Genomic DNA, 121,896 nt, shown 5'->3' on the forward strand with positions numbered 1-121,896 from the left:
ATTTTACTGTTGTGGGTTTAGTAACACTTTAAGTAGGGGCAGTAAGCGATCAAAGACCAGCATGCAGGTGATCCCCTCTGGATGATAGTTTAAGTATACACAGGGGACAGCGTCTGCCTAGCTGGCATCTAATGAAATCCAGTCAGGGTGACAGTGCTGAGAGCAGTGCTTACTGTCACTGTCAAGCTGGTACCACACTGAACAGGGAGCATAAGGGGGGTGGGGGGGGGGGGGTGGTAACGCGTTTTGAAGGAAACTCTTTCTTCTTTAGGGGTCTTCTGTAGGATCTCTTGATCTCTATGTCATCTACATAGAACCCTCTTGTGTTGCCGGGATGGACCCTCACCCTCTCCATTTAACACTGAAACTGTGAGCTCATCTGACTGTGTGCTTTAGTATTATTTGTTTTTTTATGAATCCTGTGTTCCCAGTACACATTGGTATTTCTGAAACCTCTTCCTTTTAAAAAGTTAGTCCTGTAAGATGCCACATTTTCATGGTCCAGCGGTCATAATGCAACTTAGCATTAGTCAGGGAATGTCCAAATGGAACCCTACTCTATGCAGGGCATTTATATAATATCCATGCTTAATGGAGGATGAACTGTGGATAATAGATGTTGAATGTCCAAATGCAGTCAGTTGACGTGTTTCAGCCTACGTGGCTTTAATCACAACGTTGTGTAGGCTGAAATGCGTCAACTGAAATGCGTGTACCGTACATGCACACCGTGGTTTCCAGAATAAAAGCACGATTTTAGAGCTGAAGTGGTTGTGCGAATCATCTTTATGGATCATTACTCTCAGATGGGCTTTATGGGTAGTAGCACTGAAACCTTTGTTTGCATTGATGAAGAAATGGCACCTTGGTATTTCGCATAGGAAGTGACTTACTTACAAGAAAGAAAGAAATCCTTACTTTCATTGGTTTTCATCTGCTTAATCAGAACCTCTGACATATAGCAAAGCTGTGCTTCGTCCCTTAAGGGCAAAGAAATAGGTTTGCTTTGTTGCCAAGTTCCTTCCTAGCCCACATATCCACAATGGCTTTGTCCCCCCATAACTCTGTTCAGCTGCTGAGAGCAAAGAAATGCAGCCCAGTGACCCAGAATTCTCTCGCCAACCAAAGAGAATAATACTTGACCAAGCACTCCATGAATGGAGTAAATTGCCTTTCCTCCATGAAACTGCTGGACATTGTCTCAACTCTCAGGAGCTGCACAGAGCGGTGTGGAGTAAAGGTAAGGTAAGTATGTGCTGCTGAGGAAAGGGGTATAAAAGCAAACGTATTGCCCTGCCTAGCAGGGGCAAAGTATAGGTTTACTTTAAAGTGGTTCTCCACTTTGTAAAAACAATTTTTGTAAATGTCAGCAACTACAAATCCTGTAGCTGCTGACTTTTAATAACAGGACACTTACCTATCTAACAATCCGGCGCCGTCCTCACCCGGGGCCAGTTTTTCACTAGCCTTTGGGTTCCTGGTGCTGGCACCTTAACTGTGGGGAGGCGGCTGTACTGCTCAGGGCTTCAAGCCAGCTGCTCACTGCACATGCACGAGTTGCACTGCGCTTTGTGAATGGTCCTGCAGTCTTCTGGGACCTGTGGCATGTCCCAGAAGACTGCAGGGAGAGAGGGGGAGGAGAACTTCCATTTTAATCACCTAGGTGATCCGAGCAAAACTGTCAAAACTAGTATCCGCCCCCTTTTGGGTGAAGCTCTGCTTTAATTCATCCCTTTCTCTCATGTCCAAGTCTTCTGTGTCTGGCAAAAGTTAGTTAAGTCCTCTAGTTGTTGGATTTACAGCATATATGCCTCAAGGGTGGGTGGCTAAAGGAGGGCTTCACTTGACTCTTTTGATGTTTTTCTGTTCCAAGTTTTTATCAATGGTTGGTTTGACTTTATAGTTGTCTGTTTCTTTCAGGCGTAGGACATGCTCTGAATGTCTTTCTAACTCCAGTCACTGTGCATGGTGCCAGTCTACTGAAAGCTGCTTTTACTTTGCTGCTTATCTGGCAAAGTATCCTTATGGTGACTGCAGGGACTGGTACGACAGGTATGTACCAATCACTATATAGTGTCGTTAGACTCTTTACAATGCCTTTCTCCAAATTTCTCCTAAAACCCCCTGCCAATGTCTCTCTCCTCTGCAGTGTCCACTCTGTGCCCCAGTGTATGGATTGCTCCAGGTTTAACACCTGCCGGGAGTGTTTGCAAAACTTTGAGTGCGGCTGGTGCGGGAATACTGACAACCCGACCTTGGGGAGGTAAGTCAATGTGCATATTTATGCAGGGTCGCTTCAGAGCTTAAGAGATCCATTGGGGGAGATTTGCCAAAACTGGAGCGTGCAAAATCCGGTGCAGTTCTGCATACAAACCAATCAGCTTCCAGGATTTATCATCAAAGCCTAATTGTAGAAGCTGACGTTAGAAGCTGATTGGCTATCATGCACATCTGCACTAAATTCTGAGTGCTCCAATTTTAGTAAATCACCCCCATTGCATCTGCTGGATCTATACGATTGGATCATCTTGTTTCACAGCTCAGGAAGCACTTTAACCAACTTTAAAGAACGTATAAAACCTTTTAAAGCCATAGGAGTTGATTTACTAAAGGCAAATAGACTGTGCACTCCAGTTGCTCCAGAGCTTAGTAAATGAGGTGAAGCTTCACTTTGCAAAGAATACTTATCATGCTTTAAAAGAACAGGAGCATTTTTTTTCATGGTTACAACCACTTTAAGATAAAGAGGAAGTCTTAAAACTTCTGGTTATACTGCTACCAGCATGCCTCATTTTATTTGCTAGTGTCTTAGGAAAATGCATGTTGTTTTTACTCCTCGGCTGAAATTGTTTGATAGCACCTTTTTTTTCTTCTGGAGTCTGTCCTTCAATCATGACTCTGCTAAATGTCACTGCTGTAGCTTCACCTCATTGTACTGTGGCCATTCTACTGCTTTTATAGTACTGCATCTGGCCCCTGCTGAGCTAGACATGCAGGGATAGACTGAAAAGGGACCTTTGTGCACTGGGTTCTATGTAGGCCAATAACTAGACTACATTCTGGTATATGTTCGCTGCAGATTGATTATCAGGTCCAGAGTCATTGCCATTTCCTCAGCACTTGCCCTGCCTCTGACAACTCGCTTATTGGGTAGGCCTTAAGATTAGGCCCCTTTCACAGGGGTTCCTCCGGGGAATGGAATCCGCTTGCTCAGCTGGGGGATCGTTCCGCTGATCCCTGCTGAGCAGGCGGATGACAGGTCTGTCTCCAGTCACTACCCTCTCTCTATGGAAAAATTGGGTAAAAACAGACTGCCTGTCCGTTTTCATCCGATTTTCCAGACAGATGGAAAATATAACACCCATCCGTCTGGATTTTGCAGACAGGATCAGATCAGATAGCGGCTGATATCAGCGCACATGTCACTGCTGACATCCACCGCTCTATAGGGGAGACTGGAGGGTCCGATTCAGTGCGCCTGAAAAACCAACAGACGGACCTGATCGAACAACCCGTGCAAAATGGGTCAAGTTCCCCTGTTGATATCTACTCAGTTGTGCATACCATTTTCTACATTAAATCTACATTCAAGCAAAGAAAGTTTTGTTTTATGAGTGTTTCACTAGTATGTAGGCTGGTTGGGCCATGCGTTGGAAGCTATTTCAAATTCTTAGTTTGCTTGGCTCCTTTATTTCCCTGCAGAAAGGGTTAGCACTGTTGGAATGAGTGCTGACCTGATACGCTACCTCTTCCCAAGTCCAAAGAGGACAATCGCCCAATTCTGTATCTCAAAGCTCTGAATGTCTTCACTCAAGTCCAAAATTTCTGCATGGAATCTACCAAATCTGTCGTTGCCTCGCTTCATCAGGGAGACTTTCAAATTTGAAATTAAAAATTCAGTAAAAACATATTAAACAGAAATATCTGTATTACGTTTATATAGACATTTAATAAAGATTTATTTTATTGTATTTAGCTTCTTGGTAGACACTGCATTATTTCCAATGAAAAGCTGAATCCTGTGCTTCACAAAGACACATTGCCTACAATGATGCTTGCACACGGGCAGAATGTCGAAAGACATTTGCCGGTTCCAAAAAAACGCCCGACATTCTGCCCATTTGTATGTCAGTCTGTCTGACAGAAGCCGGCTTCTGTTGGATGTGCATGCTAGAAAACCAGCAGCCAACGACTCCCAATCAGCGCTCTCAGCCAACAGCAGAGAGTGCTGATCGGAGTGTTCTGGCGGGGGGGGGGGGGGGGGGGGGAGACGTCCTCCTGGAAGAACACAACAGCGCAGAGGGGAAGATCGCTGGACTATCCTCGCATGGTTGGGACAACTGACTGAGCCAACAGTTATGCCCTGTACACACGATCGGATTTTCCGACAACAAAACCGTGGATTGTTTTCCGAAGGGTGTTGGCTCAAACTTGTCTTGCATATACACGGTCACACAAATGGCGGAAATTGCAAACGTCAAAAACGCGGAGACGTACAGCATGTGCAACGAGCTGAGAAAAAGGACGTTCAATAGTCAGTTCAATAGCCTTCTGCACGATTCCGAGCATGTGTGAAATTTTGTGAGATGGACTTGTGTACACATGATTGGACTTTCCGACAACAAGTTTTGTTGTCGGAAAATTTGAGAACCTGCTCTCACACATTTCAGACAGCAAATGTTCGATGGAGCATACACATGGTCGGACTTTCCGACAACAAGCTCACATCCAACATTTCCCGTCGGAAATTCCGATCGCGCGTACGCAGCATTAGTGTGTACCCTGCTTAAGAAATAACGGTGCCCTTGTGAAAACTAGTGGTCCTTGTTATGGAAAATCTCTCCCTGGGTGCTTTTCATGATGCATTTATTCTGCACACCAAAAGTGTGGTCATGTCTTCTAAGGGAAAAAACTCCCACCATTCCATGCCTCTGCTTTCTGAGTGGCTCATGGTTAAAAGGCATTCAATCATTTGCCCTGATAAGTTCTTCTTTCTCCCTCAGGTGCTTCTCTGGAGATTACTCGGGTGTTAGGGGATACGCGTCATGTTACAGAGCTCTAACGCTGGCTGGACTCCCACCAGAACCTGCTCAGTGGTCGTATGCTTATTGCCCAGATGTGGATGAATGCAGGCTGGGGATGGCCACCTGTCACAAATATGCCACCTGCAGAAACACTCCTGACTCCTACGAGTGTCACTGTGACCGTGGATATACTGGCGATGGCGTCACTCACTGCAATCAAACGTAAATTCAGATATTAAAGAAAACATGGTCATAATAGTTTGGATTTCACTTATTAATAACATATATAGTTATAAGAAAGCAAAGTACATTATTTAGGATTACCTGTCACCCATGCAATCTCCACAAGCTCTATTAGTGCACGCCGGTAACCCTACTGCGCATGCGCGAGGCCCTGATGCTCTCTCCTACTGGCCCGGCGATGGATGGAGGAGGAGGGAGCCCTGCAGTGATGTCATGGGCTGTGGTCTGGACTCCCAGAATTGGGAACAGGATACCTGTCAAAGACGGGTTTGACAAATTGTGGCACCAGAGGGGGAGAGGAGACAAATGAGCGGAAGTTCCACTTTTGGGTGGAACTCGGCTTTAACTTTATTTGTACTCTTAAAATAGAACTACGCAAAACTTTATTTTTCCATTTTGGGGGAGCCCTGCAGTGATGTGATAGGCTGTGGCCTGGACTCTCAGAATTGGGAACAGGATACCTGTCAAAGACAGGTATCCTGTCCCTCACCCCCCCCCCCCAAAAAAAAAGTGACAATTGTGGCACCGGAGGGGGAGAGGAGACAAATGAGTGGAAGTTCCACTTTTTGGTGGAACTCCGCTTTAACTTTATTTGTACTCTTAAAATAGAACTAGGCAAAACTTTATTTTTCCATTTTGGATAGAGTAAGGGAGGGTTATAACCCCTATCAGTTTTTTTTCTTGCCATCTAGCCATCTGTATCCCATTGGGGAGATTTACCCTCATTTCCTGTCCCATAGCCAAACAGGAAGTGAGAGAAAATCCCAACAATTTAGGGGAACCACATTAGAAAATGTCCCCTGGGGGCAAATGGTCTGGGGACAACCCAAAATGTTAGATTCTATTTTACTTTCACTTTTAATGATAACTGTAAACGAGACAAATAGAGAGGGTGAATCTCCCCAACGGGGGCAGAGGTAGCAATAACAAACATAACAGGTGGTGTAAACCATCTCCACAATGTTTCGCCTTTAGTTATACTTTAAAGTTTTCACTTTTGCCTCTTTTACTTTGACAGTGATTTTTATTTTTTGTTTGCTCACAAGGTGTTACAATGAGTGCTTCCATGGCTCTTGCAGAGGGCCTCCATGTTTCGCCTGTCTGTGTGACCTCGGATGGACTTCTAACAGCACAACTGTGACAGAAAGTGGAGTAGAGTGCAGCGTGGACTGCGGGTGTAACTTCCACAGTACCTGTGCTCATGGACCAGGAATCTGCAATGCTTGTCAGGGTGAGTGAGGGTGCGGCAAGGAGTGTGCTATGCTTCATATACTTCAGGATGGAGCATAAAGTAAGTTGTTTGGGCGGATGGCGGTTGACTGGACATTATGTAACACAATGGGGTTGATTTACTAAAACTGGAGAGTTCAAAGTCTGGTGCAGCTCTTCATAGAAAGCCAATCAGCTTCCGGGTATTTTTTTTTTGTCAAAGCTTAATTGAACAAGCTGAAGTTAGAAGCTGATTGGCTACCATGCACAACTGCACCAGATTTTGCATTCTCCAGTTTTAGTAAATCAGTCGCAGTGTATGATTTAATCTGCATTCAAACCAAGAATGATTTTTTTTTTATTGCAGATTAGTCCTGAGTGACTTGATAACCGGTCGTGGGCCACAATGAGTGGAGTGGGCAGCTGACAGATCCGAGTCCACTCTGTATATGCAGAGCAGACAAGGACACAGCCCACTCTACTCTACGGGCCCTCCAGTCCACCCAGATGGGAGGGGAAAGATCCCTTTCAGGTTTTTTTACCGGATTTGAGGTACGCGGGTGTAAACAGACAGAGGTCCGTGTTACATGTGCCGCTCAATAGAGGTGAATGGAGGGTCCAAGTGGGTCCTCCTGAAAAACTGACAGGTGGACCCGATTGGACTGATCGCGTGAAAGAGGCCTACGGCTGCTTTCACATTGATGTGCTGCGCAGTGCGCCTGTGGCTCTCCTGCAGGTTAGCTGCACTTTGCCATAGACTTCTATTACATACTGCAGGTCTGCATTCAGGAGTTTTGGTGCATTTTCAGAAAGCGCACCAAACCCACAGGTAATAACAGAAGTCTATGGCTCAGTCCAGGTAACCTGCCGGTAATAACAGAAGTGTATGGCTCAGTGAAGGTAACCCTTTTTTTAAAATAAATTTTTATTGAAAAGTTTTCAATATACAGCATAAGATATTTTGGTACAGAGTGCACAGGGTACATTACCGAAGAAAGTACATGTATCCAAGCAGTTTTAGAGATGAAGTACAAGTCAATCTGATAACATAACTCAACGTCACCTTCGATGATACAGAAGTTTAACAAAACATCATAACTGTTATAACTAGGACTAGGTACAGTAAGGTTTCGCCTATACTAAGAAAGGGGATTACCTAGGACAGTAAAGATCCAGTATATGGATTGATATCGGTGTAGATTGGTCTCGTAGTCTCTTGGTAGCAAATCAGAGATAAATTAGAGATAAACTCATGAGTATGTCAGAGTATTATATATTCTTAGTTTCCATAACGTGAACAGGGAAGAAAAAGGGAGAAGACCATGTCTGCTAATTAAGGCCTCCATTATGTAGGAGTTGTGTATGAAATGTATATCTAGCTAATCCAACAAGCATCAACATTAGAAACCTTTCGACACTTTGCCAATACAGGGCGTTGGTCACATTAGTAACGCATATCCTTATTCAGTTGAGATTACAATACCCTTATGCATAAATCAAAGAAGTTAGGGAAGGGGAGGGAAGGGTGAGGTGGGGAACCGAGGTCGGGGTTGCAAAGAAGGGAAATGAGGGTAGGAAGAGGGAGGAAAGAGAAGAAAAGGAAAAGGAAAGGGAAAAGGAAAGGGGACATAGGTATTTTCAAGTTTGGGTCGCGTATTCCTTTCTCCGTAACTCTCTTAAATGAACCTTTTCTGTTTTTGTGGAGAACCAACAACAGGGGCACCTACCTCGATCAAATATTGATTAGATTCTAGTATTACGATATTCAGAGGGATTGAGTCTTGTCAGTAGCATCAGGAAAGAACTGAGTAGGGGGTCATACACTGAAGGGATGGATTGTTACCAAAAAGAAGCCTCAAGGGGCTTTCAGGCCGGTCTTTGAAGGATAGCTCTGCAGTCGGCAGTGGATTCGAAGTGTTTCCAACAGGCCCATTTTTGGCTGAATTTTTGTGGGGTGTCTTTGGAAATATTGATCAGTTCTTCCATTTCAGCTATCTTTTGGACTCTCAGAATCCATTCTTTAATGGAAGGACTGGTGCGGGACTTCCAAAACAGTGGAACGCATTGTTTTGCTGCATTGATGAGGTGAATAGTTAGTGATTTCCGATAAGATGTATTACCTACAGTAGTATGATGCAAGAGAAATTGGGCCGGAGTGAAGGGTAGGTCATAAGTAGTGATCCTCTGTATCAATTCATGAACATCTCTCCAATAGGATCGAATGTTGGGACAGTCCCACCAGATGTGTAATAGAGTGCCCCTTGAAAGTAGGCACCTCCAGCATGTATCTGGGATGTTTGGGTTCCATTTGTGTAAAAGCACTGGTGTCCTATACCACCGTGATTGAAGTTTATACCCGTTCTCTTGGGTGGAGACGTTAAGGGAACCCTTATGTATATGGAGAAAGATATTCTCCCACTCCTCAGGTGTCAGAGTTATCCCTAACTCTTTTTCCCAGACATCACAGGTTTGGAGTTGTTGGGTCTATGATTTTGAAATTAAAGTGAATGTGTTTGGGATATTAGATGATTTTGAGGTGTCGTGGATGTGCATAAAGATTCAAAAAGTGTTAGTGGCCTAGAGCAGTCTCGGATTTTAGTAGTGGCTCTTATATAATGTGACATTTGTTGGAAGGTCCACGCTGATATGGGGGGCTTTTGGTGTATCATAGCTAGTTGAGAAGCAGTCAATAATCTCGCATTAGAGTAAAAGTGCTTCATTAAAATTTGATCTTGCGTCCAGTTTTGTTGGAGAAAGTTGTCTTGCATCCCTGGGGGGAAGTCTGGGTTCAATTTTAGTGATGTAAGCGGTCCTGGTATAGAGGAAATTAAGCCTTTCGTACATAATTTGCGGAAACACTGCAATGTTGGTACAATAAGAGGGTGTGGATCGGTGTCTTTACTGTAATGTAAATATCTCAGCCAAGGAAGCGATCTTAGAGGTAATTTGGTAAAAGACATTTCCAGGTTTACCCAATCTTTCATCTGTGCTTGAATATTCCAATCCGCAATTCTGGTCAAGTGTGCAGCTGCATAGTAATTATGTAAGTCAGGTAATCCTATTCCACCCAAGTGTTTAGGTAGAGTGAGCTGGGAATAATTAATTCTGGGTCTGTTTGAGCCCCACAAGAATTTGGTGCAAATTGATTTATACGCTTTAAAGAAAGCTGAGGGAAGGTGTATTGGTATTGTTTGTGAAGGTAACCCTTTGAATTTGAAAGCAGCCCAGTAACCACTGCAGAACAGATATGTCCATACAGTATATTAACTGTGATACTAGTTATAAACTAACCTTTAGTAACAGTCTTCTATTCAGGTATCACTGTCCCAGGAGGAGTAAATTTGGTGTCATTCCTCCTGTGACAGGAGCCTGCACTATACAGAAAGCATCTGTTCCACAGCCGTTTGCTTCCTCTACTGCCGACTCTATTCACAATGCTGATGCTCTGGGAAGGGGGTCAACAACCTGCGATCTAGGCTTGCAGACCTGCCATCCCAGAGCAGGAGGTCGTTGGCGACATCAGAGGGCTCCGCGAGTCATGTGTGGCCCCCGGACCACCACTTGGGCACCCCTCACTTGGAGGAAACGTACACAAATGTAGAGAGAACATACAAACTTCATGCAAAAGTAGTTTTGTCAGAGAGCACTATGCTATTTTAACTAACCATTCAAAAGCATAGGGTGAGTTTTATTTTAGTGTAAAAAACTTTTTCCTTTCCTTCCTCAATTGTGAAAGAAAAAGCAGCGGTCAAAAGTGTAACTTAGTAAATGCCACACAGTGTTATATTCTAAAACAAAAGAATTGGTTAACCTGAGGATTCAAATATAACCACTAACAGCGCTGATACCACATCTCCATATACAACAAACAATTTGTCTATGTTAAGCATGTAGTACTTTTTTTTAAAAACCAGCAAGTCTTTTATCAAAATTGGTGTCCAAACACCAAGTATTAAAGAACCAGCAAGACTTTTGTCAGGAATTAATGTCCATACACCAAGAGATCACACTCTATTCCTCATCAATGAGTGCAGTCCTTCATATTCATATTCATACAATCTTCTCAGATATCTGGGTGTGTATGGGTATGGTCCTACACCTTCACCATGTGCTGTTCCACCTCCGTGAATATGTATATAGATGGCTGCTTACCAGATTCCAATCACTTTAAAGCCTGTCTCCACTATGTGGAACTCCTCTGTCTGGTTCTGTGTGTCCCGCTGATTGCTCTCACATTGGTAGTAGACATGCAAAAGATTCAAGGGGTCTCATATAGTGTGATACCTTTTTTTTAGGATTGAAAAAATTCCTTTCCCCCCCTTACATAATATGCTTACATTTAAAACAACTTAAAACCAGCGTATAACATATGTGGTGTAAGTGCTGCCGCACGATCGTCTCACCGGTAGGCTGCAGATCTCATCCAACACAGTCTCCGTGTGTGGACCCGGGTCGGCTAACACTCACCCTCTAGAGCGGTGATCACACGAGCAAGAGGGTGAGTGTTAGCCGACAAGGACCCGGGTCCACACACGGAGACTGTGTTGGATGAGATCTGCAGCCTACCGGTGAGACGATCGTGCGGCAGCACTTACACCACATATGTTATACGCTGGTTTTAAGTTGTTTTAAATGTAAGCATATTATGTAAGGGGGGGGAAAGGAATTTTTTCAATCCTAAATAAAAGGTATCACACTATATGAGACCCCTTGAATCTTTTGCATGTCTACTACCAATGTGAGAGCAATCAGCGGGACACACAGAACCAGACAGAGGAGTTCCACATAGTGGAGACAGGCTCTAAAGTGATTGGAATCTGGTAAGCAGCCATCTATATACATATTCACGGAGGTGGAACAGCACATGGTGAAGGTGTAGGACCATACCCATACACACCCAGATATCTGAGAAGATTGTATGAATAACAATATGAAGGACTGCACTCATTGATGAGGAATAGAGTGTGATCTCTTGGTGTATGGACATTAATTCCTGACAAAAGTCTTGCTGGTTCTTTAATACTTGGTGTTTGGACACCAATTTTGATAAAAGACTTGCTGGTTTTTTTAAAGAAGTACTACATGCTTAACATAGACAAATTGTTTGTTGTATATGGAGATGTGGTATCAGCGCTGTTAGTGGTTATATTTGAATCCTCAGGTTAACCAATTCTTTTGTTTTTTTATGCATGATAAGTTTTATTTTATAATGGCAGCTAAGTATTAAGAACCATCCCCAGGTGGGAGTAAGTTGACTGCACCCTTTGAGCGCTGGGAGTAGAGGTGAGCATATCAATTGCTTTGAGTGCATACCTCTGCCAGATTAGGTTATATTCTAAAACTTACTAAATATAGTGCACTGTGAAAAACAACTAACACAATGTAACAAAGTAAATAATAAACGTACAGTAAAGTGAATTTGTGAAAACTCACATATAAAGCAACACCTTATATAAAAATATAATTAATTAATCCAAATCATTAGTGCAGTGTCCATCCCCCATCAACCAAAGTCCATCAAAGTGAAACTTTTCAAATAAAGTCTATAAGTGATGATCCAGAAAGGAACCACAAATAAACAGTGATGACCAGTGCCTCTTAAAGTGGAAGTAAACCCATCGATTTAAACAGTTAAAAAAAAAGGCATGCCGGGAATGCTAACTGCAACTACACATGTGCAGCACCATAGCAGTTGAAGATTAAACAGAGGCAAAGATGGCAGCTTCCTTGGCTGAAAATGATAGGGGAGCTTACTTCCACTTTAATTAGAAAAATATTGCAAGCAAATTCCTCCACCACACCTCGGTGTCCGTGACAGACGTCTTTTTGGCAGCAGCAGGAAGGACATGCAATGCAAAATTCCGTCTAATTCCACCCGACTGTTGTAAACTATACCGTTATAAATTATAAAACATCATTAATGTATTTATCAGAGTGTCCGTAATTGCTCCATGTTTTCCTCCAGCCACTTCTCAACCCCAGCCGGTGAATCAAAAATCTGATTAGCGCCCAACGCCGTTACTCTCAGTTTTGTGGGGTAGAGAAGGGCATAAGACACTTTGAGTTTTTGTAGGGCACGTTTAACCTGGGCATACTCCATTCTTTTTTGAAGGTCCAGCGAAAAATCAGAATAAAAAGAAATGTTTACACCATTGAAAAATATACTTCCTGCTTTCTGTAGACGTAGCACTTTGTCCTTGTAATTCAAAAATTTCAATAATAAAGTCCGAGGGTATCCTCCTGCAGGGGGGGGGGGGGGTCTAAAAGGGACCCTGTGTGCTTTTACTATGCAAAATGAAGCTGAGAATGCCTCCTTCCCCAAAAACTCAATTAGTCACTTTTCAAAAATTCTGTAGGGTTCAGACCCTAACTTTTTTCCGGTAGACCAACCACCTGTATGTTATCTCTTCGGCTTCTATTTTCCATTTATTCTAATCTAGAGGCCTGTTTGAGCATCTGACCTTGCATCAATTTCAGTTCCTGTACCACAGGTGCCATATCATCTTCCAGCTGGCTAACTCTTCCCTCAAGTGCCGTTGTCCTTTCTACTATTTTCTGAAATTCACCTCTCACCGCATTTATATCCTCCTTGACCCCCTTTATTTGTTCCCCTAGGTCTTTAACTGACTCATTGCATGTTTGTACTGCTTTAAACACATCAAATAATGTTGGCTCTCGCTCAATTAAAGTGTAGTCCATAATTTCTGTACCCACGGTGTGGAGCCAGATGCATGAGCCTGGCCCTGGCCTTGGCTCTTTCTATCCGCAATGCTCCCTTGTTGCGATTTTTTTCTGCGACCCCTTCTTAGGGGGAGATTGCGCTGGAGTGTGTGCACACTGCTCCAATTTTGCAGCTGCTGCAGTAGCAACTGAACCCACTTGATGAGGGTTTTTATCCTTGGCAGAGTGTAATTGCTGCATTCTGCCCCCCTTTAACTCACAGGGATTTACTCCCATAGGGCTACTTTGCAACCTTACTTAACTTCACAAGTCGCAGGGGGGGAGGAGAGGAGAGACTCTCTCTCTTTTTTTTTTATAAACAGATTATATTTCAGCGGGGAACACCGTTAAATGTTTGTGTTCAATAATACTTGTGTGAACATTTCCGTACACTCTTCACATACGTTCACATGTTTATTTCTATTGGCACCAATAACCAGGACATAAATGCATTTCAGCCAGCGTTTTAACCGGTATACATAGGCTCCACTTCAATTCATTTCACCAGCAGCATCTCAGTCTTAACGAGCTAGCAAACATGTAGCACACATTTAGCAGAGGCTAGGAATTCACAGGCACTTTGCTTTCATAAAGATTACCAAATAGAGCCTAGTCCATATTAACCACTTTCAGACCGGACCAATTTGCTGGTCAAAGACCAGACCATTTTTTGCGATTCGGCACTGCGTCGCTTTAACTGACAATTGCGCGGTCGTGCGACGTGGCTCCCAAACAAAATTGACGTCCTTTTTTTCCCACAAATAGAGCTTTCTTTTGGTGGTATTTGATCACCCCTGCGGTTTTTATTTTTTGCGCTATAAACAAAAATAGAACGTCAATTTTGAAAAAAACGCATTATTTTTTACTTTTTGTTATAATAAATATCCCCCAAAAATATATAAAAAAACATTTTTTTCCCTCAGTTTAGCCCGATACGTATTCTTCTACATATTTTTGGTAAAAAAAATCGCAATAAGCGATTATTGATTGGTTTGCGCAAAAGTTATAGCGTTTACAAAATAGGGATAGTTTTATAGCATTTTTATTAATATTTTTTTATTATTATTTTTTTTACTAGTAATGGCGGCGATCTGCGATTTTTATTGTGACTGCGACATTGTGGGGGACCCATCGGACATTTTTGACACATTTTTGGGACCATTGTCATTTATACAGTAATCACTGCTATATAAATGCAGTGATTCCTGTGTAAATGACACTGGCAGTGAAAGGGTTAACCAGTGGGTGGCAGTGTAGGGGTTAAGTGTTCCTAGGGGTGTGTTACTAACTGTGGGGGGTTGGGCTTTCATTTAGTGTACACTGATCTCTGCTCCAATCACATGGAGCAGAGATCAGCGTCACTAGTTGCTAGGCAGAATAGAGAAATGTTGTTTACACAGCATTTCCTCCATTCGGGTCCTGCGACCGGACTCACGGGGGTCCCGACCAGCGCGGGAGCGCGCCGCCGGCGGCGCACTCCCGATGGCAGGGCGGCATCGAATATTGGACGTACCTGTACGCCAATATGCCTGCCCGTGCCATTCTGTCGACGTACATCGTCGTGCGCTGGTCGGGAAGTGGTTAATGAAGCCACTGTAGAATCAACACAAGACAGAGCAACCTTCAAGGCACATGCTATGTCCACACAAAGCCAAAGCTCTCCCTTCCTCTGGCCCCCACCGTGCTTCTAAGGAAAGAGTGGATGGATGGATGGATGGATGGATGGATGACTCTCACCGCACAACAGCATCACCAGCAGCTGTCTCTGTACCTCATACTCCTTGTGCTGCCTTCTGCTGCCTCCTGACCGCCGTTATACCGTTATACCGCCAGGTTCCCCGCCAGTGTCAGCTCCTCCGCTCTGTCAAGCAGTGAGAGAGGGCGGGAGGGGGGAGTCAGCACTCCGGGCTCACAGCCCTCACTCAGCTCCACTCATCTCCAGCGTTCACCGCCCTCCACACACACCTGCAGCTCCACACACACTCGCCAAATGGGGCACACATTAGCGATTGCATGCAAAAAAAACAAAACAAAAAAAAACACAATGCACTGATAAAGGATCTGATTCCCCAAACCTGATGTAGCACAATATAGGCAGGGAGCTCCTCACAAATTTACTTGACAGGAGTTATCCTGGTTGATTGGTAGATATAGAGTTTGTTGCACTTTTCTCTTCTACCACTAGGTGGCCGGGTACTTGGTGGTACTAGATATGAGAAGGGAGACCCAAGGTCAGGTTATGGGTATGTCGTAGGATATCTCAGCCAATGGGCAGGGGTTTTCTTGGATCCCTTGGCCTGCCGGGAGAGCCTATGTATTAGGGGGAGGTCAGGTGATCTGTGTTCCGGGACCACCTGGACGGCTGTCTGGGTAGGCGTGTGTTTTATTGCCTGGGCTGCTAGGCTGGAGATTGGGCCTATCACATCTGGCTGCTAGGCTGTCTGAGGGCCTATACAGAAGCAAGAGACCAGCGCAAGGTTGGGACTGCGGCTTGCAGTCCAACCAGAAGTGGTTGTTCTGCCGGCCCAGAGAACCTGTTGTGGTCCGAGGTAGAGGGGAAGCTGTCACCAGTAAGTGACAATCCACCTTATTACCAGGGACCACAGTGAGTGACTGAAGCAAGTACCAGAGCAGCATTCTCACTAACTGGGACGGTGAAGAGTCTGGAAACGTCAGTGGGAGTCAAGCCAGGGACACAGCCAGTGGAGGTGATGCTTGCAGAGCAGCCTTGTGTGTCAAGCCAGGGACCATGCAATTAGGGTTGCCACCTGTACGGGAATGACCCGGACAGTCCGGGTTTTGACAGCTGTGCCCGGGTTTGTGCTCTCCCGACATCCGGACACATTAGAAATGCAGTAGCTCCGCTCTGTAGACCAGTCCCAGGCTCCAGTGGGATCACCGCCCCCCTGTGTCATGTCAGACTGTCAGTGTATGAACAGATTTCCTCTGCCGCCAGCAGACTCCCCAGAAGAAGAAGATGATATCCCCCGCAGTGTATATTTCGGGCAGCTGCAGAACTCCTCTCTCTCTCTCTCTCTCTCGTCTTCAACAGCCAGCAGCACGGCCCCCCTTCTTCCCCGCTCCAGTGGCCAATGTCCTGCAACAGCCGCCCGGGTCACACACTGCACTGTCTGTGACTCTGTGCCTGCGCTCTCTACCCCACCGGCTAGCACCGATGCCAGCCATAGACAGTGCATGGAACTGTCTAGTCTCCTAGCAACCTGGGACGCGATGAGAGAGAGAGCATGGTGATAGACTCCGCCCCCACTTCGCATTTACATGTTTACGGGGGGGGGGGGGGGGTTCTTGCTCTGTGGGTGGGGGAGGTGAGCACTGTATGATAGGATTTTACAGCTAACAGGGTGGGGGCGTCACCCGGGAAGGTCTGTAATGCTCAGTAGCTCAAAATCTTTGCCCTCTGTGCCCTCAAACACTATAGGGACACTCTACCGGTCCCCCTCCCTGTCCCCCTCCCTGCCCCCTCCCTGTCACTCTGCCTGCCCTCTCCCTGTCACTCTGCCTGTCCCTCTCCATGTCCCTCTGCCTGTCCCCCTCCATGTCACTCTGCCTGTCCCTCTCCATGTCACTCTGCCTGTCCCTCTCCATGTCACTCTGCCTGTCCCCCTCCATGTCACTCTACCTGCCCCTCTCCATGTCACTCTGCCTGTCCCCCTCCCTGTCACTCTGCCTGTCCCCCTCCCTGTCACTCTGCCTGTCCCCCTCCCTGTCACTGTCCCCCTCCCTGTCACTCTGCCTGTCCCCCTCCATGTCACTCTGCCTGTCCCCCTCCCTGTCACTCTGCCTGTCCCCCTCCCTGTCACTCTGCCTGTCCCTCTCCATGTCACTCTGCCTGTCTCCCTCCCTGTCACTCTGCCTGTCCCCTCCCTGTCCCTCTCCATGTCACTCTGCCTGTCCCCCTCCCTGTCACTCTGCCTGTCCCCCTCCCTGTCACTCTGCCTGTCCCCCTCCTTGTCACTCTGCCTGTCCCCCTCCATGTCTCTCTGCCTGTCCCCCTCCATGTCACTCTGCCTGTCCCCCTCCATGTCACTCTGCCTGTCCCCCTCCCTGTCACTCTGCCTGTCCCCCTCCATGTCTCTCTGCCTGTCCCCCTCCATGTCACTCTGCCTGTCCCCCTCCCTGTCACTCTGCCTGTCCCCCTCCCTGTCACTCTGCCTGTCCTCCTCCCTGTCACTCTGTCTGTCCCCCTCCCTGTCACTCTGCCTGTCTCCCTCCCTGTCACTCTGCCTGTCCCCCTCCCTGTCCCCCTCCCTGTCCCTCTCCATGTCACTCTGCCTGTCCCTCTCCCCCCTCCCTGCCCCTCTCCCCCTCCCTGTCACTCTGCCTGTCTCTCTCCATGTCACTCTACCTGTCTCTCTCCATGTCACTCTGCCTGTCTCTCTCCATGTCACTCTGTCTGTCTCTCTCCATGTCACTCTGCCTGTCTCTCTCCATGTCACTCTGCCTGTCTCTCTCCATGTCACTCTACCTGTCTCCCTCCCTGTCACTCTGCCTGTCCCCCTCCCTGTCCCCCTCCCTGTCCCTCTCCATGTCACTCTGCCTGTCCCTCTCCCCCCTCCCTGCCCCTCTCCCCCTCCCTGTCACTCTGCCTGTCCCTCTCCATGTCACTCTGCCTGTCCCTCTCCATGTCACTCTGCCTGTCCCTCTCCATGTCTCTCTGCCTGTCCCTCTCCATGTCACTCTGCCTGCCCCCCTCCATGTCACTCTACCTGCCCCCTCCATGTCACTCTACCTGCCCCCTCCATGTCACTCTACCTGCCCCCTCCATGTCACTCTGCCTGCCCCCTCCATGTCACTCTGCCTGCCCTCTCCATGTCACTCTGCCTGCCCTCTCCATGTCACTCTGCCTGCCCTCTCCATGTCACTCTGCCTGTCCCTCTCCATGTCACTCTGCCTGTCCCTCTCCATGTCACTCTACCTGCCCTCTCCATGTCACTCTGCCTGCCCTCTCCCTGTCACTCTGCCTGCCCTCTCCCTGTCCCCCTCCCTGTCCCCCTCCCTGTCACTCTGCCTGTCCCCCTCCCTGTCACTCTGCCTGTCCCCCTCCCTGTCACTCTGCCTGTCCCCCTCCCTGTCACTCTGCCTGTCCCCCTCCACGTCACTCTGCCTGTCCCCCTCCACGTCACTCTGCCTGTCCCCCTCCACGTCACTCTGCCTGCCCCCCTCCATGTCATTCTGCCTGCCCCCCTCCATGTCACTCTGCCTGCCCCCCTCCATGTCACTCTGCCTGTCCCCCTCCATGTCACTCTGCCTGTCCCCCTTCATGTCACTCTGCCTGTCCCCCTCCCTGTCACTCTGCCTGTCCCCCTCCCTGTCACTCTGTCTGTCCCCCTCCATGTCACTCTGTCTGTCCCCCTCCCTGTCACTCTTCCTGTCCCCCTCCCTGTCACTCTGCCTGTCCCCCTCCCTGTCCCCCTCCCTGTCCCTCTCCATGTCACTCTGCCTGTCCCTCTCCCCCCTCCCTGCCCCCCTCCCCCTCCCTGTCACTCTGCCTGTCTCTCTCCATGTCACTCTGCCTGTCTCTCTCCATGTCACTCTGCCTGTCTCTTTCCATGTCACTCTGCCTGTCTCTCTCCATGTCACTCTGCCTGTCTCTCTCCATGTCACTCTGCCTGTCTCTCTCCATGTCACTCTGCCTGTCCCTCTCCATGTCACTCTGCCTGTCCCTCTCCATGTCACTCTGCCTGTCCCTCTCCATGTCACTCTGCCTGCCCTCTCCCTGTCACTCTGCCTGCCCTGTCCCCCTCCCTGTCACTCTGCCTGTCCCTCTCCACGTCACTCTGCCTGTCCCCCTCCACGTCACTCTGCCTGTCCCCCTCCACGTCACTCTGCCTGTCCCCCTCCACGTCACTCTGCCTGCCACCCTCCACGTCACTCTGCCTGTCCCCCTCCATGTCACTTTGCCTGTCCCCTTTCATGTCACTCTGCCTGCCCCCCTCCATGTCACTCTGCCTGCCCCCCTCCATGTCACTCTGCCTGCCCCCCTCCATGTCACTCTGCCTGTCCCCCTCCATGTCACTCTGCCTGCCCCTCTCCATGTCACTCTGCCTGTCCCCCTCCATGTCACTCTACCTGCCCCCTCCATGTCACTCTACCTGCCCCCCTCCACCCTGTCACTCTACCTGCCCCCCTCCACCCTGTCACTCTGCTAGCTATATATATATATAATCATACACCCATGTGTTGTTGGCTTTGATTTGGGGTGTCTGAACCGCTTCACAAGCATTAGACCACTGGCGCCTGATAAACATGGAACAGTGCAGAGAAATAGAAGGTAAGTGCTTAAGCCCAGGGGTTAAACAGTCCTGTTCCTTCCCCTGGCCGCCAGCTGATTCCACAGAATATACTGGAATGGCTGAACAGGCTTATGGCTCATTTGCATATGTGGTGCCCTCTGAAGAGCAGTCCACATTTGTATTGTTCTTCAGATGGCATTTGGCAGGCAGGGAGGAGGCGTTATATCACCTCCTCGCCACCTGTTTAAACCCCACAGCATCGCCCCGCAATTGAATGCATTGCACATGGAAGCGGGAAGTCCCCAATTCACTTGAATGGTCCTCATTTGGCAGGCAATACTGCTCACTGATCCCAACAGTGCAGACATGTTCTGCCGCACTTTGATGCAAAACATTTGGCTGTGGCAGCCGGCGGGTATACATCCCCCTCTGCTGCCTTTTCAGCTTAAGGGGAATGGTTGGTAGCAGTTAAAACACAGCTCAACCTCAAAGTTTTACCCCCAACCACAAGTGTAAACGGAGTCATAAAGCACTCTGAAGAGTGATCCATAGCGGATCGTGTTTTGAAGGTATTTGACAGGTGGTGAAGAAGAGTTATGTTGCCTCCTCATCACCTGTTTTAAATCCCTAAAAACCCTAAAAACCCTTGCCATTGTGCTGTAGCCATGTGCATTGCACACAGTTATAGCGCAGCCCCATTCAGGTGAATGGGTTGAGTTAAGCAAGCGCAGGGCCGTGCACCACTAAAATGTTCGGGTTTCGCTTGAAGAAAAGGTGGCAACCCTAGGTCTGGTGCATGTCTGTTCAGCGGTTCAGGTGTGATTAATTGAGAGCCGGTCACACTTGCATGTCACACAAATTGGATGCAGGAAAGCCCACATCCAATTCACACATATGTGAACCCAGCCTAAAGTACAGAGGGAGATCCACATAGTGTAGTATTTCACCCATTCATTTTAATAGAACAATGAAATTACACTTACAATCTCCAAGGAAATTACACAGCATGTGTTACAAACAGCCAGCAGGTCCAAACAGTCAGCTCGACTTGCAGAATGACATCACGTGTGAGGCCCCTCCCAACGCGTTGCTCAGTAACAAGTGTCGTCTGGGGATTTGAGGCTCACAGGAGAACTTTTCATGGTGGTGCACATCATCATCATCATTTTTTCACCACAAGAGAGAAGAAATGCTGATGTTTTGGAACTGAGCACTTTATAAAATATTTGCCCTATAGTTTTTGCACATTATATATCGACTTGATTTATATGGATATGTTAATAGAAAATGAGTTTTTTATATGTTTAATGTACTTTACAGTGTTTCTTATGAGATCTATTCATTTGTAGAAGGAAAGCACACTTTGGAATATTGTTTTATTGTTGTTTATTACACATCCTACCCGGTTTTGTGGTTTAGATGCATCAGTAATTTTAATCAATTTTAAAATATATTTTTTGCCACTTAGTGATTTAAATATTTTTTTAGCGAGGGCATGAATATTGCTTGGGTTTAAAATAAATTTAATGTGCAACATACTGTATCATATACAGTACAGAGGTAATACATTTATTGTACAACATATAATACAGTACAGCGGTAATGAATTGAATTTATAGCATAGCATATATAGTACAGATGTAATGCATTTAATGTACAACATATACAGTATGTGTATTCATTTTTATGGGTATATTAATAATAATTTATTGCAAGAATTTTTTTTTGTTGTTTTGTTTTTTTACTTGAGTTTCATTAGCACATTATTTATTTGAGACCTTTTTGTTCAAATTAAAAAAACTGCAACTAGAGTAAAAAAAAATTAAATAAAATGTGAATCATGCATTAGGTGGTAGGCAACCTTGACACTGAGGACCCATGAATTTGAATTGTAGGATGACGTCATATTGAAAATAGATGATGCCCTCATCATAGGTATTCTGCTTTATTTTTCAGAATATGTACTACTCATTTTCTAATAAACTTTCATTCAGATGGGTGCTGGCACTGATACCGCATGCATGAGGTATTTGTTTTGATGCCTGCATCTGCCCCTCAAATGCGTGCAGGCATTCACTTGCAGCTGTTTCCAGCCCTTCCTGTGTCCCAGGCTGGTCCTTCCTTCGCCTGCGCACTGCTAGTGACATATAAGTCCTGGAACTTCCTCCTGCCCCCCCCCCCCCCCATTGGTCTCCGGGTCATGCAGGTGAGAAGTATGCCTATGATTCAGCTTCTGGGCATCCTGGTTGCTAAGCAACACCTTCCTCATTCTCTTTTCTGCCTTTATTGGTTCACCCATCCAAGGGCACCTGTTTTGAAGAGGAACTAAACTCTCATATCCTTTACAGCCTAGGAAGCTGCCATCTTAGCCTCTGCTTGATCTGCGGTTGCCATGGTGCTGCATGTGTGATCAGTTATGGCACCAGTCATTTGATGGTTGGACAGGTTGGTTGAGAGCACAAGCAACTGACACAGTTATCATACCAGGCATGCCTTGAATGGAATGATTTTGGGAAACGAAATTAATGGGTAAATTCTGACTTAAACATCATGGGCCTTATGCCTGGGCTTTGTTTTGGGTTCTGCTCAGAGCCCGACCACCACTGGACTATATTGTGATGTGCTATGGACCAACCCCCTGCCTATTTTCTGACCACAGGTATGCCTGCCACCAGAAAGGACCCACTATTTGTTTATGGACCTCTTCTCTGCCTGCCACCTGGACTGGGCCTTCTGCATGTTTTCTGCCCATGTCTCTGCCTACAGCTTGTACTGCTTGTACTGATCCATCTGCACATCTACGAACCAGGCTTCTGCCTAAGGATCTGAACCAGCCATCCTCTGCAGACATCTGTACTCCTAGAATGACAGGTTCTCTTCATTCACAATTGTTCTACACCATGTGCTTCCCAACCAACATCAGAGAGAGAGACATATCTGAGCTCTCAGACTCTATTTAACCAAACCTAAAACCCTTTTAAGTTCCACCAAATAATGTCACTTTTTTCACTTAGACCCCTTTCACACTGGGGCGTTTTTCAGGCGTTTTTCTTGCACTTTAGCGTTAAAAAAAGTGCCTGAAAGAAGCTGCAACTGCAATCCCAATGTAAAAGCCCGAGTGCTTTCACACCAAGATCCCTTTCACACTGGGGCGTTTTTCAGGCGCTTTAGCGTTAAAAAAAGCGCCTGAAAGAAGCTGCATCTGCAATCCCAATGTAAAAGCCCGAGTGCTTTCACACTGAGGCGCTGCGCTGGCAGAGCATCAAAAAAAGTCCTGCAAGCAGCTTCTTTGCAGCACTTTTGGAGCGGTGAATACAACGCTCCTAAAACACCCCTTCCCATTGAAATCAATGGGAAACGCTTGGAAAACGCCCGAAAAACGCCTGAAAAACGCTATTGGCAGCAGCGTTTTGTGGGCGCTTTTAACCCTTTATTTGGCCACTAGCAGGGGTTAAAAGCGCCCCATTAACGCTCAAAAAATGCTGGTAAAGCGCTGCTAGTTTAAGCGGCGCTTTACGAGCGTTTTTCGGGCGCTGACATTTCACATTGGGACTGCAGATGAGGCTTCTTTCAAGCGCTTTACAGGCGCTTTTTTTAACGCTAAAGCGCTTGAAAAACGCCTGAAAAACGCCCCAGTGTGAAAGGGGTCTTAATATGAGTTTACATTGATGTTGTGGTTATTACCGTAAATATTTTTATGAACATTTTTCATGGGGTCCATAACGCCGGTCATTGATTTTTTAAATTGGTGCTGTGTTTATTGCCCTCATTGGATATATTGGTAGTTTGATGTTTTGAGACTGTGTGTACATTTTGCTTCATTTGCACTTTATTGATTCATTTTACATTGGTTTTATTTTTCACCTGATTTATTTAACTGGAAATGATTACTTTCATATGTGTTGATTTCATTTACTGTAGGGTTGATTTTAATTTTAATTAGCACAATGCAAACCATTCCCACTGTTTGCCTTTTTATTTTGTTGGGAAAGGGGTCCAACTTGTTATCTCAGACGCAGGCCTACCGCATTCAGAAAATGCCAGTGATCAGTACCGATGCCTTCTCTGAGGACATTTCCAGTGGTGTCAGCATAATACTGATTATGTCACTGTGGACATGTTTCTGATAGTGTGAAATTATTGTAAAATTATTCTATGAACATTTTCATTCATTTTTACATTTCAAAAATATTAATGAAACATCAATGATGGGTAGCACAGTGGTGCAGTGGTTAGCACTCTCACCTATCAGTAAAAAGGGTCGCTGGTTCAAATGCAAACCTGCCTGGAGTTTGCATGTTCTCCCTGTGCCTGCGTGGGTTTCCTCCGGGTACTCCAGTTTCCTCCCACACTCCAAAGACATGCAGGTAAGTTAATTGGCTTCTGTCCAAAATTGGCCCCAGTATATGAATGGGGACCTTGGATTGTGGGCCCCTTGAGGGTAGGGACTGATGTGAGTGTGCAATGTACAGGGATAGGGACAATTGTTGAACTCACTCAGGTTGAACTGGATGGACTGGTGTCTTTATTCAACCTTACTAACTATGTAATGATAATTTATTTATGCAATTTTTTATTTTCTTATTTAGACCTTTTTCTTTAAAAAAAAAGAGTTAAAGTGGAACTAAAAATAAAAAAAAAATGAAATAAAAATTGTGAACAGGCAGCGTCTTTATTGAAGAACAGACATCCAATGTCTCTTCTGCAATAAAATACACCTACCTACCTGCCTGCTCACAGTCTTCTGTAGATTGTACACTGTGCTGCGCATTCGCAATTCAGTTTAAATGTTATCACATTGTAGTAAGGATTCTTTCTCTGGGGACATGTTTCTGGTTTTATCAGTACGGTATTGATTCCTTCTCTACAGGTGTTTATTATTGTGCCGGTACGGTGCTGATGCAGTCTCTGCGGGCAATTTTTTGGTTGTGTCAGTACAGAACTGATGTCATTGATGTACAGTACTGATTTTTCCCTGCAGACATGTTTCTGGTGGTGTGAAGTTATTGTTCATTTATTCTGTGAATATTTTTATTATTTTATTGTGTATATATATTTTTTTCGATTCTGTTTAATTTTACATGTATATTAATGATAATTTACTCATTTTTTGTGTCAGTTACCGAAGTTTTTGGATCTTTAAAAAAAAAGAAAAAGAGTTAAAGTTGAACTTAAGTTATTAAAAAAAAATATTCCCACCAAGCTAATTATCCTCCATTGTTCTGCCTCTTCATCTTCCCTACCAATATCATAGTTTGGGAGGAGTCACGCTCTCCACATGACCTTCCTTCCAAAGCTCTTATATTTCTTTAGGGTCATTTCGGTTCCCATGCCCAGTTATATTCTGCGCATTGAACAGCGCAATATTTTGCGCTTCATTTGGCACTCGCAGCTTCATAGTTTCATAGTTAGTAAGGTTGAATAAAGACACCAGTCCATCCAGTTCAACCTGAGTGAGTGTCTACAATTGCCCCTATCCCTGTACATTGCACACTCACATTGGTCCCTACCCTCAAGGAGCCCACAATCCAAGGTTCCCATTCATATACTAGGGACAATTTTTGGACAGAAGCCAATTAACCTACCTGCATGTCTTTGGAGTGTGGGAGGAAACCAGAGTACCCGGAGGAAACCCACGCAGGCACAGGGAGAACATGCAAACTCCAGGCAGGTAGTGTCGTGGTTGGGATTCAAACCAGCAACCCTTTTTACTGCTAGGTGAGAGTGCTAACCACTACACCACTGTGCTGCCCAGCTTCTGGCGGGCGACACTTTATCACCATAGGTTTGTGGGTGGACTGGTGGTCCCTAGCCTCAAACACTATTACACTGCAGCCAAAATCACCCCATTCACTTTGTTTCACGCAATGTCTGAAATGCCTATATGGGTACACTTGCCGATTTGCGAGTGCTCCCCCTTCCCCATATATAACCTTCTCTGGACACTCTCTGCACATGGACCCCGGCTCTAAGATCTGTCTTTGCTCCATGCATCTTCTTTTATTGTGTATTCTCAACACACCCCAATTCTTCCTGGCCCATGATAATACGTTGAATTTTTGCTGGTGGCAAAGGAAAAGGGTTACATAAGTTTATGAGCTCTCCACACTCTCCATCAAATCTTTCAATCTTCTGGGAACACTGGGACTTACTGGCCTTTGAGGCTTTCCCATTACATTAGAGGCCTCCTTAAAAAAACAGCCTGGTCGCCCAAGGCAATTAACCTGTTTTCAAAAATCAGTGCCAGAAAGATCCATTTTCAAAGGGCTGATCTTAATGCCTACTTTGTGAATACCTCCAACTGTGTGAAACTTTTGTACATGGTGAAACAGGAAGCTGACCTGGGCAAAACCCCGGATCAGGCAACTTGGAACATTTGGTTGGCCTCAAGGTTTGTACCATAATATATTGGTCAGGCATACACTGACACCTTTGCCGCCATAGTGCTATGTGCTGAGTGTTCAGTGGGCCCCTGTGCTTTTAGAGAGGAGTGGGCTCCTCCCAGGCTCACCTGCCCTCTGCTTATCCATTAAAATGCACGTGCTTCCATTGTGGAGACTGAGTAGTTAGAGTTAGGGACTACAGAAAATGGGGTGCCTTGACTTTGCAAATGTGTGCAGACTAAACACCTGTTTTTAACACTTGTTGTTAGACATGTCAATTCACTTGGTTGCAGGTTGGTTGGTAAGTTTGAGCTTGGAAATTTCTTTGGTTTTGTTTGACATACGTTGCCTTTCCAATGCTCCTTGCTGCAAAGACCAGTTATAGGTGGGGGCAGTGGCCACTTGTTTGAAAACGAAGAATGCCATTAATGGTACAAAAATTCTTGAATGATGGAGGAAAACTTTCCACCTACGCAGTTATGTTCCAGGGTAGATCGTTTCTTATCATTAGCAGCCTTGCTCATTTGTTTTAGGATAAATACTGTACTAATTAAGCGAAAATCGTTCATTATGTTAACTAACAAGACAAAGTTTACAGCATAATTTTTTGGATGTTTTCGTCTGAATAGTCGACATCAGCTCTCGAAAAGAAATATGATAATGAACAGAAAATTGAATGATTGTTCTGAATATGGATATTTTCCTTCGATTCTCTAATAATGTACAGTATACAACACTTTGGAGTTTCTTTATGTGGTGCGTTTGCTTTTGGGGGGCTTTCTTGCTCATATTTATTCAAAGAAAGTTAATAATCACATAAAAGCATTACCCTTGTAGGGGTCTTTGCCATTTATTGCCATAATAAAAATACCTTCAGCCCCCTGGCTTCCACTTTGCAGTACTGCTTCTCTGGCCCCTTGCCTGTTCCTTTAGTCTTACCAAAACACTGCACACATTTTCACATTCTGTATACCCGGCTGCATTGTCCCACACCCTGACACTTATGATATGCCTTGAATGGAAAGTTTTTTGGAAACAAAATCAATGGGTGAATTTACATCACAGACCCTATGCCAGCCTTTCTCAACCTTTTCAACACAGAGGAACACTTGAAATGGTTCTCTGGTCTCAAGGAACCCCTGCTAAAAATTAGAAATCTACAACTCATGATACATTAGTGTGATGGTCAGTGGGAAGAATGGTCCTTACACTTGTGGTCATTGGGAAGAATTACCTCCTAACAAGGGAACTTATCTGAGAGGCAGAAATTGCCCAAAGCTGAAGGAACCCCTAGCAACCTCTGGAGGAACCCTAGGGTTCCACTGAACCCTGGTTGAGAATCACTGCCCTATGCCATCACAAACCCTATGGACTTGTTTTAGGTTCTACTCAATGCCTAACTCGCTGCCATTGGGCTGTATTTTCTATCTCCTATGTCAGTGGTTCTTAACCTTTTTTTGAGTCAAGGTCCCATTTAAAAATCTGATGAAAGCTATGGACCCATCCCCAGAAATATTCACATAAACACAACTTGCATGCAACGAATAGTACTTTATTTTATTGAAATTTGCATATATGACAAAACCCACATCATGCAAAATGTAATGGCCACAGACTACAAAATGAAATACAATCATCTTGTAAATTGCAAATGAAACAAATATATTTTAATTCTGTTCAAATCTACTACTACTGCTACAACTTAGGCTCGGTTTACACTGGATGTCTCACAGCAGAGGTCCTGTGTGTCTTGGTTCACCGTTTCAGGTCCGATTGCAGCCTGAATTTTGGGCTGAATTCGGACCTGAAAGGGACTAAAAGACGCACAGGGCTCCTGTGCAAATCCCGCACTGAAGCCGCATCGGAGATTTGTGAACCAGCTCCATAGAGAGCCAGTCACATTCTCCTGCTATTTCGAATTGGATGCCGGGAATTCCGCATCCAATTCGCAATAGTGTGAATCCGGCCTAATAATAGAAAATTAGAATTAGTACTTGCTATTATAGAGATCTATAATATATATATATTATATAGAGTTCTAGATGGCGGTTGTGCAGAGAACAACGATTCAAATTTAAATGGTAAACATGGGCCAACAACGAGTCAAGAGACTCTTAGCGGTCAGCGCCATTAGCAGTGGCAGGGTACTTTTTTTTTATTTCAATGGGAAACCATTGATTGGGACAAGGAGGAGTGCTGTATAGTAAATGCAAATGCTATTTACATTTGAATTATTTACATTTCACAGAACCCCCTGAAACCTATACATGGACCTCAGGTTAAGAATCCCTGTCCTATACACCGACCCATAACCACGTCTGTGCCTGCCACCAGAACTCACCCTTTGCCTGTTTGGGGACCAGTTTTATGGCTGCCGCCTGGACAGACCTTCTGCCTGTTTTTTGGCCCTCTGCTTACTGATCTATGTGCACATCTCTGTACCATGTTCCTGCCTAAGGATCTGAACCAGCCATCCTCTGAAGATATGTGTACTCCTGGACTGACAGGTATTCTCTGCCTGTCCTCTGTACTGATCCATCTGCACATCTCTGTACCATGTTCCTGCCTAAGCATCTGAACCAGACATAATCTGTGGATTGTTCTGCTCCTTGTGCTTGCTGGACAACATCAGAAAGAGAGACATAACTCACCTCAAATTATTCAGAATGAACCCTTTGCGCACTGCTATACACCCTTTCTAGCAAAAACTTTGCACAAAAGCAGGGATTTTTTGTTCACATGTATTGCAATCAGGGCCTTTTTTCAGTGGGAACGTAGGGGAACGCAGTTCCGGCACCTCCAGCGCTGAATGGACGTGGGGTGTGCTGGAGGGTCTATTGATGTTGGCTGCTGGGGGATTGTCACTGGTGGGGATCTGATTTTGTGTGAGGGTCTATTATTGCTGATGGGGAATCTATTGTTGCTAGGGGGGGTATTATGTTGCTGGAAAGGATCTACTGTTGAGGTAGAGGTCTATTTTTATTGGCTGCTGGAGGATCTATTGATGCTGGCTGTTGGAAGATCTGTTGTTGCTACTGGGGGGTGTCTAATGTTGCTTGGGTGGATATTTTGTTACTGGGTGTGATATTTTGTTGTGGGTGGTTCACTGTTGCTGCAGGGAATCTATTGTTGTTGGGGTGGAGTCCATTGTTGCTAGGGGAGTCTATTGTTGTGTGCGGATCTATTGCTGGGATTCTATTGTTGCTGGCAGTAGGGGATCTATTTTACTGCTTTTCTTTTTATCATTGAAAATTATACTTGGTGTTGTTTTCTCTAAAAGGGACAGTACTGGTAGGGGGTGGAATCAAGGGACGGTGGTCAGAGGTGGGTAGGGGGCAGAGACAAGGGGTGACTCAGATGGGGGGGGTTCCTGCACCTATTCTCCAAGAAAAAAAGCTCTGATTGCAATACATGTTTAAGCTGACCAACTGCGTCAAAGTAATCCCTCTCTGGCCAGTCCCTACTCTGCTCTGCAAAATGCAAATGCTCCAGTGGATATAATTCCAATATGGGGCAAATAGACACAAGTTATAGGAGAGCTACATGTGCAGGTTTGGGCAATGACCTCCACTCAGTGTTAATTTCATAGACTAAAATATTTTCTGTGGTTGAAAAAAGACACAAATCCATCTAGTTCAACCAATAAAAGGGGGGGGGGGGGGGAATCATGCAATCCTATATACAGAGTCCTTCATCCACAGTTGATCCAGAGGAAAGCGAAAACCCCAGTAAAGCATGATCCAATTTGCTACAGCAGGGGAAAAAATCCTTCCTGACTCCGGGTGAGGCAATCGGATATTCCCTGGATCAATTTTACTTATAAATGTTAGTACCCAATTATACTATGTACATTAACCACTTCCCGACCAGCGCACGACGATGTACGTCGACAGAATCGCACGGGCAGGCATATTGGCGTACAGGTACGTCCAATATTCAATGCCGCCCTGTCATCGGGAGTGCGCCGCCGGCGGCGCACTCCCGCGCTTGTCGGGACCCCGTGAGTCTGGTTGCGGGACCCGCGGACTCGATCACCGCGGGCATCCCCGCGATCGTCTCACGGAGCGGCCGAATGGAGGAAATGCTGAGTAAACAGCATTTCTCCATTCTGCCTAGCAACTAGTGATGCTGATCTCTGCTCCATGTGATTGGAGCAGAGATCAGTGTTCACTAAATGAAAGCCCAACCCCCCCACAGTTAGTAACACACCCCTAGGAACACTTAACCCCTACACTGCCACCCACTGGTTAACCCCTTCACTGCCAGTGTCATTTACACAGGAATCACTGCATTTATATAGCAGTCAGGCCCGGACTGGCCATAGGGCATACCGGGCATTTGCCCGGTGGGCCGGGGGCCGCCGGGCTCAACCTTGGGGCCGTGATCTGATGCCTGATGATGGCCGGGCTGCACAGCGGGAGGTAAGCGGTGACCGCGGCCTGGAGAGGGTTAACACAGGCCGCGGTCCCCGCTCACCTCCCGCTGTGCGGCTGTGCCTGTGTCTCCTCTCCAGGCTCTCCTCCCCTGCCGACGATGTCATCTATCAGCAGAACAGGGGCTGGAGGAGCCGGAGATCTGTACACTGAACGCGCATGCGTGCTGCGGCCGACGATTGCTAGGCAACGGGACGCTGCCAGGGCTTTGAATGGACGCGCATGCGTGCTGCGGCCGACGATTGCTAGGCAACGGGACGGGCTTTGAATGGACGTAAACGTGAGAGAGACGTCAAGCCAATTCAGAGTGACGTCAAGCCAAGGAAGGGAGACACAAGGAAGGAAAACAGGTAAGTGAGAAGGCAGTCCAGGGAGTAATAGAGGACACAGGAGGAAAGTGTAAATAGATAAAGATAAATGGCGGCAAAAAGGAGATAAGAAAGGGGGAAGAAGAACGGATAGAAAAAAGGGGGGATATATAAAGAAAAAGAGAGAAAAAAAAGAGACAAAAGAGAGGAAAATAAAAGAAAAATACGAGTGAAAAATAAAAAAATAAGAGAAATGAGAATAGTAAAAAAGGAAAAAATGAGTGGGAAAAATAGACAAATTAAGAGGATAATGTGAAACTAAGAAAAATGTTGGAAAATTAACTTTAAAAAAAAGTAAAGAAAATTACCTAAGTAAGAAAAAAATAAAAGTGTGAAAAAATAAAAATATTAATAAATATAAAAATAAAATAAAAATTATAAAAAATAAAAAAAATATATAAATAATAATAAAAAGAAAAGGGAAAAAAAAGAAGAAATAAAAATAATAATAAATAAAGGATAAAAATGAAAGCACACGAAGAATAAAAACCCAGAAAGAGGGGAAAAAAGAAAAATGAGAGCCTAAAATATTATAGATGAAAAAAGATGATCACAGCATTTAAAGCCAACCCCATCATTATTTGAGAGAGTGTTCTACTGACATAGATCTGATATACAGAGTGCTTGAGAGAGGGGCATACTATGTGGTTATGCCTGTGTGTCCTCTACTGGCTCTCCCACCCTTCCAACAATATCATCCTATCAGCAGAGTAGGGGGCGGGAGGAGCTGGAGATCTGCACAGAGAGCGGGATTATTTTCACATCAACAAGTGGGTAATCATCCGTTTGTTAATAGGATACAGATCTACAGCTCCTCCCGTGCCCTACTTTGCTGATAGGATGACATCAATGGAGGGGTGGGAGAGCTGGTAGAGGACACACAGGCTGAATCCTGCCTCTGCCCTGCCAAAGGTAGGACTGCGCAGGGGAGGCAGAGAGGGGGGCATGACTGCAAGGGACACTGTGACGGGGGTCTGTGATTTGTAGGGGCACTGTGATGGAGGGCTGTGATTGGTAGGGGCACTGTGATGGGGCGCTGTGATTGGTAGGGGCACTGTGATGGAGGGCTGTGATTGGTAGGGGCACTGTGATGGGGCGCTGTGATTGGTAGGGGCACTGTGATGAAAAGGGAACTGCACTGAAAAGGGGGACTGTAATCATTACAGTTTCCTTTACAGTGCTGTCCCCTTTATATCACAATGCCACATTAGAGTGCGGAGCACCGACTCCGTGATTATCCCGTCACCAACCACCCTCGCGAACGGGTGGTTGCTGGAAAATTGGCTGCTCAGTCTAAATTGCCCGGGCCTGTTTTTTGTCCCAGTCCGGGCCTGATAGCAGTGATTACTGTATAAATGACAATGGTCCCAAAAATGTGTCAAAAATGTCAGATCGGTCTCCCACAATGTCGCAGTCACAATAAAAATCGCTGATCGCCGCCATTACTAGTAAAAAAAAAATAATAAAAAATTATTAATAAAAATGCTATAAAACTATCCCTATTTTGTAAACGCTATAACTTTTGCGCAAACCAATCAATAATCGCTTATTGCGATTTTTTTTTACCAAAAATATGTAGAAGAATACGTATCGGCCTAAACTGAGGAAAAAAAATGTTTTTTTATATATTTTTGGGGGATATTTATTATAACAAAAAGTAAAAAATAATGCGTTTTTTTCAAAATTGTCGCTCTATTTTTGTTTATAGCGCAAAAAATAAAAACCACAGGGGTGATCAAATACCACCAAAAGAAAGCTCTATTTGTGGGAAAAAAAAGGACGTCAATTTTGTTTGGGAGCCACGCCACACGACCGCGCAATTGTCAGCTAAAGCGACGCAGTGCCGAATCGCAAAAAGTGGTCTGGTCTTTGACCAGCAAATTGGTCCGGTCTGAAAGTGGTTAAATTAAAGAAAGAATACAGGCTCCAGATTAAAGAGTGCCCCTTGTCCTCTGTGATGAGCTTAAAGTGGAGGGCCACCCTAAAAAACAAACAAAAAAACAGCAGTAATATTCTGAAAAAAATTGGGAATTTTTTTTTTACCTTACCAGAAACCCCTGTTGCTAGGCAGTCTTCCTAATCTGCCTCTTGCTACTCCGCGGTGATCTTCGATCAAGAAATCCTGGCCAATCACAGTTCAGAGCTCTGTGTTGATAAACAACACAGAGCTCTGTACAGAGGGAAAGATCTGTCAGTTTCTCATCCCTGCAAAGCAGGGATGGGAAACTGAGGGATCAAGTAGTAAAAGCAGCACACTGTACATACATTACACATAGTTAGGCACACATTTAACCACTTGATCGCCCTAGATCTTAACCCCTTCCCAGCCAGTGTTATTAGTACAGTGACAGTGTATAGTATTAGCACCGATTACCGTATTAATGTCACTGGCGATGTCAGTGGCAGTCAGTTCGTGTCAGGTTGTCCACTGCATGATCGCAGTACCATTATAGCATTATGTCTTTTTTGACTAGGAAGTCCTTAATACACATAATAATGTCTCTGGGCGGTTTATCCGGTCTTGGCTTAGGGCGTAGTGCTCTATGAATTCTGTTGCATGTAAATGCTGACATAGGTTTGTCGGGCAGGAGATTATGGAAGATTTTTGAAATGGCGGGCATAAGATCTGTGACTGTCTCTGGGACACCTCGCACTCTGATGTTATGTCGTCGGTTTCTATTGTCAAGATCTTCAACTTGTGCTTGCATAAACTCAAAACTGTCTGCTAAAGTCTCATAATCCTTTCATTGTGAGCCAGTGAGAGCTCATCCTGTTTTGTTTCCAGCAAATCGGTGCGATTGCCAATACATGCTATCTCTTGAGAGAGGGCAGTAGTAGATTTGTGGACCTCACTCTCAATTTTGTCAACCAGCTTATCAAATATAGCTGTCAAACTGGCATCTAAGTCTGCTTTGGAAAGGGGAGTAGTGTACTCACTGTTTTTATGAGAGGAGGTGAGGTTCAGTGTGGCACCATTTTGAGACATCCTGCGCTGTCTTTCACTGCTGTTCAGGAGAAAGTTTGTTAAGGGCGGCCAGATCGCCTTTGTTTCCCCGCTGGCAAGCACAGAAGTTTCCCACAGGGGTGTTGGGTGTTTTAGCTGGGATTTGTGCAGCCTAGCCCTGGGGACTCTGGCCTGCTATCTCTGGGTCTGGCGGAGCTGCGATCACTCACGTCCTTCCCGCATCGCGCCGCGCCTTTGCCCCTTATCGGTCTTATTTCAAAGACCACTTGCTACCAGTGATGTAAGTAACTCAGTTAAAATATTAAAATAAATGGAGTTACTTAACACAGTTACTTTAAAGGGTAACAAGTAATCTAACTGATTACTCTTCCCCTCATGGTAACTCAGTTCCCATTACTTGGGCGGCGTTACTGCAATTACATTTACCGCCGGGGAGGCCCGCCATGCCCACGCTGCCTGGCCGTTCTTTCCGCCGCGGGGAGGGGAGCTTTCCACGCTGAGCTAAGAAGAGGCTGAGACTCAGAGAGACTGTCTGGACCGCCCCACTGAAAAATGTATTTTTATTTGTATTTTATTTATTTATTTAGCGCCATCAATTTACTGCGATGGAGAAATCTCCTCTTACAGAGCTGCAATCACTGACGTATGTATTATGAAAGCACACCCTATTGCTGTCAGAATAAACAGATCAGTGCTGCAGCTGAATGGCTATCCTGCAAAGCCAACAACTGTTAACAATAAAACACAATAAGAACTGAATATTAATACAATAAAACAAAAACCTTTTTTTCTTTTTACTGAAATCTCTGGCAGAAAAGATGTGGGGTATGCTCACCATTAGAATAAACCGCCCTGCATCCACCCACTTCTAATGATGGGCATACTTGCAATGAAAAAGATTCCTCCATTCACCTCAATCATAATCAAGATTGAGCATAAACAGATGAGTGCTGCAGTTGAATGGCATACCTACACCAGTGGCATACTAAGGTGGGTCTCACGGGTTGCACTGGGTACCTGCACTTTGTAGGCGCCAGTCAGTGCCTTTAGGGCTAGTTCCCCCCTAGGACACGGTGCAGGATACCCTGTGTGCATCAGCCCTCCCCCATACCCCCCCAAATACTTACCTGAGCCCCCTCTTGATCCAGCAATGTCTATCAATTGATGGAGATAAAAGAATCTCTACCAGAAAAAGTGAAAAATATATGCACAAAGCATGGGGGCGATCCACCCACTAACCACCCCAGCCCCCATGCTTCGACATATATGTTCTTTTTGTTTTTTTCTAACTGCGGTGGAGAAATCTCCTCTTACAGAGCTGCAATCACTGACGTATGTATTATGAAAGCACAGCCTGTTGCTGTCAGAATAAACAGATCAGTGCTGCAGCTGAATGGCTATCCTGCAAAGCCAACAACTGTTAACAATAAAACACAATAAAAACTGAACATTAACACAATAAAACAACAAACTTTTTTTTTTTTACTGAAATCTCTGGCAGAAAAGATGTGGGGTATGCCCACCATTAGAATAAACCACCCTGCATCCACCCACTTCTAATGATGGGCATACTTGCAATGAAAAAGGTTCCTCCATTCACCTCAATCATAATCAAGATTGAGAGATTGAGTATAAACAGATCAGTGCTGCAGTTGAATGGCATACCTACACCAGTGGCATACCAAGGTGGGTCTCACGGGTTGCACTGGGTACCTGCACTTTGGAGGCGCCAGTCAGTGCCTTTAGGGCTAGTTCCCCCCTAGGACACGGTGCAGGATACCCTGTGTGCATCAGCCCTCCCCCATACCCCCCCAAATACTTACCTGAGCCCCCTCTTGATCCAGCAATGTCTATCGATTGATGGAGATAAAGGAATCTCTGCCAGAAAAAAGTGAAAAATATATGCACAAAGCATGGGGGCGATCCACCCACTAACCACCCCAGCCCCCATGCTTCGACATATATGTTCTTTTTGTTTTTTTCTAACTGCGGTGGAGAAATCTCCTCTTACAGAGCTGCAATCACTGACGTATGTATTATGAAAGCACACCCTGTTGCTGTCAGAATAAACAGATCAGTACTGCAGCTGAATGGCTATCCTGCAAAGTAAACAATTGAACTGGCAGAAAAGATGTGGGGTATGCCCACCATTAGAATAAACCACCCTGCATCCACCCACTTCTAATGATGGGCATACTTGCAATGAAAAAGGTTCTTCCATTCACCTCAATCATAATCAAGATTGAGTATAAACAGATCAGTGCTGCAGTTTAATGGCATCCTTACACCAGTGGCATACTAAGGTGGGTTTCACGGGTTGCACTGGGTACCTGCACTTTGGAGGCACCGGTCAGTGCCTTTAGGGCTAGTTTCCCCCCTAGGACGCGGTGGAGGATAACCATGTTTCATGCGTGTTTCCCTCACCATGGTCAAAACACACTGCACTTGCATATTGCGCCTTATATCAATGCCCATTCACATCCGTGTCCCCTCCTACAATAGTGCCTTCCTTGCATCAGAGTCCCCTCTACATTAGTGTCCCCCCTTACTTCAGAGCCCCCTCTTACACCAATTCCCCACTTTACACCAGAGTTCTTCCTTACATCAGTGTCCCTCCCTTACAATAGTGCCTTCCTTTTATCAGACTCCCCACTTACATCAGTGTCTCCTCTTATATCAGTGCCCCCTTACATCAGAGTCCCCCTTTAATCCATTCCCCCTTTATATCACTGTCCCCTTACATTAGTGTCCCCCCTTACAATAGTATGTTCCTTGCAACAAAGACCCCCTTACATCTGTATCCGCTATTACTTCAGAGTAATCTCTTACACCAGTGTGCCCCCCTAAATCATTGTCCTCCCTTATATCATTGCCCCCTCCCCCATCAATGTGCTTGCCTTACATCAGAGTATCCCTCCTCTCAATGTGGCACCCGAAGCACCTGTGCATCCCGGTGTAGGCGAAGATGGCCCTTTGTACTGGTGTATAGTAAGGTACGCCCCTGTGAATGACGCCTTACTTGTCACCTTCTGAAACAAACTGAAAAGTTATAGATGAAGCTGCACTTGACTGCCCATAGTATATGGTAGCTAAAGTCGCAGCATTGGATGGATCTATGGGAAATTCCACCAATGGGACTTTAGCAAAAGACTGTGATGTGTTCTTAGACTCAACTGATGGCACTATAGATAATTTTGTTAACAAAGAGGGCGGACTTGAACTTCTTGGTGATGGAGGGAGGTTAAAGGTGACCTTTTTTTTCGTAGAGGAAGTTGGTGGAGACTCCTGAGGTGTGATCTGCGGAAGGATGGCATCTGTCTCATTTGGTATGCCTCCCTCAACTGCTGCCTCTGGTACCTTCAGGTTGCCTCTCTTTTGTTGAGCTTTCATTAGCTCTGAGGAAGGGAAGTCGAAGGTGACCTTTCTTCCTTCAGAAGTAGTTGGCGGAAACTCCTGAGGTGTGTCCTGTGAAGGGATGGCATCAGTATCATGTGGGAGGCCTTCCTCAACTGTTACCTCTGATAACCTTTCTTTACGCTTCTTTCGTTTTGCTTCCCTCCATATGGATTTCCGCCGTCTCCTCTTACATCTGTAGAGATAAATACAATTAAGATTAATGAGTTCATAAATTTCTCTTTTCATTAAGCTGAATGACAGAATATTGTAAGAAGATCCATAAATAATGATAAAGTATAAAATTATCTTACTTTAAGTATATGTGTCGGCCACCCAAACACAAAACAATAAGCAGTCCTATGACAGATGCTCCAACGCCGATAACAATGTCTATTATTCTATTCTCTTTTACGTCAAAGAGGTTTTGGACCTCAAGCTCTCGCAGCTCCTCATCAGTCAGTTCATCAGTGAGCTCCTGCTGCTTTGTGGTTGCGGTGACTTGGTCTGGTCCACTGGTCAGGTCTTCCTGCGGCTCTGTGGCTGCAGTGACTTGATCTTCCTTATCGGTCAGGTCTTCCTGGGGCTCTGTGGCTGCAGTGACTTGATCTTCCTTATCGGTCAGGTCTTCCTGGGGCTCTGTAGCTGCAGTGACTTGATCTTCCTCATTGGTCCATTCTTGCGGCTCTATGGATGCAGGAACTTGGTCTTCCGTTTCATAATAAGTTATAGTAGTGACACCTGCAAGAAGCACAAGGCATTGATAAAGATATCTGGTTATGTTATACATTTTTATACTGATGTTTTATACATTTTCATTTAATCATTTACATTAAACCTTTTTATTAATAACACCAGATTAATAAAGCATTATATGTTTTGTAAAGAGAAGGTGTAACATAAGATGTTTGCCTTCGGACTCTCTTTAATTGAAACTCCCTATAGCCCCCCATCTGAACAGAGCAGGCAGGGAGGGAAAGGCAGGGGAAACAAGTCATTCCTTTGATTCATTCGGTGTATAAAATCAGATTAAAGTTTTTTGCCTGGGCAAAATCAAAAATATACATATTTAGTACATTTCTACAATGTTTTATAACTTTAAAAACAAAGTACAGACAAATACTTGTTGATGCTACCAGAACCCTGAGCTCCTAACTTCCTATAGTGATCTGACCATACTGCTACCAAAATCCCAAGCGGTATTTTCAACCCTGTCCGAGTGCTTCTCAGCTGCACTACAAAACACCTCCTCCCATGTTATAGAGAAAAGGAAGTGGGAGTTGTTTGCAGTCCACCAGGGGGGAACCACCAACACTGCCTACGATCAGTGCAATAGCAGTGGGGTTGTGTGCTCAAACAGGAAGTTAGGAGTGCACTAGATTTCTTGCAGGATCAACGTGTATTTTTCTGTACATGCATCATTTTTAAAAAGACAAAACATGGGGAAATGTGGCAAGTAGTCAGAGCTATGAATAGCTGGGCAGAGACAGGCCCAGGATGGGGGAAAAAATTTGCGTAATTATATTAAACACTCCCATATAGATCCTTTTGCTCTAGCGATCGAACTACAGTGAGCTTGGTCCCCCCTGGACAGGTAATCCAGGACTTGTAGGCTGTAAGATTAGCCTTCATGACAAGGTTGCACAGGAAAAAGCTGGCATTCTTATTTAGAAGGACACAGCTTAAAAACCTATTACATTCCTTACAACCCTATAAAAACAGTTTCTTGCCCATAGATGAGGTTTATGCAGATATGCTGCAGGGCTCCATATTATGACCCACATTTTATGACTAGGCCATCCATGGCCCCATGTTATAAATGAGCCCCTAAGCGCTGTGCGCAAAATACTTTGGTCAACAGAGCAGCTAAGAATAAACAAGTTACAAATGAGCCTAGAGCACCTCCTGCTGGCTGGACATGCCAGACATTTTTTTTCCTTTTGTAGCTGTACACATAATAAAGACTGACTGTACGTTGCATTTTAAGGGGTTGTCCCCTTTTGGGGGAAAAATATTTAAAAAGATGGGCAAGATTATCGAAAAGGGAATGTCTGGCTCCATTCTCTTCTGATTAAATGCAAGATAGAAAAAAGGTCTGTAAATGTAAATTTAAACTTACCTATCTCATCTGCATCACCGGTTTGGATACCTGGGATTCTTCGGAGATTGCCATAATCATCCGGGCTGTGGTGGGTGTACTGAAAATTGTCATTTGCAGAATTGCTGTAGTCCAGATTGTTTTGGAAATTTTCATAGTACACAGGCATGGCTGGAAAGACAAAAAGAAAATAACATGAGATTAAAACTTTATGCATGATGCGAAATTAAAAAAAAAAATACTGAAATAAGTGCATTTTTAAATTGTAATTGTAGCAACATTTTTCGTTTTTAAGCCCTGGTTCACATTGATGTGATTTGGCATGCAATTTCGCATGTCAAATCGCATGCCATATTAGCGGCAATGACAGCCCCGAATTGGTGCAATGCCGCATCTGCAGCACCGCACCAATTCCCAAAAGTAGCTTCTGTACTACTTTTAGCGATTTGGGGGTGCGATTTCCATTTACATCTGTGCAGAAACCTGCATAGATGTCCCCAAAATCGCCCCTGAAGTCGGACTGACATGCGGGAATGAAATCATGCGAGTTCAGCTGAAGCATATTAATAAACAGAACCAGATTGTGTCCAAATTTAAATGATCAGATGATGCTTTAGGTAAAGAGAAACTTCACCCTCACCAATGACTTCACCCCACACTTCCACATTACAAAATCAGACAGTTACATTTCTTTTCATTCTTTCATTCGACCCGGCCCCGTACTTCCCCACATTAGAGCCCGTTCACACTAGAATGCAATGTTCCATGGCGGTTTCCCGCACCTCTTTTAAAAATGCAATGCCCATGTGATCTGCAGCGGGTGTCAATGCAAAAGATAACTACACCCCAAATGCAGATTGCAAACACAGTGTGTTTGCCCGCATGCAATCCGGTACCATGCGATCCTGTTGCAGTGCGTTTCCAAAAGTAATGCACTACTTTTGGTGCAAGCTGAAATCAAACTGCACAGAACTGCATGGGAATAGCACCGGAACATGCAGCATGTTACTGTGGGACTCATACGTAGTTTCCCGGTGTGAATAGGCCTTTAGGCTTTCTTGCCTAATGGTATCCCCCTCCATGCTCAAAACCTCCATCATGCATCCCAGGAGAATTTGGGGCAATCTCCACCACTCTGCGCATGTGCCAGCCACTCTCCATCACTCTGCACATGTGCCAGCCACTCTCCACCACTCTGCACATGGGCCAGCCAATCTCCACCACCTTTGCACATGGGCCAGCCACTCTCCACCACTCTGCACATGGGCCAGCCAATCTCCACCACCTTTGCACATGGGCCAGCCAATCTCCACCACTCTGCACATGGGCCAGCCAATCTCCACCACTCTGCACATGGGCCAGCCAATCTCCACCACTCTGCACATGGGCCAGCCACTCTCCACCACTCTGCACATGGGCCAGCCACTCTCCACCACTCTGCACATGGGCCAGCCAATCTCCACCCCTCTGCACATGGGCCAGCCAATCTTCACCACTCTGCACATGGGGCAGCCAATCTCCACCACTCTGCACATGGGCCAGCCAATCTCCACCACTCTGCACATGGGCCAGCCAATCTCCACCACTCTGCACATGGGCCAGCCAATCTCCACCACTCTGCACATGGGCCAGCCAATCTCCACTACTCTGCACATGGGCCAGCCAATCTCAACCCCTCTGCACATGTGCGAGCCATGGGGAAGTGAAGTTTCCCTTTAAGTAGGCATTGGGAAGTTTTAATATTGTTTTATGCTTGTCAAGACTAATATGATAAATATTGTATATGCATAGAACACCTTGTGTTTTGTGAATGGTTTGTAGATTACAAAGCGTTCTGTAAATGGCGGGGGGGGGGGGGGGAGCAAAACGATTGCTTCCTTGTACGAGAGCCACAGCTCTCCTAGCTACTGTGCGGCAGAAGTATAGCGATAGCAGTATTTTTCAGCACATACAAATATATGAATTCAAGTGGTAGAAGATTCTCTTTATTTTTAAATGCACTTTTTAGGAGATATTCTAGTAAGCAGGTGACCTCTACCGGCGCATTTGGGGTGAAGATGGAAGCCTCTGCAGCGGTGGCAGCATGCTTCTGGAGGTGCTGATGTGTTTACTAATTCTTTAAAGCGGAGGTCCACCCTAAAGTGGAGATTCCGCTCATTGGAACCCCCCCTCCGGCGCCATAATTGGCACCTTTCAGGGGGGAGGGGGGTGCAGGTACCTGTACAGTACAGGTATCTGCACCCACTTCCGGCATAGATATCTGCAGAATATACGCCCCTTTCCGCAGATATCTATGCCCCTTTCCGAAGGTCCCCCGCTTTCTGCTGGGAAACACAAGGATCCCAGAGACAGCGGGGACCATCCTTATTGCGCAGCGTGGCTCGAGCATGCGCAGTAGGGAACCGGGAAATGAAGCCGCAAGGCTCCACTTCCTGATTCCCATAGCCAAGATGGCGGCGGCGGCACCCGAGAGACGATCGAGAGATCGGCTTCGGGTGCCGACATCGCGGGCGCGCTGGGCGGGTAAGTGTCATTATTTTAAAAGTCAGCAGCTGCAGTATTTGTAGCTGCTGGCTTTTAAAAAAAAAAAATGGCGGACTCCCGCTTTAACTAGGAATACTTCTGTTTACAGTCCATCACAACTGCCCGGAGCAGTGACGGCCCAGTCATACAGGGGGGCAGGGGTGCTATCCCTTAATCCAGGCGACCCGCCCCTAATCTACATGCAGGGTGCCGGACACATGGATTTCAATGGGTTTTTTTCTTTTGGAAGCACTAGATTAGAGCCTAAGGCTCTAATTGGCTTAAAAAAACAACAAGGTGGGCTCAGGGAGCAGAGCACTGCGCCCGAGCCCACCCACTTGTTTAACAATAGCGAATTAATATCTACTATTGTCTTCCTGATTCTCCTCTAGGCCAATCAGGAAGTGGGTCTTAAGACCTGACCGGCCGAGAGGAGAAGCGACCGTATTGGACGCTGAGTAGGAAGCTGCCGAGCAGGAGATACAGGATGGAGTCGAAGCTGCTCGCGACCTAGATGGGGTAAGGGCGGGGCTGGTGGGCGGACAAGCGAGTGATTGGTGGGTGTCGACCTACCGACCAAGCGACGGGGGGGGGGGGTCGGTTGAGATCGACCGAATGGTTGTTTGTTTGCTGCCCCCCCCCCCAAAAAAAATGGAGCACCAGCCGCCACTCACCCTTAAATTTTTTTACAGCTGCATTCATATCTTTTTGCCTGCCTACATGCGAAAAACACGACAGAATAGCTCAAGTACCTTTTTTTTGGCACTGATCCAAAAATGCAGAACGTTTGGTGTTTCGCATTTTTTTTGCGCATTTTACTGTACAACAGACATGGGACTGCTGCCTGCTTTTGGGCTCCCAAAAAATAATAACGGTACTGCAAGTGTATTGTGTGTTTTAATGCGTTTTTTGCGTGTTTCCAAAAACGCTACGCTCCTGTGTGTATGCAGCCTAAAAATGTATAAAATATGTTTTTTTTTTGTGCCTGGAGTTCTACTTTAAGCTTAAAGTTCAATGGGGCTTTAAACACACCCCAGCAGACCAAGGCTCAACTCACAAAGCCAATGTGTCAGCATAAGGATTTTTTTTTTTTTAAAGTGACAGTTATTTTTAAACTGAGTCTAATCAGAACTGAAAATGACAGGCGGGCTGCTAATATAGTGATCTTTATCCAAAGCTTCATAAATCAAGCTGTTTGTGCAGAACATGACAAAGAGAATTGAGTACTGCCCGTGACATTTTTTTTATTTGCACTAACATACAATTTTTCAGGACAAGCTTTCAGGGCATGTCCCTGAAAGCTTGTATTGAAAAATTGCATGTTATTGCAAATAAAAAAAGTATCACGGACAGTACTCAATTCTCTCTGTCACAATTGCACTAATATGGCTACAATCACATTAAGTATGCAGAACATGACAAATTATAGATGTTGTGAGCATATTTTATGGGCAGGGGGTCTCAAAACTGGCAGCCCTCCAGCTGTTGCAAAACTACAAGTCCCATGAGGCATTGCAAGGCTGACAGTTACAAGCATGGCTCTCACAGGCAGGGGCATGATGGGACTTGTAGTTTCACAACAGCTGGAAGCCTCTACATATACAGAACAGAGTGGGTTAAAACGGCTTCTTCCCATGCAAACACCTCTAGATCTGGTAAACAGGACCAGATTTTCATCTTTTGTCATTTCAGCAAGTCCTGATTGCAATGTATACTATTTGCAGTGTTTTGCCTTGATTTAACATCCACAGTTCGTTTATACTGTTCATATTTTATATCAGTAACCATCACATCAAAGCCAGTTTTAGTTCTAATGTAACCATCGTTTTTTTTTTTTTTTATACATTTTTTTTTATTATTATTTTTTTTTCCTATTGTCCTAAATGCAATATAAATGTCCTAATCTTAGTAAATGTTTATACTTACTTGTTGCAAGTGGTAAAAGAAGAAAAATAAATCCTAACATGGAAATCATTTTCTCAGTTTTCAATCCTGTAATCCTGCAGAGAAGCGAAATATGCGTGTGCTCACAACACTCTCTACTCCAGAATGATTCAACTGTCACTTGCGCTCTGCCATATATAGCAGGTGCCGTGATGATGTCATAGTGCGTTGCCATGGCTCCCTCTAGTGCTCCGGCTGAGTAACTGCCCAACACTGACCAATCAGGCTTTGTTGTCCGTTGAGCTATTTTTAGAAACAGTTTGCATCTTGCAGAAGAGGCAAACCAAAACAAATGAGAAATATCAATGCAATGTCTACCTGTCAGAATATTTATTTCTGTTACTTTTCAAAGGGTGTTTAGTAAATAAATCAATATATCTTTGCTGAAAACTGAATACTCTACAAATATTGGTAACATTTTAAAATCAAAATTTTAACCCTTTCATGACAAAGCCTATTTTTGAAATTTGGTGTTTACAAGCTAAAATCCATATTTTTTGCTAGAAAATTACTTAGAACCCCCAAACATTATATATATTTTTTTAGCAGAGACTCTAGAGAATAAAATGGCGATTGTTGCAATATTTTATGTCACGCAGTATTTGCGCAGCGGTGTTTTAAACGCAACTTTTTGTGGAAAGGGACACTTTCATGAATTTTAAAAAAACTAAACAATAAAATTAGCCCAATTTTTTTGCATAGTGTGATAGATAATGTTACGCCGAGTAAATAGATACCAAACATGTCACGCTTTATAATTGCACGCACTCATGGAATGACAGCAAACTACGGTGCCTAAAAATCTCAATTGGCGACGCTTTCAATTTTTTTTTCTGGTTACCAGGTTAGAGTTACAGAGGAGGTCTAGTGCTATAATTATTGCTCTCATCTGACGATCGCGGCGATACCTCACATGTGTAATTTGAACACCGTTTACATATGCGGGCGCGACTTCCGTATGCGTTTTCTTTGCTGCGCGAGCTCGCGGCGACGGGGGGACGCTTTAAATTTTTTTATCTTTTTATTCGATTTTTAATTAATAAATTGTTTAAAAAAAAATTGATCACTTTTATTGCTGTCACAGGAATGTAAACATCCCTTGTGACAGTAATAGGTGGTAACAGGTACTCTTTATGGAGGGATCGGGGGTCTAAAAGACCCCCCACCCCTCCTTTACACTTCAAAGTATTCAGATCGCCGAAAATGGCGATTCTGAATACTGTATATTTTTTTAAATCCAGCGCCATTGGCAGCCGAGTAAACAGGAAGTGACGTCATGACGTCGCTTCTGTGTTTACAATTAGGAGACTGGAATGACGCCACTTACGGCGTCATTGCAGTCCCTCCCTAGCCGCTGGAAGCAGTGGATGTGAAATCGATCGAGCGGGAGCGCCGGTAAGAGCGGCGGGAGGCGGCGGGAGGGGGGGGGGACATCCCCTCCCGCCCCTCCGGCATAACAGCCGAGCAGATTTTAGCCGCATCGGTTGTTATGGCTGGAAAGCCAATCGCCCGCTCTAAAAAACGGTACCGGGATGATGCCTGCAGGTGCGGGCATCATCCCAGTATACCCCCCAGAAGCCCAGTACGCACATCTGCGTATGCTCGGCGGGAAGGGGTAAAGTCTGAGATAAGCCAGACGTCAGTTCCTGTTTTTCAAATACACCTTTCTTTATAAAAATTCCAACTAATATTTTCATAACTAATTAGTTAGCTGATTATTGCTTCGATTAACCCTTTCGCTGCCAGAGACATTTTTTTTTTTTTGCACACATGCTTAACCACTTCAGCCCCAGAAGATTTGGCTGCTCAATGGCCAGACTATTTTTTGCGATACGGCACTGCGAGGCTTTAACTGACAATTGCGCAGTCGTGCAACGTTGTACACAAACGTAATTGACGTCCTTTTTTCCCCACAAATAGAGCTTTCTTTTGGTGGTATTTGATCATCTCTATGGTTTTTATTTTTTGCGCTATAAACAAAAAATTAAGTGACAATATTTTTTACTTTTTGCTATAATAAATATCCCCAATTTTATTCTTAACCACTTCCCACCCGGCCAATGCATATATACGGCCGGGTGGGAGCCGTCTACTCCTGATAGGACGTTCCCGATGTGCTCGTGTCACCCGGACACGGCACATCTCAGATCGGCAGGAGGGCTCTGTGATTGGCCCTCCTGATCACATGACGGCCGTGTCCAATCACGGCCTTCATGTGATGTAAACAAACAGCCGGTTGCTAGGCAATCGGCTCTCCTCTCCTCACACAGAAGTCACCGCTGAGGAGAGGAGAGCAGAACGCTGCAGCCGGCTGATGATCAGTGAGTATGGGCTGCTTTTTACAGCTTTTTACTCACTGATCATCAGTGTAGTGTAAACACACAACACACCACACAGTACAAACACAGTCCCCACATATGTCCCCAAAACACACATGTCCCCAAAACATACATGTCCCCGAATAATAAAAACACATGTCCCTAATAATAAAAACATGTCCCCCACATATGTCCCACTAAAATCACATGTCCCAATGATTATCTGCACACATATGTACGTGATCACCTGCACACATATGTACATGATCATTTGCGTACATATGTCCGTGATCACACAAACCAATTATTATACACTTAATGGAATTTTTTTTACCAAAAACATGTAGCAGATTACATTTTGGCTTAAATTTATGACAAAATTTGATTTTATTGGATTTCTTTTCAAATAGAAAAAAGAAAATATTGTTTTTTTTCCAAATTTCCGCTATTTTTGCGCTTATATCGCAAAAAAAAAAAACGGAGTCGTGAATAAATAACACCAAAATAAAGCTCTATTTGTGCGAACAAAATGATAACAATTTCATTTGGGTACAGTGTAGCATGACCGCGCAATTGTCACTGAAAGCGCTAGAGCGCTGAAAGCTGAAAATTGGGCTGGGAAGGAAGGGGGTGAAAGTGCCCTGTATTGTAGTGGTTAAAAAAGGAATTTTTTTTCTCAGTTTGGGCGATATGTATTCTTATATTTTTGGTAATAAAAATCGTAATAAGCATATATTGATTGGTTTGCACAAAAGCATCTACAAAATAGGGAATAGATTTATGGCATTTTTATTATGATTTTTTTTACTAGTAATGAAGGTGATCTGCGATTTTTATCGAGACTGCGACATTATGGCGGGCACATCGGACACTTTTGACACATTTTTGGGACGATTGACAATTATACAACGATCAGTGCTATAAAAATGCATTGATTACTATATAAATGTCACTGGTAGGGAAGGGGTAAATACTAGGGGCAATCAAGGGGTTAACTATGTTCCCTAGTGTGTGTTTTAACTGTAGGGGGAGGGGACTGACTATAGGAGATGACAGATCATGGTTCCTATCTATTGGGAACTCACAATCTGCATCTCCTCTCCTCACAGAACATGGATTTGTGTGTTTACACACACACACACACACACGTGGCCGGCGGTTACCGCGACCACCAGTCACAAGCATTGACAACCCCGCAGTGCAGTGGGTGCACGCTAGGGTTGCCACCTGTCCAGGATTCACCTGGACAGTTCGGGTTTTGAATCATGTGTCCGGGTTTCAGTCCACTTGAAACCTGGACACAATATTAAGGCAGTAATGCAGCGCAGAACAGTGAGGGTGAGGGGGCACTATGCAAGCCACATTACTATTCTCCTTGGAGCCCGCAAAGGTGTCCTAGGTCTTTTGCAATCCTTTACATAATCCCCCCAAAATTTTTTTGCTGTGCACCACTAAAGTGTTCGGGTTTGGCTTGAAGAAAAAGTGGCAACCCTACATGCAATCCTCAGTTAAAGCGATTCAGTGCTGTATCGCAAAAAATGGCCTGATCATAAAGGGGGTAAATCCGTCCGGGGCTGAAGTGGTTAATGGAACCAAACCAACAGTCAAAGTTTTACAGAGCAAACAGTGCTCCTAGCTGGTTTGTTGCAAACATTTTTCTATTTCAAATATTAAAAGCATTTTGGACTCCTTTATGAATTTGGTCTGGTGCTCCTTCTGTTGGTTTATGTTATGAGTGACGTCACTGGGTATCCATTGGAGGGTAGACATGTTTTCTAGAGAGCTGCTTAAGCAGAGCCATTGATATCTCCAAATTATTGTTTTTACCTTAACCGTTTTGCGTAAAGAAGCTTTGTAATTTTGAGGTTTTTATTACTGTCTTTCTATTTGTCTGATTGGCCATTGGTACAAGCACTAAAAGTCAATCAAAATCCAAGATTTAGTTGTCACTAGAGCAGATCTTCCAATGTGGACACTCGCTGCAGTGACAATTGTCTAATGCCGCGTACACACGAGCGGAATGTCCAACAGAAAAAGTCAGACGGAAGCTTTTCATCATATATTCCGATTGTGTGTATGCCTCATCTGACTTTTTTTTTTGGAAGATTCTGACGGACCTAGAAATAGAACATGTTCTAAATATTTCCGACGGAACCAAATCCTTATCGGGAAAACTGCTCGTCTGTATGCTGTTCCGCCAGACCAAAAAACAACGCATGGAAGAACTGTTTAAGAAAGCACAAAAGGGGCTGGTCCTGTCACATAAACTGTTTTATGAACAGGGCAATAAGCCAGGCAAACTATTAGCTAGACTCACACAGAAACGCACGCAGACTAACACGATATATCATGTGACCGACTCGTCGGGCACTACCCACTCCAAAAGCGAAGATATTGCTCGCCAATTTTGTCGCTTCTATAGCACTCTCTACAATCTTGCAGGGACAAACCAAACTCCAGACCATGCCAGGACTGCAACACGAACAAAGATGATAAGGGACTTCCTTCACAAATATAGCCCGAAAGCCCTTTCGGAGTCCGCCAAAACTGAACTGGAAGCCCCTTTAACTTTCGAGGAGTGAACGGCGGCTCTGAAAGCCACTAAGCCTAATAAATGCCCGGGACCTGATGGTTTCTCGGCGCAATACTATAAAAGTTTTGCAGAACTATTAGCACCGCCCTTCCTTAGGGCCTTTAATACCTTAGCCACCTCTGCATGTCCCTCACCGACCCTACGAGAAGCGTATATTTCTGTAATCCACAAAGAGGGTAAAGACCCGTCTAATGTTGCCAATTACCGACCAATCTCACTCCTAAATACGGACATCAAACTTTTCTCAAAAATTTTGGCCAACCGCCTTGCCCTCCATATACCAGCCTGGATAGGCTTAGACCAAGTTGGTTTTGTCCCTGGCAGAGAGGCCAGGGATAATACCATCAAGGCCCTGAATTTACACAATTGGCTCACCTCCTCCCATCAAGAGGGCTTTTTCCTGGCAATGGATGCGGAGAAGGCGTTCGATAGAGTGGCCTGGGACTATATGGAAGAGACGCTGATTGCTCTCGGTTTAGGGTGCGGGATGCGCGCATTTATCGGCTCCCTCTATATGCATCCGAGCGCTAGAGTCCGGGTAAACGGCCACCTATCGGACGCCTTCCCTATCCATAATGGCACCAGGCAGGGGTGTCCTCTCTCACCCATACTTTACATTCTGACCCTGGAACCCCTGCTTCGCTGTATTAGAGAAAACCCAAACATAAAGGGTATTGCAGTCCGTCAGAAAGAATATAAGATTGCGGCGTTCACGGACCACATCCTACTCTTCCTATCCTCACCACTGACGTCCCTGCCGAACCTCCTGCTGACCTTAGATCTCTTCCAACGCATCTCAAATTTGAAAATTAATCTAACTAAATCATATGCTCTAAACATCTCACTACCAAACGATCTAGTAAGTCAATGCCAATCCAACTTCCCGTTTAAATGGGAGAAAGAGGCCGTCCCATACTTAGGTATTCAATTGCCAGCCGACCTAAAGTCACTATACAATATGAATTTTCTATCAGAACTGAAACTTATCCAACAAGACCTGTTGAAGTGGAACGTACCTACCCTTTCATGGTTCGGACGGGCTGCGGTTCTAAAGATGACAGTATTGCCTCGCTTATTGTACAAAATGCAGACCATCCCAATACATCTACCTCCCAGATTCTTCACAACATATAAGAGGATGTGTAGGTCCTTTATATGGGGCACCAAAGCGGCTCGTATCAGTTGGGCTAAGCTGGTACTGCCTAAAGTAAAAGGGGGAATCGGCCTCCCAGACATACAGCGCTATCATTGGGCTGTTCACATGGCTAGAGTAGTGGACTGGAATGTCCACGAGCGATGCAAAAGCTGGGTGAATCTCGAAAAACTTATCACGGGCGTGGAACTGGGTGCGATGCCTTGGGTCTCCAAGGCGCCGACACCATCTACGTTGCGCTCACATCCTCTTATTGGGGCAACGCTCCAAGCCTGCGAGAGGGCATGCAAGACTCATGCAATGTCTTCTAAAGAATGCCCGATCACCCCTATTAGGGGCAACCCAGACTTCCCCCCGGGACTATCAAAGTCCTATCTTATCAAAGAATGGCCTTACCCACGGATGCAGGCCAAACACTTCTTTCGCAGAGGCAGGTTCCTCAGCATACGTGATCTTGCAACATTGTCTAACACCAAATCTTTTCCCTCTTGGTCCTATATGCAACTTAAACACTTCCTGGATGTGCCGACAAAAATCCCAAATTTCACGAACCCCCCCTCGGTATTCGAAGCTTTATGCTCAAGCTCCTCGCCCCAGAGCCATGTGATCTCTGCCTTATATGCCTCCATGTTTATAGATCCGTACTCCTCCCTACGCTCAGACCATGTATTCTGGGAGTCAGCATTAGACAGGGAGATAGGTGATGCCGACTGGGATCATATCCACTTATACATACACAAAGGCTCTCTGAATGTCCACACGCAGGAGAATGGATACAAATTAAAAACAAGATGGTACAAGACCCCACAGGTGTTGCATAAGATTTTCCCGACAGTGCCAGACCACTGCTGGCGCTGTGGAACAGAAGAGGGTTCCCTCCTCCATATCTGGTGGTCCTGCCCCCAGATCCAGCCATATTGGCAGAAAATACATGAAGTGACTACAGCAATTTCCTCGCTCCCGTTGGAATTCACGCCAGGACAATACCTGTTACACCTTTCCAAAATCCCACAGAAGAAGTATCTCAAGTCAGTAGCTATACACTTGATCAATGCCGCTAGGCTGTGTATTCCGGTACATTGGAGGTCCCCACAACCACCGTCGCTGAAGGAATGGACCTTTAGAGTTGACCGCATCGCGGCAATGGAGGAACTTATCCTCACTGCACATGACAAAATCACTAGCTTCTCAGATGTTTGGGAGTCTTGGAGAACTTTTAAGAGCTCTCAATCCTATCAGGATTTATTATAACAGACTATATAACTGATTGCCATTGAACAACTTCCCTATAGTGGGATCTTTCTGGGGAACCAACAGACCTAGAGACTGCAACAGGTGGACGGTAGACAGAGGGGGAAGTGAGCGGGACCCGACCCCACCCCTCTTCCCCATCCTGTTTCCCCCACTCTATACCCCCCCCCCCCGTTACCCTTCTCTATCTTCTCTTTTCTTCTACTTGCCACAATCTGAACCCTACAACTGACGGACAGGGTGCTTGGTCAGGGTACTACTACCTGAAGCCATGCCCCATGTCCATGAATACATAAGTGGACAAGTGGGTGAATCCAACCCAACACACCAATGCCCCAACAGATGGCCCCGGAATAGTTGCCAAAATCATAATAAACAGACTCATTTGTCAGTTATGATACCATGCTGGTGTAATCTTTTGCCTGGAATAATTTGTCTTGCAACCTATCACTCATTTGGTCATATTGTTATTTTGTTGCATTTTGCTGTACTTTTTTTTTCTGAAAATTAATAAAATCTCTATGGAAAAAAAAAACAACGCATGCTCTAAAGCAAGTACGAGACGGAAGCTATTGGCTACTGGCTATTGAACTTCCTTTTTCTAGTCCCATCGTATGTGTTGTATGTCACCGCGTTCTTGACGATCGGACTTTGGTGTGATCATGTGTACGCCAGACAGTTCCAATCTTCAGAGTTCATTCCGACGGGAAAACCGGTTGTGTGTACAATGCATTAGAGTAGATTCAGCACACTGTGGAGACTCTTCACATTTTTTGTTGTGTCAATGGGACAAGAAATGAGGGAGAAGCTCTCAAATGGGACACACAATACCAACTCTATCCAAAATGTACAAATAAAGTTTGGGTTTTAGATATACTTCATTGAAACGTCCATGAGTCAAGCTGGACACACTGATAAAAAAAAAAAACAGATTCCTCCATTCTTATTGTACTACATGGCCAGAAGAATCTCACAATGATTTTGTTATATACTGGGCCCTAGCCCCGGCTAGGGATCAGTATTAGAGATGGCCAAACTGTTCGACCGGCAGTCGGTTCGCAGTGAATTTTGCGCGTTCACGATTTGCCAAACCGGCGTACTATTGCCGCTGTTCGCCCGGTGGACATATGTGTTTACAGTGTGAAAGAACTTTGACCCATGATGACACATCCATCATGGGGTACAGGACAGCCAATTGAGACATTTCAGCATAGGGACAATTGCACATACCCCTTACCTAATAGACCTGATTTGGCAGCCATTTTACATTCTGTCTTATGTCAGTGTAGGGAGAGGTTGCTGTGTGGAGCAGGGACAGACTGTAGTGACACAAATTGCCAGCTACTAGGTCCACAAAAGTCCTTTTAAGGACTGGTATAGGTGTAGTACAGTATATAGGGTTCAGTGCACTGCTGTGCTGGTGATTGCAGTTGTCTTTTGTCAATGTAGGGACAGGACGCTGTGTGCAGCAGGGAGAGTCCGTTTAATCACTAGCTAGCTATTACTATTAGGTCCACAAAGGTCCTTTTAAGGACTGGTATAGGTGTACAATATATAGGGTGCTGGTGCATTGCTGTGCTGCAGATTACTGCTTGTTTCTGCAGATTTATTTTATCAGTGTAGGGACCGAGGGACAGTCTGCAAATTACTAGCTACTAGGTCCACAAAGGTCCTTGTAAGGACTGGTATAGGTGTACAATATATAGGGTTGTGATGCACTGCTGCTGACTGCTGTCCTATTCTGCAGCAGTCTTTTATCGGTGTAGGGATTGAGGGACAGTCTGAAAATCACTATCTACTAGGTCCACAAAGGTCCTTTTAAGGACTGGTATAGGTGTACAATATATAGGGTGCTGGTGCAGGGCTGTGCTGCAGATTACTGCTGGTTTCTGCAGCAGTCTTTTATCAGAGTAGGGACTGAGGGACAGTCTGCAAATCACTAGCTACTAGGTCTACAAAGGTCCTTGTAAGGACTGGAATAGGTGTAGAATATATAGGGCTGTGGTGCACTGCTGCTGACTGCTGCCCTATTCTGCAGCAGTCTTTTATCAATGTAGGGACTGAGGGAAAGTCTGCAAATCACTAGCTACTAGGTCCACAAAGGTCCTTTTAAGGACTGGTATAGGTGTACAATATATAGGGTGCTGGTGCAGGGCTGTGCTGCAGATTACTGCTGTTTTCTGCAGCAGTCTTTTATCAGTGTAGGGACTGGGGGACAGTAGTCTGCAAATCACTAGCTACTAGGTCCACAAAGGTCCTTTTAAGGACTGGTATAGGTGTACTATTTGGTGTGTAGTATATAGGTGTGTAATACACGTATAAAATACTTGCACATAAAGAAAGCATAGTATAGTGCATTTCCACTGTGCAGCATTGTGGCTGCTGAGCGGTTCTGCAGCGATACTACAAAGAGTGACAAACGCAATAAAAAAAAAAGTATTAAAACTGGTGTGATAGACCAGTGGCCCCCAAAAACGACAGATTGAAGCGGGGTGTTATATACCTTCTTCCACATACATACTGCCCTTCTCTAGAGACTTTTGTCACAGGGTCAATAAAAAAAAAGACAGGCAGAGGAAGAGGCAGGCCCTTCCGCAGGGGTGGTAGGGGTAGGGCAGGAGCAACAGGCTTGAGCCAAAGTGGCAAATTGCAGAAGGTGCGTGCGATTACATCAAAGGACGCACCAGACTTGGTTGAGTGGCTCACTCAGCCTTACTCTTCTGCATCCTCCTCATCCTGTCGATCTGCACCCTCTTCTTCACTCTCTGCTGTGTGCACCCCCAAAAACACTACCACCACCACCACCATATACCTTCCACTTGAGTCATAGGAAGTATTTTCCGATCCATATCAAGACATTTCCGATGCGCAGCCACTCTTGGCATTGGATCAGGAAGAGAAGGTAGCAACAACCGCCACTCAGCAGTCTGACGACAGTACCCAGATCAGCCCAAGGAGGAGGTTGGTCCCCGGTGTTGCTGCCTACTCCAAGATCTCTAATTATAGCGGTGGGGAAGGTGACGTCGATGATGACGTGTCTAGTGATGTCACGTGGGTGCCCACACGAGATGAAGAGGAGGGGAGTTCAGAGGGAGATATGGACCAGCAGATAGGGAGGAGAAGCAGGAAGAACTTAGATTGCACAGGAGGGACAAAGCAGACTGCGAATGTATCAGGAGCGAGGCATCAACCATGTACGGTCACATCTGGCGCTCCCAGGACGCCGGCACATGGCTCCGCAGTGTGGGCTTTTTTTAACATGTCCGCTGCTGACAATAGTGTTGAAATCTGCAATCTTTGCAGTCAACGCATAAGTGGCGGTAAGCCCAACACTCCCCTAGGGACGACCGCCTTAAGAAGGCACATGAGCTGTCATCACAGAGCCCAGTGGGAGCAAAGGAACACACAAAGCCACACTCCAGGCTCTCACCATCCAGCCTCGTCTTCTACTTCTCCTTCTCCTCACAATTGTCCTCCACTCCACCTTCCATCACGCCATCCTCACGTTTTTCTGCAAAAATGCAGGCTTCCGTGGGCCAAATGTTCGAGCTTAAAAAAATGATGATGCCGGATAACCCTCTTGCCCAACGGTTGACGGCTGGCTTGTCAGAACTGATAGCCTGCCAACTACTGCCATATAAACTGGTGGACTTGGAGGCCTTTCGAAAATTTGTGGCCATTGGAACACCAAAATGGACGGTTCCAGGAAGGAAGTATTTCTCACAGAAGGGCATCCCAGAGCTATATGGCCATGTTCAGCGGCAAGTGAATGTATCTCTGGCACACAGTGTCAGTGCCAAGATACATCTGACCACAGACACGTGGTCTAGCAAACACGGGCAGGGAAGGTATATCACTTTTACTGCCCACTGGGTGAACCTTCTGACAGCCGTCAAGCATGTAACCCATGGCACCCGTGTAGATTTGGTTTTATCACCACGGATTGCATGCAGGCCTGCCTCTTCTTCTTCTCCTCCTACTCCATCCTCCTTCCTCTCCTCCTTGGCTGACTCCTCCTTTTCTGCTAGTGTCTCTTCTGCTGCGCTGCCCAAGCTCCCCAGAACCTATTCGACATGCCAGGTGAGACGTTGCCATGCTGTGCTGCGTCTGTTGTGCCTGGAAGCCAAGAGCCACACTGGCCCTGCACTCCTTTCAGCTTTGCGTTCACAGTCAGATCAGTGGCTAACACTGCTCAATTTGACAGTTGGTAAAGTGGTGTGTGACAACAGTGCCAATCTGCTTAGTGCATTGAAAAAGGGTAAAATTACGCATGTGTCATGCATGGCACACGTCTTAAACTTGCAGCGATTCGTTGTCAAATTCCCTGGGGTCCAGGACATCTTGCGGCAGGCAAGGAAAATCTCGGCCCATTTCAGAAGATCTTACACGGCCATGGCTCGCCTTGCAGACATTCAGCGGCGACACAATCTGCTGGTCAGACGTCTTATTTGCGATTGCCCAGCGCGATGGAACTCAACCTTCTATATGCTTGATAGGCTGCTCCAGCAGAAACATGCAGTTAACATCTACCTGTACGAACTCTGCAGGAGAACAGGTTCTGGGGAGCTTGGTTTTTTTTTCACCGCGCCAGTGGCTGCTCATGCGCGACACATGCAGACTTCTGCGGCGACTTCTGCGATGAGATCACCAAACTGGTCAGTCGCAGCCATGGCGCCATCAGTGACATGGTACCTTATGCCTTCTTTATGGAGCGTGCATTGCGTTGTGTCCTTGATCAAGCCATGGAGGAGCAGGAAGATGTGGAAGTCGCAATGCTGGATGAATTCCCAGGGGGGGCTACTCTATCTGAGACAAGACAACAACAGGAGTCTGAAGAGGAGTCAGAGGAGGATGGTGCTGGGGCGGATGAGGAGGAGCAAGAAGAGCATGCTTTAAACCTTTCTGGGATCCCTGCTGTTGTGCGTGGATGGGGAGAGCAGAACGAGGAGGACGATATCCTGGATGATGAGCAGGAGCCAGGCCACCACACCGCTTCCAGTTTAGTGCAAATGAGGGCCTTCATGCTCCAGTGTTTTAACAGGGACCCCCGTATAAAAAGCATAAGGATCAAGGACCAGTACTGGGTGGCAGCGTACTTAGCCCCCCGGTACAAACACAAAATGGCGGAAATGTTACCACCGTCACAGAGGGCTGTCAGAATGGAGCACTTCCAGGCCTTGCTTCGAGAAATGCTGCATTCTGCTTTTGCGTGCGCTGGCAGAGGAGGAATTCCCACTATTTCCCAGAGAAAGAGTTGCAGGTACCAATCCAACAGCGTATGCAAGAAGAGGCCGATTTGAAGATGTGTTGGTGACTTCTGATATGAGGTCATTCTTTCAGCCGACCCGACAGGTCTCATCCGGATCCAGCATCAGGGAACGCCTAGACCGACAGGTGTCCGACTACATCGGGTTAACGGCCAATGTGGACGCTCTGAGGAGTGATGAACCCCTGGACTAATGGGTGGGCAGGCTCGACCTCTGGCCAGAGCTTGCCCAATTTGCGATCGATCTGTTGGCTTGCCCCTTGTCTAGTGTCCTGTCCGAAAGGACATTCAGCGCAGCAGGGGGGATCGTGACCAATAAGCGCACGCGCCTAGCTCACGACAGTGTTGACTACCTCACATTTCTAAAAATGAATGAGGCATGGATCTCGGAGGAATTCAACACATGTGACCAGTAGACCATGTATATCTCTATAAACGATTTATTTAATCAAGCACACAGACCTTTTTTCTACATTTGGCTCACTTCCTTGTACAAAAAAAAGCACACCATACTATATGCCCGTACCCTCCTGTTTGAAGAGGTTGAGCGGTGTCATATTTTTGGGGCCCAGCAGAGTTGCTGGTATCAGTGCTGCTGTCAGTGCTCTCTATCCCGGTGCTTGTGTTAGTGCACTCTATCACGGTGCTGGTGTCAGTGCTCTATATCATGGTGCTGCTGTCAGTGCTCTATATCACAGTGCTGGTGTCAGTGCTCTCTATCACGGTGTTGGTGTCAGTGCTCTCGCGGTGCTGGTGTTAGTGCACTCTATCATGGTGCTGGTGTCAGTGCTCTATATCATGGTGCTGGTGTCAGTGCACTCTATCACGGTGCTAGTGTCTGTGCTCTATATCACGGTGCTGGTGTCAGTGCACTCTATCACTGTGCTGGTGTCAGTGCTCTATATCACGGGGCTGGTGTCAGTGCACTCTATCACAGTGCTGGTGTCAGTGCTCTATATCACGGTGCTGGTGTCAGTGCACTCTATCACGGTGCTGGTGTCAGTGGTCTATATCACGGTGCTGGTGTCAGTGCACTCTATCACGGTGCTGGTGTCAGTGGTCTATATCACGGTGCTGGTGTCAGTGCACTCTATCACGGTGCTGGTGTCAGTGCTCTCTATCAAGGTGATGGTGTCAGTGCTCTCTATCACGGTGCTGGTGTCAGTGCTCTATATCACGGTGCTAGTGTCAGTGCTCTCTATCAAGGTGATGGTGTCAGTGCTCTCTATCACGGTGCTGGTGTCAGTGCTCTCTATCACGGTGCTGGTGTCAGTGCTCTGTCACGGGGCTGGTGATCATCTCCTGCCCCCTCTTCATAGCCTACCCTGACCTTTCCTCTCCTCCATTGGCTTCATGCGCTCCTGAGTCCTGAATTGTCAAAATTTCACAGATAAAAAAAGAATGCTTGTAGTTGTCGATCCAAGATTCACTTCATACATGTGTTATGTCAGTGGCCATGTGGTGGGACTATGTGTGCACAGCTAGTAAGTATTTTGTGGCTGAAAATATGACCTGTAGGTTTTTAAAGTTTGCCTGCCATTGAAGTCAATGGGGCCCGTCGCAAACGTTGCAGTTCGCAAACTTTTGGCCGCGTTTGCGGTTCGCGTTCGCGAAACGTCCCGTCGGAAGTTCGACCATCTCTACTGATTACCTTTTTCCTTTCTAAAGGTCTATTAAGTCTTATAAATGCTTCCATTCACCCAAAATGCTTCCATTAACCCATTCACTTATTTTCTGCTCATATTATTCTATCAATACTTTTAACGCTGAGAAGATAACATGCCAAATATTAGAACTGGAGCCTCGTTAATACACTGAACTGACACAACTTCACCGAAACTTACTTGACATTGTGGAAATCCAAACTAGGTGGACAGTGTTCTAAAGGTATTTTACAAACAAAGTAGCAAAAGCAGCAAATATCTAGCAAGGGACTCAAAAGAAAACATTACTAAAATCAAATATATTTGATATCAAATATCCCCAAGGTTACCTCATTACAGCCCCAAAAATTACACAATTATTTGCGGATTGCTAAAATAGTGATCAATAAATTGCTACAACATATAGTTACTAGGAATGAGCCGAACACTCTCCCCGGTTTGGTTAGCACCAGAACATACCGAACAGGCAGAGAATTTGGCAGAACACACGAATACTGTTAAAGTCTATGGGACACGAACATGAGTAATCAAAAGTGCTAATTTTAATAGTTTTATATGCAAGTTGTTGTCATAAAAAGCATTGGGGACCCGGGTCCTGCCCCAGGGAACATGTATCAATGCAAAAAATGTTTTTAAAAATTAAGATGAATGGACATCGTGAGACATTTTTTTTTTTTTTTTTTTTAATACTTGTCCTCAAGCTATGTCTTGTCGTTTTTTTAACATTTTGACACTTTTTTGTGAAATGGTAGGGATACATCTGTGCCCCGTTACCATTTCTCATAGGGGGGAGGCCGGGATCTGGGGGTCCCCTTGTTAAAGGGGGCTTCCAGATTCCGATAAGCCCCCCACCTGCAGACCCCCACAACCACCGGGCAAGGGTTATGGGGATGAGGCCCTTGACCCCATCAACATGGGCACAAGGTGCTTTTTGGGGGTTATCCCAAAGCACCCTCTCCATGTTGAGGGCATGAGGCCTGGTATGGTTCCTGCGGCCTGGTATGGATTATGGGGGGGGGGGGACCCTGCGCCATTTAAAAAAAAATGTCCCATGCTTTTTTTCAATGAGTTTTATCTATACTGCCGAGACCCGACAATTCATTACAGCCGTGAAGCCGCGATCAGTTTTAAATGACAATTTTTTTTTTAGAAATGTCATTTTGCTGTGGTACTGTTCTAAATACGGGAAAAATGCGCTACTTTACAGGCATAGTATAGACAACCTCCGAGCAAATATTTAAAGGAATATTTAATCTTAATTGTTTCACTTTAAGCATTAAAAAAATCACTGATCCCAAAAAAAGTCATTTTTTTGGGGAACAGTGATTTTTTTCCTGAGGCAGGATCCGGGTCCCCAAACACTTTTTATTAACTTAACATTAATTACTTATACTGTAACTTGCATATAAGCCTTTAAAATTTGCACTTTAGATTTTTCATGTTAGTGTCCCATAGACTTTAACGGTGTTCCTGCGGTTTTCGAATTTGCCCCAAACACTGCATATTGTTCGCGGTTCGCAGAACATCCGAACAACCAAAATTCGGCCCGAACTTATGCTCGGGCCAAACTGTTCACCTATCCCTAAGGTTACTTTCACACTGAGGCGCTTGGCGCATTGGCGGTAAAGCGGCGCTATATTTAGCGGTGCTTTACCGTCATTTTAGCGGCACTTTTTATCAGTTTTAACCCCCGCCAGCGGGCGAAATAGGGTTAAAACCGCCTGAAAAGCGGCGCTTTGCAGGTGGGTTTGGAGCGCTGCCCTATTGTTTGCAATGGGAAGGTGCGCTTTAGGAGCGGTAAATACACCACTACCGCTCCAAAGATGCGGCTTGCAGGACATTTTTCAACTTCCTGCAAGCACACAGCTCCAGTGTGAAAGCCCTCGAGGCAAGAACATGGGGTTTTTCCATGCCTTGGCTATTGTATTTTTTGGTTGCCATGATTCCTTTTAATTCAAATCTATTTACAAATCATTTCATAAGATTTTGCACAGGTGTTTCAATATTTTGGATAATTAGTTGAGTAAACAAGCCTATAAAATGTAATTCAAAGACTTCTAAAAGAGGAAATGTTTGCACCTTGGCATAGCATGACACTTAAAAAAGTATAAAGATCTATCCTTTCTCCTTAACTAATCACTCAAAGCTAGTCTCAGGCAAGTGACTATAAGACAAGACTAGCAACTCAACTATCGGCCTTCAAACCTGAAACGGGGCTTCCATAACCATGAATAAAATCTTTGTCTTTTTGATCTTGAGCTGTTTGGTAATTACAGGTAATAAATTCTTAAAATGTTATTTTATTATTTATTTTGTGCCGACATACTAAGCAGAGTATCTTTCACATTAGTGCTTGTCTTTTGTATGAAAACTTAAGTTTAGGTCCTCCACTTACTCATATGCTCTCTAACCACTTGCCCATCAGTTGTTGCAGTTTTACTGCTGCAGAATGGCACAGCTGGGTGAAACGATGTTATGTAACGTCGCTTCACCCGGTGGCCACTAGGGGCCCACTGCTCACCCCTGGAGCTGATGCGAGTGCCCGGCGGTTACGATGATTGCCGGGCTCCCTTGATCGCTTGTGACATTGAAAAACGGGATCTGGCCTAGGCCAAAATAACTTGCCTACTCTGTGCAGTGGTTTTATACAGAGCAGCCCCGATCCTCCTTTTCTCAGGTCCCTCGCTGGCACATCTGGCCCCTCACCCCTACCCCTAGCTTGCTATGGGGGCACCTGAGCCGAGCCGCTGCTCTGCCTGTCCATTCAGACACAGAGCCACGGTTTGGCCGTGCCCCCCCCCCCCCCCCTCTCCTCAATGGCTCACTGACTTTGATCCACAACAGCTGGAAGTGAAAGTAAAAGAAAATCACAAATTTTGGGTTGTCCCCAGAAAAGTGATAGAGGGAAACTCTTCCGATGGGGACACTAGTTCTGGTGACCTGGGAGGGCCCCAGAGAATTCCCTTAATTTGCAGGGATTTCCTCTCACTTTCTGTTTGTCTATGAAAAGCACCAATGTAACTGGGGACAGTACACGGACCCCCTGTGTAATAGGGGTCTGTCACGCACTGTAACTGGGGACACTTCACTAGACCAATGTAACTGGTGGTACTACATTGGCCACCAATATTATAGGGGCCATACATTGACCACCAATGTAACTGGGGGCAGTACACATAGGGGAACATCACTAGCTGTAACTGGGGATACTCCACTAGACCAATGTAACTGGTGGTACTGAACTAACCATCAATATAACTGGCGGACAATACTGACCCCGAAAGTGATAGGGGCACTACACTAACAGCAGGGGTACTACAGTGACCATCAATGCAAATGGGGGTACTAACCTGACCACCAATGTAACTGGGGACAACAGCAATATTACAGGGACCCTACATTAACCACTTTCAGACCGGACCAATTTGCTGGTCAAAGACCAGACCACTTTTTGCGATTCGGCACTGCGTCGCTTTAACTGACAATTGCGCGGTCGTTCGACGTGGCTCCCAAACAAAATTAACGTCCTTTTTTTCCCACAAATAGAGCTTTCTTTTGGTGGTATTTTATCACCCCTGCGGTTTTTATTTTTTGCGCTATAAACAAAAATAGAGCGATAATTTTGAAAAAAACGCATTATTTTTTACTTTTTGTAATAATAAATATCCCCCAAAAATATATAAAAAAACATTTTTTTCCCTCAGTTTAGGCCGATACGTATTCTTCTACATATTTTTGGTAAAAAAAATCGCAATAAGCGGTTATTGATTGGTTTGCGCAAAAGTTATAGCGTTTACAAAATAGGGATAGTTTTATAGCATTTTTATTAATAATTTTTTATTATTTTTTTTTTACTAGTAATGGCGGCGATCTGCGATTTTTATTGTGACTGCGACATTGTGGGGGACCCATCGGACATTTTTGACACATTTTTGGGACCATTGTCATTTATACAGTAATCACTGCTATATAAATGCAGTGATTCCTGTGTAAATGACACTGGCAGTGAAAGGGTTAACCAGTGGGTGGCAGTGTAGGGGTTAAGTGTTCCTAGGGGTGTGTTACTAACTGTGGGGGGGTTGGGCTTTCATTTAGTGTACACTGATCTCTGCTCCAATCACATGGAGCAGAGATCAGCGTCACTAGTTGCTAGGCAGAATGGAAAAATGTTGTTTATACAGCATTTCCTCCATTCGGCCGCTCCGTGAGACGATCGCGGGGATGCCCGCGGCGATCGAGTCCGCGGGTCCCGCGACCGGACTCACGGGGGTCCCGACCAGCGCGGGAGCGTGCCGCCGGCGGCGCGCTCCCGATGGCACGGCGGCAACGAATATTGGACGTACATGTACGCCAATATGCCTGCCCGTGCCATTCTGTCGACGTACATCGTCGTGCGCTGGTCGGGAAGTGGTTAACCACCAATGTAACTAGGGACAGTACACTGACCCCCAGTGTAAGAGGGGACCGCCACTCACTGTAGCTAGGGACCTTTCACTAGAGCAATGTAACTAGTGGTAGAAAACTGACTGTCAATGTAACTGGGGGGACCATATTGACCTGTAAAGTAATAGGGACACTACACTAACTTTAAGCAGAGGTGCTACAGTGACCATCAATGCATATGGGGGTACTAACCTGACAATCAATGTAACCGGGGCACTACATTAACCACCAATATTACAGGGACACTACATTGACCACCATTGTAACTAGGACACTTCACTGACCCCCAGTGTAATGGGGGAACTGCACTGACTGCAACAGGGTACACTTCACTGTACTAATGTAACTGGTGGTACTAAACTGGCCGCTAATGTAACTGGAGCGGCTACCCTGACTCCCCTCCATGTAATAGGGGCAGTACCCTAACCATAAGTGTGTGCAGCCTATTGCATTAGAGTGTGCATACCAAAGCTCAAACACACATGTGTGCGTGTGTGTATATATATAACAAAGTTTACTAAGCTTCAGTTATGTATGAACACAATGAGTTATCGGTACTGATCAATCACTGTGTTCATTCAGAAAAGGAAGGGGTTGGTAAATGACATAGGGAACCAGGCAGCAGAGGGAATCTGCACCACATGGGGTGTTTAGGGTGTGCCCAGGCACATCCAGCACACCCTATGCACACGCCTATGACCCTAACTGTAATTGAGGACATGACACAGACTGTCAATGTAATTGGGGGTACTAAATTGAGAACCAATGTAACTGGGGTACTACACTGACCAATATCATTACAACAATGCAATTGGGGGAACTTGATTGAACATAAATAAATTTAAGTCATTACATTGACCATTTGTTATGCATGTACATAATGGCATTTCTGTTCCTGCAAATTATTTCATATGATTACATTATGTACTTTGCCAATTGGGTTGTTAATCCCTGTGTGTTACCTTTTCCTATTTCAGGCCAGCGGACCACCACATGCAATCGGTGCTGGAATAATGATTCAACCGAATTCTGTGATGAAAGAGAGTTTCAATGTGATGGATCAAATTGCATGATCTCATCGGAGTACCGCAAAATCAGTAAGTGGGATTGTGTTTTTTTAGCCGTGGCTCTAGAAGCAGTAGAAGTCATGGACACATCTTCCCTTGTTTAAAAGGTGAAATGTATTTAAAGTAGGGCTGTGGAAATTAAAGATTAATTCCTCGATTAATCGATTAATTTTTTTGATAGATCAAAATTCTTTTGATCGGTACTCACCTCTCCGCTGGCTTCCAGGTCTTCGAGGAGTTCCGTCGGAGATCCGGTGACGTCACGGACATCGACGTCACTGGACTTCTCCCCCCTTCCCCAAGTGCCTCCGTCTGCTAACGAAGGGAAGGGGGGAGGAGTCTGGTGACGTTGAAGTTCTGATTGAACGTAACGTATACGGGAAAGGATCTACACATGATGTCACCCGCTGCTGCCCTGCGGAACTAACGCGATTGTCGGCTTTACATGCTGTGTTTATCATCCTTATGTGAGTAGTTTGTGTTTGAACACACAAATGTAATCTTATACTTAAGCGATGAGCACTTAGATCTTTTCTTTCTACCCATGACCTGGCGTCCTTGCTTAGATCTAAGGAGACGTGAGAGAAGTTTATGGTCCGTGTTAACCCTTTTGATACCCGCTTGCATGACTACCTGTTTGCACAGGGGTCCATGCCATAAGGTGAGAGTGATTAGTTAGACCGGAGGTGGAGGGATTGTCACGCTACTCTGGGAAAACAATTACTTACGTCAGTGCTACAGTTTGTATTTAAAACGTATTTGTGTGAACTGTGAAGTTAAGTCATGGATTGTGGAAACTAACTAGTGTCAGGTGATTGTATATAGTGTATACCACATTTACCACTGACTAATGCAGAGTTGCAATGCAAGGAGATCAGCTAAAAGTAGTTGGATCTGTATTTGCGTTATAATTAATCGAAATTAGTCGATTAATCAATTAAAAAAATATATGATTAATCGAACATGAAAATTTTAATCAGTAACCTAATTTAAAGGAAAACTATGATGGCATTGGGTCAATTTAGAATTTCTAAAATGTTTTCAAATATATAAATGTACATTCTGTTAATTTTTTAAACATTTATTTAAAAAAAAAAGGGGTGCTTCCATGGTGTTTACATGACAACCAACCATACTAGCCAAGGGATGAACAAGAAGAAATTAAATGGACTCCTCCATCCCTGCTGTTTACTTAAAGCAGAGTTCCGCCAAAATGTCTTTTTTTTTTTTTTTTTTTTATTCAGCAGCTACAAATACAGTAGCTGCTGACTTTTAAAATAAGGACACTTACCTGTCCTGGGCGCCCGCGATGTTCTCCCCCGAAACCGATCTGTCCCCGGTGGAGGTAACGCAATTTTCAGTACTGGGAACAGGAAGTGAAGCCTTGCGGCTTCACAGCCTGGTTCCCTACTGAGCATGCGCGAGTCGCGCTGCACTTCCTCAGTGATCCTTGCTGTCTTCTGGGATCTGTGTGTCTCCCAGAAGACAGCAGGGGGAGGGGGGAGGGGCCTGACATGACGTAGATCGCCGTGGAGCCTGCAGTGGTCTATGCCCAGAAGTGGGAGCAAATACCTGGACTAGACAGGTCTCTCTCCCCCCCCCCCCCCCGAAAGGTGCCAAATGTGACACCAGAGAGGTGGGGGGGTGGGTCAATCAGAAAAGCTGAAGTTCCATTTTTGGGTGGAACTCCGCTTTAAATACATTGTACATACTGTCTACTTTCCAAAAAGGGGTCATTTGGGAGGTATTTGTACTGTCCTGACATTTTAGGGGATCCTGAAATGAGGCCACCCGTACATCAGAGTTGATTGCTTTTCAAATACACCGTATATATCCCATAGATTTTAGACTTTATAGCTTTCCTACAGACTAAATAATAAACACTGAATTGGGTTGTTTTCACCAAAGAAATGTAGCAGCATACATGTTGGTATACATTTATGAACAAATATTTTTTTTCAAATGTTTATAACAGAATTGAAATATTATTATTATTTTATTTTTATTTTTTGGGTCTTTTTAAATGTATTTGTTTAAAAAAACAGCGGTGATTAAATACCACCAAAACAGAGTAATTGTTATTCAAAGTGTGTCAACAATGAAAGCTGAAAATTGACCTGGGCAGAAAGAGGGTGAAAGTGTTTTATATTGAAGTGGTTAAGTACAAAAAAATGTTTGTTGATCCTGCCAGAATGTTGGTATCTTACAAAACACCACCTCTATCAGAGGCATGTGTGGCCTATTGCAAAGCTCAAGCACACATACATGTGTGTATGTATAGATTTTATATATATATATATATATATATATATATATATATATATATATATATATATATATTTTACACACATATTACACACAGGTTGTATTGATGGCAATGATGAAGCTGCAGGTGGCACAGTGAGGTGGTATTGATGGCACTGATGAGGCTGCAGATGGGCACAGTGAGGCTGTATTGATGGCACTGATGAGGCTGCAGATGGGCACAGGGAGGCTGCAGATGGACATAGTGAGGCTGCAGTTGGGCACAGTGAGGTTGTATTGATGGCACTGATGAGGCTGCAGATGGGCACAATGCGGCTGTATTGATGGCACTGATGAGGCTGCAGATGGGCATAGTGAGGCTGCAGATGGGCATAGTGAGGCTGCAGATGGGCACAGTGAGGCTGCAGTTGGGCACAGTGAGGCTGCAGTTGGGCACAGTGAGGTTGTATTGATGGCACTGATGAGGCTGCAGATGGGCACAATGCGGCTGTATTGATGGCACTGATGAGGCTGCAGATGGGCACAGTGAGGCTTCAGTTGGGCACAGTGAGGCTGCAGATGGCACAGTGAGGCTATATTGATGGCACTGATGGGCACAGTAAGACTGCAGATGGCACAGTGAGGCTGTGCAGGATGGCACAGTGAGGCTGTGCCGATGGCACTGATGAGGCTGCAGATGGACACAGTGAGGCTGCAGATGGACACAGTGAGGCTGCAGATGGGCACAGTGAGGCTGCAGATGGGCACAGTGAGGCTGCAGTTGGGCACAGTGAGGCTGCAGTTGGGCACAGTGAGGCTGCAGTTGGGCACAGTGAGGCTGCAGATGACACAGTGAGGCTGCATCGATTGCTCTTGTATCATGTCTGCAGTCTCTGACCACCTTTTGTATCATCAGAGTATTTCTTTTGGATAACCAAACTTATAACTGTCTGGAGAAAGATAGATATCACTTGAAGACAAACTTGCACTTTGTTTTAAGGTGGGGTCTGGGGAGGGGCCAGGTGCGGGGCCAGGGATGGGCTGAAAGAGGGATCAGGTGTGGGGCTGATGGGGGCCTCCATCAGGTAGGCTGAAGGAGCCCCATGATTTAGATCAGCAGCCCTGCCTGCTACTATCAATCACAGCAAGTGAGGCAAAGAGGAGAGAGTGGGGGTGGGGCCAAGCCTTGCTCCACTTGTGAGTGGACACACAGGGTAGTGGCTTTGGCGTGAGCCTGCTCGGGTACTTCCATAACAAGCTGCTTACTATAGGGACACTTGGCAGGAGGGAGGTGCCAGGAGTGCCTGCGAGAGACCCGAGAAGAGGAGGATTTGGGCTGCTCTGTGCAAAACCACTGCACAGAGCAGGTAAGCATAACATGTTTGTTATTTGTTTTAAAATCTACATTTAACATCACACATCAGAAAAAACAAAGTAGCTTTGAAGCCTTTTTTTTCCTTAAGGCTGGGTTCACACTGCTGCGGGGGGAGATCCGGATGTGATTCGCACCGCAAATCACATCCGATCTCCGTAGCGATGCGAGTACAGCCATACAGATAGTATGGCTGAATTCGCATCGCTCCCGCAGCAAACTCGCACGGGACCCTTTTTTTGGTCCGCAACAGAATCGGATCGCATGGGGGTTCACACCATGCGATCCGATTCCTGTGCGAGTCGGCAGATCGCACTGCGATATGCGGACGGATCTGGGGGTGTCATTAACATCATTGACACTCCCAGCCGTTCGCATAGGGCAGTGTGAACTGCCGGCGGGAGTAATGCGATGCGGGAAAACGCCGCGGATTTGCGGCGTTCCCGCATCGCAGCGGTGTGAACCTAGCCTTAAAGGGATTCTAAAGGAAGAAGGTTTTTTATCTTCATGCGCTACCCTCGAAGGAGCCTCTTGGTGAATTTGGATTCTCTGATCTCCACCTCAGCCCCTCTGACACACCTGGTTAAATCAAATTACTGCAAACGCATTTAAGGACACATGTGGTAAATACCATTATCCTGGCTGTGGATTATCACCCAAAATAGACACACGACTGGTAGTGATAAACAAGTTGAATATATTAGCACGGTTAAAGCATATGGAAACTTACAACACTGTTAAACCTTGCTACAAATAACTAATACATCAAAAAAGACAACCTTCAATATTTAGTAACTGCAGGTATAGAAAGGGCAGTAATCTATATGCCCTTAATACAGGCGCTGAGAGAGAGGAGAGAAGACTAGTCAACTTCTCAGTTCTTTCTGGGCCACAAAGACATTTGAGAGGCAAACACACAATGAAAAGAAAAGGGTTACACAAGTACAGTAATCACAGTTCTGTAATGTTGCAGGTCCTGAGGTGAAAAGAGTGTCTTTTGCTAGCAAACGATGGGGCCCTTGTTTTAAGAGAAGGTTTAAACAAGCTTGCATGGAGTAGTAATCCTCTAGAATGTTCCGTTGGGTAGAGATTTAAAAGGGCAAAATACTAGAGATGGCAGCTCCAAACAAGCATCTCGTGACACTAAAAAGGGAAATTGGCGTCTACATGCAGTGTCAGTATGGTGTCAAGAAGCATGTTGGGTTTTCACTGGCTCACCAGTCCTCTGTGCAATGACACAACAATAGTCCCAGGTGCTGGTTTAGGCTACTGATGCTTCTAGCGATGTTGTAAGGCATTGGATCTCTTGCTGATGACCGATCGAGATGACTGGTTGCGAAACTTGCAAGGTGAACAGGCAGCGGCGGACCCAATACCCGGATGTGTATCTCGATCCTTGAAAGGCATGAGTCATCTCTGCTGAGCTAAGTGGTGCTGGGCTGCTGAGTAGGGTCCCTTGACTAAATAGTAGTGGACCACGTGGCTGTCTCTGCTCCTGGCTCCCCTCAGGCGTCCTCATTCCTCCATCTCCAGGCAACACTCTCCTGGCAGTCTCTGGAAAAGCTTGGCTTTCTCCCCCTCTGATGTTGCCAGAGTCTATCTCCCTCTCAGTGGTTTTCCTCACACCTGTCACCTCGACACACTCTCTCCTTCCCCCCTCTCTCTTCAGACCACTCTCCTTATTCTCCCCACAGACTCTTTTTCCCGGGCTTCAGGATATCCCTCCTCCTCTGTTGGGACACACAGTTCCTGGTGTCAGTGTGTGTCTCTCTCCTCACCCTGGCACCTCAGTTCCTTCCCCTCACACACTCCTGCTCTCCTCACTGTTAAGTATTACTGTGTCCCAGCAAAGGGCTATTTTAGCCTTGGTATCTCCCTCTCTTTTAAGCAATCTCCTCTTCTCTGTCTCCTGTCAGCACTCTCTCTCTCTTTTACCTCAGTACTTCCCTCTCTTCTGTCCCCTCGGCACTTCCTGAAACTTATTTTCCCAGTATGCTCTGTGTCTGAGTTTTTCTGGAAGGACCAATCAGCATCTCTCTGTCTCCATCTTGTGACCAAAAGGAGAAATTGCATTACAACATGCCTGCTACATAATATATTAGGGTAGACGTCAAGAACTAGTCATCACAAGGAAACATATGCAAAATTAAAATAATGCTTTGGGATTTAAAATGAATTTTAAACAACCACCTTGTATAACAACCCATTCCGTTTAAAATTGAAATGAAAGGCAAAACATTTGGGGATACATTAGATATAAAAAAATGATAAATACCCTTTTTCCCTTTTTTATAAATGATCACATTCTCTCTGTTCTCAGCTGCATAAAAGCTGAGGGGAGGAAAAGTAGCAGCACACTGAGCTTCCCAGTGAATGGCTGTGCGCGGGGGGGGGGGGGGTCAGGACAAGCTTGATCACTGGAGGAGAGCAGGTTGAGTTCCCAGGATGGTCAGTTTTAAATAGGAAAGCAAAGGGACTAGCAGTAACACCAGGGATTTCATGCAAAGGAAGCATACAAAGAGATACTTTCTCATACAAGTACATGGTACAGCAGGCATATATCAGGAATATGAAGTGTTGGGATAACAAACATTTTAATGTTGTAAATGGGAAAACCACCATAGGAAGTGGTGAAGTGGTTGACATGCAATAATTTGACAGATTATAAGATATACATACAGTACATGTGCTGTTTGTTACCTTCCCTATTTTCCAGTAGCAGGCTCTATGATGCTGTATATGTATCTGTTCTTATGTGATAATTGCTGTATGTAGAAAAAAAAAAGGTTAGCATGGCTTGAGATATAATTACAGGAATAGGACTACATGTATCCTTAACTTTCAATAAGACTATTCTGTTGCTAAAAAAAAAAACCAAAAAAACATTCCTGTTATTATATATTCCTTTTTAACCACTTCAGCCCTGGAAGGTTTTACCCCCCATAATGACCAGGTCATTTTTTGAGTGACAATTGCACGTCGTGTGACGCTGTACCCAAATAAAATTGATGTCCTTTTTTCCTACAAATAGTGCTTTCTTTTGGTGGTAATGCGGTTTTAATTTTTTGACAGACAATTTTGAAAAAAAAAAACATAATTTTTTACTTTTTGCTATAAAACATATACAATAAAGAAATGTAAATAAATCAAATTTCTTCATCAATTTAAGCCAATATGTATTCTGCTACATATTTTTGGTAAAAAAAAATCCTAAAAAGTGTATATTGATTGGTTTGTGCACAAGTTATAGTGTCTACAACCTTGCATTTTGGAAGTGTTTCTGAAAGGGTAGATTTCTAGTCAATATTTTTTCATTTAGAAATTTCTTTCAGGTAGGCTTTTTTATAGTTGAGATTTTTTGTTTTTTGATCTTATTGAACATTTATTGATTTTATATACATATACCTTCTGACCTATATGGATTATTAGATCTTCCTAAACATGCTATACCTCTGTATGATGCTGTCAAATGGTCCTGCCTTGCTTTTCCACAGTTTTGAATGATCATTGATTTTTTTAAGGTTGGTACCATATCAGAGCATGTATTTTGTTTTTTTGTTTTTTGATCTTATTGAACATTTATTGATTTTATATACATATACCTTCTGACCTGTATGGATTATTAGATCTTCCTAAACATGCTATACCTCTGTATGATGCTGTCAAATGGTCCTGCCTTGCTTTTCCACAGTTTTGAATGATCATTGATTTTTTAAGGTTGGTACCATATCAGAGCATGTATTTTGTTTGTTAGCACACCGTCCTATATTAAACTATGTACTCAATTTTTTTTTCTGTTGTTTTTTACATGTATTTACTTTGTATAATTGTTTGTTTTGATATACATCTTTTTTTATTGTAGTGATCAGTCCACACTTACCGTGTTCATTGCAAAAGAATTTCCCGAGGAAGCCTCAACAGGCGAAACATGTAGAGATAACAATGTACACGTATAGTGGTATCTGTTACTGATCAATTTATCCTTGTTTATGGATTTTTTAATTGAACAAGATTTATATTTTTCTATATATATTTCTCCTTTTGTATATGCGTGTATTTAAAAAGTCCTCCAAAAATTTTTTTCTGTGTTTTTCTACTTTAAGAGGGATGGGGCATTTTCAAATAGTGTTGCCCTTTAGACTTGCTCTATAACTACATTTCTCTTTTTTTGACTAGGCCAGTCAGTCCACTCACTTTAAAGGGGGCACAGAGCAGACATAGTGTATTGATTTGGATGCTACTGCTGGAAAAGCTGATGCATAGGGAAAGATTTGGGTCAGTTGGGAAACTGCACTTTAATTCTGATTGCTTCTCTTTGAAGTACAGTACTCATTTAATTTATAATAATTTAATAATAATTTATTTATAAAAATAAACATTTATTGTCATTTAAATTGTTCATAAAATTGAATTTTTCCATAACACCATAAAAAGCTTTAAAGCGGTTACAATGGCAAAGCATTAAGGAAAAAAATGTCCTAGTAGTAGTACACCCCTCCCCCTTATACTTACCTGAGTCCTCACTTGATACATTGCTGTGCCCATCTGCAGTGGCTCTCTCCTCTCTACCCTCTCTTGCAGGCAACAGCAGCAGCAGGCAGGGGCGGGGCCAAGCCGCACAGTGTGTGTCTATAGACACACACAGCCCAGCTTGAGTAGCAAGCCTGCAGAAGAAAAAGTTTCCAATGGGGGCACATAGAGAAGAGGAGGAGCCTATAGCGCCAGCCAGGGACCCAGAACAGGAGGTTTGGGGCTCCTCTACCATTACATGTTAAACGTGTTGCATATTGAACATATTAAATTGTATTTACTTATTTGTATTGATACATGTTTTCATACTTTTTTTTTTTATTACAGTAGTTTGCCTTTTACCCTACAAAGGGTCAGAATAGAACTACAAGGACCCCCCCCCCCCTCCATGGGCTTCACCTCTAAATTCTGGTTCACTGACTTATGAACAAGATTTTCTGAACCTTTTGGTGAAACGAACCCCCGGCTGATTCCCCCATCACTGGTGACAGCAGACACAAAATCATTATAGTACTAAGACCCAGCATTTATATTTATAATCAGAATGCATATTTATATTTACCGCATAGTTAGACTCTTGTGTTGGATTCATCTACATATAAAAGAAAATGCATATATTACATCATACAAAGGTATTCCAAATCTAATATCAAATCTTAGATGTTATTAGAGATCAGTAAACTAATCCAGTGGGATTGAGATCATGTTTTAGCCTAATCTGCTGATACAATGTTTTCTCAAAGACATCAAACTAGCCGTACAAACTGGTATTCCTATAGCAAACATGTTACTCTGATATCAGACTGGGTGTGTGAGCAGTACGGTGGCTTAGTAGTTAGCACTCCTGCTTTGTAATACTGAGGTCCTTGGCTTGAATCCCAACTAGGACACTATCTATATGAAATGTGCATGTTCTTCCTGTGTTTTTCATGGGTTTCCTTCTGCACTCCAAAGTCCTGTTGGTAGGTTAATTGGCCCTAATATGTGAGATAGGGACCTTAGATTGTAGGCTCCGTGAATGCAGGGTCTGATGTGAATGTATAATATGTAAATTGTTGGTGCTAAAATAATAATAATGTGGTTCATGAAAGAAAAAAGAAAAAGAAAAAAAGGGGAAATATGAATGTCTCCTATCCTATTCACTATGATACAATTAGTTTCCTAAGCTTAAAAAAAAAACCACTGTTTATAATAATATGAGTTCTCTCAATACATTGCCCCCAGAGAGTACAGACCATCTCATAGGCTCAGCAGGGGGAGCTGAAAGTACAACTAAAGTCTCCTGTTTAACAGTCTCTACAAAACCTAAAAGAAGTCTGTTTCATGTACAAGCCTCAAAAAGTAATACAAATATGTAATTTACCCTCCCTGTATGAGCCAAATCCACCTTCATATGTGTCTCATATACTCCCCCTCCAAGACACTGCAGCTCACAGTGGGAGGGTTTCAGTAACAGAGCAAGTGCTGCCAATCCAGAAAGCAGTGGGCTGAACTAGGTGTGGTCAGGTGCCCAATAAAATGCTACAGGCTTGAGAAGTGACAATTCTGATTTGTCCCCTGCAACATTTTTTTTTTTCATCCAGCTTTTGTACAAGCAGGCACAGCCTACATGAGAGTGACAACTCTGCTCATATTCGGGAGCAGTGCAGAATTGTTGCCACACTATTACAAGAAGCTGCATGAGACAATCTTATTGGTAGGATCAACAGATAATTGTGGAAGTTTGCAGGGGGCTAAGGGAAACCTATAAGGGCAAATTCTGTAGTGCCTGTGTCCTGCTGAAGAATTTTTTTCCTTCACCTCCGTCTGATAAAAATGTTGTCCCTGTGACAAAAAGTTATGGGAAATTCCTCTAAGCCCTTGTACACACGGTCGGACATTTCAACAACCAAATCCGTCGGATTCTGTCCGTTGGATTCTGTCCATCGGATCTTGTCCGAAACTGTTGCATACACACGGTCGGACTAAGTTGTCGAAAAATCCGATCATTCAGAACGTGATGACGTAATTTCGTTACGATGGGACTACATTCAGGCTAGTAGCCAATAGCTTTGATGTAGGAATTTGATCTGAGCATGCATGGCACTTCGTCCGATCAAAATTCTCTACACATGATCGGAGTATGTCCGATCGAACCAGTTGGTCGGAAAATATTTCCAACAAGTTGGAAAATTGGGTCCGACGGATATTCCGACGGAATCAGTCCGATGCATACCACACACAGTCGGATTATCTGACGACACGGTCCGATAGGACACATTCCGACGGATTCTCCGACCGTGTGTACAAGGGCTAACAGAGCCCTGGATGTCGGTAAAAACCCCAAAGGTTTTCTAACCTTTCCCTGCTCTATCTCAAACTAAAAGTAATAAAAAAGAACAGTTGGCATAGCAGCTTGGCAATATGTTGGATCAATTCTACAAGGGGAATATTTTTCTATTTGAAAAAAAGATAATAATAAAAAACAACATGATGAACCTTTTGTAACAGCTATATCCTAAATGACATTCAATGTAAGAATCTTCTATACTTTACTAGAATTTAATTTGATAAAATATTTGATAAATATATAACAAAAAGAATGAATAAATTACCCCAGATCCTGGAAAAGTCACTTCGTTGTTGTGTGGTTGAGAAACATTTACATTCTCATATACTACTGAACCACTTGGTTTACCTGTATAGAAAATACACCACTTGGTTTACCTGTATAGAAAATACACTATAAATAATATAAAAGATTTTTCAAAATGCAATAATATACAATGGAAAAAATACTTCCAGGAGGTAATGCCACGCATCAAGGGAAATATGAATGCTGCATAGTCAAAAATGTAAAGCAAAACTTTTACAACCAAGGAAGCTGCCATCTTAACCACGGTTTGATCTTCAGTTGCCATGATGCTTCACAATTGATCTATTATGATACCAGCCATTTGATGGCTTGGTGGAGAGCACAACCAAGTGTGAAAATGATCATTCACGGAATGCCTGGTATTTGAGGGTTTTGGGGATTTAGTTTGCCATAGAACTGTGTATCATAAAAAACATTGCCCTTTTTTTGGTCATAAAATATTCTGTTCACATTTTTATCATTCGTTGCATCTCAGTGTTGGTGATTTATTTCAGACTCTTTCAGCCACTTCCTGTCTACATGCATTTGCTCTAGTATTGACTGCAAATCATTGCCCTGGATTGGCTTCCTGACAGGGACAGCAGTGGACCATGCCTGTACAATGAGATAGCCCGGCTACATAGTCTTCATCAGGGACTCGTGATCAAGTGAGAATGCGAGAGCACAATTAGGAGACAGTTGTCACCCTCTAATAGGAAGTACCTGAACAAAGACTTTCCTGGCAGGATCATTGGGTATTTCTTTAAAGATTACTACAGATTTCAAATTGAAAATAAAATTTGGTATGACATATTCAATATTTTATGAGATTTTATTGACTGGGTCAAATCTACCCCAATCAAGGTACTAGTTTGACAAGGGGCAGGCTGAAGTCCAGTTTAAGGCCGATCAGTGATTTCTATGACATACATCAGGGGTCTTCAAGTTACGGCCCTCCAGTTGTTCAGGAACTACAATTCCCATCATGCCTGGTCATGTCTGTGGATGTCAGAGTTTTACAAAGCCTCATGGAATGTGTAGTTCCGCAACAGCTGGAGGGCTGTAGTTTGACGATCCCTGACATAGATGAAGATTAGGTCACATTTTATGAGATATTAATTGCAGATATCTAAAAAAAAAAAACCCTAAAGATTTTATATGTGCTTTATTGCAACAGTAGAAGAAACAGCAATTCCGGTCTTGTCTACTTTCCATAAGCATCCAATTTATTTGGCAGTCATCACAATAAATGGTAGAGCACACATTTTGGCTATCATGCTTTTCATTAAGTGTCAACCAAAAGTGGAAACCACACCTTTGATATATTAATGGACACATCCCAAGGGTTGGGTAGAAATCTTAAGGACCCATTTTAATTTTGCCCGTAACACACACATGTGTGGTTATGTAAACATCGAATTTGTCTTAGATATCCCCTTGCATGCCAGAGGTAGACAAATAATTTTAAATCAGGTGTCCCCAGCCAGCGGAATCCCACCTTACATCAGTTGTCCCCAGCCAGTGAAGTCCCTCCTTTCATCAGGTGTTCCCTTGGGTGCGGGCCGCAGCTGATTTTGCCTCCGCACCATTGCAGAAGATCAGCCGAGGGGAAGAACCAAGAGTTCCTGCGTTGCACCTCTCCTTTCTTCTTCTGGTCTTCAGTAAAAATGGCGGTCAGCGGAGATATTTTACCAGTACCAGCCTCTAGCAGCGGCAGTGAAAAACGGGAACACAGCGATTTCCTGGGACATTTCCTGGGAAATGGTAAGACCGGAACAAAGGTCTAAACCCCAGGAATGTCCCGGGAAATTTGGGACAGTTGGCAAGTATGTGTTTGATAGGTGATAACTTCCTGTGCTCTCTGTCATGCAACCCTGTACCCAAAAGAAGTTTATATAATTTTTTCACACAAATAGAGCTTTCTTTTGGCGATATTTAATCACCACTGGGTTTGTGTATTTCTAGCTGTGTGACAAAAAATAGTCCCGGGCATTTTGCATTTAGCAGCCCATGACATGTTAACCGGCCCCTTCCCCACTCTCCTCCCTGACAGATCCCCTGAGAGGGGGGAGGTGTGGGGGGGGTGAGGTGGGACCAGGAAAGAGCATGGGGGGTTGGAGAGCACAGGGAAGAAGCTTGAGAACATGGGGTGGGGCGAGAGCACAGGGGAGAGGCAGAGAACACAGGGGGGCAGCGTAGAGCATAGGGGGAGGTGGAGAGCACTGGGGGGCAGTGGAGAGCATGTGGGGAGGTAGAGAGCACAGGGAGGGCGGCGGAGAGCACAGGGAGGGCGGTGGAGAGCACAGGGGGGCTGACGGAGAGTATAGGGGGGTGACGGAGAGCAGGGGGGTGGTGGAGAGCACGGGGGGTTGTGGAGAGCACAGGGAGGGCGGCGGAGAGCATGGGGGAGGTGGAGAGCATGGGGAGGGTGGCGGAGAGTATGGGGGGAGGTGGAGAACATGGGGGGCAACGGAGAGCATGGGGGATGTGGAGAGCACAGGGGGAAGTGGATAGTGTGGGGATGATGTGGAGCACACAGGGGGGCAGTGGAGAGCATGGGGGTGGCAGAGAGCATGGGGGTGGTAGAGAGCATGGGGGGAGGTGGAGAGTATGGAGGGAGGTGGAGAGTATGGGGGGGTGGCAGAGAGCATGGGGGGAGATGGAGAGTATGGGGGGGAGGTGGAGAGTATGGGAGGATGGCAGAGAGCATGGGGGGAGGTGGAGAGTATGAGGGATGGCAGAGAGCATGGGGGGGAGGTGGAGAGCATGGAGGGTGGCAGAGAGCACGGGGGTGGCAGAGAGTATGGGTGCGGTGGAGAGCCCAGGGGGGAGCAGCAGAGAGAAGGATAGGAGGAGGGGTGGGGGGCTGCTGCATATAGAAGAATAATTCTCTCCATCCTCCTCCTGCAGTCTCTGAATGCTTCTTCTCTACCTCTCACAGGCATTCCGATACTGCAGGACGAAGGTGGAGAGAATTATTCTTCTATATGCAGCCGCCCCCATCGCTCCTCCTATGCAGTTTACAGGGGGGGCTGAACTCACGTTTTCTTTTCCGGTGTTCTGCCATATAGTGTCCGGGCATCATATAGTGTCCACCCTGTACTGCGCATGCGCAGTACGGAGCAGACGAAGCTTCGGAAAATCTCCAAAGCTGAACGGCGCCTGCGTCGTGAGTGGAGTTGGTAGCCCCACCATCCAAGCGGACATAGGTTTGTGAATATTAGAGGGCCCCTCGCGGGCGAGCTTCGCTTGCCATGCTTCGGGCTCGGCCTCGCTGCGCTCGGCTCTTTTATATTCCTACTCTATGTCCACTTGGATAGTGGGGATAGAACCTGGACTCACGGCGCAGGCGCCGTTCATCCTCAGCAGTTTTCGGAATCTGTGTTGCTGTGTACTGCGCATGCGCAGTACGCAGCGGACACTATCGGATGGAGGACCTTATATGATAGGACACCGGCACTTCTCTACAGAAGACCGGCTCCATACGGGCAGAGACTGAAGGTGTCTCATCTAGCTCCTCCCCCCCGGCGCCGATGGCTGAGCGTAACTGGCAGCCGGGCGGCCGAGGAGAGGCTGGGTGAGCGGCGCAAGCTCAAGCCTTGAGCCCCTCAAGGACTGGCGGCCACGGCCCACCGGGCAAATGCCCGGTTTGCCCTATGGTCAATCCGGGCCTGTCTGTCTGTATTTTTACATCAATAAAAAATATAGAACAATGAAAATATTTGGAATAGTATTATTAGTATTAATTATATGTAGTAAGTTATGTAGTAAGCAAACTAAAACTGATCCCATGTGTGTAAAAAAAAAGTGTGAAAATAATTATGGAATGCAAAGTGGTTTTAAAAATTTTTGTCGAGAAAACTGCTGCATATCATACAATTTTATCTGGTCATTTTATCTGGTCACCAACATTTTGATTACTTCTGGATTTGAATGGGTTAGGATCTGCAGTCATTTCTACTGGAAGCTCATACTTTGTATCAGGATAAAAGAAAACCTGACACTTGGGACCATAGAGCCATGGTTGCAAAGTTTAAGCTGTTCATACCCTGCACGACTTTCCTGCAAACTTTTGCATGAAAAATCCCATTGGTACATTTTACAATCAGAGAATCGTCATGCAAAAATACTTCAAAATTAAGTTTGCTTTCAACATCAGTTTTGGAATTAACCAAATTTCTTGAATGAAAAATCACATTTACTGTTAGAAATTTGTTGTTTAAGAAAATAAATTACCATCCTGCTTCTTCAAAATTTCTTGTCACTACGATTGTCAATTTGATCTATTAGAAAATTGAATTAACAAAATGTTTTCAAACAATATTCTACTGGTATTTGGCCAAATTTAAGGTCACAATTTCAACAGCTCCTTTGCAATAGTTATTGGTGACCTAACTAGAGATTTACAGTTGACTGACACACTATGATGAGCTTTTAGCTAACATAGAAACAAGAATACTATAATACATGTGAATACATACTTTTCTTTTTCTTTATAACAAAGTACACAATGACTTCAAGGATGAATATCCCAATAACTGTTCCAATGACAATTACAGCAATTTCCCCACCATCAAGTCCATTGCCAGAGGGACACGTAGTCTCACACACTATTGGAGCTGTGGAATAAACAGGAAAGGCAAACACTTAAATGAAATGAGTATCTTACCCTGTGTGCTAAATATTCCACTTTGCATAATTGTTAGTGTTAAAGTTTTAACTGCAAATTAGGAATTTGTTAGATAAATCTAACCTCACTTCCTGTCTGGCTGACAATGGTTTTACCAGGCAAGAAGTGATAAAAAAAATCTGCAGCAAAGATAGTCTTCCACTATATATATATATATATATATATACACACACACAGGGCATACAACCCTCTCTCTCCACTGCCCTCATCTCCCCTGCCCTCCACCGCCCTCATCTTCCCCCCTCCTTAAAAGCTCCACCATCTGTCATATGTCTTACCTTTGTTGCAATATTAAGCTGAAACACCTATCCGGCTGTAGTACCTCCCAGCATACTATACTATACTACAGTCACTTGCAAGGGAGATCATGCAGTAAGAGCATCACCAACTGGTCATCAGGAAAAAAAATGGAGACCACAGAGGGTGCAGCCTACCACGGACCCTCTCCTGCCCATGACTGCACTGAACCCTGGGTACCTGTTCTGTATCACCATTGTCCGTCTGGCACTCAGCCGGGATCTGCGCAGGAGATCTGACCTATGGGAGCTACTGGGAGATAAGCTATTACTTCTAAATGCAGAAGCGGGACTTCAGTGACTAAGATGAGAATGTGCTCACAGGGGTTAGTGAGGGTCACACTGACCATTGTATTTTCCACAGCAGGTTAAAAGTGAAGATGGATTAAGATTCACAAATAGAAGATTCATGTTTCAATGAACATTAACACATATGATCTTCATAGTCATATACAGTACATATTTAAAAGCATTTGGGTTCATATTATTTATGGCGTGCATAGTTTTGTTAAGCGTGTTTGACACTTTGGGAGGATATATAAGCATGGCACATTTATTTTTGGTTTTATCTATACAGGTGCTCAGGGACGTCTTCAATATTGATTGGACCCTGGGCAAACATTGAATTTCCCCCCTCCCCCCCCAACTAGACTCAAAATGGGTTTACTGCAGTAGATCAGGCAGCTATTATGATTGGCTGGGAGAGGTGACAGCACATCATTCCTGCTCACTGATTAGTTGCTAGAGGTTACAGCACATCATTTCCACTTGCTGATTGGTTGCTAGAGGTTACAAAACATCATTACTGCTCATTAATTGGTTTCTGGAGGTTACTGAAAATCATTATTGCTCACTGATCGGTTGCTAGAGGTTACTGCACATCATAACCTCTGAAAATTGCCAATGTGGCCAAACTGCACTAGCATTGAGGGGTGGGCTATGTACAGAGTGCAGAGTTGAGGGGTGCACTACATAGAGCGTGCACAGTTAAAAGGTGTGCTACATACGGAGTTGAAGGGTGCACTATGTACAGAATGTAGAGTTCAGGGGTACGCTAGGTACAGAGTGCAGGGGTGAGCCATTTACAGAGTGCAGGGTTGGGGGGTGCTGCTAGGTGTAGAGTGCAAGGTTTATGGTTGCGCTATGTGTAGAGCACTATGTACGGAGTGGGAGGTTGAGGGGTACGCTACATGCAGGGTTGAGGGGTGTGCTTCAAACAAAGTGCAGGGTTCAGGGGTGAGCTATGTACAGAGTGCAGAGTTAAGGGGTGTGCTATGTGCAGGGGTGAGGTAGGTTTGAAGTGCAGGGGTGCACTAAGTGCAGAGTGCAGGGGTGCGCTAGGTACAGAGTATAGGGGTGTGCTAGGTGCACAGTGCACAGTGCAGGGGTGAGCTAGGTGCACAGAGCAGCCAGCATGCGACCAGCACCGGAGGTGACGAACTCCAGCGGGCAGCTTAGGGCTCCCCCAACAATGATGGAGAGCCCCGGGTAGCTGCCCCTTTTGCCCTGCGTTAAAGACAGTCCTGCAAGTGATAATTGTCATCTAAGGTGCTATCAGCTGTACAGTTCACTAGGTTAGTGCAAAGTTGTTGTTTTTATAGTAATTTTTAGGGGGAATTTGTTATTTACTAAAAATGGCTAGGAAGAAAGATAACATTATTTGAAATTTAGGCTTCATGTACACTGCTGCTGATAAACGGACATTTAGGAGCAGTTGGACATTTTTTTCAGCTGCTCCTGAACTCTCCTCTATGTTATCTTATTGGTACATGTACACAGGGTCGTTTCTAGTAGTTTCTAGGCAATTGAGTTTAGAAGCATATTTTGGAAAGCAAAAAAATGCATTCAGGACAGATTACGCTTCATTTACAGGCATTTTAAATTTGGCCATTTAAAAAGAAAACGCTCCTAGATGCAAACGTGGCTAAACGCAGCATGTAAATGTAAACACGACAAAACTGACTTTTTAAACATCAGTTACGATCTGTCAGGTTAAATCATTCAGAAGAGATCATGTGTGCATTAAGCCTAAACGTGTATGTCAAGTTTTGCAGCCAAATTTCCAAACTGAAATTTCCCATTTTATTCGGAGGGGCCTGGTGAGTTAATGTTGGCTATAATTAACCCTGTCTGTACTCTGCTGACAGATCCCAATTTCATTTGTAAACTAGAAATAAACAGTGCCTGTGTCATGAACCAGATGTGACCAGAACTGTGTGACTGCGACAAAGTGAACCAGACACAAATAAGTGAAGGTAAATTTATTAAGCAAACGCATATAAATGTGAACACACCACCAATACGAACCAAGTGAACAAACCAAACAACCAAACAGTAAATAAGCCAGTATATGTAACAAAAGGGAGTACCGGAATCATAGTCAAGCCAGGCCGGGGTCATAAATAGGAGGTCAGCAGATGGGGGGACAAGGAGAAGGGAACAGGTACAGGAGGCAGGATGCAGGGATCAGGGATGCAGGGATCAGGTAACAGGGATCAGGTAACAGGGATCAGGTATCAAACAGGCTGCAGGTCAGGGCTCAAGGACAATACCAAGGCGAAGTGTATATGAACTTGCCGGGTATTTATAATGGCTGCTGTCAGTCATGTGACGCCTGACTGCAGAGGGCAATACCTGCTCCATACTGCCAGGATCCCTCCGCTGGTGGACACCAGTACTGTGGACCAAAGATGACATAATTCCAGCAGGAGACACCTGCTGGTGGATCGCAGTACTGCATGCCAAATGATTGATATTACCAGCGGAGGGAACCTTTCCTGACAGTACCCCCCCTCAAAGGAGCGACCTCCGGATGCTCCAACTAGCAGTTGCTGGGGAAAGTCCACTGCGTCAAGCTGGGCTATGGGCAAAGTCACATTAGGTTGGGTAATGGACACTTCAAGCAGGGCAGCAGACAGAACCACATCGGACCGGGAAGCTGGCACATCGGGCTGGAAGGCGGGCAGCGGCACGTCAGGCTGGAAGGCGGGCAGCGGCACGTCAGGCTGGAAGGCGGGCACATCAGGCTGGACAGCAGGCACATCAGACTGGAAGGAATCAGACTGCGAGGCCGGGACGTCAGACTGGAAGGAATCAGACTGCGAGGCCGGGACGTCAGACTGGAAGGAATCAGACTGCGAGGCCGGGACGTCAGACTGCGAGGCCGGGACGTCAGACTGCAAGGCCGGGACGTCAGACTGCAAGGCATCAGACTGCAAGGCCGGGACGTCAGACTGGAAGGCATCAGACTGCAAGGCCGGGACGTCAGACTGGAAGGCATCAGACTGCAAGGCCGGAACGTCAGACTGGAAGGCCGGGACATCAGGCTGGAAGGCGTCTGGCTGGGAGGCCGGGACATCAGGCTGGAAGGCGTCTGGCTGGGAGGCCGGGACATCAGGCTGGAAGGCGTCTGGCTGGGAGGCCGGGACATCAGGCTGGAAGGCGTCTGGCTGGGAGGCCGGGACATCAGGCTGGAAGGCGTCTGGCTGGGAGGCCGGGACATCAGGCTGGAAGGCGTCTGGCTGGGAGGCCGGGACATCAGGCTGGAAGGCCGGCTCTGGCACTCCGGGCTGGGACAGATTGGTAGGTGTGGAGGCAGGTTGGGTTAATGGTAAGATCATTTTGGTTGGGAAAAACTTTCGCATTTTCTTTGGCTTAGCTACTGAAGCTCTGTAGGTGACTGCAGGACTGTAAATAAGGGGTGCAGCAGACTGGAAAGGAGGATTGTGATATGGCAGAGAAGAGGTACCAGTAGCTGGGGAAAGAACTTGTGGGTTAGTAGACAGCGGAGAGGAGGCAGGTGAGTTGAATGCAGGATAAGTACAGGGAGCAGAGACTGGATAGGAGTATTTGGTTGGGAGCAGCGTGTACTGGGCTGCAACTGAGGTTGACATGGCTGATGGGGAAACATACTTTTGGGTAGGCTCATATCTGATGGCAGAGGTGGATTGTTTGGCTGGGGATGATTGCACCATGTCAGACCATGCTGAAAGTAAGGGTTGTACAAACTGAAGTTTTAAGCCTCCCTGTCTAACAAAAGACTGAGCAGATACAATGCACTCAGCAATCACCTGTGGGGAACAGGCTGAGTAGTGTTCACAAAAATCAGAAGGATCATCTTCAAAAAGCCATACTAAAGATACAACCTGATTCATATCAAAAGGAGGAGTGAAATCATCACGGCCATCTGGGATACAGGGCAGGGCTAGCTCAGTACAGATCTTTACCAAAGGCTGCACCTCCTCAAACAATATATAACCCTGATCAACCAGGGAGTGAGCCAAACGCATAGCTGCAAACAACTGGTCACTAGACCATCCTTTCAAAGCCTGGCGGCAATAATCACCACTCTCAGATGCCAGCAGAGAAAGATAAATGATCTCATCAGCATTCATGTTTGCAACCAAACTGAAGCAAATGGTTCCCCTGTGCAGCCACTTCTGGTCAGGAATGGCCTTGGTGTTCTGTCATGAACCAGATGTGACCAGAACTGTGTGACTGCGACAAAGTGAACCAGACACAAATAAGTGAAGGTAAATTTATTAACCACTTCCCACCCGGCCAATGCATATATACGGCCGGGTGGGAGCCGTCTACTCCTGATAGGACGTTCAGGAACGTCATTCAGGAGTAGCGGGATCGCGCCCGCGCAGCGGCGCGATCCCGATGTGCTCGTGTCACCCGGACACGGCACATCTCAGATCGGCAGGAGGGCTCTGTGATTGGCCCTCCTGATCACATGACGGCCGTGTCCAATCACGGCCGTCATGTGATGTAAACAAACAGCCGGTTGCTAGGCAATCGGCTCTCCTCTCCTCACACGGAAGTCACCGCTGAGGAGAGGAGAGCAGAACGCTGCAGCCGGCTGATGATCAGTGAGTATGGGCTGCTTTTTACAGCTTTTTACTCACTGATCATCAGTGTAGTGTAAACACACAACACAGTACAAACACAGTCCCCACATATGTCCCCAAAACACACATGTCCCCAAAACATACATGTCCCCAAATAATAAAAACATGTCCCCCACATATGTCCCACTAAAATCACATGTCCCAATGATTATCTGCACACATATGTACGTGATCACCTGCACACATATGTACATGATCATTTGCGTACATATGTCCGTGATCACACAAACCAATTATTATACACTTAACGGAATTTTTTTTACCAAAAACATGTAGCAGAATACATTTTGGCTTAAATTTATGACAAAATTTGATTTTATTGGATTTCTTTTCAAATAGAAAAAAGAAAATATTGTTTTTTTTCCAAATTTCCGCTATTTTTGCGCTTATATCGCAAAAAAAAAAAAAACGGAGTCGTGAATAAATAACACAATAGCGCTGAAAGCTGAAAATTGGGCTGGGAAGGAAGGGGGTGAAAGTGCCCTGTATTGTAGTGGTTAAGCAAACGCATATAAATGTGAACACACCACCAATACGAACCAAGTGAACAAACCAAACAACCAAACAGTAAATAAACCAGTATATGTAACAAAAGGGAGTACCGGAATCGTAGTCAAGCCAGGCCGGGGTCATAAATAGGAGGTCAGCAGATGGGGGGACAAGGAGAAGGGAACAGGTACAGGAGGCAGGGATCAGGTAACAGGGATCAGGTAACAGGGATCAGGTATCAAACAGGGATCAGGTATCAAACAGGGATCAGGTATCAAACAGGGATCAGGTATCAAACAGGGATCAGGTATCAAACAGGGATCAGGTATCAAACAGGGATCAGGTCAGGGCTCAAGGACAATACCAAGGCGAAGTGTATATGAACTTGCCGGGTATTTATAATGGCTGCTGTCAGTCATGTGACGCCTGACTGCAGAGGGCAATACCTGCTCCATACTGCCAGGATCCCTCCGCTGGTGGACACCAGTACTGCGGACCAAAGATGACATAATTCCAGCAGGAGACACCTGCTGGTGGATCGCAGTACTGCATGCCAAATGATTGATATTACCAGCGGAGGGAACCTTTCCTGACAGCCTGTCCAAAAAAAGGGTTACAAATCTAGAAGCCAGGCTTCTGCATTGTATGTTAATGAGGGGAAATTCAGTGTTTTCCCCTTAAAGTGGTTGTAAACCCTCCCCCACAACTTTGTCCCATGTAAATAAGCATAAAAATCCCTAATGAACACTGCGTATAGATATCTCCTTACTTGCTTAGTATTGTTGTAAACCTTTTTGTTCTTTAGAATGATGTCACTGAGCATGCCCAGATCTCCCCTGATTTATGGCACGCTCTCTATGTGCTTATCTATCTGTTATCAGGACTTCCTACAGCACACCACTGATATCCCAGGAGACTGCATAATCACTCAGAGCTTCCTCCTACACACCATGTGACCATGCGATATCACATGAAGTGTAAAGCAGGGCATGGGACAGCATTACTGCAGACTTATCAGCTGAAGCTGCTAGGACTCACACAGGCAAACACTAGATACTCAGTACAAGTAAATACTATGAAATAAAGCAAGTCAGCTATGAACAGGGAAGCAGGGTTGCCATAGAAACGGATTGAGAAGGAGGCTTGGTTAACAGTACAGGAAGTGCTCAATGTAAGGGCGGAAATACACTCCACTGTGGACTCAGAAAACAATACTTAAGATGGCGCTGCCTAACCCCTGGAAACAAGTTTTTTAGTTTCTTTAAACAGTAAGTAATATACAATTTGGGCTGGATTACAGTGGCTATAGTTTGATAATTACTTATTATAATGGACTAAATGAAAAGAAACATCAGAGTGGGAAAGTTTACTTTCTCTTTAAGCCCCATACACACGAGTAGTTTTTATTTTTCATTCAACCCAGCAGATTCCAGGCAGCGCTGATTGGGAGCCAGCCGGCAAATCTGTTTTGGTCATGCCCCTCCAATAGAAGCTGGCCGAATGGCTGGCTTTTGTCAGACCAACTCCAGTACACACGGGCCAATTGATGCTGCCTGACATTTTGCCCATGTGTACTAGACTTTAGTCAGTGGAGACAGACTAAGTATACTCCAATTGCAAACTGAGTAGCTTGCATCCTCCAGAGGCCTGCTGTAAACAAACAAGTAGAAAGCTAAGAAATATCTATTTTTAGGCAAGCTGTGTGGGTTTGCTCAAATTTGACTGTAAATGTGGAAATACACTTTATTGTGTGTTTTTAATTTGCATGCAGTCCAATATTTAGCAAGAGATACAACATTTTGGTTCTCTTTTTCTCCAGGTTCTTCCCTTTTTAGAATGTGTTTTCTCTCTGTATTCCTATTTTTCTTGGTTTTAATTTTTTTCTTATTCTGATCTACTTTATTTTATTTATTTTTTTTAGATTGTCTTCATTTCTCAACTATGCATGCATATCTTAGTGCTTTTTATTTGAAATATTTTCATCTCGTCTTTATACCTTGAATTTCTGCCTCATTGTGCCAAAAATCTGTGACTCATTGTTTGAGGGCATGTTCAAAATGGGAGCTTGAGTTTGTGGGTGTGGCTTCAAAAGATGGGGGGGGGTGATTTTGTGGGTGGTGTTAAAAGTGGCTGCGGCCAATAGAATGTCTCCAGATCTTATTTTGAAAATCTGGTCACCTTATCTTTAGATATACTTCAAAATAATCCTTTTGTGAGGAAAATAAAGGGGCTGATATTGTGGACCTTCTCCTTAGTTATTGGATTGTTATGGTGGCTCACCTGCTTCAATTATGTCTTAGGTACTGACACCGAACATGTATGTAGATTAGGAAAGTTTAATTTTCCAATTCCTCATTTGTATACTTGTTCTGACTACATTATTGTTCTTGGGTTTAGATACAATTTAAGTCTCCTAGGCACATCAATAAATTCCCTGGAATTTGGAGAAGGGATAATCAATCTATCTATGTATCTATCATGCTTCTCCTCTTCTTTGGGTGGTGTGGAATGACCCCTAATTAATTAAGATTTTAATCATAGGGTTTTGTCCTTGGTGTTTAGTAGGTGAAAAATAAGTTAGGTTCCAGTCACTTTAGTCTTTAGTCTAAAAATATTTTTGTAGCATGGGTTGTCAGCACCCAAGGCATGACAAGTAATTTGCGCCCCTAACCCACGGACATTTAGCGCTCTCTGAGTTTTTTTCCGCTCGTATAGTATTAACCACTTCAGCCCCAGAAGAATTTACCCCCTTCCTGACCACTTTTTGTGATTAGGCACTGCATCACTTTAACTGACAATTGCGCAGTCGGGCCACGTGGCTCCCAAACAAAATTTACGTCCTTTTTTTCCTACAAATAGAGCTTTCTTTTGGTGTTATTTGATCACCTCTGCGGTTTTTATTTTTTGCACTATAAACAAAAGAAGAGCAACAATTTTGAAAAAATTATTTTTTACTATAATAAATATCCCCCAAAAATATATAAAAAAAACTATTTTTTTCCTCAGTTTAGGCCGATACGTATTCTTTTTTTTTGGTAATTATTGATTGGTTTGCGCAAAAGTTGTAGCGTTTACAAAATAGGGGATGGTTTTATGGCATTTTTTTTATTTTTTTTAATGGCGGCGATCTGCGATTTTTATCATGATTGCAACATTATGGCGGACACATTGGACATTTTTGACACGTTTTTGGGACCATTGTCATTTATACAGCAATCAGTGCTATACAAATGCACTGATTCCTGTGTAAATGACACTGACAGTGAAGGGGTTAACCACTAGGTGGCAGTGTAGGGATTAAGTGTGTCCTAGGGGCATGTTACTAACTGTGGGGGACGTGGCTGTGTTTTACAGATCACTGATCTCTGCTCCAATCACAGGGAGCAGAGATCAGTGTCACTGTTGCTAGGCAGAACAGGGAGATGCTTGTTTACTTTAGCATCTTTAGCATCTCCCCATTCTTCCTCTCTGTGAGGCGATCGCGGGTATCCCCGCGGGGATCGAATCCGTGGGACCTGCGACCGGACTCACGGAGCTTTTCAGTATAAGACCGAATAACTATGTGCAGCTTCAGTAAACAATGATATACTAGTAATCCTATATGGGTATATATGCATAAACGCAGTGCAATAACAAATCCTTTATTCAATTCCTGAAAACGAATTTCACCTTCCAATTAATTTTTTACCACTTCCATCAGCTCATTCCCCACAGTTACTACCTTTTACTGTATTGTCTCCCTTTTATATTGTAAAGTGCTGTGTAAACTGTTGGCACTGTATAAATTCTGTATAATAATAATAAGACTATGGTAAAAATGTATTAAAGTAAAGGCCTAATAGAGAGGAAAAACCATGTTCCACACACTCCAAACCTAGGAGACACCAGTCCGATATATATTAGAAAAGAAGTATCATAATAGAATATGGGCTTTTAAATGGTAATCCCTGTGGTTCAGGTAAAACATATATATATATATATATATATATATATATATAAAAGAATGATAAAAAAGTTTATTTATTAATACATATATAATTCAGAAAACAGAGACAAAGAGGGCAACTAAAGCCCAAAATGTGTAGAAAGCACATTAAACAAAATATCAAATACGAAGACACATGAATTGTATGGGATCTACCAACATGTTTCGCAGTCATTCCGGCTTCTTCAAGGCTTAATCATCCATGTGTACATCACAAAACATAAGTATACATACAAACAAGACGTAGTTAGTCATTTCATATTAGTATACAAATGGTAATAATTTTGGGGCGCTCTTAATTAATTTTTGTGCTAATATAAATTACCTAGAATTAAACCAAAACCACAATAATCAAAATTAATAGACAATATATGTGACACCGATAATAACAATTTTCCCACTCGTGATCCAGTGACCATAAAAAATCTCTTCAAAAATGTATTATAATTCAATCAAATAAAGCCCCATAGATATGTCACTCCAGCTTCTTTGATAAGTGATCCCAAGTCCGCCAAGTGCAAAAAATCTTATAAACCCGTGATAAAAAACGATTCCAGAGAGCTTGCATATACCTCCACCGAGGAACAGCGACACCCAATCGTGAAATTAAAATACAATCTGCTTCGGGCACGGGTCGGGCACATGACAATGTAATGTATGTATGTGTTTTATATTCTTCTTTTTTTAATAAAAATCAGTATTATGCTATGGATATTTCTCGCTCTTTTTCTATATACCGCCTGAGATTCTGAAGGGGGATATACTATCCTATATATCCATGTCAACATTCATGTGCACAGGCACTTACCTGTACAGGCGTTGTTTGACTTACTTTTTAATTAAAGTGGTCAAACGAATCTGGTAAGCAGATTGTATTTTCATTTCACGATTGGGTGTCGCTGTTCCTCGGTGGAGGTATATGCAAGCTCTCTGGAATCGTTTTATATCACGGGTTTATAAGATTTTTTGCACTTGGTGGACTTGAGATCACTTATCAAAGAAGCTGGAGTGACATATCTATGTGACTTTATGTGATTGAATATAATAAATTTTTGAAGATTTTTTATGGTCACTGGATCACGAGTGGGGAAATTGTTATTATCGGTGTCACATATATTGTCTATTAATTTTGATTATTGTGGTTTTGGTTTAATTCTAGGTAATTTATATTAGCACATAAATTAATTAAGAGCACCCCAAAATTATTACCATTTCACTATTGAGGAGGTTGTTTTTTTCACCTTACGTATATAGGGTGCAGCTTTTGTTTTATTATTTGATTTTTCATTTTCTATACATGGTGCGGAGTTTGCACAATTGAGTTTCAATTGTTTTTCACATATTAGTATACAGTTAAACATATATTTACATTTACAGTAAACTGTGCCCAAATGGAAGAAAATAAAAAAAAGAGAAAAAGCAAAAAATACACAGAGAAATCAACACACAAACTGAGTTGCCCTCTTTGTCTCTGTTTTATGAATAATATACCGTATTTATCGGCGTATAACACACACTTTTTTCCCCGTAAAATCAGGGGAAAAATCGCGGGTGCGTGTTATACGCCGATCTGCCGTGATTCCCTTGAGATTTTTGGGCTCTGGGCGGCTTTAAGCCGCCTTCGGCCCTTCTCGGCGGTTTTCGAGAGCGGCCGAAAGCCCTTGAGTAAGGCCGAGGCGGGCGAAAGGCTCCGAGTACGGCCGAAAACCACCCGAGAAGTGGCAAGAGTGGCCGAAAGCCTCTGAGTACGGCCAAGGCGGCCGAAAGCCACTGAGAACTTCCGGGCGCCGCCGAGATACGAAGGACATCTCGGCGGCGCCATTTTTAAAAACAAAAGCTGAGGGGACAAGGCTGCAATGACGGACAGGCTACAGGCTGCAATGACAAGGCTGCAATGAGGACAGGCTGCATGACAAGGCTGCAAATGACACTGACAAGGCTTCAGATGGACACTGATAAGGCTGCATTGATGGGCATTTAAATGTAAGTTTTTTTTCCCTTAAATTTTCCTCCTAAAAGTTTTTTTCCTTAAAATTCCCTCCTAAACTTGGGGTGCGCGTTATACGCCGGTGCGTGTTATACGCCAATAAATACGGTATGTATTAATAAATAAACTTTTTTATCTTTCTAATAATGTCTGATATATATACTGTATTTGCTGGCGTATAAGACTACCTTTTACACTTTAAAAAAATGCCCAAAAATTGGGGGTCGTCTTATACGCCAGGTATACAGGTATACAATGCTGCCCGATGGATGTCAGCCCCCAAATGTCTGCTAATACTGTATGTGGTTTCAGCAACAAACAGTATACGCCGTTGAGCCAATCCCGGCGAGCAATGTATTCTATTAATGAATACAGAGCCTGCTTGGATTGGAGTAACAACCACTGCCAATCTGAGCAGGCTACATAGAGTAGCCTGCTCGGATTGGCTTTGAGAGAGAGAGAGAGAGAGAGGCAAGGGCTGATGATGCTACAGCCTCTGCCAATCCAAGCAGGCGTTGTATTCATTAAAGTAATACACCGCTCACCATACTTCCCTGGGTAAATCCATTCACTGATCTCCTACTACTATACATCCTGCTATTTGCCTTTGAGGTCTCAGGCACCCAAGAGGGACAGGTAAATCTGGGACATATGACAGGGGGGTTATTAAATGCATTTTGGTGGACAATTCCCATAGAATGTAACCCAAAAGTGGTATAGGTTTGGTTAGTGAAAAATTCTACTTTCCAGAGTTGTGGCATTCAATAGATCTCTGTTTGTGTTATTATTGTTTGATTTACTTTATGACATAACACAGCATGGCGGATGAGTAGTTGGCATTCTTGCTTTGTATTTTTTAATCGTTCTAATGTTTTTTTTAAATGGTGTTGCCTCAGAAGGGGGGTAGTCTTATACCACGAGTATTGCCCAAAATTGTTTTCACTTGAAAAATAGGGGGTCGTCTTATACGCCCAGTCGTCTTATATGCCGGCAAATACGGTATATATATATATATATATTTATATATTTATATGTATACACGTTTTAGATAAACCATAGGGATTAACATTTAAAAGCCCGTCTTCTACACTACTTCTTTTTCTAAATAATAATACTATCCTCTCTGCATTTGGGGACTCACAGGTGAGGGTGACGGCATCATTTTCCTTAGGAAATGAGGTAGAAGCTGAGGCAGGAGCTTTGAATTTTGGTTTAACAACCTTGTCTGTAAAGAGAAGAAAATAGGAACAGTTAGTTGACTGAACTACGGTAATGCCATATTAGTCATCATACAAAACAAAGAACTTCATAAAGAGGATTCTTAACCACTTCAGCCCCGGAACGATTTCCGATACGGCACTGCGCTGTTTTAACTGACAATTACGTGGTTGTGGGACGTTGTACCCAAACAAAATTGCTGTTCTTTTTTCCCCACAAATAGAGCTTTCTTTTGGTGGTATTTAAGAACCTCTTTTTGCGCTATAAACAAAAAAAGAGTGACAATTAAAAAAAATATATATATATTTTATACTTTTTGCTATAATAAATATCCCCAAAAAAATGTAAAAAAATTAATTTCTTCATCAGTTTAAGCCGATATATAGTCTTCTACATATATTTGGGGGAAAAAAAAAATCACAATAAGCATATATTGATTGGTTTGCACAAAAGTTATAGTGTCTACAAAATAGGGAATATATTTATGGCATTTTTATTATTATAATTTTTTCTACTAGTAATGGCGGCGATCTGCGATTTTTAGCGAGACTGCGACATTTCGGCAGACAGATCGGACACTTTTGACACATTTTTGGTACCACTGACACTTATACAGCAATCAGTGCTATAAAAATACACTGATTACTGTGTAAATGTCACTAGTAGGCAAGGGGTTAACACTAGGTGGCGATCAAGGGGTTAAATGTGTTCCCTCATGTGTGTTTCTAACTATGGGGGGGGGTGGCACTGACTAGAAGAGGAGATATATCGCTGTTCTTACTTAGTAGGAACAGACAATCTGCCTGTCAGAACAAGGATATGTGTGTTTACACAAATGGCCGGTGAACATCACGTGCCCACTGGCCACAAGCATCGGTTTCCCAAAGGGCCAACGCAAAGCTATGGCGATTTGCGGGAACGAGCCAACCTGCAGTATAATGACAGCAGCTGGTCAGCTATTGGTTAAAAATACATATATACCTTTGGACCTTTGCGGGCTTAAATTGCCGGAAGGGCGTCCATAGATGTCCTTCCGTTCTTGCACTTTCCATCTGCCCCCCTGGGGTGCGCGGGCAGCGGGCTCTACGATCGCCGAGTGTATGCACATGTGCAGAGTGCCTCCAAGACTCTGTTCTATCAGCAGATAGATTGGGGACAGTGGAAGAAGGGGAGGAACAGAGAAGACAGGATTAAATAGCCTTTTTTGCACAATGCAGAGTATTAAACCTTTACGTTCCACAGTGATTATAAGCATGCTTTACTGCATATAAAGATTTTACTGTTGTGGGTTTAGTAACACTTTAACTTCCTTAACCTCCCTGGCGGTATGATTATTTCGGATTTTAGGTGCTAAAAGTGGTACAATTATTTTGCATGAAAATTTGGCGTTTTATATTGTAGTCCTGTAATTCTTAGGATTAACTCACTTAAATCGGTCCAAACCAGAGTCTAGCAGACATCTCGGGTATGATAAAGTTTGAAAAATGAAATCATAAATTATAATATAATAAATAACTATAAATAATTATACCAAATAATAATATAACAATAATAAAAATTATTCAATAATGTAATCAAATCAAAAACACAGAAATCTGCTCAGTTGCAGAATTGTCGCTGTCAATACTTTTCAGTATTTGATGACGGATCTCCCCACAAATCGCTATCTCTCAATTCTGCGAATGATTCTAATTATTATCGCTGTTTACTAGCTGGTTTAAAAGAATTTTTGATGTAAAGGGACAGTTTTGATTGCTATGGACAATCTCCAGTTTCCAGGCATAAAGAACAGTTTTTATAATATAAAACTGTATGCAGTGCACTGGGCAGACCACTAGGGACAAAGGGGATGTGAAATAATTACATACAGCAATGTAATCTGTAAGATTACATTATACTGTATGTATACTGTGTGTTTCACTTTTTGAATTTGGCGCCTTTCTCCGTCCCTGTGCGTCGCAACGCTCACAGGGAACGGAGCTCGGCTCCATGATACAACGAGCCGCTCGTACAGCGGGGGGACATCGCTGGATCCAAGGGAGAAGGTAAGTAAAGCTCTCCCTGCACACAGCAATCCGGTCCCGAGTCTGGCTTGGGGTTACCGCTTTTGGTGTAAAACTTCTACCCCGAGCCAGACTCGGGAATACCGCCAGGGTAGTTAAAATACATTTGCAAAATGCTATACCTACCTGAATAAATCATTGTGTAACCATTAAAACTGAGTTTCTATGCTCTATCCATCTGTCTGTCTGTACTTCTATCTTTCTATCTACAGCAGCGATTCTCAACCAGGGTTCCTCCTGAGGTTGCTAGGGGTTCCTTCAGCATTGGCAATTTCTGCCTCTCAGATAAGTTCCCACCGACACCATTGATCTTTTTGGATTCCTTTCGAATTCTTCCCAATGACCACAAGTGTAAGGAGCATTCCTCTCACTGACCATCAAACTAATGTATCACGAGTTGTAGATTTCTAATTTTTAGCAGGGTTTCCTCGAGACTGGAGACCTATTTCAAGGGTTCCTCTGTGTTGAAAAGGTTGAGAAAGGCTGATCTACAGTATCAACATAATATGCAAACAAGGTCTAAAATCTGGATTGAGCCAAGTTTCCACCAGTTCAGTTTCTGCTTTACCAGTAATGATAAATATACAGTAAATACAGTAGTAAGTATAAGTAAGAAATAATAAACCAAATTCAAACATTACTGTATACAGTATGAGAGAACTTGAAAAAAGTCAACTCTTCGGACTGAACTTTGGCTGTTTGGGTGTTCGGACGAATGCCTGAACTTTAGCTCATTTTGCCCCATGTTTGGCGGGAGCCAGAAATCATATATCGAATTGGTATTTCTAACGCTTCCGTATATGACAGCTTCCCGCTGTCACTGGTTCCTAAGGAAGCTGCGGGTGCTTGCTCCTGCCGCGGCCCTAGGGGCCGCTGATGTCACAGGAAATGCTGTGCTTTTTAAGCTAAGGGACAAGTATAGAAGTGACATCAGTGCTCAAATATGGTCACTATATGGTCACTGGCAATATTTAGGCAATAACATTTACCATATTTTGTCAATGATCCCTGCTCCTTACCCTATATAGCTAATGACAGCTTGGGTAGCTTTCATTCAGCTAGTGTTACCATCAGGATCAGTTGCATGCACTGGGTTGTTGAGTTTTTCTTGCGGCAAGTTGGAGAGTGGATGGCATCTTGACTGATGATGGATTTACGAGGGACTTTTTTTTAGATTTTTATTTTTTTTAATAAAGGACTTGTCAAACATTTTGGTGCCTTTATTTCTAAGTTACAATTATTATTTTTTTGTGAGTGAGGGGTGCTACGGTATGTAACCCATGCTCATTCACATGGTGTGGGCAGTATCTTGGGGTCCCAGTAATATTAAAGGGAGATTCCAGATTTCAATAAGCACCTACACGCGGACCACCACAACCACTGGGAAAGGGGTTCTGGGGAAGAGACCCTTGTCCTCATCAACACGGGAACAAGGTGCTTTGCCCCGGGGGGGGGGTGCCCCCTATGTTGAGGGCATATGGCCTGGTATGGTTCTGGAGGAAGGGGGGTGTACACTTGTTCCTCCCCTTTCCTTGCCAGACAGGCTGCATTCTAAAGCCTCCTATACACGGTATGAAAATCAGAAGAGGGTGCGCATGCGCGAGGCTTCCAAGATGGCCGCGATCATCTAAAGCTCCGCTGCCTCGCGGAACGACGGAACCCCTACCGCACGACACGGCTACCCTTCCGCTTCCCGAGCTATAGGGACGGACTCCCGAAGAGTTGGGGCACATTACCGAATGACCGGTGGTCTGGCTAAACGCAATCTGGGCCCGCTGTTCGCTTCATTGGACGTGTGGGAGAAATCCAAGATGGCCACCGCAGCACAGCTCCTATCTCAGGATCACAGATCCGCAGGCACAGTGGATTTCAGGTCAGATACAGACTTTCCTCCTCTCCACGCCACCCCAGGCAACCCCAGGGGTCTTCCTAAGGAAGCCACACCGTCCCCGGCCTCCACGGTCTCTCTGCTGGAACGCACCATCCAGGAGTTCTCCCCCTCCCCAGCGGGGACTTACAGGGCTACCCAGGCCGCCATGGCCTCCCATGAGGCTGCTCATGCAGACCCAGTCTCCCACATGGATGCCCTGTTTGGCAAATTCTCTGAACTATTAGAAAGGGGCCTCTCCCAAACTGCCTTGCAAATCACGGGGGAATTGAAAGCTGACTTTATTAACCTGGGCTCCCGAATCGAAACGATCGAACATAAAATGGAGGATACCATAGCCAGATCCATCCAAAACTCCAGGCACATTTATTCAGTACAGGAGCAATTAGACCTAGCCATGGCCCGTATCGATGACCTCGAAAATAGGTCACGCAGATATAACACCAGAATTCGCGGGCTTCCAGAATCAATAACTGATGTGTCCAGGGCGGTGCAAGACCTCATTCAACAGCTAATCCCTGACATCCCAGCTACTAAGCTTGAACTTGACCGGGTTCATAGAACCCTCGGCCCCCCTAGGAAGGATGGCACCCCGCGCGATGTTCTGGCCAAGCCACATCACTTTTCGGTGAAAGAAGAAGTTATGAAGAGAGCCAGATCCCTGCAACACGTCACATACCAGGGACACCAGGTTCAGATCTTTGCGGACCTCTCCCCCTCCACTATACAGAGACGGAGAGCTCTGAAACCCCTCTTGCTTGCAATGTCGCAAAAAGACATAAAATACAAATGGGCATTCCCATTTGCGGTCAGGTTCACGGACAAAGGGAAGTCTTTTGCTTTCTCCACTTTCCCCGAGGGGGAAAAGCTCCTCACCAGGCTGAAAATCATTTCTCAAGAAGCTGATATGGACACTTCTAACCCTAGCCAAAGCTCCAACAAACGGCCCACTCCTAACAGCCCACAATCCCCGTTGTGGACCTCCGGAAGAGCCAAGAAGGTCAAGGATAATGCACCCACCTGAGCAACATTCAGACCCCTTTTCAGACTCTCCATTCTGTGACTGACCGTCCGAGGTCCTGGAGAGGGCCGGAGGACTGCTCCCCAAACATTGAAAGTTTGGCCCTCCACCCTTTTTTGCCCTCCCCTTGCCTAGGACTTGTGCTACCCTTTTCCCCATTGCCTTCAATATCCCGGGACGCTATGCAGTACTTCGTCCATCTACTGGACTGACCGTAACCCCTCATATTATTTGCGTCCCCTCGAAATGGGCCCTAGGGCTGCTTTGAGGACTCTTCAGGGGGCTGCACTCCCCAGCACCCTCCCTGGATATACCATCCTACCTTTTGCCTAATGACCAGCATTCATTGTTTAGCCCCAGTGTCTTCTAATCATTATGTTTAGCCGTGCCTTAAGTTTTTTTTTCTTATTGCTGCTTATCTTCTATTGTTATTTAATGTTGATTTCACAGTTCGGGTAGTTACCCGACTAGGGGTCCCCAGTTCCGCGAGGGACCACATGTGTAACTCTCCCTCCCTCGGCCTTTCCCGGGCGCCTGAGGGTCGGGACTTCTGACCTTATGGGTCGGTTGTCTACATTGTTCTTTCTTGGGATTTCGGGGGGTGTCTCCTGCCCTGATCTCCTCTTTCTCTTCTCAGGAACGCTTTCTTTCCTTGCCCTTTCTCCTTCTCTCTCCCCCCTTGATGGTAAGCTACCCCTGTTGGATGTTTACATGACACTACTTTTTTTCTCCTCAGGTCTGGCTGAGCTAACCCAGTCGGCATGGTATCCTGGGAGACAACCACGGGCCACCGATCCCAATGCTCTTACCGAGAACCCCGCTATGGATTGGGTAAGTGAGGTCGCTTTCAGAAGCTGGGCTCCCCCTCTGCTCCATGGCTGATCCACAGGCTGATAGGCTTAAGATAGCCACCCATAACATTCAGGGTCTGAATTCCCCCATCAAACGGAGAAAAGCCCTTGATTACTACAAATCCCTGAAACTAGATATAATTCTACTTCAGGAAACGCACCTTCCTATCCGGTATAGTCCCAAGTTCCTACATGCCCACTTCCCTCAGTTCTACTTAGCCAACGCGGAATCCAAGACCAGGGGGGTGGCCATTTTGATTGCCAAAACATGCAAATTCAATAAAAGTTTTGAAAAAGCGGATCCGGAGGGCAGGTTTTTACTTGTAAAGGGCACTGTGGGGGACCAACTTTACTCCTTGGTCTCCTACTACGCCCCGAACACGGGTCAGGCCAAATTCTTCGAATCCCTGCTGCGCACCTTAGAGCCTCTTTTAGAGGGAACGGTTATTGACGGAGGGGACTCTAACGTCGCCTTTGATCAAGGACTTGATAAATCCTCCCCCTCACATTCCCGCTTAACCAGGCCCACGAAGGCAAGCCTACGGATCGCCAAATTGCTTCACGCTCATGGGTTATCCGATGTCTGGCGGGAATTAAACCCCACAAAGAGAGACTACACTCACTTCTCAGCGCCACACCAATCATATGCACGGATAGACCACATACTTGTCCCCTCCTCGCTCCTTCCCAGGATGCTCAAAGCCTCCATCACTGACACAGTGATCTCGGATCACTCGCTGGTAATTGTGACGGCCCTAGGGGGTTCGAGTGGGAGACACCCCAGGCATTGGAGGTTAAATGAATCTCTCCTTTCAGAGCCATCACGAGTTATGGATCTCGACAAAGCACTGCAGGAATATTTCTCTATTAATACGACTCCTGATGTCTCCCCCGAAACCCTGTGGGCGGCGCACAAAGCGTTTATTAGGGGAAAACTCATGCAATTAGGTTCTCAAATAAAACGGGAAAGGCAATCAACCATCCTGAAGCTAGAAGAGGAATACTCTAAACTCAGAGCTCTTCACAAAAAGGACCCCCTCCGCACCCCCACCTCCATACTAGACAAGACACGCTTAGAACTCAATCTCGCCCTCACCACGAAAGCAGAAAAATCGGTTAGGTGGTCTGGCCACAAGTTTTACTCACAGGCGGACAAAATAGGCACACTCCTGGCTAATAGACTCTCCCCTAGAACCAAGCTAAGCACCCTCCCTCGGATCAGAAGCGCAGGACACCCGCCCACGTCTAATCCGGTCACAGTTCTGAATGCCTTTCAGAACTTTTACACCTCTCTCTACAGTAGCCCCCCATCTCCCAAAGATAACCTCCTTCCAAAGTTTTTGGAGGGACTCCCCATCCCTGCCTTATCGGACGCTCACAAACAAGTCATGGAAGGCCCCTTCCAGGTAGAGGAGATACTGGGAGTCATAAAGGATCTTAAAAAAAGCTCCGCCCCTGGACCCGACGGTCTTTCGATCCCTTACTATAAAGCCTTTGCCAACACGCTAGCCCCTCACCTGGCCAATCTCGGTAATCATAAAGCTAATGGAGGCCCCCTGGATCCCCACCTTAACACGGCGTATATCACGGTCATCCCCGAACTTGGAAGATGTCAGCAACTACAGACCGATTTCCCTTATTAATAATGATCTCAAAATTCTCACGAAAGTTATGGCCAATAGGCTAGCCTCCTTCATCGGACGCTACGTCCACAAGGACCAAGTTGGTTTTATCCCCGGCAGACAGGGACCTGATCAAATTCGGAGGGCGATCGATATTATCTCCATTCTGCAGTCTAATTGGGAAGGGGGACCCAGACAATCTGGCTTCCTCCTTTCCTTAGATATTCAGAAGGCTTTCGACTCGGTCTCATGGCAGTACATCTTCCAGCTCTTTGACAGGTGGGGATTTGGGGCTCGTTTCCTGGGCTTATTACGGGCCTTATACTCCCAGCCGAGGGCCCAAATTTGAATGCAGGGATACCTCTCCGCTCCAATTCCCATCACCAGGGGGACCAGACAGGGGTGCCCCCTATCCCCCCTCATATTTGCAATAGCCATTGAAACACTGGCGATCGCAGTCCGCCACAACATAGACATTCGAGGTGTCCAGTGCGGTAGTCAAACGCACAAATGCGGACTCTTCGCGGACGACATACTGTTATTCCTCACTTCCCCCCTCACAACCCTGCCCAACTTATCCCGGGTACTAGACGACTTTGCCAAGGTCTCAGGCTTGCGGGTTAATTACTCCAAGTCTGTGGCTTTGAATGTTTCTCTCCCCACCCACCAAGTCCTCTCACTCAAACAATCCTTTCCGTTCCAATGGAGTGACACTGCCATCCAATACTTGGGTATCTCCCTTACACCTAAAATAGAGATGTTGTATGCCCACAATTACCCCAAATTATACAGACAGCTGGAAACTGATCTCTCCTCATGGTCTAAACACGAACTATCCTGGCTTGGCCGGATTAACTCCATAAAAATGACCCTTCTCCCCAAAATCCTCTACTATTTTCGAGCCCTTCCAATACCAGTTCGGAAGGACCACCTTTGCTCTCTGCAAAGCAAAATACTGAAATATATTTGGGGTAATAAGGGGTACCGTCTACCGCAAAACACGCTCTTCCTGCACAGACGCAGGGGGGGGCTGGGCTTACCTAACCTTCACAAATACTACCTTGCAGCTCGCCTAGCCCAACTCTCCTCGATCTACTCCAAATACGAGAAACCGGATTGGCAGTCCATAGAACGCTGTTCCGTACCCTCTTTTACACTAGATTTTCTATTGTGGTGCCCGCCCAAAGCCAGGCCGCCCATCATGTCCCCATCCCTATCTCACTCCTGCGCCCTATGGGACGGTCTTCGCAAAGAGCCTTCCCTAGTCTCCACTTTAAGACCCCTTGCTCACATGTTCCGTAATCACGACTTCCCCCCTGGTCTGGACATTGAGGCCTTCAGATGGTGGTTGGACAAGGGACTATACCGGATAGGTCACTTTTTCAATTCAAGGGGTCCGATTTCCCTGGCTTATTGTATTGAACACTTAGAGCTACCAGACTCAGAGAGGTTCCGCTTCCGACAAATATCTCACTTCTTGAACTCACTTTGGAAAAACAAACCCCTTCCTCCTCCCTTTACTGAATATGAAGCCTGGTGTGGCAGGATCGGGGAGCAGAGGGGTGGTATTTCAGTGATCTATGCGGCTCTCACTTCCCCAACGGGCAAATCCCCCTATATGACGGCATGGGAATCTGATCTCCAGACCTCTGGCAGTCTTGAAACCTGGCAGCTGGCCCTAGCCAGATCCTTTCGTGGGATCCAAAACACCTCACTAATGGAGGCTAGCATCAAATTGATAACCAGGTGGTACCTCACTCCAGTCAGGCTAGCTAAAATATACCCCACGGCTAACCCCTTATGTTTTAGGGGGTGCCAACTTCGGGGCTCCATGATCCACATCTGGTGGGAATGCCCTAGGCTTCGATCGTTCTGGACTAAAATCTTTAACTTGATTTACTTAGTCACAGGCTGCCGGGTTCCGAGAACTCCAGAGGTTGCGTTACTCAATGCCCCTGTTCCTTTGCTGTCTGGTAACACTCAGAAACTAACTTATTTTATCCTATTAGGAGCCAAAATTGCGATTGCCTCCGCATGGAAGCAACCCAGACCCTCCTTCCTCGCAGTTAAGAGGAAGATATCGTGGATAATGTCCCAAGAAAAACTGTCCGGTATTCTGTCAGATAACACACCTAAATTCCGAAAGGTGTGGGACCCCTGGGCCCGTTACATGGGAATCTCTCTGCTGCCTGGGGTACCCCCAGGCTCTCCTCTAGTGACCAGACCTCACCCCTAAAGCGCCCCCCCTTACATTGAATGCTAAACATTCTCCCGCTATAACCTTCCACCCTTTTAGGACATAGCTTACATCCCCCTACCCCTCTGTCCTCCTCTTCTCCTCCTCTCTTCTTTCCTCTGTCCTTCTAGACGTTCTAAGTTTTTGGTTTGATCAACAGAGCTGTAATTGACAGGTTCACCGTACAGTCCAATTTAATGTTGCGGGGCCCACTGCGGACGGTCCATCAACTTCTTTATCCCTCTGAGAGGGGGGGGCCTGGGAGGATACTCCCCCATCCTGGCACAGCAAGTTCCCTATTAGGGGTGTCGGGATGGGGGCTCCTGGGTGCTACCCCTAATGGCTCTATTGGGTGGGCTCTCCCTGGGGGGTCACCCTTTGTTTACCTCTCTTTTTGTTTAGCCCCTCGCTGAGGAGGGGCATGCCGACTGTACCCTTTTGATATTGTCTGTCTTTCACTAATGTCTCCTGTTTTCATTACTTACATTGTGTCAGCGGGCCCTCCCTGCTGCAGATTGTTTATATTCTGGTATATGTATGTAAGTGCCTTTATCGTAAAATAAAATCTTTTGAAAGAAAATCAGAAGAGGATTGTCCTTTGACAGGCTGTTGTCCAAAATTCTTACCGCTAGTACGCTCCTTTAGACAATTGTTTTCCAATTTTCGGACAACAAATGTTGGATGACAGGCTATAAAATTTTTGTCTGAAGTGAACTCAACATCTGATTGTCAGATGGTCAGTACAGAAATCTGTCACACAAAAGTCAAAAGTACAAACACGCATGGGCGGAATCAAGGAACATCTGGGAAGAGTTTGGTCTTGTAAACTACCATTCGTAACTAACATTCGTGACGTGGCAATTGATGAAATGTCAAAATTTTCATCTTCTTTAATGGGATAATCATGAAGCTGCTTTGCATGTAGTTATGTCAAACGTATTTTAAAAGGCATTTGTTTTGTATGATCTGAAAATCGCGAATCAACACTCACCAAACAATTTACGTACCGTTAGTATGCAAAACAAGATCCTGGCACACGCCCTTTTGACAAAAATCAGAAACTCAGTCATCCAACAATCCTATCATGTGTAAGAGGCTTAAGACCCCATACACAGATTTTTTGCAGAATTTTGTCTTCAGATTTACCAAAACCATATAATATTAGGTCAAACCTTAAAGCCTTGTACACACGGTATGGAGATTGTCGTTTGACAGGCTATTGTCCGAAATTCTTACCGTTAGTATGCTCCTTTAGACAATTGTTTTCCAATTTTCAGCCAACAAATGTTGGATGACAGACTAGTAAAGTTTCGGCAGACAACAGCTCCACGTCTGATTTTCGGATGGTCAATACACAAATCCGTCACACAAAAGTCGAAAGTACAAACACACATGCTCAGAATCAAAGAATGACTGGGAAGAGTTCGGTCTTGTAAACTACCGTTCATAATCTAGAATTAACATTCGTGATGCGGCAATTGATAAAATGTCAAAATTCTCATCTTCTTTACTGGGATAATAATGAATCTGCTTTGCATTTAAGCCAAACATATTTTAAAAGGCATTTGTTTTGTACGATCTGAAAATCGTGAATCAACGCTCACCAATTTCTACACAAAATTAGTAGAAGGGGCCCAAAGGGTGGAGCTTGAGAAATGAACTTCCTCTTTACACTCTCATAGTACGTCACTACGGTCGTATTTGTCAAACGACAATTTGCGTACCGTTAGAATGCAAGACAAGATCCCGCACACGCAATTTTGACAAACATCAGAAGTTTGGTCGTCCAACAATCATGCCATGTGTACGAGGCTTTAGATTAAGGCTCCATGCACACTAGAGGTTTTCAGAAGCTCAAAAAATACTAGGGAAAAAACAAAAAATGCTGGATGAATGAATAATGCTGATCATTGTGTTTTTGTGCCGACTTGTAGTAGCTCTTAGAAGCTTTGAGGAGTACTTAGTGACATTATAATTTTTACAGCACAAAGCTGCATTTTTGTAGAGTTGAGGACCATGGAAAAATCGGACAATTGCGCGGTCGTGCGATGTTGTACCCAATCAAAATTTACGTCCTTTTTTTCCCACAAATAGAGTTTTCTTTTGGTGGTATTTGATCACCTCTGCATTTTTTATTTTTTGCGATATAAACAAAAAAAGAGCGTCAATTTTGAAAAAAAACGCATTATTTTTTAGTTTTTGCTATAATAAATATCCCCAAAATATATATAAAAAACATTTTTTCCCCTCAGTTTAGGCTGATACGTATTCTTCTACATATTTTTGGTAAAAAAAAAAAAAAAATCGCAATAAGCATTTATTGATTGGTTTGCGCAAAAGTTATAGCGTCTACAAAATAGGGGATAGACTTATGGCATTTTTATTAATATTTTTTTTACTAGTAATGGCGGCGATCAGCGATTTTTATCGTGACCACGACATTATAGCGGACATATCGGACAGTTTCGACATATTTTTGGGACCATTGGCATTAATACAGCTATCAATGCTATAAAATTGCATTGGTTACTGTAAAAATGTCACTGGCAATAAAGGGTTAACCACCAGGGGGCGTGAGTGTGTCCTGGGGCATGATTCTAACTGTCTGGGGGATGAGCTAACAGTGACATGACACTGATCGCTGCTCCTGATGACAGGGAGCAGGCGATCAGTTTCCTGTCACTAGGCAGAATGGGGAGATGCTGTGTTTACATCAGCATCTCCCTGTTGTTCAGCTCCGTGACAAGATCGTGGGTCCCATGGGCACGGTCACGGAGCTCACGGCAGGCGCACGTATGGTGGGAAATTCAAAGTAACGTACGTGTACGTTACTTTGCCCAGCCGTGCCATTCTGCTGACATATATATACACAGGTGTCGGTCGGCAAGCAGCTAGAGAATAAAATGGTGGTCGTTGCAATAGTTTCTGTGACACCTTATTTGCGCAGCGGCCTTATAAGCGCACTTTTTTTGGACAACATACACTTTTTTGAATTAAATAAGAGAATAGTAAAGATAAAATAGGAAAGATAATGTTACGCCAAGTAAGTTGACACCCAACATATCACGCTTCAAAATTGCGCCCGCTCATGGAATGGCCACAAACTTTTACCCTTAAAAACGTCCATAGGCGACGTTTAAAATTTTCTACAGGTTACCAGTTTTCAGTTACAGAGTACTAGGGCTAGAATTATTGCTCATGCTCTAACGATCGCAGCGATGTCTCACATGTGTGGTTTGAACACCATTTTCATATGCGGTCGCTACTAACATACAGTAAGCGTTTGCTTCTCTCTGCGAGCTCATCAGGACGGGGGCACTGTAAAAATATATATTTTTTTTCTTATTTATTTTCCTTTTTATTTTTACACTGTCTTTTAAACATGTAAACATCCCTTTAATAGAAAAAAAACATGACGGGGTCAAAAAGACCTCAGATCTCATATTTACACTAAAATGCAATAAAAAAAACGTAAAAAAAAATAAAATAAAATGTAATTAAAAAAAAAGAAAATTCTCCTTTAAGTGCATTGGGCGGATGTGACGTTTGAGATCGCTTCTGCCCTTCAATGCTATGGAGCCAAGTATGGGCCATCTTCCCCTCACTCAGCATCCAGGCAGTGAGGTGACAGGACGCGATCATCTCCACTGCTACCGACGGCTCAAGTAAGCCGCGGAGACAACCGGAGCGTGGTAGGAGGGGGGGAGCAATTCTCCCGCTACCGATAAAAGTGATCTTGCGGCGAATCCGCCACAGAGACCACTTTTATCTGAAAAAGAAACTCACGCCGCTTCCAAAAAACAATGAGTTATGGCAGCTAGCTGCTGCCATAACAACGGTATTTAGCATCAAAATTACAGGTACGGCGATTTGCGTGAAGTGGATAAACAAGCTGCATGGGGGAGCCCGCCGCAGTTTTACAGCGGCTGTTTGAAGAGTAATATCATTGTTATGGTAGCAGCTAGCTGCCATAACCCCGGTATCCGGATTCACCACAAGATCACTTTTATCGGTGGCGATCATGTCCTGCTGCTTGTTCAGTATGGAGACGAGTGAGGGTAAGATGGCCCCCACCCATCTCCATACAATTGCTGGGCGGAAGCGACATCAAAACGTCACTTCCGCCCACAGCTCTTAAAGGGACAATTTTTTTAAACGATTTTTTAAAATTTAATTTTTTTCATTTTATTTTTTATTACATTTTAGTCTAAATATGAGATCTGACTACTTTTTGACCCCCAATTTCATATTTAAGAGGACCTGTCATGTTTTTTTCTATTACAAGGGATGTTTACATTTTTTTTTAAACAGTGTAAAAGTAAAAAATAAAAAGTAAAAGAAATAATAATAAAAAATTTTTTTTAAACGTGCTCCGCCCTGCCGAGCTTGCGCGCAGAAGCGAATGCATACGTGAGTAGCGCCCGCACATGAAAGCGGTGTTCAAACTACACATGTGAGGTATTGCTGTGATCGGTAGAGCAAGAGCAATAATTCTAGCAATAATTCTAGAACTCCTCTGTAACACAAAACATGCAACCTGTAGAATTTTTTAAACAAGGCTTATGGAGATTTTTAAGGGTAAACGTTTGTCGCCATTCCACAAGCAGGCGCAATTTTGAAGCATGACTTGTTGTGTATCAATTTACTCGGCGTAACATTATCTTTCACAATACAAAAAAAATTGGGCTAATTTTACTGCTGTCTTATTTTTTTATTCGAAAAAGTAAATTTTTTTCACAAAAAGTGCGCTTGTAAGACCGATGCGCAAATACGTTGTGAAAAAGAAGTATTGCAACGACCGCCATTTTATTCTCTAGGATGTTAGAAAAAAATATATAATGTTTGGGGGTTTCGGGGGTAAAAAAATGTTTTAAACATGTAAACACCTAAATCTCGAAACGAGGCTGGTCCTTAAGTGGGTAAAATAAATACAGTGAAAAAGAAACAAATACATTTCGGGTAAATCTGTCTGACAATTTACTGATGCATTACTCACCACGGATTTTCAAGTACAGAGCTATACTGCTTCGTGTATCCGTTTGTATAAATAATATGTAATTTCCCTCATCAGTTTTATGTAGGTTGGAGATCTGTAGAGCTCCATCAGGGGAAGATGTCATCCTACTATTATTAAGAGGTCCAGGAATAAATGGGGGCTTAAAAATAGGCATATATGTAAGGATATTATATTCTCTGTCCATGCCGGGTCCTTTATACCAAATAAAATTCTGAATACTCCCAGTAATCCCAGTAACACTCATAGTGACAGATCCTCCGATGACTGGATTCTCAGGGATCAGCTGAATTCTCACACTTGCACCGGATACATCCACCAACACACCGAGAAGAACTGCAAGAGAACGTCACAGATAAGAAGATCGGCGATCGTAGGTCTCAAATATAAAGCAATATAAAATGATAGTGTAATCAGTTCATTCACAGCTCACATGAGAAATATATTTGTACTGTTCTGATTGGTCGACCAAGCTTGAGCTGTAATTTAAAACACATTAGAAAATAAAAATGTGAACATGGGAAACTCAAAAAAAAAAAAAAAGATCTGGTTGTACAGAGATCCTGGAGCACAGTAGCAATGAGCTGCACTGCCCTGGGTTCGGTTTGAGCCGAGTTCGGAAAAGTTCAAACAACTTTGGATGCATAACCTAAACCCTACTGAAATCAATGGGAGCCAAATCTGTAAAAATAAAAATGCCCATTTTCTGGGCTAAGGGCTGGTTCACACCAGATGCAGCGGAGGGCGTTTTTATTCTACATCAAAAATGCATGGACAGTGTTAAACATAGATTCCAATGGCCCTAGCTCACACCAGTGCAGTCAGCAAAAGTAGAACATGTTGCATTTTTTCTGTATGGAATTTATCTGGAACGTGGGAAATCGTGACGAAGAAAAAAAGAGGGGAAGACACACCAAAAACACATAAAAAAAACAGCAGAATGCATCAAAAACACGCAAGCAGAAACACATCTGGAATGCAGAAATTGTGGTTTGGAAATCTATGATGTAAAGCCTGGTGCACGCTACTAGCTTTTATTCCAGTGGGTATAACAGAGAGTATAATGTAGTTTTATACCAGTGGATTGAATGAAAAAAACTGACAGCTCAGGTCGGAGCCACTGTACTAACAATCCGATGTTAGTACCACGACCCCCAACCCCCCCCGCTGTGCTATGCTATAGTGTTCTGACAGGGAGACGCCCTTCCGCCAGGACACTCTGATCAGCGCTCTCAAATATTGGTTGCCAGACCTTTTTCAGTAATGACCCTTCGACTGTTGGATCGGCTGCTGGACCAAATGTTGAGCGGTTTCTATTGAACCAGCCGACATTTGGCAGGCAGAACCATTACTTCTGGTTGGACTGCAAGAACACAGTTTCAACCCTATGCCGATCTCCTGCTTCTGGATAGGCCCTCAGACAGGCTAGCAGTCAGATTTCCCAGGATAGGCCTCAGGCTTCTGGCCTAGCAGCCCGGGGCAGCACAACACACATACACCCAGAACCCCGATCACCTGACTCCACCCAAATAAATAGGCTCTCCCAGCAGGCCAATGGATCCAAGAAAATCCCTGCCTATTGGCTGAGACACCCCATTTATACTTAATCTGTCCTTGCAATGCCCTTGTCTTATCTAATGTCACCAGGTACCTGGCCACCTAGTGACAGAAGAGAGAAGTGCAGCAATTTCAGAGTTAGGACAACATCAATTGATTCTCTAACAATTGGCCAAGGTAACTACCACCTGGCAACTAAATTTGATAGCATTACTACCTAAACATCAGGGTGCTGCGTCCTCCCCTTGCCTAGGAAACTATGGGGGTTATTTACAAAAGGCAAATCCACTTTGCACTGCAAGAGCACTTGGAAGTGCAGTCACTCTAAATCTAAGGGGTAGATCTGAAATGAGTGGAAGCGCTGCTGATTTCATCATCCAATCATGTGCAAGCTAAAATGCTGTTTTTTTATTTTCCTTGCATGCCCCCCTCAGATCTACAGCGACTTTATTTCCAAGTGCACTTTCAGTGCAAAGTGGATTTTCCTTTAGTAAATAACCCTTAATAAATGGCTTGGAGTTTGCAGAAAAATAATTTGAACTCTCAAGCCTGAGAGTGAATGTCCTGGCAAAAACTGGGATGAGTGGGGAAAAAAGGAAAGGAATAATAGTAACAAACTGAGCCACTAGCCAGGCCTTAAGAGTTACTCGCCACCAGTTTCAGGGGGGGAGTGGGTAACGTCTTTATAGTGGGACTTCCTGTCCCACTTCCTTCTCCCTCTTCTCGGCCTAGGCGACTCCTCCTCTCGCCCTAGGCAGCCCCTCCCTGCCAGAAATCTTCTGGGACTTGTCACAGGTCCCAGAAGATTGCCTGGCCAATAGCAGTGCGCAGAGAGACTTGCGCATGCCCAGAGCATGCCCGGCCGTGAAGTCGTAAGTGTCATGGCCAGGTGCCCTATGACAGCGCCAGGAGAGGGAGAGGAGCGAGGCTCCGGGCGGCTGCATGGCTGGACCATGGAACAGGTAAGTGTCTGTTTATTAAAAGACAGCAGCTACACTTTTTGTAGCTGCTGACTTTAATAAATGAAAAAACGGGTGGAACTCCACTTTGAGTTGCGAATGTGTATGGATTATGTTTGAAGAATAAAGATATTATTTACTAATATATTACAGATATCATTTTATAAGGACAAAGAAGACTTTTTTGTTGTGCTTTTTGTCTTGCAAAAATTGTTTTAGTTTTAATGCAATCAATAAAAAAAAAAAAAAAAAACATTTTTTAATTAATGTTATTTTAAAAAATAACGTTACTGTGCATAAAAAGTATATTTTATTCTACCATGTATCCGGTTTAAAAAAACACTAAAACATTGATCCAGGTATCAATACTGACTCCTGTGCCCTTCAGCGCTATCTATTGACTATACAATCAGATTGTTCGATCCTATATTTTAAAGTCTGTGAGCCCCTCATGATCAGTCCATGAACTTTCATGGTTCATTTTCTATTCCATTTATTTTTCCATCAACCAATTTAATTTCTATAAGGACCTAAGAGACTTGTGGTTAAAGCCGAGCTCCACCCAAATTACTACTCCTATGCCTATGTGATTATCTGGTTCTCTAATCGCTGGATATCCCCCTTACCTTGCTGCTGTCTTGTTCTTTTTTTTTCTTAATTTTAAATCTCCTGCTCCTGGACATTCCAGAAAGGGGTGGTGCTGCTGCGGATATGGGCGGGGCTTCAGCGGCAGGTTAGCTCTTCCTGTCGGCCGCATGGGCTCCTGGGATAGTTTTTTTCAATTTCCCAGGAGTCTGTGCAGCGCCCAGGCTCGAGTTCTCGTGCGCGCGCATCTCAGTTGCCATCACAAAGGGGCAGGACTTCCTAAGACGCCACCCGTTGTGATGGCAACCTGAGTTGTTGTCAGCGCTCGAGGTTTAATCTGCGCATGCGCGAGATCGGGGATTATACGGGTGGTGCATGCTCGGATATTAGCAGCACAGTGTCCTGGAAGACAATGCCTGTGGGCTTCACATGCCCACAGGCAAAATGGAAAACGTCAGGAGACGTTTTTATAAAGGCTTTCTAAGACCCAAAAACGGCAGCAAGACACTTATTGAAAAAATAAAAGTAAGTTAAACAATTAGAAAACGTAATTATTGCAATTAAGACGAAAAAAAACAAAAACCGGGATGGAACCCCGCTTTAAGGCATTCATTGCACTTGACATTGGTGTATTGCTATCTGCAATGGCGCTGCAGATGGAGAGGAAGTCAGAAGGAACAGGGTTTCATGGTCATTGGGGAAGCAATCCAATTGGATGCTGCTGTCCCATGTGACACTGGCGACCATCTTGGTTCAGACAGAGTGTCAGGGTCTGGACTTGAAAATGGGACCTCTGATGTGTTTGGTGATTACTCTACTTGCTGATCCACCTGGAACACTGGGCATTTTGCTGGACAATTAATTGAATGATCCTGCCTTGAATCATGTTTGTCTTGAACCTTGAACTCTTTGCTCCTCCCATGAACTTCCTGATTTAATCCATGTCTCTGCACTTCCTGTTTGCCAGATTATTATGTTCCCTCCAGCCAATATCTTGCTTCTGTCTCTCCAGAGAGGCACGGAATGACACTGCAGGGGTTAATGGAGGGCCGGACATGGCAGGGGTGACTAAGGGAACATCGTGGGTTAAAAGTGCAGCAGGGTGAAGCAAAAGAATAGGAGGTAGCCTCGCAGGTTAACTTGGCAGAGGAAGGGGAGGAGCCTTATAAAGGGAGTGGGAGGAGCAGAGAGCACTTGCGAAAGGGAAACTGTAGGAGGAGGCAGTTTTTCCTACCCTCTCTCCCTATGTAAGGTGTGTTGAATTTGGTGTGGTGTTTTTCGTTTTCTTTTGTTTCATTTCAGGTATCCGATGAAGGTCGTCATGACAGCGGAGTGTGTCCATCGGGGTGGGCGGTGTTTCTGGTGGTCTTTGACGGTTGGCGGTAAATCAGAGGTGATCTGAAGGTGTGGGGGGCTCATCGATAGTATCGGCCCCTCCGTTGTATTCCAGAACGGTGGATGGAATACTGGTATGTTTTCACTTCTGGAAGTTGTCTCTGACCGGTCACAGGTGGAGGCCTGGTAAAGCTATAAATGGGTACCACAGTGCGTTTTGGTAGAGTTATGGGTCACCGTCAGAGATCACCAGACTGGGCATGTTATGGTTGGTTATTTTAATGTTGTATATATATATATATATATATATATATATATATATATATATATATATATATATATATATAATTATTTTTTATTTTTTTTAGAATGATATTAAGTTTGTTAATAAAGACTGTTGTGGCCATTTTACTCCAAAGAAAGGTGTGGTCCCATCTTTTAAATGGGAAGGTAAATAGGGGTTGCAATATTGGTTTAACAGGTTTGAGAGAGAGGGGAACATTTATTCTATACTGGTCATGTTAGCCACCTGTTAGTCCATGGGATTGCAGTGGCTGCCCTAATCTGACTGGTGGGTGAGTGGCCCTGAGTGCACACTGTGTCCGGGGGTCATATTAGGACCCGCAACTGTATTTATACAGTTACTCCACCCCCATAGCATAACATAGGCTGCCTGCACACAGTCCACAAAAAATCTGGTTTGCACTGTACAGGACACAGCGCCTTCATTTATTATGTCAAAGTGTGGACGGGTTCTCCCTAACATTTTGAATGACCCTCTCAATATGTGAATAAAGATCTGAAATAACTCTTTAGTCACTTGGAGTATCTTGGTGTGCGGTGGAAGTGGTAGGTGGTAGTGGGGAGGCCCCAGGTCAACTTTTGCATTGGGACCCACAAGCTTCAAGCTACACCTCAGGTGCTAATCATTCTCTTTTCTATGAAGAAAATAAAGTATGTCGCAGATCTCGAGCTGGATACACATTTCAGGCAAGTTAATAAGACAATTACAGGCGGTACCCCCGATTCAGCAATGCAATGAAGAATGCGCACATCTCCTTCCATTCTCAGTGAGTGTCTATTGCTTGTCTTACCTGACACAGCAACCCAAGGGCCAAACTGGTGTTGTTTGAAGATCATTCTCTCCCGTCCACAAACTGAGAGTCTTTAAATAACAAACTTTTCCTTCCCTTTGATCCTGTCACCTTCTTGATCTGAATGATTCTTGGATTCCTCCGACTTCCTGGATTCTTTTTTTGGATTACTAGATCCGTAAATTTCCAATTATGCTTATTGAATGTCTCGGTCTTCTGTGTCTGTGCGGCTGTCTTTTAACTGGAAAGAGAAATATAGAACTTATGCTATAAGAGGAAATCCTGTAATATTTCATAATCAGCAGTTGTTGCACACCAGTTTGATTCCTAGAGAAAAGGGGAACTGACACCTCCACCCCTGCAATTGGGGTTGATTTACTAAAATTGGAAAGTACAACATCTGGTGCAGCTGTGCATGGTAGCCAATCAGCTTCTAAATTCAGCTGGTTCAGTTAAAGTGGTTCTATTAAGATAAAAACCTTCAGTGTGTAGCAGCCCCCTCAGCCCCACTAATACTTATCTGAGCTCCATCAAAATCCAGCGATGTTGCATGAGAGCCTCACATGTCTGGGACTCTCCCTCCTCACTGGCTGAGACAGAAGCGGGCACCATTGTCTCCGGCTGCTACCAATTGCAATGAGCCAATGAGGAGAAAGAGGGGAGGGCCTAGTAGTCACAGTTCGGTGTTTGAATGGACGTACAGAGCAGCGGCTCGGGTGCCCCTATAGTAAGCTGCTTGCTGTGGGGCCACTTAGCAGGAGGGAGGGGCCAGGAGAGCTGGCCAGGGACCCGAGAAGAGGAGGATCTGGGCTGCTCTGTGCAGAAACCATTACACGGAGCAGGTAAGTATAACCTCTTTGTTATTTTTAAACATAAAAAAACAAGACTTTAATATCACTTTAAGCTTTAACAAAAAACAAACAAATCTGGAAGCTGATTCGTTTCTATGCAGAGCTGCACTAGATTCTTCCTCCACGGCGTCTCTTCTTTGTTCTCGGGCCGCTCTGCGCAATGGGAGGCTCCTGCTGTGTGACATTTCTCTTCTTCTGACAGTTCTTATATAACGGAGGGTGGGGCCACCTGGTGACTCCGCCCCCCTCTGATGCACAGAACCGAAGAAGAGACCCCGTGGAGGAAGATGCCGGACAAGAACACCGGAGCAAGAAGAAACGTATTGAAGGAAGAAGAAGAAACCGAGGATGAAGAAAAGAAGAAGAAAGAAGACCAGAAGAAAGAAGATGAAAGAAGACTTTGATAAAGGATTTGTCAAAGACCGTCTCCTGTAATTTTTAACGCTTTTGTCACTTTTTTGGTGAAATGGTAGGGGTACGTTTGTACCCCCTTACCATTTCACGCAGAGGGGAGGCCGGGATTTGGGGGACCCCTTGTTAAAGGGGGCTTCCAGATTCCGATAAGCTCCCACCCGCAGACCCCCACAACCCCCGGTAAGGGTTGTGGGGATGAGGCCCTTGTCCTCATCAACATGGGGACAAGGTGCTTTGGGGGGACCCCAAAGCATCCTCCCAATGTTGAGGGCATGAGGCCTGGTATGGTCCGGGGGGGCGCTCTCTCGTCCCCCCTCTTTTCCTGAGGCCTGCCAGGTTGCGTGCTCAGATAAGGGCCTGGTATGGATTTTGAGGGGGACCCCCATGCCATTTTTCTTTTGTTGGCACGGGGTTCCCCTTAATATCCATACCAGACCCGAAGGGCCTGGTATGGAATTTCGGGGGACCCCCACGCATTATTTTTTTTCTTAATTTTTTTTTTTCTTAATGCCATGACCTATGTGGAATGCAAATAGCCTTAAAAAAAACCATAGAAGACATCATTAGACAACATTAGAATAGTACTATAGCTTGTAGTCAAAATATTCAACCGGGAATGTATGATTGCAGCATACATTTCGCTGCTCCATCGAATCTTCTTTAAACATTCAACAGACACCATAAGCCTTCAATGACAGATTCAACCTTAATTCATTTGGATTTTCGGACGAATGCAATTTTTTACGACAAATTAAATAAATAAAAACGAATTCCGAAACAAAATATTTCAGTCTGCACATGTCTAGTAATATGTCTAGTAATAACAGTACAGGTTTACCTCACCACTTAAGGACCGGGCCTATTTTTCACTTGTTTGCTAGAAAAAAACATACATACACATTATATATATATATATTTTTTTTTTCTAACGCTGCAATGTCACACCGTATTTGCGCAGCTGTCTTACAAGCACACTTTTTTTGAAAAAAAATACACTTTTTTGAATTGAAAAATTAGACAACATTAAAGTTTTATCCTTAAAAATCCCCATAGGCGATGTTTAAAAATTTTTACAGGTTGCATTTTTTGAGTTACAGAGGAGGTGTATAGCTGAAATTATTGCTCTCGCTCTAACGATCGCAGTGATACCTCACAACGAGGTTTGAACACCGTTTTCATATGCGGGCACTACTCACATTTTCTCTTTATTTTTTATTTTATTTTACTTTTATTTTTTTTATACTGTTCTTTAAAAAAATGGTGTCCCTTATTCCTCTTACAAGGAATGTAAACATCCCTTGTAATATAAAAAAAGTATCACAGGACCTCTTAAATATGAGATCTCTCATATTTACACAAAAATGCTAATTTTCATGTGAAAAAAAATAAAATTGTCCCTTTAAAATTATGGGCAGAAGTGACGTTTTGACGTCACTTCTGCCCTGCAATGGTATGGAGCCAGGTGGGGGCCATCTTTCCCTCACTCAGCAGCCAGCCAAGCAGGGGACGGGATCACCTCTGACACTGCCGGCGCCTCCGGTAAGCGGTGGAGGGCACCAGAGCACAGCCGGAGGGGCCCTCTCCCACCACCGATAAAAGCGATCTTGTGGTGAATCCACCACTGAGACCACTTTTATCTGAAAGTGGACTGCCCGCTGAAGAAATTAATTCTGAGCTAGCTGCTGCCATTACAATGATATTCCATTTCAAAGAGTCACCATATAATGACAGTGGGCGGTCTGTAAGTGGTTAAGGTGCTTCACTAATACAAAGCCAGATCACCCTGAGGGAGCATGTAGGTTCACCCTCAAGGCTCTGGCATTGCTGCAGCCCCCCCCCCCCCTCCCCGTCCATCTCTGCAGCGATTAGTTTGTTAAACATATACTCACCCTCTCCATTGCACTCATGCAGCTCCAGCATATCTGGATTTTGGAGGGACACCCATGCCATTTTTTCGGCATAGGGGGGGTTCCCCTTAAAAACATACCAGAACTAAGGGCCTGGTATGCTCTACGAGGAGTTCACCCTCGAGAGCTGATTATTCTGTGACTGGCCACAGCCAAAGTCGCCTGGCCTGGGGGCGACTTGAAGTTGTGTTGTAAGTCGCCCCAAGTCGCGTTGAAGTTGCCCCAAGTCGCACTGTGATTCATACTCAAGTTGTGTCCAAGTTGCCTCCCAAAGTCGCGCTGCAAGTCGTGTTGCCCCTGTGTGAACGGACTCTATAACTGTAATAATTAAAACAAACAGAAAAAAAATTAGCTTTTTCAATTTTAGACAAGGGAATTAGTGTGAGACTTCATGCTGTTTGGTACTAGAAAGTCTCTCAACATTTTTTTTTCTTGCATGATCCATTAATTGGTGTATTTCCCTGATTCCATGACATATTTCCTGTAGAAATCCAGATTAGATACGCCCTGCATGAAATTTGGATCTTAAGAAATCACTGCATTGCAATTCAATAAGCTCCATTTGAACATTTTCTGGTACAGTGTCTGGCTCTACATCAAATGGAGTGACAAACAGCATGAAATCAACTTTGTGTGAATGAAGGTCAGTGAAACTGAAGGAGAATTCACTTCTTAAAGCCTGTACACACGATTGGATTTTCTACAGATAAAACCTCAGACTTTTGTCTGAAGGCATGTACCCGGATTTTGTCTTGCATACAAACGGCAAGGAATTATCGGCCAACAAACAGGAAAGTAGTGACAAACTGTGTGGTTTTTCAGCTCTTTAGCGCCACCCTTTGGGCTCCTTCTGCTAATTTCATGTTAGTAGAAGTTCGGTGAGTGTTGATTTGCACTTTTCATTTTGTGCTTTTCATTTAGCGTTTTTCATTTCGCACATTTCATTTTGTGCTTTTCAGTTCGTTTCTGAATGGCCTTGTCAGGGAATTATTAGACCAGACTGTGTGGACTGCACAGAGGAAACCCAGAACGAATGTGCGTGAAATAACAAGTGTTTATTATAAATAATATTACATTATATATATATATATATATATTATAAATAAAAGGAAAGTGAAAACATACAGTGAACAACCATCCACAACAGCAAGAAATATATATATATATATATATATATATATATATATATATATATATATATATATATACACACACACACACACACACAATAAATGGGAACTACCGGAGACGTCAATGAAAGCCAGGCCGAGGTCATACACTGGGGAATCAGTCGATGGGTAAGGACGGATGGATGGGCTCAGGATTGGAAAGGGACAGGTCAGGTAGATACAGGGTTCAGGTTCAGGTTCCAGCGGTCAGGGCACTTGCAGAGAGTGATACCAAGGCAAAGCATGTTAGAGCTTGCCGGGTATATATAAGACTGATGATTACCCTCACGTAACAGCTGATCGGAGCAGATGCTGTCTGCTCCACACTGCCGGAGTACACCCGCTGGTGAGTGCCGGTACTACAGTCCAGGGATCCAATAGTGCCACCAAGAGGTAGGTCCTCTTATTACAGGCCCTGGGTGTTAGAAGACACCCGCTGGTGGACACTGGTACTGCAATCCAAAAGATCAACAGCGCCACCAACGGGTGGACCTTTTCATGACAGTACCCCCCCTCAAAGGAGCGGCCTCCGGACGCTCCAACTAGGTGTAATTGTCCCAGGTTAATGGCCTCAAACCAGACCATGGATGAGGGCACGTCAAGCTGGGTACCACTTCAAAATCGGAAAGCGGGCACGTCCGGGCAGACAGCGGGCACGTCCGGGCAGACAGCGGGCACGTCAGGGCAGACAGCGGGCACCGAAACTTCAGGCTGAGACATGGGCACTTCAGACTGGAACACCAGTATCCAAGCATCAGGCTGGGAAGCTGGCACATCAGGCTGGAAATACGGCACATCAGACTGGGAGGCAGAGACATCAGGCTGGAAAGCCGGAACATCAGGCTGGCAAGCAGAGACATCAGGCTGGCAAGCAGAGACATCAGGCTGGCAAGCTGGAACATCAGGCTGGCAAGCAAAGACATCAGGCTGGCAAGCTGGAACATCAGGCTGGCAAGCTGGAACATCAGGCTGGCAAGCAGGAACATCAGGCTGGCAAGCAAAGACATCAGGCTGGCAAGCAAAGACATCAGGCTGGCAAGCAAAGACATCAGGCTGGCAAGCTGGAACATCAGGCTGGAAAGCTGGAACATCAGGCTGGCAAGCAAAGACACCAGGCTGGCAAGCAAAGACATCAGGCTGGCAAGCAAAGACATCAGGCTGGCAAGCTGGAACATCAGGCTGGCAAGCAAACACATCAGGCTGGCAAGCTGGAACATCAGGCTGGCAAGCTGGAACATCAGGCTGGCAAGCTGGAACATCAGGCTGGAAAGCTGGAACATCAGGCTGGCAAGCAAAGACATCAGGCTGGCAAGCAAAGACATCAGGCTGGCAAGCAAAGACATCAGGCTGGCACGCAAAGACATCAGGCTGGCAAGCTGGAACATCAGGCTGGCAAGCAAAGACATCAGGCTGGAAAGCTGGAACATCAGGCTGACAAGCAGGGGCACCAGACTGGGAAGCTGGAACTTCAGACTGGAAAGCTGGAAAGCTGGAACGTCAGACTGGAAAGCTGGAACGTCAGACTGGAAAGCTGGAACGTCAGACCGGGAAGCTGAAACGTCAGACCGGGAAGCTGGAACGTCAGACCGGGAAGCTGGAACGTCAGACCGGAAAGCTGGGACATCAGGCTGGGTGGCTGGGACTGGGTTGGTTGGTGCGGAGGCGGGTTGGGTTACTGGCAGGATTGTGCGGGTCGGAAAGAACTTTCGTTTTCTTTTTTGACTTAGCCACTGCAGCTTTGTAGGTAGGTGCAGGGCTGTAAGAAAAGAAAGTATCTGGGCAAAAGGAAGACCAAGGAACAGTGGCAGGAGGAGGGTTTTGTGGGACTGTTACAGGTGGAGGAGAAGAGGCAGGTGGATTGAAGGCAGGATAGGTGCAACACTTGGTGACAGGATAATAGTATTTGGTAGGAAGTGGAGTAGACTGGGCTATAGCTGAGGTTGCCATAGGCAATGGGGAGATAGATACTTGGGAAGGCAGGTGGTTAATGACAGGGCTGGAAGGTTGTGGCTTGGCAAAACGCAGGAGATCTGACCATGCTTGTAGTACAGGTTGAACAAACACTGATTCACACACAGCCTGACTAACCAGAGATTGCACTGAATAGATGCAATCAGTGCAATCAGACAACACCTGCTGTCGACAAGAGGAATAACATTCCATGAAACAACCATACCAGAGATTCAACTTGGCCCAAATTGAAGGGGGGAGAAAAATCATCACTTCCTTTGGGATAACATGACAAGGCTGGCTTTGCACATAACTGGATCAAGGGCTGCACATCCTCAAATGACATGTAGCCCTGATCCACCAGGGAATGAGCTGATCGGATGGTTTCCATCAGCTGGTCACTAGTCCACCCTTTTAGAAGCTGGCAACAATATTCACCATCCTCTTCTGCCAGCAGAGAATAATACAAGATTTCATTGAAATCCATATTGGCCGACTAACAGGTCGGGATGGTTCCGCAATGCAGCCACGTCTGGTCAGGGATGGCCTTGGTATACTGTCAGGGAATTATTAGACCAGACTGTGTGGACTGCACAGAGGAAACCCAGAACGAATGTGCATGAAATAACAAGTGTTTATTATAAATAAAAGGAAAGTGAAAACATACAGTGAACAACCAACCACAACAGCAAGAAATATATATATATATACATACAATAAATGGGAACTACTGGAGACGTCAATGAAAGCCAGGCCGAGATCATACACCGGGGAATCAGTCGATGGGCTCAGGATTGGAAAGGGACAGGTCAGGTAGATACAGGGTTCAGGTTCAGGTTCAGGTTCAGGTTCAGGTTCAGGTTCAGGTTCAGGTTCAGGTTCAGGTTCAGGTTCAGGTTCAGGTTCAGGTTCAGGTTCAGGTTCAGGTTCCAGCGGTCAGGGCACTTGCAGAGAGTGATACCAAGGCAAAGCATGTTAGAGCTTGCCGGGTATATATAAGACTGATGATTACCCTCACGTAACAGCTGATCGGAGCAGATGCTGTCTGCTCCACACTGCCGGAGTACACCCGCTGGTGAGCGCCGGTACTACAGTCCAGGGATCCAATAGTGCCACCAAGAGGTAGGTCCTCTTATTACAAGCCCTGGGTGTTAGAAGACACCCGCTGGTGGACACTGGTACTGCAATCCAAAAGATCAACAGCGCCACCAACGGGTGGACCTTTTCATGACAGGCCTTTTGTGAACCAGACATGTTGCTGAATCGGAGGAGATAACTTTGTTATTTATTATTGGCCTTGGAGTTATTGCTTTGAACCAAGTCCAGTCCAGGAACAGGAGGAGGAGGATTTCTTGGACCAAAAATTGGTTGCTTTATTAATCGTAACCAATTATGTCATATTCCTTTGCTGCGGAAGCTCCAGGTGAATAATGCAGATGATTTTTGGAAATATCTCCAGATGACAGACCCCTGCTTTCACCAACTCTTGGCATTGCTGACCCCCTATATTAAGAAGCTGGACACATGTATGAGGTTTTTATTTTATTTTTTGGTTGAATAATATTGATTTTATGTGTTATATTTTCTATATTTTTGGATGCACGGAATGTACTTTATGGTTAAGTTAGATTGGCAGATAGCATGTCAAATTTTTTTATTTATTTTTTAATGCAAAATAAATAAAAAAATTGTGGAGAATAATACTTGGCTATGTGTTTTACGTCAAATGACAGTTTGGGAGTAGGCTGTTACATTTTAAAAAATACAATATAAAATTAACAAGGGACACCAACATAGTTGTATCTTTGATCTTACAAACTATGGGATAATGGTGCTGTGGTAACTTGCCCGAAAAAAAAAAAATCATAATAATATTATTCTTGATATCACTAGAAAAGCCTTTGAAAATATGTTTCGCAGAACACCATCAGTATCACCAGCAAAGCAGCTTCATTATTATCACATTAAAAAAGAAGAGAATGTGTGCTGCATTTCTAGATTTCATAATTTGCCACATCACAAATTTTAATTCTCCATTACGACCGCTAGTTTACAAAACCGACTGCCTACGGCTCGTCCTTGCTACCGAGCATGTGTGTTTGTCTTACTTTGGACTTTTTTCCGACGGACTTGTGTACACATGCTCGGAAAATCCGACAACAGACATTTGTCTGTGGAAAACGTATAAACCTGCCATCCAACATTTGTCCATTGAAAGTTGGCCAACAATTGTCCGATGGAGCGTAAAAGGGTTGGATTTTCCACCAACAGCCTGTCATCACACAATTCCCGACAGAAAAATCAGATCGTGTGTACAAGGCTTTAACTCAAATATCACAGTTACAAACATGCTGATGTCTGTTGGATTGGCCTCTTGAAGTTTAGGGAAATGATAGTTTGTTTTCTCAAGCTGACATTCCCACAGACGTCATTTTCTTTCAAAAGTGAAGATAGATTCACACATCTCATGTATCAAAAGGTTTTTTCCCTGAAGCTGCAAGTTTAGGTTGTTTAAATGGGATGTTAAATCCACAAAAAAAGCCAGACGTACCGTAAACACCCTTTGGGATCATGGAATTCTGAGGCAGCCACATTTTTACTTTCAAGGAATTGTGCTATTTCTTCCTGCAGAGCATACACTCGTTCTAGCATAACACCTCGACTAGGCCAGCATGCATACCAGGTTTGATAGATCCAGCTCCATGTCTGTGATACACTTCAGCAATGCCTCAAGGATGTCTTCCCCAGTGGTAGAGCCCTAATGGGAACCAGTTACACAAACTCTTCAAGAACATCAAAATTAGAATTTATACCACGTACAAATACTACAAGGTGAGCATCATCTTTGGTGTCTACTCTCAACAAGTGCTAATGAGAAGAACTGGAAATGTTTGCAGTAGTCCTTTAAAGAGGAAGTAAACCCTGATGGGTTTATTTCCTCTTTGATTCCCTGCAAAGGTAAAGCATAACGGACTACTATACATCGCATAGTAGTCCATTATGTGTCACTTACCTGACAAAGGAGCCAGCGAAGTCACCGCTGCCCCCTTGTGTAAGGAGCCTTCATCTTCTTGGTGGGTCTCGCTGCTCCGGCGCTGTCATTCGACATCACTCCCGTGCATATCGCCGTTAACAGCGGTGCGCTCAGTGCGCCTGTGCGCCGCTGTCTACGGTGCATGCCCCGTAGACAGCGGTGCCTGTCTTTTGGCAAATATCTCCTAAACCGTGTAGGTTTTAGACATGGGCGCGGTCAATAAATTTGTTTCATTCTGTTCCGTTATGGTTCATATTAAAATGAATTCGTATTTCGTATTTCGTGTACAAAATTCCGTTTCAATTCGTACGAAATACGAATTGTCGTTAGGTTCGTTAACTTAATGGGCGGCACAGTGGTGTAGTGGTGACAACCATGACACTACCTGCCTGGAGTTTGCATGTTCTCCCTGTGCCTGCGTGGGCTTCCTCCGGGTACTCCGGTTTCCTCCCACACTCCAAAGACATGCAGGTAGGTTAATTGGCTTCTGTCTAAAATTGGCCCTAGTATACGAATGGGGATCTTGGATTGTGGGCTCCTTGAGGGTAGGGTCCAATGTGAGTGTGCAATGTACAGGGATAGGGACAATTGTAGACACTCACTCAGGTTGAACTGGATGGACTGGTGTCTTTATTCAACCTTACTAACTATGTAACTATGTAACTTGTACGAACGTTCATTACGATGAATTTAACG

General features: G+C 44.7%; 1 protein-coding gene across 2 annotated transcripts; it reads right to left on the bottom strand.

Annotated features, from left to right (window-relative positions):
* Positions 1 to 67,605: 67,605 nt before the first annotated feature.
* Positions 67,606 to 112,116, bottom strand: LOC143933772 (uncharacterized). 2 transcript variants are annotated; one of them, XM_077456773.1, is made up of 8 exons: positions 111,876 to 112,116; positions 106,328 to 106,681; positions 92,632 to 92,784; positions 91,574 to 91,657; positions 78,554 to 78,691; positions 74,053 to 74,135; positions 72,021 to 72,050; positions 67,606 to 69,693 (listed from the first exon to the last, which is right to left on the bottom strand). In XM_077456773.1, exons 1-8 carry the CDS (start codon positions 111,919 to 111,921, stop codon positions 69,634 to 69,636), a joined length of 948 nt encoding a protein of 315 aa, XP_077312899.1. In that variant the 5' UTR covers positions 111,922 to 112,116; the 3' UTR covers positions 67,606 to 69,633. The 2 variants fall into 2 exon arrangements, with proteins under 2 accessions (XP_077312899.1, XP_077312900.1); XM_077456774.1 differs by lacking the exon at positions 92,632 to 92,784.
* Between the last annotated feature and the right edge of the window lie 9,780 nt (positions 112,117 to 121,896).

The sequence above is a fragment of the Lithobates pipiens genome, unplaced genomic scaffold (genome assembly GCF_037356315.1).
Source record: "Lithobates pipiens isolate NorthernLeopardFrog02 unplaced genomic scaffold, aLitPip1_a1.2 Scaffold_27, whole genome shotgun sequence".
Classification (NCBI taxonomy): Eukaryota; Metazoa; Chordata; class Amphibia; order Anura; family Ranidae; genus Lithobates; species Lithobates pipiens.

Excerpts from the sequence above, each read along its gene's own strand:
- LOC143933772 (XM_077456773.1), bottom strand. The coding sequence starts at position 111,921 with ATGATCTTCAAACAACACCAGTTTGGCCCTTGGGTTGCTGTGTCAG. Across the intron at positions 92,785-106,327 it reads TCTGTACTTGAAAATCCGTG|AACAGAGTCTTGGAGGCACT; the intron begins GTGAGTAATGCA and ends ATCTGCTGATAG. Across the intron at positions 74,136-78,553 it reads TGTTATAAAGAAAAAGAAAA|GTAAACCAAGTGGTTCAGTA; the intron begins GTATGTATTCAC and ends TTTTCTATACAG.